Genomic DNA, 121,896 nt, shown 5'->3' on the forward strand with positions numbered 1-121,896 from the left:
TCCAACTGAAACACAAGCGGGAAGTTATTATAGTTAAACGTATCCCTGCCTGTTGAGTTCTGCCTTCTGCTCAGTTGACCAGAATCTGGACAATCAGACACTTCTCGTGGTCTACGTGCCATCTGGGAATTCGACATGGGTGAGATGCAGAAAGAAGGCCTCTGGAGCCATTGTGTGAGGATTAACTCAAGCAGCAGACTGGACAGAAGGCCTGCCGCTCTGTTGATACTGCTGATCCAGAGCCCACCGCTGTGGAACGGCTCGGACCGCAAAGGGCGTAGCGCCGGCCACCCCCACCTGACCCGGTGGGTTTGTGTGTGTGCACATTCGAGAGGGAGATCGCGGGATATTTTATGCTTGTGCGTCCACGTCTATGCGCGGCTCGGCGTTTCTCAGGAGAGGAAGCGACGCCGTCGCGCTTGCATATGTAATGTCGTCGGGATTATGTAACGCGGCAAAACAAAAAGCACCCCAGCCGCTCATATTTGGTGCGTCGGGTGTTTATCCGCGCCGCTTGCGATCACACACCTGATTCCAGTTGACTTTTGACCCTTTTTTGGAACCAAACCCGGCCTTCAAAGCAAAGCCGAGAGAGAGAGAGAGAGAGAGAGAGAGAGAGAGAGAGAGAGAGAGAGCGCGTCATGAGGGGAATGAAGTCCAACAAGGCCAGATCTATCTGATGGCATAAAGACGCCAGCCACCTTGTTGTTGCTCCGTTTGGAATTTCCTTTCTCCCGCTCTCTCTCTTTTGGGCCTTTGGTGATCATATCAACTTGACCTCTTGCAGAGTGCAGAGAATGCCCCTCCAGTCCACCGGCAGCGGCAGTAGCGCACACTCGCTTTCATTGTCTTTCCCGCGAGCGTCTTTTCCACGGGTCGGCCGTTGCATAACTGCGCGCCGTGCACTCTGTGGCGCACTGTTGGACCTTCTGTTACCGTCTGTGCTTATTTCCCCTTCTTTCCTTCAGGCGCCAACTGAATTCCTGCACAGATGAAATGTATATACGCTGGTCTGAAAATCAGGGAAAACCAACACTCTTCTGAAGTATATTCTGAGATCAGGGCATTTTTTCTTCTAAAATCAGCTGCTCCGGCGTAAGGCTCCTTTTCCACTCCCTCCACGGCGAACCCCTCGACCCCGAAGTGTGCTCTGTTGTCAGAAACAACATGTTCTATTGAACCTGACGGCCTCTCACATTGTTTGCTCCATCTGTTTGAAGACGTTTTTTTTTTAGGTTGAACAAGGCTCCAAGGAGAGCGGAGACGGTCAAACGCAGACTGGTGGAATCACAAGAAGGCCGCAGGAAATCTGCTCTTCCACAAACATAGCTTCAGGGACGGAATCAGGACAGGCGTTTGCTGCCGGTTTAGTTGACAGAAAGGCAGCTCATTTTCGTACATATGAGTCACCATGTGCTCAGAGGTGAAAGCTTGAGCCCCACTCGGATGAATCAAATCGAAACCCCATAAAAGTCTCTGTTGACCTCACTGTGAGATCTCTCAAAGTGTAAATGTATGATTGTTTTGTTCATTAATCACCACTTTTAACATCTGCTCATGAAATTAAGTCAGAGCAGTAACGGGGGAAATAAAACGCCGCCATGGAAACCCGACTGACCAAAGCTCAGTGGAGGCCAACTTTTCTGAGCCCACACGCTGGCTAAGAGAGCTGCATGTGGTTGCTTTGCTCTGGGAGAAGAGGAGAGGATTTCAGGGACTCAAAATGCAAAGTTGAAGGAAATCTTTAGCTTCTCCGTGAGGGAGACGGTCCCAAAAAGTCATGGGTTTTAAGCAGCCGGCGTGTCCCGTCGGAGTGTCCTTGCGTCGTCAATGTATCCCGGCCCGGAGACGCTGTGGATCCTCGCGTTGACAATCTGACCCATGTGGTGTGCGGTGTGTCCACAGGGGAAGCCGTGGAGCCGCTGCCTGAACAGGGCGTGAGCGAGATCCCGGCCGTGCGGAAACCCAGCAAAGAGACCGCCTGGCTGGGACACAAGGAGAGCGCGGTGCGCCAGCACAGACAGGAGATGAAGACCAAGATGAAGACCAACAACGGGGAGGAGGTGAAACTTGCGCGGACCAAACAGGTGAGTCACCAGGCGGTGTCCGTTCCACAGGAGGAAAAGCTTGGGATCCGGCTCCTGAGATCATGCAGTTAAATTCCCTTTTTATTTGTATTTTTCACATTTTAGTGGTTGACGCATATTAACAATAAACATTGATTACAAAATTGGGTTTGTCAGACAGTAAAGTGAATAAAATTTCATTTGTTTCCAGAAATTTGTAACTTGTTAAAAACACTCACACAGTAAAATAAAAGCAGCAAAGGCTTTTCTGTTGACTTGTCACTGTGAAGGCATCGCAGCGGTTTTCCAACCTCTCTCTGAAACCGGTCGACCTCATCGGATCTGCAATACATGGCACAACAATGGCAGTCCGCTTCTGCTAAACGTCTGCAGTGTAAGACTTCCCTGCGCTGCAGAGGGAAGAAAAGAGGAGGTCAGCGTCGCCTCCCTCTGGTGCAGCCGTGGATCTTTGGATATAAGTGTTTTTTTATCATTCAACGGCCTTTTACTGCTTCAACCTGAGAGTACATAGTTGAATCAAGAAGTAATCTGGGCACCTAATAATAACTTCACGTCATGGCACAAAGAAAATGCTTTTTTTATCCCTAGTTTCTTTCGCCAACCACTTAAACCAAAAGGACGTGAATCAAATATGCCGCAAAACACGCTCTGTAATGCTGTAAAATCGGTTGTTGTTGTTTTTTTGGCTGTGTGGTGTTGTGAGGTAAATCTGAGGTCACGGGCAAGAGTTGTTGTTCATTACGGGCAACGTGATTCATATGCTCATTACAAAAAGCCCCCTGGGCTTTATTGTGTGTGCGTTTGTGTGCCTTTTTATGTGAGATTTTATGTAGCATATCAAAAAATGTGCTGAGGCCTTGCAATCCCACCTTGGTGTTGGTGTTGCATTTCTTCTGTGTTAAATCTGTGAGGTTTTGTCTTTTGATGTGTAAAAAACCCAAAACCAAAAGCGATGTAAAACATCTGAAGAAAACAGTAATTAAGACAAACTCAAATCTCCATGAGCACAGAGGCCGTCCATATAGCATAACCTTGGTTTTTGTTTTTAAGACTCAGTGTCAGCAGGAGCTGGACCAGATCCTGGAGAGGATATCCAAGATGCCCTTCAGAGATAACCGAGGTCCCCTGGAAGACCTGTACGCCCTGCACATCCCCAACTGTGACAAGAGGGGGCAGTATAATCTCAAACAGGTGACTCCAGGCATTGTGGGAAATGGGTGGTGAGCAGAGAGGGTGTGATATTATGCCGGCATCTTATTTCAAATGTATTTATTTAAATACAATGACAAATAAGAGGATCTGCATGAGACACGTGCCAAACTGATATTACAAATAAATGCATATTTGTGTTGCCATCTAAAAATAGCCTGAAAACACGCAGAAATGAACCCAGTTTATTCGTTTCAGTGCAAGATGTCTTTTCACGGCCTGAGGGGCGAGTGCTGGTGCGTCAACCCCCACACAGGCCGACCTCTCCCATCAGCCCCCACTGTGAGGGGCGACCCCAACTGCAGCCAGTACCTCATGGAGCTGGAGCCTGAGCTCCCCGACACGGACCAGATATAAAGTGACAAAAAAAACAAAGAAACTGTAAAGTACTTGGGAACAAAAGAGCATCTGAGTAAGCTATGTATTCTCTTTCATTGTGTAGGTGTCTCTAGCTCATTTGATGACAGTGGAAGTGGAAATCTGAACCACCTAAAGATGGATTGAACAATAGGATCCAGTTTGCTGCGTAGAATGATTTGCTCAGATTAGCTGCGTTATCAGTGTTTTGTTCTGTTTCGGTTGAAAAGTAAAAAGTCTTCCACACGTTTGAGTTTCCGGTGTGTTTTCGTTGTCGTGGCCTGCAGTTCGTGACGCCTCATTAAAGGATGACGCTATTAAAATGATAATAAATTCAGTGATGTGTTTCAGCACGATGCAAAATTGGGTTTTGGCACTTCAGCAGACATTGGAAACACAATATTATGATTTATGATCCAGGCTCACTTGATATTTTTCACTGTTACTAAATCTCAAGATTTGTCAGTTGGGACTTGAACTACAGTCAGTAGGAAACATCATCTGGTGAACATGAATGGTGCAATGCTGATCCCTTCAATACTTGACCTGACCCGAGACGCCCCATAGTCATGTAGTATGTTACATTATTTATAATGACAGTGTACGGGGAGCAGACCTTCCGGAACACTCCTCTCACCTTCGGACACTCCCCGACCAGGAACATCTCCGCGGGCAGTTCTGCTTTTGGCGGCAGATGTCAAGGTCAAAGATGTCAGCCCAGAAAAAAAACGGGACTCAACTGAGTTCAAACTACGGGGCAGTAATGCCTTTTTTTGTGAGTACATGAATTTTATTTAAATAGTGATTTGTCATAACAAAAAGGAAAACGAGTACATCAATTACACGCCTGATAAATATTTCACCATAGTGTTCACATTAATCTCTTTTCTTAAAAGGAGAATGCTCAAAGTGTCACCGTGTCGTGTTCACATGTGTGCTGGAATGAAGGCCGAGGCGTCTCAGTGGGAGGAGCTGCCGGCTCCCGATAGGAACGTTACGATAACAACGAATTTGGGGGCATAATTGGATTCACAGAACGAAAAATGTCACCCACCATGCCGATAGACCGAGCGACCTTTGTCGGCAACAACAATCGAAAAACAACAATCACCCAAGAGGCCGATGGGCCCACATGCAAATGGACATTCAAACTGGCGTGCAGCAGAAGGCACTTTGATTTACATAGAAACTCAGCGACCTCGCTCTCCGCGGGACACGGGACACGATAAAACCTGAGAGCAAGGCGCCCGCCGGCCGACGGATTTGCCTGCGCGGCGGCAGCAAGGCCCCTTCGGGTGGAAACACAAACAGCGCAGGGCCCTTTGCATGCGATTTGTGTGCCAAAGAAAGGAGACGCGCCAAATTTGTACAGCAGCAGCTGGAGTCGGCCGGCCTTCTGGGGAATTTATAATAGAGCTTGTTGTAGTTGAGAACTGTTAGGGCACATACAATACACAGTATGTACACATACACACACACACACACACACACACTGTACATACATTTACAAACGGAGGACGCATTTGTCTGGACTTGAAAAAGGAGGCAGAGAGTCAAATATGTAACCTTTGACAGCATAATAAAGTGTGCTGGTTATGAGGCCTGATGGTGTTGTCACGTTGCGATTTGAGAACAACCATTGAATGATTCATACACATTCTGACGCTCATTCTCCAAAACTGTAAATGGAATTTTTATGATTCTCTTCTTGAGTTTTAAGCAGAAGCGTGACGGAGAGTGCCATCATCTCACTTGTTATGAATAAAAGTTCCTTTAACGTGTGTAGACTTCTGTTATCTGCAGGTCTGCAGACTTTGGTAGATTTGGCTCCACTAGTGAAAACAGACTAAATGCTTTTCTGGCTCTGTGCTGAACACACAAGTATCTAGTTATCGTGCTGATGGCGTGACTTGAAAGTGTGAAGTGTGAAATGTGCCATGACATTTGGTCGGAGGCAGGGTTGTTGAAAACTATTGTTTGTTGTGTGAAAAGATGCCACTCACATCCGTATGAAATTCACATGATTAACAATGAATTAAACTTAAGAGAAAGTGTTGATTTGTTTAGCCTCATAGAAAATATGTCTCGAGCAACCAATCAATGAACAACATATTATCATACATATATATTTATATATATATATATAATCCTCTGATCTATGGATATAGAGAGGTGAGCCCAGGGAGCCCCATCAGACCAACGTGTGAGAGCCTTTTAGTTCAGCTCCGCTTTTAAAGAAACGACAACAAAAAGAGACACAGTCCGTCACACCCGACCATGTATAGAAGAACCTGTGCTATAGTTTCCTGATTGGCAGTCATGAAGTGTGCTGGCTTGATTGGCAGGCGTCCCCTCTCACTGGTTGCTGCTGCTGCTGCTGCTGCTCTCGACCTCTTTGCACTGCAGGTCTACGCCAGCGGCGTTGATGCCGGGGATCTTCGTGCCGAACCTGTCCACGCACCAGCAGATCCCCCTCCTCCGACCGCGGGACGGCTTACACTGCAATCACAGGGTTACCAGATAGGGGTCAGGCCCCTGTGGTACTTCTGCTCCGCGGGTCACGTTTCGCCCCCGAAAGCCGAGCTGCTGTCGCTGCAGTGAGGCGGAGCTCTGCGTACCTGTTTGCGCTTGAAGAAGCCCTTCTTGTCACAGTTGGGGATGTACAGAGAGAGAGCCAAGACCCTGGAGGTGTCCCTCATGCTGTGCATGAGATTATCCAGTCTTCTCCCACACGGGCCCTGCACACACACACACACACACACACACACACACACACACACACACACACACACACACACACAGAGTTTGCATGGTCAATATGTGTTGAAAATGGCAGAGAAAGAAAAAAAAAAGGTGGCAAATACCTACACTAATGAGTACTTGAGTAATTTGTTCACACCTTGTTGGCGCATGTGAAAGAGGCGCTGCGGGGCATCGCGGCTGATTTGTCAGAACTGGTTTCTTTGTAATGATTCCCCTCAGCGCTTTTAATCTCTACTTGACTTACGAACTCAAGCTCCAGTTTATCCGGGCTGAGCGGGGAGAAGTTCAGGGTGCTGGAGGGTCCCAGCCGGGACAGCTGCATTGTGCGCTCTTTGGCCTGCTTCATGGCTTGGGCCTTCCGCAGCTGGTTCTTCCCATACAACGGCGCCTTGGTTTGGGCCGGCACGGACTCGGGGACGGGTAGCACGCCATCATGGTGGGACTCTCCGTCTAAAGGGAAAGCAAAGACATGTCTCACCCTGGCACCCAGACCCGTGAAAACACGCTTTTGCACTTGTCATGTGGCAAGCCACCATGAGGCAGCCCATCTTTCATCCGTGCACAAACACGGCTCTTTGCTACATTTCGGGGCTCGCCCACCCTCCCCCGTCCCACCCTCTGTTCACACGGCCACAAGGGTCGGAATAGATGGCTGTGGCCCAAAAACTGACTTCCACTTAATTCCTAGCAGTAGATGTGCATTGGCCTCGTTTGTGTCCTGGGCCACAGCTGGCCCATTTCCACTGCGATGTCACGCACTCGTTTCCGTTTCATTTCGGAAGATTGCAGATTCTGCTCGTAAACCTTTCCGTTTCTCTCCTAGCGTGATCGCTAAGCTACTAAGCCATCTTGGCACTGACACAAGGTCGTGTTGCAAGTGACGGTTAAAACCGTTAAAACCTGCCGAGCCCCTCGAATCCCCCCGCCCCTCCCACCCCAAAGAGGATGATGAAGATGATGTCATCCATCCACATAATGACGGGTTCTTAGAAAAAGAACCAGTTTCCTGCTGGAGGAGGATGGGGAATGCACTGCTGTTTTTTCCTGCAGAGAAAACTGAGGCAGATCAGCGAATCAAGTCTTCACTTGCTAATCCTCGACTTTGTCTAATCTGACCTGTGCCGACTGACATCTTTCGCTTCTTCAAGTTTGAACTGCGAGACATGGGGACTCATGCAGAGCCAAATCCTCGCAGGTGTAAGTGACAGGAACCTCCTTCCCTTCTTTTCTCTTGTCGAGGACTTTTTCTTCCTCACTTCGTCTGGGAAACTCACATAAAATCTGTCTGGGAAAAGGTTGCAACTTGAGTGCATGCATTTGCAAACATGCCAAAAAGGCCTGTACTGTTTTTTGCAGCTTTTATCATGGTTTGAATGAAAACTTGTGTCACTGCATTACAATTGTGCAAAATGCACACATGCATAGTGATGCGTTGACGCAACGGTTTGCTCAAATACTGTTTAACTCATTTTGAGAACCGACAGCACATTTTAGGAATGCGCAGTGTGCAATCACGTTTGTCGATCTTTTCCACTGTATTCATCAGCGTCCACATGGGTTTGGTTTTTTGGTTTTCATTACGGTGTTGAGAAAGGAGATGCAGAGTTAATGGAGAAGCTGGCCGACGGGCGGACAGATGGGGGATCAGTAACCCACCCTCAGCCTGCGTTCTGCTGAATCACTGCACAGCCTGGGCCCGGCCTGCAGCGGCCGGGATGCAGAGAGTGAGCTGGGTAGGGGGGAGAGGGGGAGGCAGACAGATGAAGGGACCGCGGTGGGACTAACAAAGCGGGGTGGGAGGGAGCAGAGGAGTGTGTGGGAAAGGGTGGAAAGGGGGCAGATTAATAAAAGATAATAATTGCTCATATGCAGAGCTGTTGTGAATTAATTTACTCTGATGGTGAATGCAGCCAAATACTTAAAAGACGGACTAAAATACATTTCTGTGTTTCTTTTTTTGTGTCTATTGTTATTGAACTTTGGGCTAAGCAACAAAAAAAACTGTGCTTCCTTGTCTGACGCAGCCAGCGAGGTTATTTAGGTTTCCAGCTTTGCTCCTCAACCAAAACTCCAATCTGAACAAACACTGCACAGGTGAAACTGGGAGTGGGGTGGGAGGGAGAAGAAGGATAATGGAGTGTAAACGATGAAGAGGGACAGTAGCCAGGCAGGGAAAGAGGAGAAGAGCCAGTTTGGTGGGAGAGAATAGAGAGACGGAGACAAAAAGGTGGGTTAGGTGTGGGAAAGAAAAACAAACAGGTGGTGAATGTAGAAAACTAGAGATGTGCAGAGGAACGGACAAAAAAAAGGCTATAAGACAAAAAAAGGAAAAAAGAAAGTAAGAAAAGAGGAAAAAAATTGTTTTTCACACATTGAGGAGAGTTAAACGTTTCCCACAAAGCGCAGACACAGCGACTGTCCCTGACCCGCCATTTAAAGAGGAGCCAAAAGGAGTCTTGTAGAGCTCCACCTGTAATCTTCTCTCTTGTTTTATGTCGTCTGGGGGCCCCGAGGCGACGGGCCTCTCACACAAAACCTACTCATTTACAGCTCATAGCCCCGATGTCTATTCAAACCCAGATGACAGGTTGATGGAAGCTCTGCACTAATTGTTGAGAGAGGTCACAGGGTCAAGGCGCACAGGGCCTTTTGAGTCGTGTGCCCCGGTAATGACAGGTGTCAGCCCTTCTCAAAGAGGGCACCGAGTTCACTTCCGTCAGCCTCTCAGGCTCCCAAAGAGCCCGAGCAGGGGGACCCGAACTAATCCCCCAACTCTTGAAGACATGGATGTTAGAGTAATATAGAAAGCTCTATTTCTTTTAGATCGGTCGCGGATGACCCACGTTCTGCAATGCAAATGCAATGGAAACACAAGCAGAGTGGATGAGGAGGAGAGGAGGTTTACAGTGACTGTGGGGATTCAAACGTGCACGGTTCCGTTAGTGACCCGCCTAATTACAGCGCCTGTGATCCGAACCCGCCGCCTCTCCGCCGGCCTACCTTTGGGCGTACGCAGCAGTTTGTACAACTTCTCGTTCCTGCACACGCCACGGCCGTGCAGGAGCGCGTGCAGCGGCTTCTCCTCGCCGTTCTTGGGCAGGCAACGAAGCCCGCGCGTGCACGGCCCGGTGTACACGCCGCACGGCTGGCCCTCTTCCAGCGCGCACGTCAGGCAGCAGCCGCAGCCGGGCTCCTTCACCAGCTGACAGCCGACCGGCACCGGCGGACACATGGACTGGGCTTTCTGGTCGCACGGCTGGCACGGCACGTAGGACGAGCCGCAGCCGGTGATGCTGAGCAGGGGGACCACCAGGAGGGAGACGCCGAGCAGCATGGCGCGCTTCTTGTTTGAACAGCAGGCTAAACTCTTATCTTGTGCTGAATCCCTTCTTTGCAAAACAAAAACAAAAAAGAAGAAAAAAAGACTGAAGTCTGAACGTTCAGGGGAGACGCGGTGGGGGTGGCGTTGCATGCACAGGTGCGTTGCGCGCTAAAGTCCCCAAATGTCAGTCCATCCGCAAACCGCTAAACCTGTTACTGCGGCTTTCCCTGTCCTGTTGCTAAAAATCATAAAAATCAAAAAAAGGAAACAAAATATCCAGACTCCACGGTTCTCCTCCTTCAGCGAGGTCCCGGTGCCGTTGTTTTACGCACGAGTTGATCGTCTCCAAATGAGACGAAACGCCCGATTCCCGGTATCACTCCCTCTGTTGGTTATCTCACCAGCACGGTTAGAGAGCAAAATGTATAGTCGGAGGCTTTGGGCTTGCCTTTAAAAAAACATTCAGAAGGCGAAGCATACAACGATGGGTATGTCAAACAACGTTTGGAGGGGGAGGCGCACTTGTCAGCTCCGTGCGCTGCGATGCGGATTTCACAGGGCGGGTGCCGGCATGCCTCCAGATCTGCCAGATACGATGCGATGCTGCTGAAGGCGACCGAATACCAAGCAGTGGCCAATTGGAGGAAGACGTAAAGTTGTTTCTTCCCAGGTCACTAAACAAGAATTCGATTTAAATCGCTGATGATGAGGTCGTTTGAATTACAGTCCCTAATCCATTTAGCCGGGTTTAAATGAGGAAAGAAAAGTTGTTTTAGTTTTTACAGTGTAAAACAATATCCTCTGCTAGAGGGGGAACAACTTTTTTGAGGGGGGATTTAGAGATTGACATTAAATAGACTTCCTACTAGACTTTAATGGCGATCATTTGCATTGAGAGAGGAAACATTAGTCAGCGTGTTACTGGTCCCTTCATGAGGTTAAGTCCTGGTGCTACACTTTTCCCCTCGTCTCATAGTTCAGATTTAGTTAGTTGGGATCGGAATACTTCTTAACTTAACCTCAATAACAGAATTCAGATATGTTCCAGTATTCACTTCTCCCATGTGCAGCTACCAGATTTTCTCTCCCGGTGTTTATTCCAGAAATAGTTAAACGGCTCCAAACAACATTTAAGACTTTCAAAGTCAAGAGTTGGTTCCAACTTGAGAAACCAGAAGGCTTTTATGATTCCCCTCAGATATCTTTGTGTTGCTCTCTCTTGCCAAAGTACTGTGGCTTTAAATATTTGTGCGATGCTGTCTTATCCATAACAAATGCAGTCTCCAATGATCTGCACAGGGACTGTAAAAAAAAAAAGGTCCAGATCGGTGCAAACTGCACTTGGGCCGACATTTTTTTATGACCCCGCGAGGTCAGTGTTCAGAGAGATAAGTGGTCAGCTCTCATGGACTGCAACAAAACGCTCATAACTCACTTGATGTTTTGGCAGATACTGTTATATATCTGAAGATTGTAGAAGATCTGCGTGTTGTGGTTTTAGTATACAAAGTCCAAGGGGAGTTGGTTTAGGCTCCAGTCATCTTCTTGGAAAAGCGCTGTGTATACTTCCCTGATTATTTGGTTTTATTTGCCTCTTTGTTTACATCCTGTTTTTCTTGATCTTGTTTTTTTTTTAGCCCTTTAATGAGGTAAATTCAACGTCCGTCATTACTGAAACTGACCTTGAAAGACCCACAGTGATCAAAGCTTCTATTTCTCTGCTGCGTTGGGTTTCACTTCCCCTCTCACCCTTCCCCCATTCACAAAACTTAGTCAACAAACTCTTGACAGATCATTCGACCCGCGTTGGCCGTCGCCCTTGACCTTCGCGCCGCATCAGGTGTCAGTTGACGTCACAGGTGTCGAAAAGGTCGCCTCCTTTCATTTCCCTCGCCTACCTGTCCAGATCTGAAGAAAGAGCGCCATTGACATTGTAAATCTGTGTGACACATCTGTCTCTCTCGGGTTCCCAAGAAACACACACCCCCCCTCCTCCCTCCTCCCTCTCCAGCATCATCCTGAGATCCCTCTAAACATTTACAGTCCGTAAACTGGGGATTTATTACCCAGTGGCATAGTTGCAATCCGAATATTTTTAAACTCGTTTTGTTTTTCGCAGATGTGAGACCGTGAGAAGTTTTGGTCCAAAGGCCGCTCGGCTTCATAAACCCAGACGCTGCGTCCTGCGAAGGTTGGGTTTCCTGTGTGGCTTGGGTCCAAATCGTTTGGTGCATATAGGCCAAATGGTGCACAGCTGGTGGATGTAGCTGCCCTCCACAGAGGGGAATGGTTCAGGATTTCCTCGGAAGTTCAGACTGGGGATAAATGGAAGGTGTTAACACTTTGGGAGTAAGAATAAGAATTCCTGTGAAGCTCTTTTTAGTGTCCGCTGCAAGTATTGTCGGCACGAGGTTGCGCCTGTTTTACCGCTCTCATCCCAGCGTTACTATGACACACAGAGTATGAGCAGGTTTCAGGTCCCATTGTTCAGGTAAGACTATGCTACTGACCTTTGACCTCCCTGTTAAAACAAGTCAATGCAACAGCCCCTTTAGTCTCTGTTTCCTGAATACAAACCATGGTATTTGACTGCAAAAAGCGCACGCCAATCTTATTTAAAAAAACGTCTCAAACGGAAAATTCAGAAAAGGTGACGCACATTTTGTTTTTGTATACTGATCGTTTCCATTTTTTCCATTGAAAAACACTGAAGCTTCTACTGCAGTTGTTCTAGACGTGATAACGGAGCTGGAGTAAACTCAATGACATGATCAAAAGCAGAGAACAGGAGCAACCTCAGCATAAAAGGGTCCATAGCGCCGTTATAACGTTTATTGGTTTTGGGCATCATTGATGATTTTACTTCCCAAACTCTTTAAAGATCCTGAACACCATTTGGCACTTCTGGCTAAAAGTCTGCGCTCATATTTTACTGTAATTACTGACTGCAGGAGGAGAAGAAAGCACAAGATGAAGCATAGTGGATTGGTGCAACATCTGTTTCAATGCGATTTCAAAGTGATTTATATTTTACCCATCTAGAAAAGTCATTTACATTCTGTCTGTGTGAAGTTTAAACTAAATCTAATGCAATAACCCACAACTGATTTCTTTACTATGCATTAGCTTGGAGCTGCTGCTAGTTATCGCTCCAACTGTATGTGGATCAGCGGCGGGCGTGACTGATGTGACACACACACACTTGCATGACACAGTCAGCGCTTACCGTAAACAACAAAGCCAAGTAAACCGCTGGAAATGTGCTGAGGCAGCACGCGTCACGTCGTCCCCCAGACGGGTTAGTTCCCAGAATACTGCGGGAACCTGATTTCCTGACACAATTAAAGGAGTCTGCACTGGATAAATTGGGACTGAAACTCCAAGCGATGCAAGTCGGTCAGTGTTCTGACCTACAGGTGGAGCTCATGGGCGTGGAGCCCAGCATGTTTCCCACAAGGCATGCTGGGACAAGAATTACTGCAAAAGTCCCGGGGAAAAAACACCCAAACGCCCGGGTCACGGCCGTACTTTCAGATTTCCACTTCACACGTGGGAAGTAAAGTGGTACCACATCAATAGCCACACAGCGTGAGTGACAACAACAACAACAACGTAGTGTGCTGTCGGCAGGCTGCGGTAAAGAAAACAAATCTTGTGCCAATCCACTTTTATTTCTACCCAAAATTCGCTCTTGCTGTAAATTGCCCGGCCCAAAACGTGTTAGGATGACTCTTATCCCCATGACGAATGAGCGGCAGTCACCGACACCAAACTGCACGTTGGGCAGCGCACGTTTGGGAAAATGTGAACCGCAACTCAGCCGAGCGAGTGTGATCTGGATGTAACACTGTAGCGCGAGGTGGGGGGAAGAAGCGTTTGAGGAGAGCAGCAGGCCCAAGGGTTCCATGAAGGAGGAGCTCACAGGAGGCAATACGTGAGATGGCAAGTTGGTTAAAGCCTGGTCAGCACATCTGTGTGGCCCTGGCAACTGTGGATGGGACAAAGGCAGATCATTGCATCCAGATGTTGGAGTAGCATTCGGCGCGTCCGTGCCATGCGATTCTATTCAAGGAGGGCCTGATTTGTGAAACCTGAATCTTCAAATCTGTCGGCGAATCTTCCATCTTTGGTGAAGTGAACTGCTTTCGAATGACTTACAGTCAAGCAAAGCTTTTGATTCGATCCATAGCGAGCGCGCTGCCATGCGGCGAGGACATCTGCGCCGACCTCTCGCTGCAGCGGTGAGCACTGGCTCTCAGCACCTGCAAAGCACTGAGATGGAAACTAGCAAAACATTTCTTGGGAAACAGGATTTTCAGTCATCAGTCATTTAAAAAAAGCATTTAAAAAAAGCTTTCTCAGAATCCACGGTTTCTTCTCGTCTGCAGTGTGGCATGCGGAACATCTCCCAAGCAAATACGGATGGACTTGGCAGGAGGCGACTCTCGGGGGAACCGTTGCGCTACAGTGCGCCGAGGCTTCAGCCCCCTGCTGTGGGCCACAGCAGTTCGGACCTTTCGGTCACGCTGTCCTCTTTCCCTCTGGCTCGATGGTTGGCTTCTTTGTCAGAGGGGCTTTCCCAGAATAACGCAACACGGTGGTTTTTGGGCTCAGTTTAGCTTCTCCAGCTCACCTCCTGGCCTCGTTACGGCCACACACACACACACACACACACACACACACACACACACACACACACACACACACACACACACACACACACACACAGACACGGACGGATCGTTTGGAAGAGACACACGCTGCTCTGTGTTCAGCCTCCGCTCCCCTGACGGATCTTAGTGCAGTTGTTTTTTTGTGTGTATGTTTAAGGGCCATCAAGAGCATTGTGAGTCTGTGCCTCGTCCCATTTGATTTCTTTTTAGTTTTGTGAGAGCAGCTGCAATCAGACGATCCTCACCAGGTGTTAACTTGCAAATGAACCACATGATATCAATTAACGCCAATTAAAAGGAGTTCTTAAGACCTGGATGTGAATTTTTGGGATTTTGAGTTTCTGCAGTTTCTTAATTGTGTTAATGCTTTGCATGTGTAGCATTTGTTTCAATGTGAAGCCCAGGATGAGAAATTATCACCAAGGCAACCGCTAATGAGGATCTCAATTGACAGCCTCCATCTTCAAACCGGTCGCGACCACAAATAACCAGAGGCTGTGTCCTCACAATGAAGACCTTTGTGGCCCTTATTCAGCGCAATAAAGCAACTGTGTAATCAGGTTAATCACGTTGGTTCCTGTCCCGATTAAACCAAGTCATTTTCTTTGAAACATTTGAATCATTCCTTGAAATTTGCTGACTATGTGATGTTTGCTGCAACCTTCAATCAAGTAGTAAATATGTCAGTTTTGAAAGCTCATAAAGCAACACCCCTAATTTAATCTGGTTTGGCTGCAGCATGGCATTACGAAGGGGCAAATCCTTCGACTTGACAGAGAAAAGAATGTGCTTCGAACTGAGAAGCGTGTTTTGGAGGCAGCTTCCGAAGCCGTCTGCTCTGACATTGCCACACGGAAGTCCTTATATACGCTCATAGTTTCATAGTGCACAAACAATCTTCTCCACATTCAGGACCTTAGAAATGAAGCTGTAAGCAGTTATTTAAAGGAAAGTTGGCCGGCGGTCTGATTTAGAGATAAACAGTGATGTGCTGGGAACTCATAGATGACAAACATGCATCAGCTCTCCTGTGGGCTTGTAAAACCCATGTGACGCTCCTCAGAGGTAAATTATCCTGCACACCCCGTGTGTGAAGAATCTACGGCAAGGTATCCAGGGCTTTGTTTTATGATCCTGCAGTTCGCATCAGATGAGACATCTTCACAATTCAAGACTCCCTTTGTCAGTGTCCTTGAGGACACTGTGCATCGTGGCAATGTGAGAGGCCAATGAGACGAGCATGATGAGGGGTCAAGAGAAAAAAGAAAAGACAGCGGGTTTCCGTGAGCGTTGCAGATTCTTATCAGGAGGTGCTGAGCTCGGCATTTCCCCACGTTGGAAGCCGAGATACCGAGAGATTGTCCTCTGATGAGAGTCATGCGAATGCATGGTGTCTGCTGCCAGAAAGAGCAAAACAAACCTGCCTCTTCTCTTTCTGGTTTTAAGCTATCTCTGTGCCCCCCCCCACCCCCTCCTATATCTGCTTCTAAAAGTCAGCTGGATTGAAGCTTGTTTGTGGATCTGTGAGCCGCCGCCAGAGAGCCGTGTCTCTTTGCGAGACATGCGATACCGTAACAGGAGGGCATTGTGGGGGGTGTTCTGTACTGTGGGAAGAAACTCTCAAACCGCGAGTGAGCGCACATACTCGTCCGCCGGACGGAGTCTCTGTTGTCTTGTGTTTCGCAGGCTCAGTTTCAGCCGGGGAGACGACTCGAAGAGTCACTTGTGCCACTTGTGGCTTTTGGCCCTTTTGGACGCTTTCCCTGTCTTTTGTTCATTAGTGTTCTTGCAGAGGGTCAAATGAGAAGACACCAATACCAGTTCCCCACAAAATGTTAAAATTTCTATTTTAAAATGAGAACCTTTGAAATCCTCGTTTGGTGGACTCAATCAAACAACCCAGTCTCACAGCAAAACATGACAATACAACGTTGTGGACCAACAACGTTTCGTTTGCAACTAGGTCACGTGACTATCAAGTTTCCCTCAGCTAAAAAAAGAAAATGGCTGTCGGTCTATTACCTGTGAAAAACACAATATTATAAGAAAGCATCAGCATTTGGATGCATTTCGATGGCATTTCTAGCGATAAGTACGTATTATATTTTCATAGTCTTCTATCCGAGAATGTAGAAGACCTTCTGTTTATTAGTTTCTAGTGACGTAGTTGCAAGGCAATGTAAATAAATAGGCCAAAATTACATTACATTACAGGTCATTTAGCAGACGCTTTTATCCAAAGCGACTTACATTACACTTTAAACCCGTGGCTTTTTCACATTTTTGCCCGGGGAGCAATTAGGGGTTAGGTGTCTTGCTCAGGGACACTTCGACATGGAACATGGGGCAGAACATGGGGCAGAACATGGGGCAGCCTGGAGTCGAACCACCAACCTTGTGCTTCCCAGCACACCTTCTCTAACCCCTGCGCCAAGACGACCCCACAAAATAAAACGTAGTCACGATTTCGGGGAGAAAGCGTGAGAGTGCCGCCTTGGTCTAACTAACTTTAGCTATTACACGTTTTGCTGTGAGACTGGGATGAATCAAAACAACACTGCAATTGTGTTGAATCTCACACACATGCAACTTTAAAGGCCTAATTTCTCAACTCTTTGCCTTCCTCGACCCAACAAGAGCACAACGGCAGCAGCTGGCACCCGTCTAAAAAGAAGAACAACGCAAAACAAACCCTTCACTGAGCTGTCACTGACACGTCCTAATACCCACCACAGTCCGGACTTAATGACATGTCGTACGTGCCGCCTGAGTCACTCTTCTTCTTGGCGGAGACGAGGCTCTAACAATCACACGAGGGAGTTGATGGAAATCTGTCTGCGGGATGCACCTTTCCTCTCAACCCGCACAGTGCCGCATTGTCTTCGGACCAGAGGCGGATGTGTGTGTGTGTGTGTGTGTGTTTGTTGCGCGCACGTTGACGTTCAGGCCGTTGCTGAAGACAGGCCACTTTGCGGCCGGTGCAGAGTCGTTGCCGACATCCTCAACTGGATCCTCCGAGTGTGCGGGAGACGATGGCATTCAGGCCTGAGGCCTGATTTCTAAAGAGAGCGAGTTTTTTTGTAGCGCATTTGCAAAGCAAAAGTCTTAAAGCCTTCCAGCATTATGGCTTTAGACTGTAGCATTTCTCTTGGATTATGCTGCACGTACTGCATAAAGCTGCAGACGTTGGACGAAGCAGGAGATGTGAGGACAAGAGGCAGTTTAACTACTCAGCTTTCAGTCAGTGTTAGTTCAAGAATGTCTTTTTGTGGCTTTGCGTGGCATGCAATGATGCCTTTATAGGTTTCAAAGTGTATTATTGAGTGATAAACAACTCGGTCTCCGACAAAGGGGGCGCTCCAGCGAGGCCGATACTCGTTTTTCCCTCCCTGCTGCCTCCGTCCAGCTGATGCAACTCAACCACGGCAGGCAGGAAAGCAAAGTTTCCGTCGGTCTGTGTGTGCAAACCTGCGTCTTTCCCCGGGCCAAAAGACAGAACAGGCTGCTATTTATTACAAAGAAATATTATCTTCTTGCGGGAGGTTCGCAGCAACGCCAGTATCCAAAGCAAACAGATACGGTGTGCTTGGAAGCTTGGTGCCTTGTGCAGCTGCCACGCCAAATCCAGGCCCACAGATCCTCTTACAGCAGATCAGAGCGAGGGAGGAGGGGAGCTTTGTTATCGTGATTGCTGCAGCATCCTAATTCGCATTTATTTCATCTTCTTGACTAAAAAACGGATGAGAAAAAAGTGCCGATGCGAAATGGATCGCTGGTAACTTTCAGAAGCTGTAGAGGGAAAAGTTTTCTGCAGTATCGGAGCCATCCGATTGCACAAGCGTGCAATAAATACTTTCCGACACACGGCTTGCTAGCAGATGGTTGTGTGGGAGGCATAACACCATATCAACCCTGCAAACTAGCGCTGGAGCAGGAGGTAGAGAGGACCACGTTCGTCACACTCAAGATGGCACATTTTGTTGCAGAAAGCCTTTCGAACGCCAAGAACCGACGACAAGTTAAAGCTGGATTCTTCTCCAGCAGGTGTTTCTAATATCATTTGACTAAAAACAGGTTGCGTTCAGGCTTTAATGAAGCTAGAAACCATTAAACAACGTCAAGCAAGTCAGCCTCGTTTAGCTAGAAAGGGATTTAGTTACACACGGCCCTCCACTTAATTTACAGTTTGAGGCTCTTAAGCGAGGGGCCCCTCGACGGCGTCCCGCAGGGCTGTGCATAAAACCGCCGTGGATAGCCATTATTCCCTTGACATTACCTTCAAACTGTGAGGAGAGGGCATCCTGTGCAGGCAAAGGGAGAGCACTCAGCGTCAGAATGATGGATGAGGCTTGGCCGTTCTGTTGTGACGGAGCGATGTGGAGGGAGATGTGCTTGAGAGAGATTATACCCAGCGGGCTGTTTGAGTGACGGCGGAGCTGCAAACACACCGCTGACCCTTTTTTTTTTTTTTTTAAATGTACGCGTCCCAGAAGGGTTGTCCGCGAGGGGAGAAACTCTCACAGGCGGACTACACGCTGCACGTGTTGGATATGATGACGTGAAGTTACTGCTTAGCGTGCACATGTTTGAACTTTAAGGTATCCAGATTATTGACGGCATGAAGGTGAAGTCCATGTGCAATAACACAGAACATTTAAATGCTTATAAGACGTTTGGAAACACTTCATTCATCAATACATTTTGGCGAAAGAGATTCCTTTTCCTTACTCAGCCTCCCGGGTAAAGTCTACTCTAAGGTGCTGGAAAGGAGGGTTCGGCCGATAGTCGAACCAAGGATTGAAGAGGAACAATGCGGTTTTCGTCCTGGTCGTGGAACAACGGATCAGCTCTTCACTCTTTCCATGATCATAGAGGGGGCTTGGGAGTATGCTCAACCAGTCTACATGTGTTTTGTGGACTTGGAGAAGGCGTATGACCGGGTCCCCCGAGAGATACTGTGGGAGGTGCTGCGGGAGTACGGGGTGAGGGGGTCCTTGCTTGGGGCCATCCAATCCTTGTACGCCCAAAGCGAGAGCTGTGTTCGGGTGCTCGGCAGTAAGTCAAAGGCGTTTCCGGTGGGGGTTGGCCTTCGCCAGGGCTGCGCCTTGTCACCAATCTTGTTTGTGGTTTTCATGGACAGGATATCGAGGCGTAGTCGGGGGGAGGAGGGTCTACAGTTCGGGGGGCTGCGGATCTCATCGCTGCTTTTTGCAGATGATGTGGTCCTGATGGCATCTTCCGTCTGTGACCTCCAACTCTCACTGGAGCGTTTCGCAGTCGAGTGTGAAGCGGTCGGGATGAGGATTAGCACCTCTAAATCTGAGGCCATGGTTCTCAGCAGGAAACCGATGGATTGCCTACCCCAGGTAGGGAATGTGTCCTTACCCCAAGTGAAGGAGTTCAAGTACCTCGGGGTCTTGTTCACGAGTGAGGGGAAGATGGAGTGTGAGTTTGGCCGGAGAATCTGAGCAGCGGGGGCGGTATTGCACTCGCTTTACCGCACCGTTGTGACGAAAAGAGAGCTGAGCCGGAAGGCAAAGCTCTCGATCTACCGGTCAATCTTCGTTCCTACCCTCACCTATGGTCATGAAGGATGGGTCATGACCGAAAGAACTAGATCACGGGTACAAGCGGCCGAAATGGGTTTCCTCAGGAGAGTGGCTGGCGTCTCCCTTAGGGATAGGGTGAGAAGCTCAGCCATTCGCGAGGAGCTCGTAGTAGAGCCGCTGCTCCTTTGCGTCGAAAGGAGCCAGTTGAGGTGGTTTGGGCATCTGGTGAGGATGCCCCCTGGGCGCCTCCCTAGGGAGGTGTTCCAGGCACGGCCAGCTGGGAAGAGGCCCCGGGGAAGACCCAGGACTAGGTGGAGAGATTATATCTCTGCACTGGCCTGGGAACGCCTTGGGATCCCCCAGTCAGAGCTGGTAGATGTGGCCCGGGAAAGGGAAGTTTGGGGTCCCCTGCTGGAGCTGTTGCCCCCGCGACCCGACCCCGGATAAGCGGTTGAAGATGGATGGATGGATGGATGGAAATTCCTTTTCATCAATATTAAGTGTCAACCTCCAGAAATGCATGAATTTTTGTTGTGGGTTTAGTCGACTTGATGTGAACATTTGAGCACGTCAGTCTACGTGAACCAGGATATCAACAAACAGAGGTCGGACCGTTTTTGGGAGACGTTGAAGCACACGTCGTTGAAATGACTTCAAAAGTCACGGTCACCCTGTGTGTGCGGACTGAAAAGCTGTCGTCCTAGTCTCCATCAACAGCCTGTCCCTCACTGAGGCTCAGGGGGAGACAGACAGCCGCAGCAGGCTCATGTTGTCCGGGGCTTGTTGTGTCGAGGCCTGTGATTTTCTGCCTCGTTTCACCTCACACGACGCTCGCTCCATATTGAGTGAATTTCAGACATTCCGCTGAGGAGTTAAAAATACACCAGCCTCCCGGTAACTATTAGGAAATCATCCCTTCACCGTAACTCGGACCACACGAAGCGCAACTTGGGAACCTCCTGTTTGTAGAAAGGCCTTTCATGTGATCCACATCTGATTCCCGTATTTACACCGGAACTCTTGTTTCTGACGTTTGAAACCAGCTGCATCCATCCGTCAGAGGACAACAGCTACGTCACCAGGCACAGTCGGCTGTCAAAGCCAAACCAACATTCGCAGAAAATGAGAACAAGTTGTCGACTGATGGACACACTGGTTGTTGTGTTGAATTGGTGACCCGTTGACCTCCAGACGCCGCTGCCGTTCCCCTTCGATGTCTCGTGAGGAGGCTTTCGCCAGCAGCAGCTCAGGATTCACATTCTGTGAGAGAGTCGGGAGCGAGTGGTGTGGGCTCCTCACGTTGCACTTCACGAGATATTCTCCAATGACTCGTGCCTTTCTTCTCCTCGCCTTTATTTATGCAGGTTGTGCTGAGCAGGCATGCCCTCGTCCCTCCGTCTGCCGGCTCATAAAGTTTCACGGCATCACAGCCAGGAGCCTATCGATAAAAAAAAAACTCCCACTCACGGAACCACAGGTGCTCCCCTGGCGCAGAGTATTTTGCTCGAGGGTACTAGTGACAGTCGGTGTCGAGAGAAGGGTAAATTATGGTTTTTCGCTTCTTCTAACGAAAGCTTTCCAGGCAGACTGGGGGTTTAAAGGGGTCAATAGATGCAGCGCGTGTGCTTTCCGAGGCCATATAGTTGAGCGTTTATACCGTTTTGACAAGTCTGATGACAAAGGCCAGCGATTCATTGATTACTTTGCCGCCTGCTGAGATTGCCGGTCTCTTCAAATCTGTGCACAGGTAATTAGACAAGTTTAAAACTAAAGAGAGTCAATTAAATGGATATGGAGATCACAAAAGGGGAAAATGAAGCAGACATGAGCCTGCCCTTCGCTGCAAACTAATATTCTCCCAAAGCACCTCACGTCTACGGCTTAGTTCCTGCTCGGCCGAGTAGCCACAAGAGACCTCCTTCAAAGGGGCGTTACTGATGTTGCAACATCACTTTGGTTCATAAATCAAGCATTAGATGAAAATAAAAAGAATTCTGAGGGGAAATATATTTCCATTTGTAAGGCAACAATTTGATTTTTTGTATGGGAACATCATTGAAAAGGACACCAAGGGGCCAAAAGCAGACCATAGAAATTTAAAGTCACAACAAGAAAGTCTTCAATAGAGAAGGAATGAAAAAACAGCATAACAGCGTCGTACTGAATATACACCGTAGATCCTACGACCCTAAAAGCATTTCTGCAATGTTGGACGGATCTACAAAGTGCACTTGTGTACTGATCAAATCATTTACAGCATATACTGTTTGCAGGGTGTGGGAATGTGCATGTCGGATTCTGGAAATAAATTGATTTGAAATGGACAGAAAAGCAGAATGTTCATCCAACTTTTTGAGAAATATGTAGTTTTAAGGGTGATGCAGCAATAAAGAGCACCGTTGCGACAGACACGTTCTACAGCTTTTTGGCAGCTTGGCCTCTGAATGAAGCGTCGAAGGGTGTATGTTGCAGCGTGGAGGAGATCGTCTCCACTTTTATTGCTATTGGCAGAATTCATAGACTAAATAATAGTTGTGTGATGGAATCGGTGCTGCCTTAAACACGGTACAATAAATGGGGGCGGTCATGGTCATTCATGCTGGCAATTATCTGCCTCTTTAAGGCTAAAAAATAAAAAATAAGTGAAACCCAAAGCAAAGGAATTATGAACTTTGGAAAGACACTGACCGCGTTGCATCGATCCAAGATTTAAAACCACTCTAGTGTGTCTGTCTTGTTACACTGAACATTGATGCAACCTCTCCCGCTACAGGAGCACATGTTCACCTCAAAAGGCACACATTTCCAGCCAGAAGAATCTTCAAGTTAAAGGTTTTCCATAAATGAGGAGACAAAACCGCGCCGTATATATTATAGATTTCACGTGAATAATATTACCTGAGAAAAACTCATCAATAAAAGCATCTGAAACAAATTATGGAGGTAACTCCATACAGCGTGGCTCCTCTCCTCTGGCCCGTCCCAGAGCCCCGAGGCTCGAGGGCCACGTCGTAAAAAAAAGAAACACTTACGCCCCGACATGACTCAAGTTTGGGAGTATTCACATTCATCCAATCTGAAGCTTCTTGAGCCAGGAGACTTTTAGCGTTGACTGTTAGCTTAGCATAAAGACTGGACACAGGGGGGGGGAACATTTGCCTGGTTCGGTTCAAAGGGACCAGAATCCTTCTGCGGGACCTCTGCATCTCTCTGGTTGATGGATTACATATTTCTTCTGCATAAATGTGTGTGTCATAAAAGTGTTTTGAGGGTGCTCGGTCTTTATTCGTAGCTAAAATTCAAATTACTCGGCCGATCACGAAAATCGGCAAGCCTTGTTAAAATTCAAACACGTCTCTGAAACCACCGAATAAGAACAACTCCTGCATAGATTTTTGTGGCACGGGCCAAAGGAAACATTCTGATCCTGGCAGGATGAAACCTGCTCGTTTGCTTCCAAAATGTCGGTCCACGCTTCACTGAGATGCCTCATAGTCTCCACTCAGCCTCACAAAAAGTTCACCCTTTCAAAGCGAATCCGCACACGACTGGCTCCGTGCGCCGACGCGGCAGATATGAGCGCTGATTGGCGCTCTGATGCACGGTCGTTGTTCCAGAGAGATTCCACATGAGCGTGAAGACAAAAGCGGGGTCAGTGAGACACGACGGGAGTGTGACGGTGGGGGGGGGGGGCGGCATCTCTCTGCGGCTTTGCGGGGCAGAAGAGCTGGCCTCTCTCTGACCAACACGTGGATGTGAGGAGAAGCCCAGTGTACCGTTTTCAGCTCACGTTATCTTAAGGAAAGCCTCAGGACCTGTGACTCGTTTGGAGGTTAGGGGCTCAATCCAAGCGCCCAAGAAGATTACCACGAGGAGGAACGTCACCGATGTGCTTTCAATAATTTCCTAAAAGAAGTCTGCATATTTGGAGGCGGCGAAAAGACGACTATGCATGTAGCGAAGAAATAAACACCTGCTGCTTTGTGAGCGGCCACAGAAAATTGAACTTCTGTCTCTCATGAAGTCCAATAATAAGTCCTCTTTGGGAGGTAGAAGACACGGAGGAGTTGCAGTGCAAACCAAAACAAGCAGGTTGATTTTTCCATTTGATAAGAGCACAGTGGGAATTTTCCCTTACTTGAATATTTACAGTCCAGCGGCGTTTGCATGTGCAGGGGTCATGTTTTTCCGAGACGGGCGTGTGCATACGAAGGTCACACCTGGGTGAGATGCCTCTCAACAGATTGGGCACATTCCCACTGCACACTTCGGTTCACGTTGTGGTCAAAATAAAAATGGTGGCATGGAGATTCATGAAGGCTCCATCACGTCGTGTTGAAGCGGCTGGCCGGGGGGAATTTGGGAGACACGCGTGGTTCCCAGATGCTGTACCCTAATAAGTTGCTCCTCTGCCTTTTCTTATACCACCACCAATGTATCCATCCGTTTCTATACAACGCCGAAAAACATGAAGGTCTCATGTGAGGCTTTTCTTTCAGTTGACCAAGAAAGTGCTAAAAACGCTTTGTTTGAACCCTGTTAGATCCCAGCCACAAACCTTTGACGCTTTGTTTGCTCGCCACATGTTCTCTGGCGTGAACAGCAGACAGGACGCCCTTCGCCTCACAGGCTTGGAAATCGACTTGGAAATTCATCCGATGAATCGGCCTCCGATCGAACCCCCGAAATCAGGCTGAGCGCTAAACGCCACGCCGGCGACCTCAGGTCCGAACTTTCACCGAGTTTTCATTTCCCCGACAGATTCTGTGTGGCGGTTGCTTTATTTTTTTCCCTCCATTTGGGTTTTATTGAAAGGCTGCACTCATTCTCAGCACAGTGGGATCACTTGTTAAAGAAACCTTTTGCCGTCGATGAGATCTCGTCGCTCTTTTAAAAGGCGTGGAATCAAATGCCGGCCGACAGCCCGTTACCTCTGCATCTGTCCAACATACGAACGTAAATGCGGAAGCGTCTATGCGCTGGGCCAAGAGCCCCACGAGGCCCGTGGTGAGAAACCCTCCCTTACAGCTCGTAACGCGCGTATGTCATTTGTCAGGGGGAAGTGTGTCATGCATATTTGGGAGTTTGAACACTGTCTGCTGCCTTGAGAACCACACAAAACTTCTGATTGTATTTCTTCACGGCCTGTCTCGGGGCTCCCGGGCCTGTGACGCTCGGCGGTCTCAGGCGTGGCGGGGCCCGGCCATCGAACACCGAGCAAACAAACAAGGCCGAGCTACTGGATTTACCAGAGTAGCTCGGCCACAGTCCCGCACACCTGCTATCACTTTGTGTGGAATAACGGGTCGGGAAGTTAAAGGTGAGGAGGGCGGCGGGTGAACAAACGGTCACGTGTGCCGTTTAATGCAAAGTGGTTTCATTTGAGAAGTTTCGGCTTTCAATCGTGCCACATGTTGATTTGTCTGAAGCACTTCCTCTCTGAGGGAGACGCACGTGGGGGAGTCGGGGGGCAGCAGCTCCTTAAATGAACTTCCCCAAGGTGTCTCGTATTGAATCTAACGAGGTTGAGAGATTCAGGCGGACGTTTGGAGAAGGAACGCTGTCGAACAAACGTTTGGCCTCCAAACCATCAAGACGCTATGAAAGCCATCCATCGAGTCACAAAACACCCACATGGCTTGATGTAACTGTATTGCTTTAATGTTTTTTTTTTCTCCTTAGGAACAGGTTAGCCATGACAATATAATGAAAATGAAAAGCGCAAACAAAATCCGAGACCCTTTTGTACATTCATAGTATCACATTCATACAAGTCCCATCGGTACATCGGGGTCACAAGTCTCTTCTTTTTCACTGAAACAAGGTAACTTTTGACCCAAAGCCAAAAGGTAAAATGAAATTTTAGATTTTTTATTTTGTTCATTTTTTCTTTCTCTTCTCAAAATGACTAAAATTGCCACAAAGCTACTCGTTCGTAGTCGGTGTAGGTGCAACGTACCTCTCTGCTTTCAAAGAAGCGCACGTTCCTCCGTTTCTTTGACACTGACCATTAAAACTGCTAAGATTTATAGAAGAAATAAGAATAAATAAGAATAAATAAATCAGTGACTTTTTCGAGAGAGGACACCTTTGACAGTCTGACGGCGCTGCAGCTGTGGAGCTTCAGTGAAACCCGTCGAACAGCTTTGTTTACACGCTACCAAGTAGTTCGCGTTCGGCCCATTTCTGGAACATTGAGACGTCAGTAAAAAAACCAAACAATTGATTTAAAGTCATCTGCAGCGGAAGGTCCCGCCGTGCAAACACAAGGGCCCCTCGTTCTCGGTTCCATGACCAACGACATGCGTTCTTAAATCTGCTCCTAAAACTGACCGAAGTGTGGAAAGCGTGGAACACAAAGGTGGAGCGGCGGTTCAACCTAAAAAAAGACAAAATGCAGCATCAACTGTTTGAATCTTTGGCAAAATGATAAATGGAACTGTCATGGGTGCATACGGGCTGTTTTTCATATTGCATTTGAGGTTGGCTTCTGAACTTTTTCGTGCTTCCCTTTTTCTAAAATCGACATAATCTATCAGCTACAACGCATTTGCTTCTAAGAGCTCGTTCCTGCGGCGGAAATACACTCAAATGCTTCTGTCCATGCAAATCAGACGCTTCTATCTCATCCATGCCCTTCCTCGTTCTGAGAGAACGCAAACATGAAGAAAAACAAAACATGACGAGCCCAAAACAAACATGTACATGTACAAAGTAATGTACACCATATATTCAAACACGTTTCAAAATCGTCAGACTTTGAAATCTTTAGCCAAAATAAGTATATCTTTTTTTTCTCTCAACCCATTAGGTAATCTTCTTTACTGTACAATATATGTATATATGAGTAATCATGAGGGACCAAAGCAACAAAAATAAATACTTTTTCGCTATGTCACCTTTCAAAGTAGTATATCTATGTACATTTGTATCAATTTTCCTTAGCTTATTGTGAATGGTTGAGGACGTATTCAACAAGCAGGCATATTGCGCACAGTGTGGAAACTCCTTTTTTTCTACTTCTTTGCCCTTAAAAGGTATCTAAATGTAAATTTTGACAGAAGGAAAAACAAGGACCGAACAGTCCTCGATTCAGTGAAAGGTAACCCCGGCTCAAATGAACCAAACATAAAGAAAGTAAAAATATAGCATCTCGCCATCATGTGACTACTTCAACAACGGGTTGTCTAATTATCCTCAGGACTCTGAGAAGAGTACAAAAATGTTGTCTATTTCATGCAGTCTTTGACAAGTCATACAACCTCAGTGGACTTGCCTGAAGGTTTTACAGTCATTTTTAGCACAGAGCATAGAATGTTTTCAGTGATGTTGGATGGAGCTATGATGGAGGGTGCAACATGCATAAAGAACAGTGCATAGGTCCAGGTGGTCGGGCCAGTCCCTGGTGATTTCCAGTGTGTTTTAATGGCAGCGTCTATCAACAGATCCACTACTGCAAGCGGTTGGCGACGGGCAAGTCGACGCGACGCTCTGGGGGAGAGGGCCCAAGCCTGAAGGAGCGGCGCCACCATGTGGCCGAACGGCCCTCCTCTCTCCGACTGCCATGCTATCAGGAGCTTAGTGATGGCAGGAATCCAACGGGCGAGTTTTGGAGGTGAGCGAGAGAGAGAGAGAGTGATGCGAGTGTGCATCGACACGCGGTGCGGTCCTTTAGCGTGGCTTTTCTATTTTTTTTTTTTTTTTTGAAAGTCTGGTTTGCTATGCGCAGTTAAAATCAGTCTTTGTTTTACTGCAGAGCCCTTTCCAACACACAACAGACCCGAGAAATGACCACTCCAAGGAGTTCACAATGATTTCTGTGGAAGGTGGAAGAACCAAGCTTACAGATCAAGCTAACATGCATAACGTCTTCAGACACTGTTTTCCTAAAAGCCATTAAGGCCAACTTTTTTCCTGAAGACAAATTCAAGAAGAAACTGTATTTCTTTTCTTTTTTTTTTCTTTTGTTGTTCGAGACTTCGTCTTTTGAAAAGAGGAAATAATAATGGCTTAATAGCTACGTCTTTCGTACAACTACCTTTGGTAAATCAATCAATTAAATCGACAAAGGAAAACCCTGAAACACACAGGTCCTTTCGTGTTCCTCGACTGAACTTTGCATTGTTCCTTCAGTCTTTAACTAGCCTTTATTCTAGTACAGGTTCCCCTGTTGGTACATTTCCTCCCTTCAACGGCCTCCACGTTTGTCACGTTCACAGTCCCACGGCACACTTCCACCGGAGCCACTCTGGATCCACACCAAATCCCTCAAGTAGAGACTCGTCCAAAAATGTCCAAAGTCGAGACAAACCAGCAAGGCAGAGAGAAAAGGGGAGAGAAGGGAAACGGAAACAAACTAAGGGGAAACTAAAAAATAAATAAAAAGAACTTCATTTCCTGGCGGAAAAAAGATTTGAAAATGGCCTCTGCCATTCGGACGGCGTGGGCTTCACCGCCTCATCATTTTGGAGGCGAAGCTGACGATGGCGGAGGCGGGCTGATCGGGGTCCAGCTCAGCGAACAGGTGGCTGACATTGTCTGTTGTGCTTCCTTGTTTCCTCGCCACGAAGCCAAACAGCCTAGCGGGATGAAAAACATAAAATAAAAATATTTCTGATAGTCTACAATCACAATGACCTGAAATAATAAAGTTATATATCTATTTACGTGAGCTACAAACATACCTCACTGAGCCACCTCCTTCTTTCCCCCATCTGTTGGAAGAAAATAAATGTTTCTTTGTTGCGTTAAACGAAACAGTGAAAAAGTCGGGCGGGTCTTGAGGAGTTTCTTACTTTCTGTCCTGGGGGTCAGTGTCGCAGTAGGTCACCGTGTTGATGGGATAGTGTCGCCGGAAGAAAAGTCTGCAGCGCGAGGAATGAACGGCAAACACATCGTAGTTATTACGCGCATTTGTGCACTCGTTTTGATCTGATTTGTTGACGTGGTTGTGAATGAATCTTGAATCTTTGAGTCGATGCGGTTGCTGCAGGTGGCGACTCACTTCCTCTGACTGTCGGTGAGCGTGATGCCCTGCGTGGACACTTTGAAGTGCACGGTGGTCGCGACGGGCAGAGGGTTGGTGGCCAGCGTCTGACTGATCGCCTTGGCAATGGCCTGAGGCCCCGTGAGAGACTCCATGTCCACGGAGTTGATGTAGAGAACGTTGCACGCTAGAGGATAACAACACAAAGGCACTGTGAGAAGAATAGCAGAGGAGGACAGCGTGCATGCAGCTCAATGTGAGGGGAAGGAGATGCAGGGCCTACTGCGGAGACATTTGTGTGGTTAACTTTTTCATGCACTGGAGTGCTTGAATCCACAATATATTGACTGGGACTCTCAATTAATCCTGCTGCATGCAAATTTCAAATGTAATGTGACGGATTATTTTAGGGCGCTGATTAAAAATGGAGGATTAAGTTTATGAAGGCACTTGTTTGTGTGAGAGCAAGCTTCACCACATTCAGTCAGCGTGCACGATGGAGCGGAGCAATGCAGACGAGCATTTACCGTGGGCGTCCTCTGGGACCTTCTGAACTGTAAGGTAAGCGTGACAATGTGTGAAATCAATATATTCATCAATAAAAGTAGGTATAGAACTTCCGTTTTTCTGTTTTTCACAGATTGTTTAATTTCATTTTTGAATTAACTTGTGACCCTGTGAACAGGTGAATAGGTGAATTGAATTACAGTGGCGCTTACCTGCTCCCTGCTTCAGAAGTTCAACAACTGCATCGGTAGGAGTGACGAGCTCCAGCGCCTCTTCGTTTGGGTCTGTGAGTGACGGATCAGAATAGAGACGAGTAGGAAGGATCGTTTGTGTCAGACGTAGACAAACAGATGAACGCGATAAAAAATTGCAGTGGCGTTGAGGTGGGTGAGAGGGGGCCGCTGACCTTTGGCGGGGATCATCAGCTTGCAGGGCAGAGCCAGCGGAGTCATCGAGTGCTGGTACACCAGAGCGGAAAGACAACCTACCAACACAGAGACATTTTGTCAATTTGACGTCGGACGCTGAGCTGTAGAGCGAGGCGACAGACTCACCAAAGTAGGGTTCGTTGGGACAACCCTTCAGGCGGACGCCTTTGGGGCTCGTCTCAATCAGGAAGTGCCTCACCAGCTCGTTAGTCATGTCACCAACTGGAAAACATTTATAGATTGGAAAAAAAACCCTCAAATCTTAAATATTGTGTTTCAAATTAAAACCGTCATACTTGCTTTTCTTACCTTTTTTGTTCTGTTGGAGGGTTGGTGGCGGGCAGGCTACCTTCATGGCCAACCCGTACGCTCCTCTGAAGGAATGGCTGTCCCTTATGACGAACGCGCCGGGCTCCCTGTCCTTCAACACGTTGATGGCTGAATGAGGGACAGACCAAAAGGGGCAGAACAAAAAGAGGAGGTCACGAAGGGGAGGAAGAGATGTTTCATGATCAATAAATTCAAAGCGCTGGTTGGTCCCCCACCCTGCTCTCTGGTGATGTCCGGCTTGTACCAGAACTTGGAGGTGTCCTGGACAAACTTGACGTTCATCTTGATGTCTGGATAACCGTCTGCGGAACAACGAGACAAGGACGTGAGAACTGGAGAGGACACAAACATTCCAGAGAGCCGGACTGCCGTGTCACGTGTCTTCATGTCACCGTATATGGACTTTGAGGCCTCGGGGAGTGTCTGCGTGCCGGACAGGTTCGGCGCGCTGACCCCGCTGGCCGGCGTCGGGTTCTTGATGTCCGTCCTCTCGGCGTCTCCGCTGGACATGTGCCTCTTCTCCGGCAGCTGCGGGGAGACGGGGAAGGCGGGCGTGGAGGGAGGTTGGGCGCTCCCTTGACGGGAAGCGGCTCCCAGCTCGTCCGGTGTGCTGTGGCCGCTCGCCGCCATCCGACGGCCCATCAGGGGGCTGGGGGGCACGCCGCCCGCCGCCGTCTTTGCGTTTCGGCCAATCAGAGGGCTGGAAGGGACGCCGGCCGGAGGAGGCATTCTGCCCAGCGAGGGGCTGGCTTGGCCCAGGCGTCTCTGCAGGGCGGGGCTCGGCGGCGTGTTGGTGGCCACTGTGCGGTGGAGGGTGTTGGGGCTCCCGGGGACGGTGTGGACGCCCATGATGTTGACCTGGGAGCCCTCGGGGGAGGCGGGTCTGTAGGGGTAGGAAGGGACGGGACTGTGCGGCGAAGAACCAATCCTCCTCCTGCACACAAGTGTTCTTTTTTCATCCGTGAACATTTACTACAGCGTCCCAATGCACAATAAACATCTGTCCATTCTGACTTTAATCTGAAATGAAGCTCATCTTCTCATGTCTAACTGTTGATTAGTCATTAAAGTTGCATTTTTTCCCACTCACCCATCAGCACTGTGGACGGGACTGCTAGAAGAGAGAGTGTTGAATGGTTGCGCTCTGAAATCCCCAAAACTGCGATTGTCTAAATATCACAAAGCATCACATGGACAAATACAGTCAATCTCAACTCAAGGGCCATTTAGTATTTGTTATTCAGAAACAAATGGGAGGCAGTTGGAACCGAACAAAAAGTTCCAGAAGAAACATTGTGAGGAGAGCGGGGATGCAGAACAATCGGGAAAGGAAACGCTTCCCAGTATAACGCCACAAAAATGTTGTTACCTTGCTCTCCATCGTTAGAATCAGAGTCTGACAGCAAGAAGAAGAGAAAGCCAGAGAAAAGGAGACGTGTGGAGGAGGAGGAGACAAGGAGGACATGTGTGAGCGCGCAGCGAAACTGGGTCTGTGTTAGCTGTTAGCATTTAGTGGAAGCATTTCCAGGAGTTATAAAGCTTCTTAATATTTTCCACTGGACCTTTCAGTCCTCTTAAGTAGCTTTAAGGATGTTACAAATCAACAAAAAGGAGGAATAAATGATATTTAATGCGTGTAAACTGACCTGATGCGCCAAGATGATGAGACTTCAGGCCCAGAGCTGACAGAGGAGTCTTTGTCCAACCTGGAGGGGAGCGAGCTGCAGGGGAAAAGAGAGATGTAATGGAAGTTAAACTATTAAACACAACCAATAAAGAGGACAATGAGATGATAATTGACCACACAAGCCATGCAAGGATGTAAAACAACCGATGTAAGGCATGAAAAAACACAATTCTTCACTTCACAATGCAACGGCGAATGGAAACGCGTTTAATGGCAGATGTTTGAGGTGCACTCGGTTGCACACAAGGCAGAATTAGAATAAAGTATCTTATTCCAAGTGGTCAACAAGCAACAAGATGTGCTTACTTCTCCAGGACACGGCGCAACTCTTTAACAAGTGGAACAATGGCATGAGAAAATTTAAGGTCATAGGCGATAGAAAACAGATGCCAAACTCTAGAAAAATCCCCATATGTACAGTCATTAATTGTGGCTCCGATTGCACAACACGTAGAATGTATGCATATGGTGGTGTGACCGCGGGAGTTGAAATTAGTAATCATGGTCCTGCAGCTGAATGAGTTGGAAGGATGAGCATTCATCCACAACACAAGTATCCAGTAATGAAAAGGCATGTGCGTCGGATCGGAGTTAGATTGTGAAGAGATGAGGATGAAGATGAGGTTGAAATATTGCTGCCACGTGAGGCAGAAGAGATACATGAAAGTCTGAAGAAAAACAAGAGTCATTTCCCAAAAAGATGCCGTCAGTGAGGAATCTAAACACTGAACTAATGGAAATAAATTGCATCTTTATAAAGACTAGATCCTTTAGATTCCGGTTCCTGGACATCCACCATTTTGGAAATGAACTCTTCACTTTCATTAATCCTCCACACACAATGGAAGCCGGGTCAATGGCATGAGTGGGATGCCTCACTTCGGGGGGCCTGGAGAGGGATGAGGGCGATATAAAGTCTCGTGCCACAGAGCAGATTCTTACTGCAACAGCTGTGTGCGTTCAGGACCGACTGCAGGAGAAGAACCCGCTGATCACTCTAGATGCTCCTCCGTCTGAGCCCCTGGACATATTTGTGATTCGGCTGGGCTCTTTTTCCACAAAACCCAACCGTGTCAGATTGTGGATTCAATGTTGTACGACACTCGCTGGACTTCAATTCAACTACAGTCCGTCTATCTGTTTGATTAACTATACACATCTGGGATGAACAGAGAAGAAAGGCGATGCAAAAGATGCAAGAGAGCAAGTTGAGGGAGAATATGTAAATCATTCTCCTTCACAGTCTCGCCTCTTTAGGTTCCCCTCGTAGTTTGCTTTTTCAAGAAAAGCGTAACAATGGAAACACTCCATGGGCTTGTTATTCAAAAATAAGATTTGCACACACCTGCTTTGCGTTCGGACCACAGACTTCTAGTTTTGCCTGAGATTTTCTTTTGAGGGTTGTCAAAACATTAATGTTCTTTAAATCTGTATGTCTCCAAAACTTAACTCAGACCCATCAAAACCTGCTGCTTTTCACCATATAATGAGTTTCGTTAACACACATTTTTGTAGTGTATCTCTGGCTAGTGATGAGAAATGAGCTGTCGCCCCATGACATGACTGAATGAGAAGGCCCGCCCTATTCAAAACACTATAAGGGACCTCCCTGCAGCATGTTTGTCTCCAGCGCCGCTCTGCACCTTCACTGTGCCGCAGGACTCACTCTCTCCATCTACACCACGAGACAGCGATGGAGCAAACCTCCCGCCGCTTCCTGCTCCTGCTGAGCTTGTCCGCAACGTTTGCCAAGTACGTCTACATTAACGAGGGGAAGAGCTGGACCAACGCTCAGGGGTACTGCCGGGAGCATTACACGGACCTGGCGCCCGTCAGCCACGAGTACGACTTTAAGCGTGTTCAGTTGGTCCCCGGCACCACGGCCAAGTACTTGTGGATAGGACTGGTAAGGAACTCCACGGACCATGAGAAGTGGACGTGGTCAGGAGGAGGGCAGGTGTCCACATTTTTCTGGAATGAGAACCAGCCCGGTAATGGACCAGAAGACGGCCACGGCCAAATCCGTGACAACAAGTGGCACAATGCAATGGGGACGGATGAATCAACCTTCTTGTGCTACAAAGCAGTCGTGGTGAGGGTGAGGAAGACTTGGGAGGAAGCGCTGGAGCACTGCAGGGAGCATCACGGCGACCTCGCCAGTGTGGCGTCGGACACGGAGACGTTGCTCATGCGGAAGGAGCTGGGTAAGAACAAGACCACGGCGCGGGTGTGGACCGGTCTGCGTTTCCTCGCCGGTGACTGGCTGTGGGTGGACAGGCAGCCGCTGAGTTACGAGGCCTGGGGACCAGGGGGGAGGCCCGAGTGTCCCCAAGTCAGCCGGAAGTGCGGAGCCCTTCGGGTTACGGGAGGGGAGCAGATCGACAACGCCGCGGTGGAGCCAATGGGGAATTACAGTGACACAGGAAATGACGGAGAGTGGGAGGCTTTTGATTGTGCGGAGAGACTCCATTTTATCTGTTACTGAGGGACCTCATTTGTTTTAGTTACAACAAGATTGCATTTTTGACTGTTTATTTGAACGAGTGTGCTCTTACAACCACATATTTACTTAGTTTAAAGCAGATGGGTTCCTTTTCTCTTTTTGGTGTGATCGTGGGTTTTTGGGGTCGTATTCCAATAATTTTGTCTTTATGTTCAAATATTGTCCTAACAATATAAATTGTATAAAAAAAGACAAAGTCATATAATAAATATTTTTTTTGTTGATCTCAATTGGTAATTCTGTTCTTTCTTTCTTTTCATACTTAATATTTTTTTGCATTTGTTTGAAATAAGCCAAAAGTGAATAACGCATTGAGAAGGTTCGGGAGAGCTCTCTGTCTGCAGGCGGGGTGAACCTACACATGTTGAAGTAAGGAGTCTGTGGCGACACAGGGAAGCTGGGGGTCTGGGGGGAATTCTCACCACCACCTCCAAAGGCGGGAATGTTGTCAAACCCGTCCGCCTCGTCGTCCTCAAACGCCTCCCGGTAGCTGTGCATGAGACCCTGGAAGAGGTGACGAGGGGACAGGTGGGTCATGGGAAAGTTTGGTCAAAAAAGGAAATATACTTTTTGTTTGTTTTGTTTTATGCTGACCTCTCTGGGTCGTCCTCCCGGGTTGAGGGCCAGATTGTGGGCAAAGTCCGATGAATCCGCCATCGCCGTGTTATCATGGCTGCTCTGGTACTGTCCCTCGCTGGTGGTCCGACGTCGACCCGTCTCCTGCGTCACTTCTGGGGTCATTCCTCTGGACCGAACCCCTGCGAAAAAACAAGGATTTCAAGAGGTATTTGGCTTGTTTTATTGCTTGAGAGACACCCTGGTATATACTTTGCTAAAATACCAAACAATGTTTCTTAAGCTTCTTTATGTAATTACACGTTTAGGTGTATTTAATAGGGAGAGACAGAGACAGAATATCAAGAAGTGAAGTGGGAAATTAATGAAAGGTGATAAGAATCTGAATAAATGGTCGTGGTGGGTAGAAAGATTCTACCAATGTCGGGAAAAATGACCCAAACCCAGAAAATAAAAGCGAGGGAAAGTGGACAAACCAGAGAAGGAAAAGGAGCGATGGCGGTCAGAGTGTTGCGATGTCATGCTTTCACTGATGCCCCGAATACGAGCGTTGTACTCTGGCTCCCGGGAGAGGGAGATCAGGGTGGGTGGATGGGGAGCAGGAGGTGGAGGAGGAAGGTGGAGGAGGAAGGTGAGAGTGGTGCAGTGGTGGAAGCAAGTGGTGGGGAGGGTAGTCCATACAGCAGAGAGATGGATTGAACAGAAAAGCAGAAGAAATATAAGAACAGAAATGAAAGTAAAGAGAAAATGAAACGAAATCTGTCAAATGAGGTGACCACAGTGCATTGACCAAATAATAGAGTTTCATAGTGTTGATGATTATTTCATGGTGAAAAGTTGTTTAAAATAAGATGATGTGCTCCACTGGATGGCGCCTTAGAGCATCCGCATGCTTCCCCATGAATGTAAATATGGATGTGGACAATGCATGGAAGCTGTATCCTCTAACGGCTCGGCTATTCTCATCCCATCGCCACTCTCAGCTGAAGAGCTCATTTTATGACTACAGGTCAATCCTCTGATGACAAATCGGTAACAGAACCTACTGAAAGCTGCACCGTGTGAGACTAAAAGTGCCTGTAGCTGACGTTGACACTGAATTCCGTACGGTGTCCAATGGAGTCAGCTGTGTTCATCATCTTTGGATGCTCACATTCTACCCAGAACACAGAGATGATTTAAAATATAGTTGCATAATTGCTTTCCAAGCGTATTGAAGGACTTAGATCATTTTTAATTTCCATTAATGTCATAGTGCTAAAATAAGAGAATATACCTGAAATGAGACATGTTTTAGATTTGTAGCTAGCCAAAATGTACGCAACGTCTGGACCTATTGCTGTTAAAGGGACATCACTGTCACTCGCATCCTGCTCTTCATCCAACTGATCCCAGACAAAAACTAGTAGCCTTACCGGCGATGCGGTGAGCTACCAGCCCCTCCAAGTTAAGCTTCTCCTCCTCTGCCTCTTGTTCTCTGGGCAAGGATGAAGAAGACGTTTCTTTTGGCTGTGGGGTGAGTGCTTGGAGAGGAGAGGAAGAGGCACTGTAGCCAGGAAAAGGAGACGAGCCCTGCGGTTCCGGAGAGGTGGAAACCCTGCCTCCCAGGTAAGAGTTCACAGGCTTCACTGCCACCTGCTGGTTGAAAGTAGGGGAGGCATCTGTGGGGTGATGGTGTGCTGCTTGGCGTGTGTGCAAGAAGGGCTCCGGGGTTTGCGTTGGGGTGATGTTTTGGTGTTGGTAGCCTTCGTTGGACCTCTGGGGAGAATAGCCCGGGGACTCCATGAGGGGGCTCTGGTTGTGCACCGGTCTCCCAGTCGACCACAGGGGCTGATGAAAGGAGTTGCTGACGGACCCGGTGTTGTTGTAGCAGTGAATGGCAGAGTCTGCTTGGTAGGAAGGTCTTGCAAGGGTCTGCGAGAAGGGCGCCTGGGACAAACTGAGGCTGTCCTCGCCAGGAGGCGCACTGTGGGACTTGGACATGTGGGAGTTGATAGGGTCTAGGTCGAGCATGAGCATGTTGAGCGCCTCAATGGACTGCTCAATGTCCCGCTGCGAGGCTGAGGTGGGGAAGTGGGGCAGGCTATGGGTTGACTGAAGGGGAGGGCCAAAGGGATCATCTGGGAGGCTATATTGGTGCCAGGTGTTGAGACCTCTTTGAACAGCCTCGCGGCTACTGGTGCTCCTCTCTGGGGCCCGGGGCATCAGTTTAGGGTTGGCCTCAGGACTGCCATCTGGCGGATTCCCAAAAGACTGTGTATGGTAAATCCCCCCTCCGTTCTGGTAGTTGTTGTATCCCCCCTGTGGCGATGCAGAGTCCACAGACCTGTCTTGCAACGCTGTGGGCGTTTGTACTCCGTGGACGGGCATCTCGCTCAACTTTTCCCCGACAACAACTCTTTCAAGGTAGGGCCCGTCGTTCTGCCTGCTGGTGGCCGTCTGCGATTGGTAGTAGAGGTCAGCAGGCGTCGCCTGGCCCTCGAGGGATGAGAGCGTGCCCAAGCTGTCCACGCTGTTGCCCTCTTGGCTATTCGGCAGCTCGTCGTCTAAAATTTCCGTCTCACGCTCCTCTGAGGAAGGGGCGGCAACAAGCCTGGTGTGGCCCCCGTTGACGTGCACCTGTGCTGGGACCAGGTGTCGAATACCTCCTCCCGGACTGGTGGACGTGGACAGGTAGGCTTGCCGTTGGTGGGTTTGTGCTTCGAGGCCACTGAGAAGCTGGTGGAGCTCTCTTTTCTCCTGCGGGCTGAGCGCTGGGTGGGCCGCTGTCGGGTTGTTGTGGTTCACCGCACCGTGCACGGACTGGCTGTGCTCATCGGTGCGATCGGTCTTGACGGACGCGGTGGAGTTGCCAGAGTCGCTGCTCACGGAGAGGGTGTGGTCGACGGCGGGGAGGGAGGCGTGGCCTGTCACGGGGAGGGTTTGGTCAGTGGTTTGGAGGGGGTGACTGGGGTGTTGTGACGGGTTTTCGGCATTGGTCAAGGGGTTTTCACGGACTGGGAGGCCGTTGATGGTGACAACTCCCTCCAGAGAGTCTTTCTTGCGGACCCGGGCATATAGGCTTCCATCAAGTGGCCCTTGGGTGTGAACAACATCTGAAAAAGATGGAAAGAGACTTATAGTAAAACCGTTGTAGTTCCATGTACACGGCCTCCGCAACAATGGTGAGTAGAACATTTTTCTAGACGATTTGAAACATCTTGTCTTCGTAGCGAAATCCAGCAACACTGCCCTTCCAGCTCTATTAATAGCCAATTGGCTGTGCTAAAGCCCCTGTGATGTTGCGTCAGTGCAGGCCCACATAGTGTGACGTGAGCTGGGTCGGCTCCTGTGCAACACACGGAAACAGCTGGTTCGTGCGAGCCAAAGAGGAGAGCTGAACGGCAGCTTTGAATGACCAAAGCTGAACTGGGGGTCTTTAAGTCTTCCGGCAGCTGAGTCATGCTGGCAAAGTCCAACTGTCATGTTGCCCAATCAAATCATCCACTGAATTGGTTCGCAGGCTAAATGAATGTGTTATTGCTCCTTCTCGGCGAAATCAATTAATGCACCTTTTGTTTACAATAACAGAACCATCAATAGGACTTTTGAAAGTTATTTTTGGTGAGTCAAAGTGCAACCGTGAAAGAAGAAGAAAGAAATACCACACTTTAAAAATTTTGAAGCAAATAAAATGCAGCACAACTAATGTCGCACATGTAACGAAAAAACAGAGGTCAGGTACGGCACTGTAATTCACGCACAACGGGTACTTCAATTACAGGCCGGGGAACCATTTCAAACTGTAAATCACTATACTTGCTTAGATGAAAACACTTGAGAAGGTAATACACCTGTACTGTTTTCCTGTATTCAGTATACATTTGCAAAGTGATACATGACATGTACATGACCACGGCCGGCTCGTTCGTGGTGTATTCCAAAAGGAGCGACCCCCGGGGACAGATGGTGAATCACTCGGACCGCAGCTATTTCAAAACAACTCACGGTAGCAACAAGAAGGAGAGGACAGGCGAGGAAGTTGTAAACAGTTTTGTCCAGTGGTTTTTTTAATGATGATACAAGGATTAACATAGTGAGAGTAAACTGTGAGGTTTAGTGTTACGTTTTGTTTTAGTTTAGGTTTAATTTGTGAGGAAGTTGACTTAAGTTAAAACCTAATGAACAATATTTTGATACATAAGTTTTATTTAACCTCGAAAAAAGTGTATTTCAGTTATATTTCTTTTTTGTCAGCACTGTCAGCTTCCATTAAATATATCCTGGACATCTGATATATTTATTTAAGATACTATGACTTTGAATTATGTCTCAATATTACAGTATCAAATTTAGTGGAAACATTTTCCTTACCTGTAATTTAGGTAAAACCTTGGAAAACTCTTCTCATTCTTCTGCCAATTATATTGCAATCACAAAGCTACATTTGAGTTCCTCTGTAGCCTCTCAGTCACGGAACTCAAGGAGCTTCCTGTCTCATACTCCCTGCCGTCTTCTCGTCCCCCCAAAATGTGCTTCTCTCCAGCGAGGAGGGGCCAACAACCACCAGAGCTGCCGAAAGGGGTGAGCTGGCGCTGCGATGATCCATGACGGTTCCCGGCAGCGGGGGAGGGGCTCTACCGCCGACAGCACCACATCTCAGCTTCATGTAAAGCCACGTAGTTCCACCCCCCGCCATCTGTTGGCCTTGCCCTTGCCTGGTGATGTCATCAGAGGGGATCCCCTCACACAGGGCCATCCCCATGCCCTCCCCTGTCTAGCAGGCTTTTGTTGCAGGAGAAGCTTTCACTGCAGGCCGTTTTAAAGAAACTTTAATGTAAATAATATTCGGTAAACTGTATTTACAATTTCCACCATGCTGAGTTTCGTCTGTCTTGCCCCCCCCCCCCCCCCCCCTCTCTTTCTCTGACCTTTAACAAAATAGACAATGGCCTTGTTCTCGTTCATAAAAGACGATATTTTAGTGCTCTGTGACAACTCAAGTCGGCCAGGCTGACACTCTTTCCAGCTGTTGGTTGACTCCGCCCCAAGGTCAAATCAGGGTGGCACACACTGTTATTTCAAGTCAATTAAATCCAATAAAATAACCTTTCCAAATTTTCACCATCTCCAAAAAAGTATCTTTGACCAATCAGTTTGAATCAGTTGCAAGAATTGTTATTTTGATCAATGAGTGGCTCGTTGGTAAAGTAGGAATGTCTCCAGAGTGATTGTGGCCAACTTAAAAACCTTCATGATTATCTTCTCTCTCGGAGACCTGCCACTTGGGTGGGATCCTCGGAGACCTGCCACTTGGGTGGGATCCTCTTGACTAAGCAAAGGAACTGACTAAACAAGAGTTGCCAGGTAACCTTTACATTTCCCCACATTCTCATTGCAGGTGAGTAGTCGGCAGAAGCTCGTAACTACGATTAGGTAAGCTGGACTGGAGTTTAAAGAGTTCCCTCTCCGGCTGAGGTGACTAACAGAGCTCAAACCTACAGGGACCCAGTGTTTCATTTCAAACAACCATGAAAACAGCTCAGTAGCTCCTTTTAGAGCTATTGGTTGTATGATGCAATCACCCATAAAGAGGATCAATGGTCTGCTTGAAAGTGCTACCAAAGTTGGAGATTGGAGCATTTCATTTTCCATAAGAACGGAGAGGAGGATTGTGTAAAATAATGCAGGTATGAACAAAGTAAGAACCAAAAACATAGAATGGCTCTGCGTCACCTGCTGTCCATCTGAATAGAACAAATAGCTTTCTTCTGGTGTCAGTAAATAGCTGCAGCAGCCCCCCAGATGAGATGAGTCCCCGAGGCTCGGCCAACGCAAATAGCTTACAACTTGTTTCCTACTGGCCAGTGTAACTGTTATGACTGGGGTCATCTGTGTAGTGTTTGTGGGTTTCTTTTGGTGTCTTTCTGGTTTCTTTATTCAAACAGGGATGTGCCACCACCAGGCGGGGATTGGTGGACGGTCTCCCACCCGTCCTGTGATTGGCTGCAGCCGGCATATAATGGAAGCCAAGATGGCGTCCGAGGCAGAGCAGACCAGAGCAGGGGAGAACAGCAGCAGAGCACAACCCTCGTCCTCCTCCTCTTCCAACCAGCCACTTGTAGCATACCGTGAAGCTGAATAAGTATTCTGTTTTTCTTTTGAGTTGGTTTTCTCCTGTTTTAAAGTAGTTAGGTAGGTAAGACTGATGTCATTATTTTTCTCCTTTGTTTTGGTAGGTCAGCGTCTTATTTTCTAGCTAGGTTCGTTTTTTGGTTTGTTTGTTATATTGGGGATGGGCAACGGCGAAGCCGTGGTTTGTCTTTGCCTCAAAATACTGGGTTTTTCTCAACCTAGAGCTTTTTTTCAATAAATATCCCCTATACAAACTTAAAGTGTGTGTGGCTATTTGGGAGACGGGGAAGATTGGGGCCTATTCATGTTGCACCTTAGGCACCCCTAGACTGGGGCGTAACAAACATGCCATTCTCTCTGCTTCAAAGGACAAAGCCACATTTACCGCTACTCATTCATCAGCACTTTTACGCAGTGCTGAAAAGAAAAACTTGAATTTGAAACTTGAGTTGGAACAAAATTACAACAACATTTAGCATTTAAACTGGCTCCTTTCAACAATTGAGCACGATGGCCCCTTCCTCTCTCTCCCTCTGGCGCAGAAATGCACACAGGAACTCCCACTCACTGACACTTCCACCTGTCCATTCTCCGTATGCTCTCATGCGACAGGTGCTCTCACAGACACACACATGTCTGTATTCTCTTAAGTGTTCTCCTGAGTGCCTGACTGCCACGTTGCAGCCTTTGAGGCCATTAAAAAGCCATTTAAACATCTGCGGCTGATGGTTTATTATAAATAGACTGTGTGCAACAACCACTGTTATTGCTGTATGAAATGCACCAGCTGGAATGTGGTATACATGGTTAGTTCTTTTGAGATGAACAGGGCAGGGTGATTGAGGCGGCGCATTTGTCAACGCACCTATAAAGCAATGAGAACATGGCTGTAACTGAATGGGCTCCATGGACATATATAGCCTCCACTCTTGGTTTATAAACCTTTGTTTGTTTAGCACGGAACGTGGGACATCAGAAGTGGAACAAGAATCATTCCCCTCATGGAAGAAAAGCATAAACCACTTATGGTTCCATTTATGTTAAAGTGGTTTATGCACATGACATCTCGCATTAGAAAGTGACTTATTAATTATTTCCCTCTCTGTCAATACAAACCCATCTGGCTGGAACGGCGATTGTAGAAAGTAAAAAGATCCTGAAATTCAAAGAGCAAATTCTGAAAGGATAACGGCCACGACCAAATATTCTCTGAGGTTTCTGTGCAAATTTTTTCCATGAATTCTGTGAATAGCAAGTGTTCAGGGCAGGTTGAAACTTAAAGATGAGCTCGATACTTCATGACCATCTAACATTCACACGCATCATTAAGTCGTCCCATGGTGAGTCTCTCACCCACTTAGGAAGGAGGTCTGCAATCATAGCTTTATTGCATATGGTGTGAGATTTCATGTGTGTTTCTAAGTGCATATATGCATGCCTACGCATAGAGACATTTACAAATAGAGCTATTTAGAGTGGAAGGTGGACCTGTGCCAGAACGTTTATTTGCAGTTCAGAGAATTTCGGCATGTGAGCTCTGCAGTTATTCACCTCTGACATAATTTTCATGAACAAGCAAAGAGTGTCTGTCTACAGTTTCAGAATGAGATTTAAGAGCTTAAGATGGACATTTTATCCGGAAAAAAACTCTACAATGTAACTTTTCACTCGGTTGCAGACTCTATGTACAATTATTACCCCTCATCAGGTTTCTCTCCGCAGGATGTGACATTCACCCTCACAGTTTTCATATCACCGTGACGACGGCTAGTCTGCATGCCAGAGGTGGGTGACTGAGTTTGATTGACAGCTGACTGACTTGTCTAAAAGATGTGTGGTGTGTGTGGGTGTGTGTGAGTGACAGATTGGAGATCCAAACATACCTTTATTTAGCCATTTGAACTGATTTGAGGTCAATGCTGCAGTTTGCATTGTAGAAATCTGCTCATTTACTAACTTTTAATTCCAGAACAAAAGAAATCAAACTATTTTACAGCTGTTAATAAAGAACTACGTTGAGGCTGCAGATAAGCTCTTGATGTCTTTGCAGCAGTGCATGAGGGGGAAGTAGCTATACACCCTATCAAGGGTCAATGTGACATTCCATCATTGAAATAGGTGTCATGGTTAGTGTAACAGTGCCTGGCACAAGGAAAATTGTTGCTTGTTTCCACTTTCCATGTCTGCCTCTTATCTGTCATTGAGTGTCCAGCTGTCACAGCTAAAGGTAACATGACGTGACTGCATTAGTGTCTGCCTCCCCGATTGCTTACAGGATGATGTCATCCATCCTCCTGTCTGTCATCTGAGTGTCTGTCATAAAAACAAATCTGACTGACAACCAGCTGAACTCCACGTATGACTCATGTTGACTCTTCTCACTCTGCGAGAGAGGAAATGTCAGGTGGAGCTGTTTGGGACATTCATTTGGGAATGTTTAGATAAACCTGAATGAGTAGTAAGTGCAATTTTAGTTTGTTGTGGTGGTTATGTGCAAAGAAATTTTGCATCAAATGTGACGAAGTAAAGGGGAAAAGGTAAAGAAGAAACTGCACAATTACACATATTAAACTAGAAGACAGCATTCAACCTCAAGGATACAAATACGTTTCTTTGTTTGTAAGAACATTCCATTGGGAACCTTTGAATTCAACCACCATGCTGCTGCCAATTTGCTGCTCTCGAAAAGGTTATCATTTTCTTGATCATATGCAAAAAAGCTAATAAAGCCCAAAGAGGATCCCGTCGGGGCCTCTGTGCGACTGGCTTTCTCCTGACTGGCGGGCCGGTTCACTGTGCATCGGTCTATCCATCTGTCTTTTACTCACGAGGATCAGTAGCTCTCATAAAAGTGCGTCTGCCCGCTGCCTACTTCTCTGCCTCTTCTGAGAGCGTTGTGCGTTTAACGCAGGGACAGAAACCTTCTAGCTTCTGGAGAAAAAGCCATATGGGAACATCTAGACAGACAGCAGGAGAATGGAGGCATTAAGAGATGAGGGCTGGCTCAGCAGGGTTTCCAGGCCTGGGATTTGAACCTGCCGCTTTAGCTCACCGTGCTGTCAGCAAGAGGTCTAACTAGAAGCTTTATGTGCTCATTAAACACACACCGAGGGCTTTTAAAATACCCGACTGCTCTCCATTTCCGCGGAATTCTGAAGGCTACTTTTAGTGTGCAAAGTTCTCCTAAAGCCCCGATGTACCAAGTTTGAGAAGATAAGATAAACAGCATAGAAAATGTGTTCCGAAGAAAAGTTAGGAGCGAGTCTTTGAGGGCTGCATATATAAAATAATGTAAAAAAATCAATTACAATGTGGTTTAAAGCAGAAAAAATGATCTCAAGCTTATGTGTAGAGCAGATGTTTCGTCAGTTGTTAGTACCTTTTCTTTGCGTTCTCCTCACCCTGGAATGGCGCTCTACAGATTCTCAGCCACTGAGCTGTCCCGCGTGGATGTTAGTTACCAACCGTGGTCCCTAATAGTTTTGGTACACCCAAATTGTAGTCTGCTCATAAAATGTTCCACGCACAAATTGCTCTCTTCATGACTCATTTTATACCACATGGGTGCCAAACACACAGGATGTAGTAGTGTTGACATGGAAACACAATAAACAGACAAATAGACTCGTGTCTGTGCACCAAAGGAACAAAAAACTTATACTCAAGTCATTTAGTTCTGTCAAAAGATTTACATTTTGCCATTTAACTATTATTTTGTCAAATTTGCTTTATGTTACATGCAGTTTGAAGTAGTAAGATGTTTCTAAATAGAGAAAGTTCCTCGAGAAAATCCCAAAACCTTTGAGCTACTCACCAATCAACGCTCTTCAGCTGATCTGTCTCTTTGAGTTTACTTCATTCCTTTATCTCTCCCTTCTTCCTCATTCAGAGTTCAGCAACATACCAAAAACCCTCCCTTTGAAATTGGGGCGGATGTGCTTAAGTCTGGCCTTCTCTGCTTCCTTTGCCTCTCTGAGCGAGCTTCTCTCTCTCTGTCTCTATCCAGCTATTCCAGACATGTTTCAGGACTCAGCCCCAGCCTAATATGGGAGGAGGGCAGTAAACAAGGGAGGCAGCCTGTGCTGTCACCGGGCGTGATGCCCTACTGTACACCACTAACACACACACACACACACACACACAGATACAGACACACACGCGCTGCTCCTCCTGCGAGAACACGCGCTCTTTGGTGGTGATTCTCATCTTTCAGAACTCATGGGACTGTTATGTTCCCAGAACACGTTTAAGTTGACTTTTGGTGAAATTAGTATGAAAGATCCTGAGGATGCTGCACGAAGCCTCTGCTGACACGCCATAATGTTTGCTTGTATCACTGCGGCGGCCTTCCGACTGGTTTGACCTCCGGGTCGACAGCTGCAAAGCACCACGTGGCTCTTAGTAGAGCAAAGGCAAGCCGATAAAACAGAAGGTAAACTGCGGCCACTCTTAACGTGCCGCATTAAAAAAACCTCGAATGAACTACAGAAAGAAATCGCAGGCATTGCACGTCGACGTGGTTCAAAAATACTGAACAAAACAGCTGGGCTAAAAACCTAAAACACGGTCAGCAACCGCTTGAGCGCTCGAACACTCGTAGCGAGTAGAAAGGACGCCTCTCCTCACGATCCCCGCGACCCATCAGTCCATCAGTGGGAAATGCACACGGCCTCTAAGCTGCACAATCCCGCGGACACTTTTAAGACAGACATCTTTGGTTGGGTCCTCTGAAGCGGATTTTTCCAAGTTCTGTTTTAAAACAGCGTCAGGTAGACCTGGCCGAGCCACACCTGCATCGGCACTTCAACGCCTGAGGACGAAACATTTGTTTTACCCTCGGACTAACGAGCAAGTCTGGATTTTCCCCGATGAGTGATAAATCTCCTGCGGCGTGTAAAAATAGGCCATTCCTGCATGTCGGTGTCATTCGGTGGCATCAGTGAGGACGGTCAGCTCAAATGCTACAGATACTTTTCCCTTTTGCAACGAGCTTTTTGAACAACTCTCCTGTAATCCTCCTCAGTCTTTTTTCCAGGTTCGTCTGAACCTTCCGATTCTCGTATCCAAAGTGCCGGAGCAAAAGGCTGCAATCAGAGAAATTAGTAAACTGGCAGAGGGGCTTTTCCTGCTGAGGGCTGACAATAAAACTCTGGGGATGTGCAAAGAAATTAAATTAAATGTATTTGTGCAGAACTACAATGGCGGCCGATTCCTGACTAAACTTATGCTGAGTGCACCCCCTGTTTTCTTCTCCAGCTATATTTCATGACATTGTCATTCTGTCGCGTTCAGGTTACTTCAGAGTGACTGATTCGTTGCTGTGTTCCATACTCGTGGTTTCCCATTCACTGACTCTTCTCAGGATGACTGACGAGGCAGGAGGAGGGAGTACATGAGACAAGCCGACGAGTTTCAGATTCATGATGGGAAGGCTGCGAGTGGATGGAGGTGGGTTTGGGCATGTGGTATCTCAGGTTACAATCCCCCCCCCCCCGAGACGTTGACAGCCACCGGCAGGGCGACTGACGCCCCCCTATTTCTGCAGCGGCTATTTAAAGGACTAATTGACAGAACAGGGTTGGGGGGAGGGGGGGTAGGGGGTGCCGGGCTTAGAGGGGGAGAGGCGGGTGCACAAAGAGGGATGGATCTTCTCTTCAATGCAGAGGGCATCAAAGCAATGAGATCTGGAGCGGTGGTGTGTTTTGATCTTTGGTGAATCAAAATGTTCTTTTGAGGCGCACTTTCGCTAACTCAGACAGTGAAAAGTATGAAATGAATACACCCTAAACAATATTTTGACGTCGTCATGGTGACGTGACATGTGGCAAAATTCTGTCCCATTCGTATTTACACCATTTCAAGCCCTCACAGACTCTCACAGTCAACCGCTGACCAGGTGACGTAGGTTTAGCCTCTGAGGGGTCAGGGGTCAGGGTTTGGAGTGAAGATTGGGATCGTGTGTGTGTGTGTGTGTGCTCACCGTCCGCGGTATCCTCGCAGCGCTGGCTGAAGCTCTCGTACGAGTCCCACCGGATCAGAGGGTCCTGGGTGTTGTAGTCCACGGAGACGCTCGGCCCGTTCTCCAGGTGGCCCAGGCCTAAGGGACACATGGCATGATGGCGACAATGACCCAAAAAGTGCAGCTATCAGTTGGGAATACATTGTTGCCAGAAGAGGAATTTTTTCAATTGAGAAAACTGTTCAGTCCCAGTATGAAAATCAAAATCAACATTTTCTTGTTTTTCAGGAAAGTGGGATTACCTTTGATTTTTTCTGGTGCATATGAGAAAACAAACTCCACCTTCCCGTACTCCGGGAACCTTTCGTCTGTATGGAAACACACAGCATGAAAATGTTTATTCACTTGTAGAACAATTAGCTTGTATCAGTGTTCTGTGATTGGAAACATTTTCTCCTCATGATCACAAAAGCACAGATGTTTAAAAAATGTAAAAAGTCACACCCACCCGTAGAGCCGTTACCTTTGAAGGTATCGTCCAGCTCGCTCTTCCCGAACACCACCCCGAGGTCGTGGATGGCGCAGGTGTGGAACTGCACCCTGAACATAACGTCCCTGGTGGAGTTCCTGTACCTCTTGTGGTAACACTTCAACTACCAGGGAGTGAGAAGGAAAACATCAGCACATGGGCCGATCTATCGGTTCTGGCGTCAGTATCAGAGGGAAGTCTTACCAGGATGTCTCCCTTCAGAAGCAGGCCCGGCTCAATAGTGATGCAGATACTCGTGCTGCTGTCTCCTTGCACATTGCTGTAATAAAAACAGTAATAACGTGTTCAAATCCGATCCCCGGCTCTGCTCTGCCCTCAAATTCAAACACACAGCCCACAAAGATTGCGTACTATATTCCTGACGTATAGACTGGCTGCATCGCCTGGTAGATCTTCAGGAAAGGACGGCAGCCTGTGAAGGAGATTTAAAACCAGGAGGATTGAAACATTTCCAAGAGGACCAGGGGGCTTTTCCCATTGGTTTCGGCAGCGGGAGAAGCTCACCTCCTTTGGACTCAAAGTTGGGTATTCCGTGCATGATGACATGATGCAGGAACAGAGGCTTGTTGTTGATTTTGATGTGTCCCGACAGAAGGCCGTTGAAGTATCTCACATACCTGAAAGCAAAGGAGAGTAAGCGTGAACACCGAGCTGCGTCTAAGTTCAACACCATACGTCGATGACTGCGACTACGCGATCCAAGCGGAATAAACCTTCGATGGAACCACCTTCATCCACGGCGGGAAATGTCAGAGCAAATAGATGCGTACCCGCCGGTCGGGGGTCCGTTGAGTTAGCGTGGTCGGGTTGTTAATGATGATAGTGATGATAGTACCCAGCGCGACCTTGACCGTGGGGTCGCCACATGCAGACGCCCCCCCCCCCCCCCAACCCACCCACCACCCGCTCCCCTTTGCTCTGCTGTCAGCTTCCAGATGGTTCAGCCTCTAATATTCAATTAGACTGAGCGGGAACGCTGCGAGAGCAGGCAGGAGTTCGCAGTGTCGTGTGAGACTTAATCGTGTTCTGTGTTTCATCAATTAATTATCCTGTATCAAAGGTTTTAGCACGAACCCTTTGAAACTACACAAGCACATAAATTAAAAAATACTTCAGGCAGGATTAATACATATTTCATTCAGACTACTGGTTATTTTTCCTGTTGTTGCTGTTTTATCTTTGCAAAGAAATGGTTATCATAGCTATTATTGTATTGTTGTACAGTTACTTGACTTAAACAGCTCAGTTCCAACACTTTTAATCCAATCTTTTACAAGCTGTTATAGCTCCAGCTGCAGCTCCTAATCTCGATGTTAATGTCACACATTCCAGACCACAATACTTGCAGACTCCAGGGGCAGAGATAATTATATCCCAAGCAGGAAATAGCAGCGGGTCAGAGGGCAAGCCTATAGACCTGTAAGAGAATGGCTGGCTGCCTGATTCACAAGCTGAAATGAAGTGGCGTTAAGTCCCTTGCTGTTTCCTGTGTCTCCTCATTTATTCCCTGCAACCTTTGTCCTGCTCATCTTTTCCAGCACAGATCGGGATTCCTCCCTCCGCAGAGAGACGGTGAGGGGTCGAGCCCTAAAGCAGTTAATTGTCTTTTAATGCAGAAGGGGCAGGTAATACGGTAGAAGCGGATTCAAAGAGTAAAAGGAGGACGTCTCAGAAGATACTCCCCCTAGAGGGCGCTGCATTCAAAATAAGACATGTGTCCAATTATTTTAAACCACACTTTGAGGAATTTGCACACTAATCATGAGAAGCCAATTATCTGAAAACACTCGATGCTAAAAGTGGAGAAACAAGTTGAGGAGAATGTGCTCCGATATGCTCAGAAGACAAGAATCAACTGCCACTGAGCCCTGCGGCCTCCCCAGAGACACCAGAGGAATCCCTCAGACCGGAAGATAGACAGCTCCTCTTTACTCACAATTATCCCAATTAGAACTAAACTGGAGATTCAATTCCAAAGAGAATTTCCTCTGTAAAATGTTTATTAAGCAACAAGTGGATCAGCCAGTTTGTCTCAGTTGCAGCACTGTGTCCACGGAGAGCCGACCTCTGGCTCGAGGCGGATTCGTCTGCTGCGAGCAGAGCGGGCGAGACACCGCGCCGATGGTCAGACCCATAAAGCCTTGTGCTGGGCAAACAGGAAGTGAGGTAATAACGGACCTTATCTGTGACGGCTGGGCCGCAGGAAGTGCTTTGTCCTCGTAGAAGCGCCGCATGGAGAACCTGTCCAACGCCTGGTCAGCGCTGCATCGCACAAATTCAGACACACATTGTTAAGTAAGCTGCACATTCTTGCTACATCTCACAGAGCCAAGTGTTTAGCAATGATGATCACATTTGATTTATTGGTGCTCCTGTCATACTGGTGAGGAGGAACCCCACTTCTTATACGTCGCAGGCCTCTGTCGATCAATCTCTCGAACTACAGCCGGTAACGACGCAGTGAGGAAGTCTGTCTACACATGTTGCGGGGGTTGGATACCTTGCAGATATGTTGCTGTAGTGCATGTAAGCGGCCACCGCCACTCCCGTCCGACCTCGGTTCCCCTGTGACACACAAACAAAGACCAAAGGACTCACTCACACGATTCCAGGTGCATCGTACATGGGATTCCCACTGGACCGGAAGAAACACACGTTTGTCGGTGTCTGAACATTGTGCGGCGTTCCTCGCTGCTTTACCTTGTTGTGCAGCACCACTACGTTCCGCGGGTCCCCATTGAGCCACGTGTCGATGGCCTTGCACATGCTGCAGATCTTGTCGAGCGCCGGTGCATGGTTGTCTGGCCAGCCAAACTCCACAACCTAAGGGCGGGTACCAAACAAAAGGGGTTCACAATCCTCCGTCCTCGGGTTCTTTTTGGTTAAATTTCTCTATGAAGAGGAAGTCCCTCCAGAGATCGACATGTATAAATAACGGAGGTGACTGAGTGGCTTCGTACTTTGGGGTTTAAAGTTGATAAGTCACTCCTCCACTCGCTCAGGTTGAGGATCTGAAATCAGAGAGAGAACACATTTAAGTTGGCGTTGTTTGTCCCTCAAAGAAATCACACAACAATGGGCAGATGAAAAGGTTCCTCACCAGGTAGTGCTCGCCATGTTTGGACCGCAGCATCGTTGCCACCTCCTTGAGGTTGGTGGTGTAGCTGCGTTCCTCGGCGCCGGCGGGGAAGCACACAGAGATGATCCTCTCTGTGATGTAGACCAGGTCCACCTCATGGCTCTCCTCCATGGCCACACTCTGATTCCTGGAGAGGCAGCCAGAGGTGTCTATCTGAGCATTTGACCTTTTTCTCATTCGGACGGTGACTGAAAAATAACCACTTTGACTCATTTGCACAGCTGCTTGGGAGGCGAGTCCACTTGATTAAACGTAGGCTCCGGCAGATCAAGCTTATGTTTCTTGGAGAGGAAAAAGGTTCACAATCCTGCAGTGATTGTTGATAAATGCAACCTGTCTCTATGGCCAGCAGCAATTAGGTTTATTGGCATGTAACACAGGTGGAGGGGGAATGAAAAAGAAAGTACATTTCAAGATCAAAATGTTTTTTCTACTGACGGAACAAAGAAGGTGCTCCACTTTCTGGTCAATCTCATCATTAATTCATTCCCCATACCATCATCATATCATCATTCCCATCGCTGAGAAAGTGTGCACATTTGCACATTTTCACTTAGCACAACAGAATATGAAAACAAAGCTGTGTCTTACCCCGGCTGCTTTGGCCGTATCTCCACACTCTTGCAGGACCTCGCAGATCCCTGCAGGGTGCACACACACGCACACACACACACACACACACACACAGACACACACACACACACACACAGGACACGTACACATAGAGGGAGGGGGGAGAGAAAGCTGATTCATAAGCAATGGGGATAACAATCCGACATAATCCATAAGGGGAAAGTCAGAAGAAGAAAGAGAAGAACTAGGTGAGTAGGGAGGAGGAGTGTGTACCCACAGAAACCCATCGTGACTCAGCACACGCTTTAATTATCCAGTCGTGCTTTTTGTGCGGAAAGACTGCGAGATGCTGTTCTGTGACAGGGCTGCAGAGGTGAGACTGCTTCTAAATATGCCGTACTGTCGAGGAATCGCTGCATGCTACGAGCCAGAATTGGCTCTTCCTCTCAGTGCCTGAGAGGCGGCTGCCATCAAGAAGATGAAGCCATCCGAGAAGAGACGACGACAGCAGCAGGATTTGTCTTTGACCCTCGTCAGAGAGGCAGGAGACTGGGCCTGTAATCGAGGTTGAACGCATTGGCCCAGAGCCCTCTCCGCATTGCCCCCTGTCAGAGGGAGCTAAGCCCCGCCCCGAAGAGCCAAATCGGGCCGCGTGATTCTGGGTGATTTGACGGGAAGCAGATGCTCAGCGGGCCGCGGACGCTGGTGTTGGCAAAAATGAAACAGCCTGTTCGCATTGGGGCTTCGGCGGCGTTACGCCGGGACGTTCCACATCACTGGAACAATCTGTTTGTCCTGTAGCAACACGGGGTGCGTGAAAGTCAATGGAGCATGTAAAGTAGTAACCCTTTAATGGACTACTCCTCGTCAAAAAAAAGAAGAAAGAAAATAGTGAAAACAGTCCGGGACAAATTCCCTTTGAGTACTTTTCGTCCATTTGTAAGATATGTTGACAATAAGATATACAGAACAATACCATCCGTAATTGTTGTAGTTGAAAAAACAATTTTTGGGGATTTTCGACTTCCTGTGTGGGAGTGGCCTACCTTGCTGAACAGGTACCCAGTGCTCCACCTCCACGATGAAGGCAGGTGGGCAAAATGCCTTCGAATGGAGCCGCCCAGAGGCATAGCTACGGATGAACTGGGACCACTTCTTTCACGACTAAGAGAAGCTCCGGATCCCCGTAATATTCCAGAAAATGCTGGATTTCATCAGTATAAATAAATAAATAGATATATTGATGCCTCTTCTCTCCGTTTATTCCTCTCGACCGTCCTCTCCCTACTTTGTGCTGCTTCCTCTCTTAGTGTTCTCTGGATCTACTCCTCCCTCGGCCTCATTATCACTCATTATCTCCAACCCCCCCCCCCCACCTTACTTCACTTCTCTCGTCTTGACCTCCCTTTTTCCCAAGCCCTGTGCATGTGTGGAAGTACAGTGTGTTCGTGCATCTCTGCTGCTCATGTCTTGAGCCTCAAGAATCCTGAGTGTTGAAAACCACATAAGCAGTAACTCGAGAGAAACTGGAGTTTTTTCTCTGTTTTTAAATTTCTTGCACACTTTGCGCACACGCTGGAGCATTTTGACTCAAAACCACCAACGTGTCCTACATAGACTTAACAAAATAAACCCTGCACCCTTCTGTATGTACACAACACACACACACACACACACACACACACACATTTGTGTCTATGCATGAAAATTCCTGGATTAAGTATGACGGCAGAAAATAGGGATTGCAGGCTTAAATTGGATTAAAATGTTGTTTTTGATCCATCCAATCCAGAATGTTTGGAATGAACTTGAACTGGAATGAAAGTGATTTGATGTGACGGGTTGGGATGAGGAAATGCTTTGATTAGAGGCAGCAGCCACAACATGGCTTCAGCTGAGGACGCAACAAATAGCACTAAGTCCCTATCAAAATGTTAGTGACACGAGAAACACAGCTTCCTGTTAATGGTACATGATCGCACCATTTAGAAACCAGCATTGTCCCAGAGAGTGAAGTCCCAGACTGTGCATTGATCTCCATGCACACGGACCGATCTGTGTTTATAATGTCACTCTGAATCACCGAGGCAAACTCTGCTGCCGATTCTAAACATTCACTCCGACGCAAACCCTTACTGCCGCGCTGCACAGAGAAGAGAAATAACTACTTTTATCGTTTGCATAAATATTGCTTTTGGATGCACGGAAAGGCAAATGAAGACGCGGGTCTCTTGTGATCTGAAAACATTTTAAACAAGCTAACAATTTTTTTGGCCTCTGTGACCGCCGGCTTGAGTGACGTGTTTTCTCGCTGCATCAGTAGCGGTTCTCCCCTCACCTCATTTTTCTGGAGTCTCGCCCTTTTGGAAACAAACACCCTTCAATGGTTTAGCGATGTCGAGCTAAACATGCAGGCCGCGGCCCCGGCCGGGCCTTGGCAGCCATTTCTGGCACAGATGAAACACAGTTTGCAGCGAACTGGCAGCAACAGATGTCATGGTGGCTTTTCCCATTTTGTAAGGTATGCACCAAATATTTCTTTATACTGGCAGCGGGCAAAGTAATTGACCTCAGGCCACCTGGTCACGGATATAATCATGGACTTTTTTGTCTCTCGGAGCAGTAACTTTGCCAGGAATTTGAATCAGCATCACTGCGTTCAAGTTGATCCAAAGAAGTTAACGAAATCCAATTCATGGTCAATTTAAATTAACGGTGGGTCGCTTTGCTGGGATTTGAAGTCATGAGAGCCATCGTAAAAAAGAGTGGCAACAAGAGAGCTGATTAGGTAACTGTTATGTGTTGCATGCTGCTGCCACCTTCTGCAATGTGCAGGAACAGGTGGGACCATTTTTAGTTGCAATTCCTTTAAAAGATATCAATTAAATATACTGGAACACAAAAAAGGCTATAACTATTCCAGTGTCAAACTCCAAACTCAAGAATGATCCCCAGTGCACACGAGGGTTGTTTTTCCAGCTTTTTGCTGTATAACAATGGCGGTTTTTATGAGTGAGGAGCTTTAATGCACGTCTTCTTTGCAGTATCACTAATAAGGAAGAGGTGTTACTCACCGGCGTATCTACATGCTTTAATGGCAGCTGAGGAGTGGGAGGCTGGAGAGAAAAGCGAGAGAGTCAGTGGGTTAGTCATTGTTTCTCTCACACCAGGAAGAAACAACATGGTGAGAGAGAGAGAGAGAGAGAGAGAGAGAGAGAGAGGCCACAGACACAACCCTCAATCATACAAATTGAAACAAATAAAATAATATGTAATGGATAAATCTCATTTAATATTTTATTACATAAGCAGCTTATATGTTCATCATTAATCCACATTTAACTATAATGACATGTGAATCATTGTTTCATGTGTTTTTTTCTGAGGCCCTGATAACAAAGTTGTTTTGAAATTCATGGCAATAAAGAACACTTAAATTTAAATATTTTTTTCATAAACTGGCCAAACTCAACTGGACCAAGACGATTTTTATGTTTCTCTAGACCTTTTTTTAAATATGGAACAATAGACGCAAACTTAATCTTTCTTAGTTTGTTTTAAAGCGCTGTTGTTTTGAATATTTTGATATTCTCACTTGGTGTTCAAAAACATGAATTGCTGGGACCTGGTTTTAAAAATGCATGGCAACAATTGATGCATCTCATAGGAGGACAAGCCAAATTAAGAATATGTATACATTAAAAAAATACAAAAGTAATCCGGTCCATAAGTGGCAGAGGGAGGCAGAGATGCAGAAGCAGAGACAGTATGTGGGAAGTGGATAGAAAATATGTACACACACACACACACACACACACACAGAGCTTGACAGTGATCCACGTGTTAAGGAAAATCTCTTAACTGAGTTAAGTGCAGCGTCTCGGGCTGATGTGAGCTCTATAAACAAAGCTGGCGACTGTTTAAAAAGCTGCTGCAGTCGCTTAAAACGCCCGGCGTCCAGAGTAAATAAGTGAAAAGTAGTCACTGCTGCTCGGAATGTTCCTAATTTCCTAATTTGGTGGTGAATCTTGGCCACCTTTTAATCGACTGCGCTGACGAGAAATCGGGAGAAGGATCGAGTTGCTTTCCCCGCCGGTTTTCTAATGCAACCCACCGTTTGCTGAGCTTGCGTTCTTCATGGAAGTAAATAAAATCTCCCATTTCGAGCTCATCAAGCCTCTGTGTTTCAGTGTGTAAATCACAGTTTGTCCAATAAAGGAGTCACATCTAGAGGAAAGGAGGGTAATCGGTTTCTGCTGCGTTTAAACAACTTACCGAAAGACGATTTCATGGTTGGTTGCTGCGTTTGACTCCACGCTATTTTATTTCTGTTTTACTCCATCAATCTGATTCACACTCCTTCCGACATTAACACGCCCACAGATCCACCGCGACCCAAAGAAACCCAACAATGTGACACTGGAGAGAGCGTGAATGCCATCGGGGCAGGATTCAATGGATGTGATGAACGCATTTTGGGTTTGCAACGACGAATGTGATTGGACATTAATCACGAGGCGGTCACATGTTGACGCATCGTCACCATCAAATCTCTCGTCGCCTCGCCAGCGGACGCCTGGACACAGCCAGGGTGTCTCTGTTTGAGTCGCACAGACGGGAGGAAGCGCTCGTTTGTTGCAGCCCGTGACCTTTGACCTCCGGCAGCAGCCTCCCAGCGCTGCCTTTGTGGGGGGGGGGGGGGTCGTTGCACGGTGGCGGGGATTTCAGAGGTCAAGAAGATCCATAAAAGACTTCGTTGGGGCACAAAACTCACGCTCAGACTGCACGAACGCACACAAATGCACTCACACGCACTTTGCACTCACCGGATTAGTGTTGCTCGTTATTTGACATGATGTGGTCACCTGTAAACAGAGAAACAGCAGTCGTGAGTCAAGAAATATGTTAAAGTCCGACTGAATAAAAGCTGTAACTGTAGATCACATTAAAAAAAGGGAATAATAATGATAACAAATGGCATCTACTCAAGTACTTTGTGTTTATTTTTGTAGCAACAGGGCGGGAGAGACGTGACTGTTTCCTCCTGAATGCCCGAGTATTCCCTGAATTGCCCTCCCCAGCACAGAAATAACCTCCGCTCCATGGAACAGTTTCTCTGTGTGGGAGGCAGTGAGAGGGAGGGCTTCCTGTAAAAGTCAGACAAACAATGTATGCCTCCGCACATGGTCCCCGTGTCACAAACCCTTCCTGCGATCAGATGATGGATGACGTCTGAGCAAAGATCTGTGTGACGGAGACCAAGCCCGAGATGAGGATGGCCCGGTGACCGGCGCCGACGTCTCCCGGCAACAGTGTCACTCGTCTCCTAATTATACTATCACCTCAAAATTAGAGCGGCATTGATTTCCTGATGCCGCCGTGCTACATGTAGCAGCTCTAAATAGCCGCCCGTTTTGGAACACGACGCTTACAGTATCCATGACGGGCAAGTGTGGCTCCTAATAGTCTGCACCGCCCCGCGCGCCGCAAATCACTGATTACGACGTGTAAACAGTGACTTCCATCAGGTTGTGTTTACGCCGGCGTGCACAGATAAACATGCACCGGGGGCCGGGTGAGTGCACGGATGTTTACGGGCGGCGAGATGGGAGCGCGCTGTCTGGAGGCAGACGCAAGCGGGAAGGAAGCCCCCCGTGATTAGTTTGCTCCGGCAAAACAAAAGACTCGCCCGACTTTGTAATGCTATCATCAGGCGTATCAGAAGGCAGCAGTGGGATAACATCTCGGCGGAGCAGATCCCAAGCCGGCGCGGGCTGGTATCAGTCCACCACTCCTCGAAAAACACGAGGCAAAGAGCCCACGCAGGGGCTTCAACAGGCTACAAAATAACCCCGCTGGGGGCATTGCTTGGCCTTCAGCTACCAAGCTACTAATACGCACGCCGCAATTTGAGCTGGACCCTGGAATGAGACATTTTTAACTGTCATAAAATCGGACTTTATGCGCCGCAGTTCACGAAGCCTTTTGTGAAGAAAAGAATTAAGATCTAACCAAAATCAGATGACGGGTTAATATGCGTAAGTCAGGAAAAAGGCCGACATCAGGTGGACCTTGTCCTTGTGTGGGAGAGTAGCCATTCCTTTTTGAGAAACACAACTTGGGGGGGATTTGAAGTGAATGAGTCACTAACTGTGGCTGCTGCAGGTGCTTCAGGGAAGTGACTAAAAGTCCAAATATGATGACGAGGACTCTTGTGTGAACGTGATCGCAAGAAAAGAGATTTGCATCTAGCTGAAATGCCACAGTCCTTACGAGGAATCTCACACCCACGAATGTTTTTTTTTTGCCGAAACTGCATTTGAGAGTTAATCCAGCTGCGGCGAATCGCCAGGAGCCCCCCCGGAGGCGACAGAACGGGAGGTCGGCGCTCCCATAAGCGAGCGGGCTCACGCCGGCTGCGCAACAGCACCTGGGGCCCCCCGGGGGCTGACGTTCATATTTCAGCAATGGCGGTCCCCCCCGCCGAGGGGGGGCCTCGTTGCAGGGACACCTGCCTCTTTTCACAGCTGACAGGAGTCGCCGCCGTGCGCGGCGTACTGTGGCGCGCGCCTGCAAATGCCCCGGCGATTACCCCCCTCCAGTATTGATCTAAAGGTCAGAAGGGCAGAGTGATTTCTTCCAGTTGCTGCTCAGCTCACGGCCTTATGAATGCTGCTGTTTTTTTGTTTTTTAGGAGCGAATCTGTGCACGCTAAAAAAGGCTTTTCAGGGAATACGACACCAACGCGGCTCGCAAATATTGTTATCATATTGCGTATTTAGTGAGGCAGTCACGAGAGAAGAGAGCCGGAGCAACAAGCAGGCTTCATAATCTCACATTCCTTCAAACACGTGTGGACTTAAAGTCTTCCCCACATCGCCGTGCAACCCGGCGGCTCGGACTCCGTCCATATATGGCGGTTGCAGCTGTAGGCCAGACGACATTGGGCTTCGCGTTGGTTTTTACCAGCTCGAGGGGATAAAAGCGAGAGGCTCTGCCACACGCTTCAGCACCTGTACTCCATCCGGCTGTAAATATTAGTGCAGCGCTTGTGCATCCGTGAAACAATCCACTTCAGTTTGCTCAACAAGGGCAGAAAAAAAACCAAAACAGACCCGTGTCTCTCTGTCTGGCAGTTTTCCACTTTTATCTTTATCTAGCTGGTGATACAAACCACAGTCAAAGTGGTTTTAGGCCTCTAAAAGATGGAGCTTTTAATCACACCGAGTCACGAGGGGCGTCTGGAAAGCCCTCCGGAAAAAGGGCCGAGGGTCCAGCGAAGCGAACCACCGTGTGATGAGTGACCGTGCAGCAGTTCAAGCGGGACGCCGTGAACGCTTTTCTCGCCACGCTCGCACACCTCAGGCTGCAGGCTGGAACACGCATCCTCAGATCACCGGGGAGGAGCGAGACCGACCGGGGCTCGGCGGCCTTGGCGTTCTTTCTCGATTGGCTTCCATCGTCAGCACTTCGATCGTACGTTCATTTTGTCCCCTACGACAAGTGTCGCACGTAATGGAAGTTCAAAAATGTAACGATATGTTGGATGAAGGGGTTCGTCTTTTTTCTTTTGTTTCCTTTTGATGTTCATGAATCAGGGAAAGCTGCCGTGTTTTGCAAAGATTTATGCCCTCTGACTTAATGATCCCGCCGGTCTACTTCAGCCACACTGATGGGAGACGGCTTGTTTCCCACTGTGCATAAATCATCTCATTGGCTCCAACAAGTAAGGCTGCCATTGGTCCAACCACAGTCGGCATTCCTCGAGCACTCCTCCTGCCCACACAAGAGCCACTGCCGCGCTGATGGCAGTTTGCCTGAGAAAGTAAATTCTTCTCTTTCCAAACGGGGGCCGAATAAGGACTGAAGCTCAAACTGCCCCTTCGGGGGGATTTATACCTCGGCCCGCGTTTCTGTTTAACTTGTAAGGCTAATAAATCCGCAGAGCGCTGTGATGGTGGAGCGGCCGTTCCTTCTCCCGCTTCGACACAATGTCGGCGTGTTGCTGGCAGCGTCTCGGGATGTCGTCAGTGGCTGGATAATGAAGCAGAATCTAAAAAGGCATGTATCTCGTTTTAAAGCATGGAAATATTTTGCTACTGAAGTGCAATCTTTCATTTTTAGACAGTCAATAATATGAATAAACACTAAACGTGTCATTTAGTCAAGGGTCTAGGCTGTTTGGCGGATCTCTAAAAATGGAAGCAAACATTTGTGAAACATGCTTCTCGGGCCGTGATGCTCCGCGAAGGTCCGTTCGATCCCAGAAGAAACGGAAAAGGGCTGTTGCACGGACATGAAGGCTAAATAATTGTTTTTGTGAAGCGGAACACTCCTCAGCGCCACAGTAACGGGAAGTAAAGCATCCACTAAATATCCTGGATGAACACAAGGAGGGGATTCATTTTTCACATGAGGATAAAATCACTCCCACATGGTTAACACAGCATAAACAGGCAGAGAAGGAGACTTTCCTTCTTCACTAAATGGTTCAGACAAAATAAACCACAACATAAAGGACGTTATTTGCAACGAGAAGCATCACAGTGGACCGCCGTCTCATTTCGGTTCCCTCAAAGGCCCACCGGCATCACTTCACCTCCAAACCGACATGCCGATGTCGGGTTTGAGACCCGAAGGAGCTCCGTCAGGTGGAGGAGGCCAGAGACCACTGGGGGAAGCAGATATTTGGTGACGGTCGAGCCGCGGGGAGCGGTGAGCGGGCTCTGGCTTGGCGGCTCCTACCCGTCTACGGTTACAATCACTGCGATGACCCGGACGACCAAATAGCCCATCAAAACCAGCAAATGATGAATATCAGATGTGCCATTGCGGCTCGCTCAGGACGCAAGTTGTTAAAACCTCCAAATAGGAATCGCCTCGGGGCTTGATGCGAGAGGCCGCATGTCAGAACTGCTAGGTCATTTTACCGGTAGAACGCGAGATGCTCGGAGGGATTTGTGGACGTTCCTTTGCTGCAATAACGCCTGATGAAAGCCACAACGTGTGAAAACAATCACCGGATGTTCAAATCTCCCGACGCTGGGGACTTGCTGTGCGTCTCTCCTCGCCAGCCTGTCACTTATTGACAGAAATAAGTTAGTGGGTAGGCTGAGCCTCTGCTAACTCAGGCCTGGCCTCTCGTGTGGTTACGTGTTAAATGCCATCCTCCCTGGTCACTACTGCTTTCATTACACAGACTTTGGAGCTGACGCGGCTGCAGGACCTTTCTGTTTGTGTGCTTCTCCCCCGTAAAAGGCGACAGTTGAATGTCTTAAAATCCAATCCAAAAAGACAAATACGACACGGCAAAACAAACATATCTGCACAAACGCGTGAGAGGCATTTTCTATCTAAGTTGTCCACATTTAACCTCTTGAGGTGATTTTCCTGCGATTCATGGTGTGTTTTTTTTCAGGCTGCCGAGGCTTCCCATCTCAATGTGTCAAAAGATGAGCGGGCCTGAGGGAAGCTGGAGCATGTCGGTGAGGGATGGGAGAGAAGAGAAAAACGGGGGAAAGCAGCCGCCCTTCATGTTACGAGACACCAGGGAGACATGACTTAGGGCTTCGAGGGTTTTCTCGGCGCAAGGTGGAGAAAGTGGCGAAAGGGCGCTTTGTCCTCGAGAGCTTGAGGGTCGAAGGTCCGCGTAAAGTCTGGCGCAGTCAAAAACAAGTGTCCTGTCTCGGCCCCCGTAATAAAACTGCATTCCTTCCTGTTGTGTTGCCTCTTTAGCGGGACACACGACACACACAGCCACCGCGAGCTCTCGACCCCTCATGTTTAACTGCCAACCCTGTGAAAGCTCGAGGTCAAAGGTGAGTGATTGCCGTCATCATTCTGCATCCTCTCATGAAGGCGTCAGAAAGGAAGCGCTTGAGGGAAAGGCAAAGGGGAGGCGAAGGAGACGGGACACCGTATGAGAGACGGGCAGCGGGGGGGGGGGGAGGGGGGGGGGGGCGTCGTCTCTCGCCACAAATCACTTCACGTCGGGTCGCGAAAACAGCAACTGGAATGAACTCTGGCGGTCCCGTTCCCACGGCAGCAGCTTAAAGCACGCGTCGAACATGCAGAGTACGGCTTTTTTAAAATGTCTCACCATTACAGCTACAAACGCACGCACAAACACACCAACAAACACTGTGAGTTCAGACGTATAAAGACCCGTTTTAAGCCACGAAAGAACCACAAATTCAAGGAACCTCTTCAGCGTGGCAACCATACAAACTACGAATGGACACAACACACTGCAAGAAAACACAAACAAGCTCCACGCTGTCTTACCTGCACACCGGTGCTCTCTCCTCTCTCCCCCTCAGCCTCGTTCCTACCTCTGCACTGCCTCGCCCCCCCCGTCAGAGAAACAGGGAGTACCAAACACAGACAGTTTCTCCTCCTCCTCCTTCGCCTCTCTTGCTCACAACAACAGCAGTAATCCCAAAACTGCACTCTGTGTGCGTGTGTGTGTGTGTGTGTGTGTGGACCCGACCGGGATGCACTCTTTGTGCTGCTGGCTTTGGCTCCTCCTGGCTACCGCCAAGAAATTTTCGAAACACGCTATATAAGGCCAAGAAAGTGGCTTGAGGCTCCTTCTGATTCCGGTACCCAAAACGAGAGAGCGAAAGCCGTCCGGGGGCCGACAGTAACTGAATCCCTCTGCTCGCCCGCTCGGTCGGTTCCCCCCCCCCCCTACCCCCCCCTCCTCTCTCTCTCTCTCCCTTCTTTCCCTCGCAGCCTTCTCTGTTGACACATGCTTGACAGAGAGAGTAGAAATGGGACAGAAAGAGAAGTCTTCTTCCCTCTCGATTCAAATGTCTCCATTTTACTTTCCTAATTTGTTTAGTACATGTTGTATTAACCACGTCGTTGATGTCTTACCTCATCTATGAAACAGCCTAGAGCTTATAAATAAGAACAATATAGGAGCAGCGCAGGTTTAACAAACCTCACCCCCCTAAATCCCTCCTTTCCATAATACTCAGGAGGAAAGTATTCCCAGCGCCCCATCGGGTTTTACGCCCCCCCCCCCGGGGGTGACCTCAGTTCTTGACCTCCAGACGAGGTCTGAGGTGAATTGGTCCATCAGTCGTCCGGCAGCAGCCGGGCCGTGAGGACGGGTTTGTCTCCGCCTCGCGACTACCGCGCTGCACCTACGTCGCCGATGGGCGTTGCTATGGAGACGCGGCGTGGCCGGCTCTTCGATGCGCCTCCGGGGGGAAACAGACCTGCCTCTGTTGAGGGTCTGCTGAGGAATGAGGAGGCTCGGCTCTCCTGAACGTGTGCGCGTGTCTCATCATTTTCTCTCTCCACTCTCTTGTTCTACCTTTTTAACTTTTATGCTTGGACAGTTACTCTCTCGTTCATGCCAACATTCTTGAAGGCTCCTCACCCCCGTCTGTGTGCTTTTGGTCGTGCTTCACGCCCCTTCTACCTTCAAGAGATAAAGCAGATTAAAAGAAAATCTGTGCTTCTGTTTGGTTTCACCACTGATATCCCAATTTTTCATTCTTTCCCCAGGTGGCCGAATGGTCCTTTGTAATATTAAACAGATTCTGGGTTCCATTTTATAGCGGCAGTCATTTGCCGAAGCTCTAAATAAAAACGGCCTCTCCCAGTTTCCACACCAGTTAGATGTTGATTAAAAAGCTGGACCTCAACACGTGACCTCCACATTCTCCACCGGGGATCCAGCTCGGCTCAAGTCGGGCTTAGTCGAGTTTGGAATGCGCACGAGTTCGCCTCGGAGGAAACGCAAGAGCTTTAAAGTCACGTTGTGAGAGGGAACGTCAGCCGATGCAGGTGCACACCCTCTGCGTTTCACCGAGCTTCCCTCCTTCTTCCAAGAGGCTTCTCTTTACTTTCCTGCGCATGCTGCTGCTACGTAAGCTGAGTGAGCTCGGCTTGACAGAGGGGGATTTTGCGCCGCCAGTGATGAGCCAGGGCTGTCTGTCTCCGCGGCGCAATAACATCCCCTGGATTCCAATTTTGCATGACAAAGGAACTATTGAATCTGCTAAAAATAGAAATGCAGCATGTGACTGGGGTTCCGAATCTTAATAGCTTCCAACAAAGGATGAACTTTCTTGGCTGGAGGTTTTGAGATGTATTTGCAATAAGGCATTTGATTAAAATTAAACCATTTTCATTTATGTCTTATATATTGTTTGTGTTTGTGATAAAAACACTAAAGAAAGGAAACATTTCCATAAACGATGCACCAGAGATGCAGATAGGAACAACCAGTCTAGTGTAAATGTACCATCGGGAACTGAGTCCTTTGGACTCTATAGAGCCTTGTTCTTTCTTGTGATTTTATTCTTGACTGCCACTGTGACTCACTTCCTCGTCCCGCTGTTTCACTCCTGGTGCTGCTCCCAGATCTGTGACCGTCTACAACCACAGGAAGTGCAAAAACCCTGATTACGAAAAGCACTTTGTTCTGCTCCAGCTGAGAGCGCGATAAGTAAATGGGCCGTGAGATTTTTTAAACGTACCAGTTGAAAGTAGCAGATAGGAATCCCTAAACCCTGAGAAGAACCTGGATTAAACATACGTTGATTAAACAGAACAGAATACGGGTCTTTGTGGCGCAGGGGTTAGAGAAAGGTTGGTGGTTCGATTCCAGTCCGCCCCATGTTCCATGTGGAAGTGTCCCTGAGCAAGACACCAAACCCCTAATTGCTCCCCGGGCAACAATGTGAAAAGCCATGGGTTTAAATTGTAATGTAAGTTGCTTTGAATAAAAGCGTCTGCTAAAATCATCTTTTCTGTTTATGTTGTTCAATGTCATTCTCTTTTTAGCATAATTTAAATGCTTTAATCTCAAAGTGTGGGATATCCTAAATCACGCCCAGGCCAGACATAACAAAAGGTCCTGTTCAAACTTCTCGCTCTCACTGGCCGCGTCCAACCCTTTCCCATCATTCCTCCCCGGCTCCCCCCCCCCCACAGCCAAACCTCGCCCCCGTGTCTTCAGACCCGCCGGCCCATCGAGCAGCATCGCCTCCCGCAATGCTTCAGGAAGAACAACAAGGGCTTGTTTCCACGGCGACTGAGAGAGGCTGCGGCGTTGCTCCAGTGTTTAGCAGGTTGACGTTTCCCATCCTCAGTTGTCATCCAGAGATGCAGAGACCTTCTAGTGTTGTTGTGATTCCTCTGGTCGCCAGCAGAGACCAGTAACTGCAGCTTACTGTTCTCAAGAGACTTTCTGCAGAAGAGATGGTCCATGAACAGGAGTATTTACTGTTCTGGTTACTGTCCAGCAAACAAAAGTAAAGTAGAGGCAGCTGGAGATGATAAAGACAGAGCTGCGTTTACCGTTACGTCTGCTGAACTGTTTGCCTCTTGGCATGTTGAGGGTCTAAAGCCTAAATCCACCAATGTGGAGACTTTATTGTCCCATACGTCCACCGCCTAAAACAATAAGCGGGCCACACTGTGTCCTGTTTCTTTTAATCCGGGGAGGGGGGTCATTTCACCGAATAAAGCCAACACAAGTAAACCAATTCAGGGATTAACACGTTTGCAAATACAGATTAGGGAAATTGTGCCCAAACCGTAATCTTTTAACCAAATTACCAAACAATCAAAACATTTCATCACATCTCAGAGGCACACACTCCCCTCTGACTCCCTGTCCAATGCCTGTCACCACCAGACTGAATACCTCATCTCTGGGCATCCTAATTATTCCCCCGTTGCCACCACAAACTGGTTTTGGAGGTATGTGAGAGATGTTTTGAGAACCCGCAGCTTTTGTTCCTTCAGTGGTGTTAAGTCAAGAGGTGGTTTTGGGGATGTTTTCGGGGGGGGATGTTAAACATCTGAGTGGAAGCAGACTGGAGAGTAGAAGAGACGTTTCAACATCTCTCCGCACCAGTCAGGATTAAAACCACTAAGAATAGCCTTGTAACGCTCGTCCCCATCTCATTCATTCCTCCCTTCCTTCCTTCTCATTCACCCTCCCCGTGCATTCTTCCCTTTTGCCCTGCGGATTGGGATCAAATGTGGTGGATCCGACTGAGAAGAGGCAGAACTCTGATTCACATGATTCGTTGAGAGGAAGCAGACAGCGTGGCTTTATTTCCTCTTCAGTTTTCAGCATTTTCTCATCAAACATCCTGCAGCTCAGGATATGAATGTTCCTCGTATCTGCTTCAGCAATTAAATGTGTGAAAGTGAATTATGAAATTGGTGACGTGCAATGCAAATTCATTGGCAACACTTTTTACACCTTTGGAGTTAACAATTGCAAAATGTTGCAGCAATGAAGAACTTTGACCTGCAAGACCACAGGGATCTTTTTGCATTGCACCTCATCTGCTGTATAGGTTTTAATACAAGATGAAAACAGATATGGAAATGAGAAGTGACCAAAACTTCCAAGTAAACTATCTAAAGCAGTGTCTCGCTCGATGGTGTCACATTAAGTTGGCCATTGTCGTGGTCTCGTTGAACTGAACAAAAGTGCAGCATGAACAACAATATCAAGTAATACCTCACTAGTTATACAGAGAAAAACATGCTCAGGGTCTTACCTTCACTTCACATTTTCTATGCAAGGACAACCGGCACGCTGAAAGAAAAGAGACAAAGTGAGGTTCATGTTTCAGAGCTGAACTGTAAAGATACACACATCGCAGCGAGTGTGTCAACATCCATTTTTCTAAGAAAAGAAGGAGAGAACTGAGAACAAAGCTCAAAGCAGCTCTTCAGCATCGCACTGATGCCCATGTCATGCTCAGGAACATGTTTGCTCAGTGGTGCTGCCCCCCAGTGGCCACATAAAGCAAACATCCATCCACTCGTTTGCAGTTTGCAGTGTGCAGCCGGTAAACACCACTGCACGCTCCCCTGAAGTACGACTTGCCAGTGTGAATTAGAGGAGCGAAAAGCTCATGTCTTCACGAGGGCACGTCCCCCCCCTCCCCCACCCACGCCCCTCCTCGGCAGGAATCGTCCTCGTCGTGACGTCTGGGCGGGTACGACCCTTGACCCCCACAAACACCTGCGGCCTTGCCGTCGTGCTGGGTGGTCCCCAGGTGGCGAGAGTGTTTCCGTCGTGTGAGGTGGAAGTGCCGGGCGGTCCCAAGCTGTGAGGAAAACAGGCTTTGGTTGATCTAAATCTAGCCTGAACCTGTCTGATCCTGATAAACCGAACACCGAAACCGATTATTTGGAGCCCTGAGTGAGCGTCAAGTGAGTGTTTGTCCATATAATTAGATAGGCAGCTGCCTATTGGATGGTTTTATTAGAGCGACTGATTTAAAAATATCCAGAAGGCCAAAAAAATCTCAGTTGGTCAGAGGGTCTTCCTCCTGAACATCTGCACACATCTGGAGGAGTGCACATCACGTCGTCTTATTGTCCCATCTTCTCAGTCTCCTTGTATGCTCGGATGGAACAAACCAAGTTTGTGTACCAAAAGCTGCTGTTTAGTCTTCAGGAGGCCGTTTTTAGTTTTTAGCTGGATGGCTTTAAGCTTTACCCCTGGCAAGGAAGGCTTACTGCCGTCTACTGTATTTCAACAGAGGAGGGGGGGTGAACAAAAGAGGGATGAAAGGGAAAGTAATTCTCCTGTGCTTGCCTTTGCACTCTTTCTCCTTTGTTTTCCATGTCGATCTCCAAATCCCCCCATACCCCAATTTCTCTCTCTTTATCCTGCCTCGCTCTGCTCGCCCGCCCCTTACCCCTCGCTCCCTGTTTCCCCTCTTATCTAGGCTAATGCAGCAGCGGCCGCATGCTAATTTTGACAGCAAATCCTCAGCCAAAGCCCCATACAAGCCCGCTCTCCTACCGCCGGGCTTCTGAGTGTCGACTGCTAAAGACTCTGCGTCTGTACTTCAAAAAAGGGAGGAGGGGCGGGTGGGTGCCAGTGTGTTGGAGAGACAGAGGGGAGGACGACGAGAAAGAAAGAGAGGAAATGTGAGGCAGCCCGGGAGTCCTCTAACGTTCATTTCCCCTGGACTTTTCTTGGTGACAATAAAACCCTCAGTTCCTCGGTTTAATGGGAGGGAGGAAGAGGAGAGGAAGAGGGGAGGGACGCCGAAGCTCCAACGGCAGACACATGCGTGCACGTATGCTGTATGCGCAGTTAAGGAAAACGAGTGAGGTGGATGCGCTGCAAAGACAAACAGACACAGATGTAGAACAACAGCTGCCAGACACATTTTACTTCATTTTGAACCGGATTTCTGTGGACTTCTAGTTTGACCTAAGAAGGAATACAAAAAAGGAGGAGAACACAAGATCCTCTGCGGGGATTCCGAGTTGAACTGGGAGCAGCGGACTCACCTTTGCATATGAGGCCCTCCTTGGTGATGGCCTGCTTGCAAATGTCACAGCTCTTGGCCTTCTTGAACGGCTTCAGCTTGAAGGTGTGTGTGTGGACGCCCTCCAGCTCGTCGGGCTGTGGGAACAAGAGGAAGCGAGCGAGATCAGGGGGGGAGTCGGTCAAATCGATGGCGGGCAGAAGCCCGTTTGGTATTTGGAGGTGATATTTTTGGTGTGTGGCTGCAGGTCGGTGGCTTGATCATTAAATAAATGGAGAATCCTCAATTTCAGCAGAACTTAAAAAAAAAAAAAATGCATTTATTCATAGACCATGAGGACACACTCTCACCTGAGACATTATTTTGTGTCACAATACACACACAGACACACACAGACAGGGTCCGCCCACCGGCAGAGGATGTTTTCCCTTTGATGTTGTCTAATTAAATTACCAATTAGTGATGAAGAGAGAGAGACGCACAACAGCCAACTACGAAAACTCGAGGAAGGATGTATGTGTATGAATATACATTTGTATGTGTGTGTGTTCATACTGTACTGCATCCATTGTGTGTGTGTGTGTGTGTGTGTGTGTGTGTGCCGCGCTGGAACATTTCTCAGAGCAGCCTGAGGACACGGCAGCTCTGCAAACTGCAGCAAAACCTGAGCAGAGCAGCGAGGAACAAAAAGCGCACGTGACTTCTGTCCACCTTTTGAGAGCCCAGATGTTGAAATGCAGATGATGAGGAAGTCTTTTATTACAACACTTTGGAAGCATCGCGACGACGAGTTTCCCCCCCCATCAGCCGCGCGTTACTCGGCGTCGATTCGACTAGTTGAACCAGGAGCGCACAACATGCGGCCAAGAATGCTGTAACTGGGTCACTGGAATGTTCTTTGAAGGTGCCTGGAATCTAAAGCAGCTCAACCTCACTCTGAATACTTCATCATACAACTGGGAAAAAAAAAATTCAGCTTCAGGTGTGAGTACTGCATCACGTCGTGCGTGTGTTTATTAAGGCTTTTGTTCTAGTTGGTTCTGATTAAACGACAACAAGGAAAAGCAGCCATTTCTAGCACGTCGTTTTTTCCTCTTGTTGCTCGGCCTCAGTCGCCCTCCAGGATCTCCGCCACCTCCCGACCTGCGCTCGCTTTTCCCGGCATTCCCCTGTCCGGACAACCCCCTGAGTGAGTCCGGGTGATGCCGTCATTTCCTTTGTGTATTTGTGCAGCTGGGCCGGTCTGGGTTGGGCTCCGCTGGGCAGCAAAAACAGTATTTTAAAAGACACCTTGTTCCAACTATCACCTTGAAAGGATGAATGAATGCGTCCCTTCAGGAGTGAGAAGCAGAAATGTGTCCAATCCCGTGAGAGGGGAATTCCACTTGTGCACCATCGACGGCGTGAAATCCGAGAATTACTGTAAATTTGGCCTCAAACAAAATGTTCCAATTAAGATTTGCTTTTAGGAGCTGAAGTGAAATTAAACAAACGGAGAAGTTCACGAGCTGATGGTCCTCCAGCTACGCAAATATTCAGGCGGCGGGAAGCTTTTATTTTGGGGGAGCCTAAGGGACCCAGAACTCCCGTCTCTCAATCACCACCACTTCTTCCTTTAAGGCCACAACTACCACCAGAACCACTACTCCTACAACTGCAGGTGTGGTGAGGCTCCCGCCGTGTGATCCTTTGCCTCGTTGTCTTTGAGCTGGTTTTCCGCTGTCTTTCTGGAGCTCTCCGCTCTTTTCTTTTTTTTTCTCTCCCCGTGCCGCAGTCAATTTGGCTCAAAGCTTCTACCGAAGTGTATTTCTCAGCGGTTTTCTCTGCCCTATCTCCCTGAATCTTAATGGCTTTCGTCACGCTGTGAAACCACTCGCTATTACATCCACAGAGGAATCATGGGCGACCTTGGTTGCGCCCAGACAGACACAGCGTGTTGCAACAGGTAGCGGCAAACGGACAGTATGCTACACTGATGGGTCCTTCAAAACGCTTAATTAACCGGGCGTCTTCCGTCCATCTCTTTAAAGACATGTCTCTCTCTCTCTCTCTCTCTCTCTCTCTCACCAGTTGGTCGATATGTTGAGCATCAGTTGGGTCTTTAAACGGGCCGCAGACATTTCAGCTTCATTAAAGTGAAGAGGTGTAATCTGAGATCCATCACGATTATTGGCCGAGGGACAAATGGGAGAAAAGTAAAAGACAATAAGGGGAGTATAAAAATTATTTCAAATTATTCACTGATGGCTGCAGGAAAAAAATCCTAAATAATAGCACAAATAGTAAACATTAAATGTGGAAACTTGGCAAATTCAAAGGATTTTTCAACCTGACCTCCAGATCTCTGCCGTGAGGCTCTGCCTGTGTTCATTAGTAGTGGGTGAAGCACCTTGTGTCACTCTACAGCCCTGATGTTAGAGAACACCTGGCAGAAAGCCGCCAGCTAAACCAATCAGACACAGCCAGCTGTGCCATAGGCAGGAGCCACGGTTACCTGGCTGCCACGGCAACTGGGGTCAACGTTTCCTGTCGCACAATGATGGACGAGGTGGGATTAAGAAGAAAGAGGGGAACCAAAAACACGCACACACACATGAATATGCATGGCGACCACGGCGTGCAGAGGGGGAGCAATGCAGCATCTGGGATTCAACTCTCTTTTCCAGAGAAAGAGGGAACGGGGCCTCAGCTTAACCGGCGAGTAATCAACAGAGAGAGAAGCATGGAAATGACCCTCACAGTCAGACAGCCGGGGCCTGCTTTCAGTAACGTGTTCGTAAAGCTCGCAATTAGGCATGTAATCAGAAAGCTAGCACGCTAATGGATGCCATCAGTTTATTAACCATCCATGAAAGATTGTACTGTATGTGCTACAACACCACTGGCCTCTTGATGCTCATATCAAGAAAGATCAACATTTGCAAGGACAAGTTTTCATTTTTACCACCACTTCCAGTTCATGAAAGCATTTTTGTTTTCTGAACGCTTTGATAACTTTTCTGAACAAATCTGCTGATGTAAGGTTGTTTTTTTAAGTAAATATGAGCAGGGAGAAGAAAGATTAGAAACAGGAAATCTGTAGGGGGCTTGAAAGACCAGAGTTGTGGCCGTTAATAAAGAAAAACATGCCAAAAAAAACACTGAAATCTTTGAAAATATATTCAGCCAGGAAGAAAAGCCAACACAGAAAAAGGGAAGAATCCAGAGCCACTGTCGACTGTTGTTTTAGGACAAACTCCCAGGAGAGGCCGTGGAGAGAAAATGGAAAAAAGCTGGGAGATGGGTAAAGGCAGAGTGAGTGCTCTAAGAGCAAAGGATGGAGGAAGAGGAGAGTAGGTGTTTCTCTGTGTGTGTGTTTGTCCTGGCTTATAGACAGCAGACCCAGTAAATCAAGGCCCTATGCTCCTCTCCCCCAGTTGCACTTAGCTAATGAAAAGCATCACTACGCTACCATCGACCGCGACCCCTCTTAGAGCCAAGAAGTGGGAGCAGGGAGGGGGGGGGGGGAAAGGAAGGGAGACACCGATTAGCCCTGTCACATGTAACCCATCACAAAACATGCATTCAGTCATGCACGTACGCCTAAAGACGTAGACCTGAGCACCAGGTACCCGATTAGACTGTCGCCCAGGAATGTAGGCCAGCCTCAGTGGCTAGCCAGCAGCTAACAAAATCAAAAATCAAAGCACCAAATGACCAAGCAGGGTTAGTGGCTACCTGCTGAAAGCCTTTAGCAGATAAAATAGCAGACATTTTCAACAAGCCTCCTCTAATTGTAAAACTGCACACGTGGTTCTATTCGTAGCTCAGTTAGAGTCTCTCTGCATGAATTGGAAGAATGGTTAAACAACACAAAAAGGGGCATGTTTAAATAATGATGACCAGTATCATTTTGCATAATGATGTCATTTCACACCAGCTCTGTAGTCCAATAATCGCTCACTCAAAGTGTCCCCCGATGTGCAATAACATCTACAAGGCACCAACATGAAATAAATACAGCCCTGTGGAGAGTCAAACCAGAGGCTGAAGACATTCTTGACTTTAATTTGTCTGTTTTTCTTTATGTTTAGCGGAAGGGTTACATGTTCTACTCTTTGGCTGTCATGGTTTGGGTTAATGTCTGGTTTTATTTTGTAGTTTCCTTCCTCTGTTCTCCCTGGGTCACGTCACTTCCTGCCTTGTCCTGTCGTCCGCTGTGATTGTCGGTCATGTCATGATTGTTCCCAGCTGTGTCCAATCACCTGCACCCCCCTTGTTTAAGCCATGTGAGTCTGTTGTCACTTTTCGCGTCGTTGTTCATTGTACGGAAGTCCCTGTCCCTGTCCCTGTCCACGTCCACGTCCACGTCCACGTCCACAATCTTCTTCTCGTTCCTGGTTCCTGTCTTCGTTTTTTTCCCCGTTGCCTTTTGCTTTTTAAAACCTTTTTGACAATTAAAGTCCCTTTTATTTTTGAAAACTCTGCGTCTGAGTCCTACCTTCCCCGCCATGCAGCTCCCTGACATTGGCAAAAAATGCACTTCTTTTATAAACGAGTAAAAGGAATTAAGCTCTTTATTTCCCACCTCATTTTTCCTGAATTCCTCCATTTCTTTTGAAATGAAATTGACAGTCCAAAAGGCTGCAGTAAGTGTTATTCCTGTCCTCTAAAGCCCGTCCGCTGAACACACAGAGCGAGCGAGGAAGTGAGGGAGGGGAATGGTTTTGTGGTTGATGGACGAGGTGAGCAGAGGCAGCGAATGAATCAGACAAAATGAAACGCCGAAACGTTGGGTGACACGGATTCTCAAAAGTCCGGCATGAGGAACAGGCCCCCGCAGAAACTAAAGGGCCTGCAGCCCCCCGAGATGAAACAGCAGCAAAGCCACACCTGCTTCCAATTTCCAGCAAATTGAAATTCTGTCGGGAACAATGGCCGCTTTTGTGAGCTGAGAGAGGAGGCGGACGGGAAAAACGGCGGAAAATGAGAAGCAGGATGATTTGTATGAATATTTGTATGCACGAGTGTGTCAGCATTTATATTTTCCAACACTGCACACAAAACAAAATGTGACATCTAACTACTTGAAGGGGGAAGAAACCTTGCAGGATACGCGGGCGGATCGGAAAAAGAATATTTAATTTCCCTCTCTGCAACTTAATAGCATCTTTTCATTCACATCCCTTCTCACATCCGCGGCGGACTTCTTTGACGTTTGAATAAAACCGCGTCAGGCACTCCCTCAGTCTGCGACCTCGGCACACAGATGGCGAATCGAACAGCTCGAATTAGCATCGCGGCTAAAAGCAGCACATCTTGACAGTAGATGGGGAAATAACTGAAATCTCTTAATCTGATCATAACACCCGAGAGGCCTTTCTCACAATTATGAGCACATCCGTGATTAAGTATCCACAATCATAGTAGAGCACGTCGAGCAGGTGGTAACTGAATAATCCATAGGCAGAGTTTTGTGAAGCTTTCTGTGAAATAGTCAAAGGTATTAATGAAAAAACAGGAACATTCCTGAAGACGCCGGAGAATAAACAAGCTCACCTCAAAAGAAGCTAAAAGTATGAGTCACATCCCTCGTAATTCTTTAACATTTCAAAGCACTGACAACACAGAGCTCTTCCTTTGTCTGGATCAATACTTCATCGGAGTATGGATCCGTGTACTGGAACATATACAAGCTCAGGAGGCTTTATTTACGGAGCCGAATACAGCCGATCCCAGCGGACGGACACGTGGGCCGGCTGCCAGATTGTAGTAGAAACGTGTGTGTGTGTGTGTGTGTCGGTGTGATGCTATAAGAATGCAGCAGACAGACCCACGAGTGTGCACGCGAGGGCGCAGCCGCTGTACTGTTTGCGCGATGTGATCGATACTGAGGTGCAGGCCGAGGGACGCGAAGATCAATGAGCTGTGATCATGAAGTCCGAGCTGCTGACGACCATTAGCCAGCTGCTAATGAACTCAGGACGCCGCGATTGCTAATGAGCTCTCCTCCCCACGAGTTCATCTCTGGGAAACGAAGGAGTGAAGCTGTGAAAGGTCAACTCAAACATTTCAAACAAGCTTTTTTTAACGGTATCCAATGCAAATCCGGGTCTACAAGCGGGGGGGATATGCCCAGGTAAAGCGTGCCGGCGGTGGACCGGGTCCTGCTGGGAGGCGCCCGGTCACACAGCACATAAATCACCTGGTCACGGATACACGGAGCATCGTTCAGCCAGAGCGCCGGCTTACGCTCTCCGAGGTAAAGTGTGCGTCTTGAGGACACAGTTGGGCGCGCCGTGCGCGTATACAGACACGTGCACACACACGGGGGGGTTAGAAACGGAGAGCATGGGGAGTTGGAAGGAGCTCCGGACGGTCGGCCTGTGAGGCAGCTGAGCAGCTCGGGAGGTCTGAGTGCAGTTTCATGTCACCTGGAGGTGGGGAACAATAGAGGGACAAAAACAGGGCAAAAGAAACGCTTTTAAGAAAAGTACATGTCACCGTTAGACACCACTTTTTAGATTTTTGCATATACATGCTTTTACTTCCATTGTTATCATTTGCATGTTTTGATTATCTGTGTGTGGTGGTTGATGCAGTATTATTTGTTTACCTATCTTATGTTTTTGACAGAGTTGGTGGCAGGTCTGCCCCTTTAAAAGAGCCTGGTGTGGTACGAGGCAGCACGGAGTGGAGGTGGACAGGAGGACTTTGACTAAAGAGTCTGGACCAGTGGTTTGAAAGAGCTCCGCCATTTGGCTTTTTAATACAAGCAAACTGTCAATAGCCACAGTGACTTTGTCCGTGCTGGACCACTCTGGTTGCTTTTAAAAAAACAAATGGCTAAAATGACTGAATCTACAGTCATTTTAGCCATTTGTTTTTTTATAGTTTTATATCGAGGTTGACGTTTTCTAACTGTAGTTGGTGATTTAGAGTGAGATAAATTATGAATTATGTAATATTTTTAATTCATTTGAGTTGTCTGCTACTGTGGCGCACACACCACCTCACCGAGGAACCACCCTTTTTTACACCCCCATTACAAACGTCTTTACACTTTTAGCCTAAGTAAAAAAAAAATAAACACAAGGTCCGACATGAACAATAATGCAAACCATTAAACCAAAAACCAAGTTTCATTTTTTCAAGCATCTTCATGCATGTTTTCTTAGTCCTTGTTTTCAGCCCAAAATCATTGGAATACACCTTTAACGTACGATAATACGGAGGGTTCTTAGCACATTTTGGCACAGACCATGATCAGAATCCAAACAAAAGGTCAGGCGTGACAGACTGGGCCTTTAACTACTGACGTTTTCAAATACCTTCCTGTTAAAGAAGGGACTTTTAAAAATGACGTCGTCCCTGCACAGCCACGTACTTGCACTGCTCGTGCTGGCCTTGCTTGTGACACTGCAGAACACCGTGCCCATCGTCCCGGGTCCTACCGGAGCGTCCTACCAAAGGGTCCTAACGGAGCGTCCTACCTGAGCGTCCTGACTGCGCGCACTCGGGGAAACACCAGCAGGACGTTTTTCAGTGAATATGTAAAAAAAAGAAGCCGTGGCCTGTGCCGGGTCAAATAACGCTTGTTTGTTATTCATGGCGGAGCTGCTTAGCAAACTGTAGAGCAGTAACGAGCTCACTGAAGTGTTTGGCCGCCGCTGGAGGAACTAGCCTGTATTCGTAGCTGTTTCTGTCAGCGCGTCAAATCTAATATTCCCTCTCTGTGTGTGAGGGGGGGATACATTATTAATAGCATGTATTTGAGGAGCTTTCTTAGAATCTGCTTCTCGCCCGTCACTCAGCCTAACCCCCCCTCCGCTCCCCCGCGCTGATGTCACGCCCCGCAACACGCATGTCTTCCCCTCTCTTATTGTTGTTGATTTGAAGGGTGATGGTGTTGGATTGAAGGCCGAGCATCTGGACAGCTCCGTGTGTCACGTAGCACAGAAACTGCGTGGGAGCTTTTCCTCCACCCTGTTTCTTTCCCCTTGCATCTGAATGGCCCCTCTCCCCCCACCGCGAGCTACGGAAAAGTAGGGCAGATGCCTCATTTAACACTTTGGTGCAATCACTAATCATTGTGTATACATTATACAACAAAAAAAGCAATGAGCGGCATTTCTTTGACTTTATTACGTGATTCTGCGGCTGTGTGGATGTCAGGCTTCAACTCTGAATTCATCTCAGCAAAAAAAAAGATTTCACATCTTTTCATAATCCACACACATCCTCACGCATGTCCACAAGTCTGCTGGCGTACCTTGACTGGCGTACCTCTCTTTGTTTTTTGTTTTTTGTTTTCAGCCAAGATGCCGCGTGGAAAGGCCCTGAGTTCCTGACACACTCAGTGAGTCGGAAGCGAGGAGCAGCAGCAGATTAAATTATACAGGAGGAACCAGAAATAGCTCCGTCGGCGAGGCCGCGTGGACCCAAACGCAGGAACACGACGTGAATCGCCACAGAGCAGTCAACTAGATTAGTGCTGCAAGGATCAGGCTACCGGGGGCTGAGCTCTCGCGTATGGCAAATGTGACCTGTGGTGACCAGAGGACAAAGGATGCCAGCTCGTCACCAGGTTGGTGGACTTATTATTATTTTCTGACTTCCCACCACCTTGAGAGGCAACAACACACCACCCGTAAACATAACCAACACATGGAAGCGGCGTTTAGAGCATTTAACAACATGAGCAAAGCCATCGGGTCATTCCTAAATGAAGCTCTGGTTACATCTCTACCTTGTCTCACGCCAACCGAGAAGTACAACCTGCCTCATTTTCTGTCGCCTCTCTGAAAATCCACACCTTTTTCCGTGACGACTTCTAGCCGCTGTACTTCCAAAAAGTCTGCGGTTTCTTACCCAAAACATACAGGAGAGGCAAACCCAGGTCCTGGCCCTCCCCGCCAGTGCAGAGGGCAGCGACAGAGAGACGGTGGGCATCCTGAAGGAGGAACCTCCAGGCTCACGGCAGAAATGCGCGGTATTCCCGGGAACTCCCGGCGGCTCGGCGCAGGCTTTGGCCACACAGATGCATGCCAGACAGCCCCGGTGCACACGGGGTGAGGAAGGGAGCGCTGCTCTCGCTTTCCCTCTCTGATGGCCTTAGTCAGTCTCCCCCATCTCAGCTCCCTCCCTATGCTGCTGGCTCTCTCCTCCACTCCGGTCCTTCCCTCTCTCTCTCTCTCTCTCTCTCTCTCTCTCTCTCTCCCTCACTTCTACTCTCCTCTCTGTCCCTCCTGAAGGGTGGTTACTTTAGTCCTTGAAGGAGAGGGGGAGGCAAGTATTTTTCTTTTTCCCTCTCAAACCTCCCCTCTCCTCAAATCAGCCTTTTTTAGTCCCTCCTTTCCCTTTTCTCCCTTTAACACACACACAAACACACTACTCATTGACCCCCTTGCCTCACCTCCCCTTCCCTCCACCTCTCCTGTGCAAACATGCTCGCTCGTGTCTGCACTAATGTCCTTTCAATTTTTTATCGGCGACCCCTTCCTATTTCAAGATCTCTTCGCTTTTCCTTCAGCAATGTTTGTCGGCCTCGACAGATGCCGTGACGCAGCCGAGCGGTCGGTCAAATAGTGATTGTGACGATAATCGTGTTCTGCCTGTAAAAGTCTGTGGGAGCGAGTAGAAAACAGAAGCTCATCACATACAGACGTTGCATTTACAGCTGCACATGAGTATCATGCTCACTAAAAAGGACATTTTTAGGAGTGCATTTGTCTCCTTGCAGTAAAAGCGGTGACGTCCTTTAAGTTTAGAGAGAAACCTCACGTAACTTCTTCTTAAAACTCTCTCTGATATTCAGTATTACACTTCCGTAAGAACCCCCAAAAAGACAGACACTCGTAAACTGGCCATAACAAAACCCAGTGGCTCGTCTGTGTGCATGCCTGCAACATTCATGTATGCACGCAACACATGTGTTGAGGGATTGCAATGTGCATGTGTACATCTATATCCAGTACAGCTCTGAATCAACATTATATCAGCGGTGCGGCTACATTACATCACTCCACAGTCAGATCCATAAAGGGCTAAGAGCCAATTCATTTTGAGAAAACACCCTCTATTGATCTCTGCTGCACTCCATCACGTCCTCTGGAACAGTTACCTCAATCCATAGGCTAACCTGACACATTATCCGTGTGTGTGTCCCTTCCGTGTGTACTCGCATCAACATAATGTCAGCAAAGAGCACAATGTGGACGCATTGGGGAAATGCGACTGGTTGAGTTGCAGCACTTCTGAACTGCTTTTTAAATGGACTTGGTTGCTGTGGTCGACACAAGACAGCCACTTTCTCCATGCAGCCAACTGGTCTAAACTGGGTTGCTAGCAGCCTCTAGTGGCCTCCAACCAACCCTCAGACTGTCTCTGCAGACAGGTAAAAGGCAGCTTTTATGAATATACAACTCACGCATGCCTCTCGTGTTTTCGCCTGTGCGGATGCAGCCTGAATAATCGTGCACTACTGTGAAAAAGCATCGCTTTTGGGTTTGCTATTGGGAGTGGTGTGTTTTCTCAGTAACATTTTTGCACAGTGAGGTCAGGTTCTTGTTCCCTTATTCCCAAAGCGACAGGCCAGAACTCCCCGAAAACACACAGCCAGGGAGGGCACAAGCACACACACGCTTACACTTTATTTCCCACAGAATTGTACTCACGGAAAAGGGAGTTAAGTCCATCGCGGGACATTAAAAGTCCCCATTAAAGCCCCGACTAATGATGCGAGCAGCCCTCTTTCTATTTCAAGGGTGGAAGAACTTGTGTGTACCTACACTGACAAAGGCACACAGAGTAATATTTGATCACCAGCTCCACCAACACAAAAACACCCAAGATGTTGAAATACTTTGGTTGTAGATGTGCTGCTCAAATTATAGAAAAGTGCTAGCAGAGAAGAGAGGAGGGAGAAAAGAAAAATAGCCCTCCACATTGACTCTGCAGCCTCATCCTCTGTCGCTGGAGAATCCATCACATTAAAGCTTTAATGCTAAAATAACAAGGCATCCATCATTCTGAACGCCTGCCCAGAATACAGCGAGCCATTCAGGGCAGAGATCTGCAATGCTCCGGGTGCGGCGCGCTCCCACCGCTAGACACAAACGGGCGGCATCACCTAAGGTAGGTTGGGAGCGTGTGATAAATACAACAAGCAATCAGGAGCTTTTTATGCCCATGCTGGAGAGGCAATCTAGAGGGAGAGAATAAGGAGCTATTCAGCAGACAGGTTTCCCATCACCCTCTTCTCTTTTGTCCGCTGCAGAAATGCCTGATGTGAATTCACTGCCCTGGGGAACGTTAGTTAAATGAATAGGGAGGCAAGTAAACACATAATACTGGAGGAGATTGATGAAACAGGTGGATAAAATACAGAAAGGCAAGGAAATTATAACATAGAAGAAAGGGAAGGACACGGAACATAAAGGCAAGGAGGAGAATTCAAATTTAAGAAAGGGGGAAAAGAGAAGACAAAGACAATGATTAGAAGAGAAGAGATGAAATGGCAAAAGAGGAAAAAGAGTGATATAAAAAGGAAAGATACATAAAGTAAAAGAAAGGGCAGGAGAAACAATCAGTAGAAAGAAAAAAACTAGATGGAGGATGGAAAACAAAGGAAAGTGAGAAGGACAGGATATTAAAGGACAAATGGTAATTACATGGAATAAAAGAAAAGGATCAGAACACAAGAGAAGAAGGAGCACAGAGGCCAGAAAAGAAAAGACACAAAAGGAATAAAAATCAGAGAGAAGAGACAGCAGGATATGAGGAGGAGAGTTACCCTTTGATCGTTAGACAGTTGTGTCACCATAGTAACACACATGGAGAGAACCTGAACACATCATCCCTCCACCTCCCTGATCACCTTCTTGCAATACCGCCACGCACTCGTAGTCAAACACGCGCACACATGCCAACAATATTCCGAGCCCGTCTGCCATTGTAACTGCTATATCGTATCGGGGGGGGGACAGTGCGAGCTGCGTTGCCATGGAAACTGAACACCTCGCGGCGGTCCTCGGAGGGAAGACACAGCGCCTTACCTCTCCACTTTCACCTCCCAGTCGGTCACATGATCAGCGCCTGCAGCTGGAGCGACACGCCAAAGCGGTTGTCTTTTAAACTGCAAAGAGTCCTACTCGTACAATGAAACGAATTTGTTATCGTGTACTTGCTAAAGTGGTTTGAGGGGAGGCCTACGATCCAGTTAGAGCATGTCGATCAGGCGACAGTCGTGTAATAACTGGCTAAACCCTTGACATTAAAACAGGAAAAGGGTTTTCAGTGAACAAACTCTCCAATAAGCCCGTTAAAGTCGTAAAAAAAAAACACTCTCTCTGACATATCTCTACACAGATGAGTCAACCCAAAACATGCAAAAACTGTGAGTGTTTCTAAGAGGAAAAAAATCAAGCTAAAGGGACCTCTTTCTAGATTGAGGGAAAAAAACAAAAGCCAATGCCGAGATGACAGGCTGAGCGAGAGCTGTGACTGAACGAACATAATGGCTTGAGGATTCATTGCATGGGGTCGAGGAGATATATAATGACAGTATGTGTGTGTTTTGTGCTCCACACACTTTTACACGCACATATGAAACAGTGCGACAGGGGGAGTGTGGTGGAGTAAAGCGCGGGTGTAGAGATAAGGAGCTGCGGCATTGGGGCGGGTGGGGGGGGGGGCGGGGGTGGGATTTGCCGCTAGGTTTGGGGAGGGTGTTGGGGCATGAAGAGACTGGCGGCTGCAGCATTGCACGCCTTGGCGTCGCCACAAGCAAAAATGCCATCGCAGCTGGACGGTGCGAGCGCTCGGCATACGCAGAGAGCGGGCGATCGAGTTTCAGACCTTTGTGACTGAGATTTAGGTTTTCAACAACACATAGCCAGCAGTGAGGATGAAAAGGTACGAGGGTACGAGGACACAAGGGAGTCCCAAAAAGTGTCTTTACTTCATGGGCTAACTCCACACAGTAACTGCTGAGGGTGCGTCATGTTGGTGTGGATTTGGTCGGTGGATCCTGCCTTTAGACGATTGTTCTCAAGATGCTCATTGTGTTAACACATAGAAAAACATTAACTCCACACATGAGCGCACCCATCCCGATTCAACACAGGATGACCTCAGGTGCCGTTCTGGTGTCTGTTCATGTGTGTAAGTGGCTTCGTGAGAGGACATCGTGCCATTTAGTTCCTACACATGATTGACTGGCAGCTAAAGAAGAGCACAAAAGAGATGCAACGCTTGCGTTCCGTGTTTTGTTGAACAATTGTTCTGGGGGAAGCACACAAAGAAGACGAGTTCAGATGATGCCATTCGAGGAACTCCAATGGGCCTTTCTCACTCATGCACATGCCATGATCGGAATATGGCGCAGGGGAAGGAAGACTTGCAGCCCTCATCCAAAGACCAACAAATATCGCATGACGTGCAATGGTAGGAGATGGATGGAGGGGTGGGGGCGAGTTCTTTCATGGGAAAATGCGACCCCCCCCCCCCCCCCCCCCCAATAATGGTGCAACACAATTCTGCAGCTCCGAACGCAAGGTGACCCTATGTATCAGGAGCAACCACCATTGGTTCCAAGTGGTTGCTGTAGGTGCCCGGCTCTAGTGGCACATCCATAATGCGATCCTCACGGTTCCATACCTTCTTCCATCCAGAGGGGCTGCCTGGGGACCACTTGGAGATATAACACTGACCTTGAATCAGCAGTTAGAGGGAGACCAACCTGTCTGCCAGGGGTTAGGTTATGGTCCTATACCAGCTGCCAAAGCTCCTTTACGCAGCTACGTCACTTGGGTAAAACCGTCTGTCCGCATGTAATGGATGAGTGGTATGACTGACAACAAGGCCAGGGCCGACGTACAGTTCATTCCAGGTGTACACGTTTTGGCATTTATCGCAGGAGGGAGCCATCTGCGTGCGTTGAAGTAGAGGCATGCGAGACGACATGTACAGAACTCGTCGTCTACGTCCACTGAATCCCGACTCAGTCTCCCAGTCCCCCGTTTGTGAAGCCTTACCTTGTTTCGCTTTGCCCCTCGCAGAGGAAAGAAGCAGGCGAAGAGGAACTTGCCCCAGCTGATGACGGCAGCTAGGCACCAGTTGAGGCGAGCCATGCCTGCGTCTGTCCCGTCTCGTCGGCCAGCCTCTTATCTCCAAACCCACCTTCCCTCCACGTAAAAAATAAAGATGTCAAACGAAACAAGAGACCCCAAAGCGTCCAGAGACCCTCTTCTCTCCGTGGAGCAGGAATGGATTTAAAACCTTTCCGCAATTTGGATGTCGAATGGGGATTTATTATTCTTTCATGGGTTTTTGGGCAATTTTTGCTACACCTGTCTGCCAATTCCAATTTGGGTGGGGAGGACAAGGGAGGCTGGTGAGAAGCTGCTGGTGGCGTCCCAGAAACGGAGTAGACTTTTGGGTGGTCCGGGGGTGGGGGGGACACAAAAGCATCGACAGCCTAAAACTGTCCTCCTGTCTTTGCACCCATCCGTCTTCCTCTCCCGTCGGTCTCCTCTTGTCTCCACCGGCCGGTCGGGATGAGTCAGTCCTCAAAGTGTGATGAGCACCGTCGGCTGCGTAATGCCAAGAGCCCGTCGCTGATCGACGACACTGTTACACATACACACGCTGGCATGCCCACACCCCCTCGTCTCTCTCTCACACACACACACACACACACACACTAACACACGCATTTACCCTCGCCTGCAAAAAAAAAAAGCATGCCCCTGCTGCGCATACATCCACATGCTGAAGAGCCCCCCTCTCTGTTCACACGGCTCCCCTCCAGGCTCAGGATCCCCGGTGCATCGCGCTCACACACACACACACACACACACACGCCTCTCTCCCTTCACTGCTCTGTGCAGCTCGCTCTCTCTCACACATACACACACGCACTGATGCTGCAGCACTTACTCAGCCAGCGCGGGAGGAGGGGAGCGAAAGAGTGAGGAGGGGAGGGGGGGATACAAACGGTTGGAAGGAGAGAGTGAGAAAGAGAGAAAAAATGGGAAACGGGAAAGCTTTCTGCTGAGAACGACAGATTGAGGGTTTTTATCCAGTGTTTTGTATTTCGGAGTTGAGGCCAGTGTGCACGACCGTGCGCATCAAGTAGTGATCACCGGAGAGGTGCAGGCGCACGGGAACGGGCTGCAGGAGTGCATGGACGAGTCAAGATGGATGGATGAGAGACACCAGGAGAATGGGAGCAGAGAGTCGCAGAGAAGGATGGGGGGGGGGGGGTTGAGAAAATTGAGCAGAGAATACTAGTGAACACACGCACAACAGCATGCGCAACATACGCACACAGCAGCAGCCGTCATGGTGCACGGCGGGCACGGGCTGAGACGATTGTGGCGCGCGTGGAGAATTGGGTCGAAAGGAGGGAAGAGAGTAAGAAAGGATGGAGGATGACAGAAGAGGAGCGGGGTGTTGAATCACGGTGTCTTGGGTGATTATTTCCCTCTCACACGCACGCACGCCGGCACACACACACACACACACGCGCGCGCGCGCACACAACTGCAGGTGGTGCACAGGCTCGTTCACTGTGCTGCAGTCTCTCTACGCTTCAGTGGGAGCACATTTTCACTGCAGAACGCTTTTCTCTGCTACCCCCCTGCCCCCCTCTCCTCACCCCCATCCTCCTCAATCCCTCTCACCCCTCCCACCCTGCACACCAACGCAATCACAACACATCAAAGCAATGAGCGAGGGAGATAAAGTGTAAAGAGGATGCTGTTCTGTCAACCAAAGCTGGCTCAATCCGGGGGCGGTAGAGGGGGGGGGGGGGTATGGAATATGAAAATAAAATGACAGTAAAAAACATTTGTTTCAAACAGAACGGCTTCCATCAGAGCTGCTCTTTGTGCTATTGAACTGAAATCTGCATTCTGTCAGTATATGAACACAGTGCGCCATCTATCCATGTACAGTCCTTTCCTGAGAGGGGATCGATGGCTCGGTGGGTGAAAAGCATTTGCAGATATTAAGAGCAAAATGCATGTAAAGCAATATATTAACCCATGCTGAACATTACCACTTACTGATCAACAACTACTGCAAGCACAAAATAATGCCACAGTTGCTTCTGTAAAGAGTAAAGAGTTAGAAACACTGCTACTTTGGTGGAACAGCAGGGACCCCGGGGACAAGACGGACATGCAGGCTCTTAAACCCTTTAGATGAGGTACAACTCAACCAGAAAAAACTTTATTAGGTAAATATGTAAGAAACCCTGCAAAGAACAACATCAGGAGGGATTCTCCTTCCAGGACGGACATCCATGCAACAGATGTGTCCCGCTGTCTCATTATAGACAGAATATATATATATATATGTATATGTATATATTTATACTGTATAATGCAAAAAGAAATCACTTCTATAAATGGCCACTTTTCCACAAAAATAACATATCCACCAAAAAGCAAACCGGCGCAGTTTTTTGTGCTGCACAGTTTTCCACAGCAGTGTGTTCTGTACATCTCAGTGTGAGACTGGGCTTGTGTCCCACCCTCTTGGCAAAGTGCTGACCTTTCTCATTAGGCCTAAGCAACTTGCATAATCACTGCTGACTTCTATTGACTGGCCTGTCACGCTGCCTATCTGTTTGACTGCAAACCCCCGTGAAAAAGTGGCGGCTGCCAAAGAAAAACGTCTCCCTCAATGACTCCCCCCCCCTTGTCATCTGCAGCAGGATCCGGATTCATCATTTTGCACAGAGTGCACAAAAACAGGTTGGCTCTTTATCCTCTAGTGCACCACAGGTCTTCACTGGTCATCAATATTTATCAAACATTGGCCATTTTTCCTACTGTTCAAGTATAAGCCCTGTTTGAAATTGCATTCTGTCCCTTAATAATATTTAATGTTGAGCTTAATGAAAACTCTTCCTCCTGGTCTACACCTGCACCTGCACAATTACCTCTTTGTTGTTTTCATTTGCTCAGAGCGAGGTTATCTGAATGTTCCATTGCATGCAAACAAAATCTGAGGAAAGCTAATTTCAGTTAATGCTTTTAAAGATTGTAATGAATGTTTCATTAAAACTCTTGTTGATACAAAAAGGAGGGATGAACAAACCAGTTGCTGGTCTGATGAGTTGTGTCAGTGTGTTTGAAAGTGCATCTTTTTGTGGTGTTTTTTTGCCTCTTTTATGAAACTGGAGAGGGGTTCTGTCAAGAATTTTCATTCTGGGAGTAATTAACGGCTGCTACTACAAAATAAATAATACTGTCCCTACTGTATTTAGTAAATACACTGAGAAGATGCTCATGTTCATCCCCATTGGCAGCTCGTCTCCTTAGCTTAGCATAAAGACCGTAAAACAGCTATCTGGGCTCCGACCCAAGGTTGCAAAATCAGCTCTTTATTCACTATTCATCTTGAGAACTGACTTATTGTTGAATGCATACAAAAACCAGAGTGTAAAACAATTTGTTCTTTTATTTGGGGTTAAGCGGCACATTTCCCTGATCAGGGCCAGTTGCCAGGCAACCAGTGGGACTCGGCAAAGCAATGCAAAACAGCAAATTCCTGCTTTAACACCTGTGTTTGTGCTATTGACAAACGAGATGCAACGTGTGGATTGGTGAGCCCTGGTGAGATGCTGCGGATTCTGTCATCTTGGCAGAGTCAAGATGAGGGTTTTCCACTCCGAGCTAAGTCAGCTAGCCGCTGCCAATGGCTTCGTACCTGCCGAACAGCATAAATCTTCTCATCCAGCTATAACACAAGAAAGGGAATCGCTGTGTTTAAACAATAAAACGGTTTCCATACTGCATTTGACTTAAAATGTGACCTTCCTGGTGTAAAAAAGTCTGTCCCAATTATCAAAGATGGTGCAGAGTTTAGTTTTCTGCACCAGCGTATCACATTCACATTCAGAGCACAGAATGTGCACTGTACGGCGCAGACAGCAGATTAGGTACCATCACACACCTCATCATTCACTAACACACAGACTCATCAGCCTCCAACTTCTCTCTTATACTCCCTTCGCCTCAACCCTTCTCCCCGACATCCCCTTTCTCACTTTACTGTCAGCCACGCTCCCACGGTTTTGAATACAACTTATTTGAGACACATAATAACCCCCCCCAAAATCTGCAAATATAGGTAAGCATTAAACATCTCATGACTAAATTAAGGGACGTATGGAGCACCAGCACACAGAATTCAGGCATCACATGCACTCGCTCTGCAGGCACGCCAGCCCCTACTGCAGGGTGTCAAACATAATAATACATAATAATGGGCACGCCGTGATGTTTCAGACACGTCTCTCTTCAATCACGTCTAATCCAAGAGCACCGCAGAGACAGAGGTGACCCCCCACGGCCTGTGATCAATGAGTCGGTCTATTAAGTGAAGGTGCTTTGATCAGTGGTTCTCAATGACACCGGATCATTGGACTTTGGTGATCTCCAAACGATTTGGTGTTTGAACCGCCGTAAGCTAAATCCTATAACTGTAATCATTACCGTTCCCTCATATAATCAGCACACGACAATTGAAGAAACGGTAAGATAATAATCCCTTTTTTTAAGACGCCAATCAGGAGTCCACATCTGCGCGGGAGAAAACCTCCAGGTGACGGGTTGGTCTTTAGCGGGAGCAAGCGATGCGCGGGGACAGGGGAGCTCTCTCGGAAGCGCTTAAGAGCGCAGCGCAATGAGCGGTGACACATCCGGGGCCTGCTGCCAAGGGAAACTCGGTTATCCAACCCCCCCCCCACACCTACCGGGGACCCCCGACCTCTCCTCCGACCCCAAGGGAGAAGAAAACATTGCTTTGACAACATTTTTCAGATTTTCCTTGCCACAGTGTGGATAAGGACGGCTGATCTGGGTTCAGCCACAGCAGGCAGAAGGTGACCATCAATGTAAATGCCCCCGATAAGCTGCAATCAGGCCCCAGGCGGACGACAGCGGCGTAACACAAGTCAGCAGCACCGTTATCAGCAATCAGCTGCAGGCCGAGGCCCAATTAGAATCGACCCCCAACTCTCCACTCGGTTCCTTTAACTCATTCGCACCGTGCAGCTTTCCCCCTCTGCACCAACGAGCAAGAGGTAAAGGTTGATTCTTGTTTTGTGGAGCCGAAATACAGACGGCACAGTGCGACGCTTTAGACCCAACGACGCTGTTGGGATCCCAAATGGGACACTTTGGATTCATACTCCTTTAGAAGAACACCTCCCGTGCCTCAAATAACGCTGCATAAGAAGGAACTTAACATCTCATCGACAAAGCTCACGGGCAGCTTTGTTAATTAGGGTGGTAATTTTCTTCACATTCAAAACAAAATCTATTTTTTTTAATTCAAAAAGCAACCAGGGAGCAATAAAACGAGCGGAGCCGCTCTGACGTTTATCAGATCTAATCCGTTGTCCTCCTCTCTGTCATCACAGGACGTGCGCCTGGAACACAGCAGCAGTATTGTGGTTACTTTCATTTGGGGACGAGCTCGGAGACAGCCTGAGGAAAGCTGCCCCCCCTTCCCCCTCCTCATGTCCAACATCCAGCGATAGCTCACGTCCTGCTGCTGACTTGGCTGCTTTCCAGCCAGGTTTGCGGCGTGCTTTTAGCCCCACTAATGTAGCTACCTATGTAGGTTAAAGACCCCCTCGTGGATGACAAAACACAGCAGAGCCGGGGGGAGACATCTCAAGGTGAGCAGCGCTCATAGGCGCTCCCTGCAGAGGTGGCGGAGACAATAAATAGGAAAGGGACAACGATGTCAGACAGACATTTCTCAGCTGTGATTGATTCAGTCCGACTGGCACAAAATAAAAACAGCACAAGTAAAAGTGAGCCGTGACAAATAGTCTTAGGAAGAAAAGGACATGGGTGTTCTCCAAAGCAATTATTTAAAGGAAAAGAGTTTAAATTGTATTACTTAGTGTGAGCATGTGCAGGAAAGAAAGTTTTCATCCTGGAAAATGTGACTTTTGCAAAGGAATTTTCAGACCCTTTAATTCCTTAAATGCACCAAGAGATCAATAGCATGACAACGGGAACTTACTTAGTGTAATTATACACGATCATCACTGATCACGGCCTTGGATTACAATGCTGACTGCTGAGACTTTGTTGTGCTGGAAGACAAAGGGACAACAATGCAGTTCATCCATGAGCAAAACTCAGCAGTGTGGCATCAGGATAAGAGCCGTTTGCAGTGCTCAGGATGAAGAGGAGGGAAAACACCCATGAAACCAAAGCCAGCAGAGGCCCAGTGTCTTCTGGGTAATCGCACAACGTTTCAGACCGACTCACACCAGGCCGGGCAGAACATTCATTCTCGCGCTATTTGAATATATATATCTCTTTTATGTCTCTTGGTAGTCTGTCCTTGTTTGATTTGTGTCTCTAAGTCACATTATGTTGGCGAAGGACTCTTGGACCCCCGCAAGGTTGTGCACTACACAACCATTTTTTGAAAGCAGAGATGCTGCCTCACGTTTTTCCTCAAATGTGTCCTTTGTCTGGACACAAAGACGCTGAATGAGTTCCGACAGCAAGTTCACTGTGGCCTTGAATGACAAAGAGCTAAACATTGTAAGACGTGAGAGGACAAACCGGATACGACCTGTTAAAATAACGAACATTAAATTCACATAGTGACACCGGAGCCGGCAAATAAGATCATTCGAGAAATGGACGTAAAAAAAAGGAGCCACGGCAAAACGCTTCCTACTTCCTCATAAAGCTCATTAGCTCTGCTGATGCTCTGCTCTGCTGCAGAGAGACGGAGGAGAGAGACAAATGGGAAAGGGCGGGAATAAACAGCAGAGACTGGATGTGGATGAAGTGAGACGATTGCAAGGAAAGAGGGACCCTGAAGGAGAAAAGATGTTTAATGTCCATTTTGTCAGATGCGGCAAAACGCCATTTCTCCTTCAAGGCAACGTTTAGGTCTGCAAACGCCTTCCTCTGGCCGGCGTGAAAAGACAAAACAACAGGCACGAACAGATGTGTGAAGAGCCGGTTGGACTGCAACGCAGGTTATACATTTAGCAAAGAACCATGGCGGCCACATGAGAAGGGAAAATAAAAGAATCAGCGGAGGAAAACAGCGAGAGACCTTTACTCTCCTTCAGAGCCAAAGCCACGAGAGGCAGTGAGCAATGTGCCTCCCCTCGGGGAATTATGGGAAATGAACCGTTCCAAAGGCCTAGTATATCCAACGGGACACAACTTCAGGCCTCGCTGTCAATGTGTCACAACACTGGCAAGACTCACACACGCTGTGCAGATGCCACCGAAACGCACAAGGAGGATTGGAGTTGAAAAGGCAACACTTTGCATTTGACAAAATATATCAAATGCGCAGAGTTCAATTTGTAGGATTGCTTTTGACCCTTGGGGACCGCCATGCTCAAAGTAGCTGAGATGAACACAGGCGTGCACGGGAAGCACATGGCCGCAAACATCCCGACAGACGACGGACGGTCGGCTCAACGAACCGATGGTTGCTTCCCGTCGAGGGCTCCGCTCCCTGCCTCCGCCTGGTTGCCATGGGAGATGTTTATGTAAGCCATGCCTAATCCTGTTAACGGTTACTGCTGCTGCTAAGCAGTTCGGCAATGCTGCACTGCAAAAAAGAAAAATGTCTATGTTGAGTCTTTCCATTCAGTGCGTTTTATATCTTTGTCTTGCCACAAGAAGCCGGTAGAAGACGGTTTTGGGCTTCGATCGAGGAGAAGAGGACAAGGAAAGGGGGCAGGAGACGGGTGATTGGTGCATTCACATTTACATTTTGAAGCTCTGCTTGCATGATCTGCTGGGCCGAAGCTATATTGAATAGATAACCAGTACATTAGTGTTATCAAATCCGGCAGTGAAAAAGTAATAAAAACTATCTCAGCCTGATAATGGAGGGTGGAACCGTTTACTTTCTGTGTTCCTCAAAACAACCCTCAGTTCTGATGAGTCAAGGTCATCTTTAAATCTGGACATCCTAAAGCGTCATGGACAATAAACCCCCCACCTCATTGTCTTCAACCTTCACCCTGTCGTAAAAATGTCAACCTTCCATATTATCATATGATCGCCCTTCCAACGATGGGAGTGTCATTCAGGTATTCCACCATCTTCTGTAGGAGAGGAACGCCAAGCGAGACGTCTAAGCCTAATTATCTCAATTAAAAAGCAGAGAGTATGAACCTGTCGCACAAAAGAGGATCATACAGACGCGAGAGAAGAGAGACTCGTAGAAGCGGGGCCACGGAGCAACGGATGAGCCCGTCTACCATCCGCCGTGGCAGATGGGAAGTCGCATACATGCAGTCTACACGCCTTACAAAGCAGATTGAACAGGCTCCTCCCCCCTTTCTCCCCACTCCCGCGCCATCAGCGCTATTAGTATCATTCTCTTGGCTGAGGGATCAGGCCATTGTAGTTACTTGATGATGAAGGTCAAGGAAAGAACCAGCAGCGGCTTTGATTCTGTGAGTAGCCTGTAAGGGTTTCCCAGAATCCACTAGGGGCCCCTACCGGGGGACCGCAGATGAGGATGATCTCTGCAGAGCTTTATGCAGTGCTATGAATGTATCTTCAGTAATCTATTCAGGCTGAGGTAGATAGCGGGGCACTGTGGGTCGCTCCACCGTTTTGTTCCAGATTGAAAAACCTTCACCAAGCTCCTCCCTCTCCACCTCCTGACCAACACGACTCTGCAGGATCCGGGAACGAGAATGAGTCAAAAATCCGGGAGCTCATACGGAAGAGCTACATTTCTCCGAAGGCCCACTTTTCTCTCGCACTTCTCGTGACTTCAGCAATCAGAGTGCTGCTCTTTCACATCCCGCGGGACCCAGAGCTCTGCGTGACTGCGTATTGAACGCCCTGCACCACAAAAAGCTAAACCGGGGACAAAAACTCATGCAAACGTCCTCAGCATGCAGGACGAATGAATGTCGTCCCGGTTCAGCGCAGCCCACATTTTTTAACCTCTTTTGCTGTGCAAACGAAAACATTGAACACGGTTGATTAGCGGTGTTTTTTGATGAGAGGGCCCGTTGACTTCCAGCAACCAGCACAGCTCAGCAGCTCCGCCACGGGAGACGTTTTCCCCAATTGCAGAGGTCTGTGTAACATCACTACTACACTTCTGATTAAGCCGGCAGCAGTGGGGAGAAGCCTCCTCCCGTCACAGGGTCAAAGGTCAAAGCATTTGACCCTCTTTCATTCGAGTTGCCTAATCTGCCAAATGTGTGGTTTAACACCGACGGGCTGGTTGTTGTGGTATTTTTCCCTGATGCCAGGAGCCAGGGATGCAAAACAAGGTTCAAATCTCACACCTCGCTCATTAGAGGAGCGATGAACCGGAGGCGGTCAACCAGTGTTTTCGTGCCAGCTCTGCGGAAGCAGCCGCGGGGCGACGAGGTTGAGATGGAAGCCGCGGCATGAAGCGCTAGGAGCTGTGATCAGAGACCCAGACGTGTACTTCCAGCACAGTGAATGGCCACATTGGACTTCTTTGAATCAGCCATCAAGATAATGAGATGATATGCGCCAGCATGTTTTGGTGTGCTACACAGAAACCAAAGCTCTGAGGCCTGACTCTTCTCTCTCAGCCGAAAATGTTTCAGGTCAAATTTTCATTTGATACAATTTTCCTTAGCAAGGAAACCAACTACGAGCATTCCGCTCTGCCTCCGCGTGCGGCTTTGATGCAAATGGCGTTAAACAGAGCTGTCATCGAGGCACAAAGCGAATGGTGGAGGAGCCTTTTTCACTGCGACTAGCTGGTCGATCTGAGCAGCACGCAAGTCCTCCCAACCTCATTTAATCGCAGGTGCCGGTTCTCCTCCCTGTTCGTCTCTCGCACAGAGAACCCTTTTTGTTGGGAGGTCAATCCGCTGGGAACATTTCTGCGGTGCAGAGTTCAACGCTTCAGAAAGGGCAGGCAAACAAGAGATTTGATAATATTCTAAGCTTATAGGTATTTCCTTTCATTGCTTTTGAGCAGGGGGACATCCCACCTTTATTAAAAAGGCAAATATTGTCGTGCTGTTATTATGCTGATTGAATCCCTGTCACTATAGTAAAAAGCGTGAATCTTATCTTTAGTCTTAAGATATTTATGGGGGTATGTTTTGTCATGCAATCAGCATATGTGCTCTCCTATGCATTATTGAGGTAAAATAAATATTTATCATACAGTTGTGGTGGCATTGATTTGCCTTTCGCTACTTGAGGAAATCATGCACATTCAGAATGACCCAAAATACTGCTGGAAAGGTGTCAGCGTCTAATATGCATCAATTGTCTTTTATCCCTGTTCATGTGTGTTCATGTATGGACGAACGCAGATGTGCACACGCAACTCAACACATACTGCAGCGTCACTTCTGGGTTTTCAGAACCCTATGAGGAGTGACATGAGTGTGGAGGGTAAACGGAGTGTCTGGGGGGGGGGGGGGGGCAGCTTGTTCTCTCCAGCCCTCTTTTAGAGTTCAGACAAGTCCCACGATGCTGGGAGATTAATGAAGCTGCACTGACACTGTGATCCCTACAGGATACACACACACACAGACACTGTCACAGGGTTACATGCACACACACTATCCATTTCACCTTATGGCAGTTTTTATGTACCTGCAAGGAAACAAGCTTTACACAATTTAGGTACACACGGAGAGATGCACACACACGCTACAGACATTGCATTATCTGTCAAACGGACTCACGCTCAAGTACGGCAAGTTAAAAAGGCAATATCTAAGAGGGCCTTTTGATGGAACATGGCTCAGGGATTCATCATGCTAGTGGATTGATCGTCTTCATTCAAAACAGATCAGGTGAAATGGGCCTGCCGGTGTGCATCTCCATCCCCGAGTGATACAAGCAAGCTGCACCACAGCTCGGGAGAGTCGAGAGGATGTCGCATTAACACATGCACTAATCTCACACCTGCACTGAGGCCATCAGTGTTACACAGTGCAGCACTGCCCCTGTGTGGTCACAAATAGGTACTGCAATGTTGCAGCTGTGCGTACATTATACATAAAGGGGTTTGTCAGTATTATTTTTAATGTATTTGTTTAACTACTAATTACTTGGGATTATGTTTATTTCTTTTTGTTGACAACAAATGACCGAATTAATTTTGAAATACAGGACATCCAAAAATATACCAGAAATGTGCTCATACTCAATCATACCACCGTATGCCGTGTTTTATTTTGTACTTTATTACTTTTTTCTTGTAATGTTGTAACGCGTTATTCTTTACTTGGGACAATGATGCACAGCATAAATGGAAACTGTGCAATATGTGAACTGTATTTTTTTGATTTGACTATTGGTTTCATACAAAAACCATTGTTTTGTTTTTTACTTGATTCTTATAACATTCCATTTCAACAATAGAACGACGCATGGTAGACGGGCTCATCCGTCGCTCCGTGGCCTCGATCAAAGCTTTGACAAGTAACGAGAATCGGCGAGAGAGAAACTGGCCAATCGCGGTTTAAAACGTCACACTTCCGGTCTGTCTTCCGTGAATGGCTCACTCGGCTAGCTGGTTTCTCTCATTCATTCAGCGTTTTATGGTATAATGCCCTTTATAAACAACGAAAAATAAAAAGTAAGTGTTATGATTCACCATTCACATTTCTGCCAACAGTACGTGACAGTTCGGGTAACTTAACGTTGGCTCTTAGTTCCTCCTAAGATACCTAACGTTAGCTGATACTCACCTGGATGACAAGCTAACAGCTACCTAGCATTAGCCTCTACGCTCCGCTGCTTTATTTGTTTACATGCTTTATTCCACAAAGAATGTAACGTTAAAGCAATTTGCCACCATTAACGATGACGTCTCAAGTGGAATTGAGTTTTTATGGATACATTTGGACTGACATGTTTATTCAGACGACGTGGCAAAGGTGGCATCCGTTAAACATTAACGTTACTCTTGGTGGCTTAGCAACGCGAACGTCAGTATTGCTGCAGCTGTGACATTGAGCAACAAGGTGCGAGGGGCCTAACAACACCCTTCAACTGTAACATTGACGATACTGTACTGCTTCGGGTACCTGGTTGCTTTTATAATACGGTTGCCAGCAACATTATGAATAGTTTGTAAATAGTGAGCTGCCTTTCAGCACAAAATAGTTGTGCTGTGTGTTGCATTTCAGTTGCCTGCAGAACATAGTACCCACGTACGTGTTCTGCAACAGATTTGTCCTGACGTTCACCTGAATAGTCCTCTTTGGCGAAAGCTTCCTTTTTCGGCGATCAACACCGAGCTGAAATGACAACTAACGGTGGCGCAAAACGCTCAGGTTAATGTAAACGGGTGTCCAGTACTTTATGGCTCAGAACTGTACACCCCGTGACACACTCTCAGCCAATCAGAATGCTTGATTTCATCTACCCTATTACAATTATACATTTTAGTCGAGATTATTGATTTATTTCTTTGTGGATTAGTTAGAACAACAAAGACATGTTGTGCAATCCACACTTCAGTCACGTTGTTCATATTTGTATAATTGACCCACAAACATCTTTTTGAATTTTGAGCCACTTCATCCTTGATGTTGTGTCTTGCCTACAGACAACCGCCATGGCTTCTCGAGCAGGCCCGAGAGCAGCCGGTACGGATGGCAGTGACTTTCAGCACCGGGAGAGGGTTGCTTCTCACTACCAGATGAGGTAGGCGAAGTAATTAATCAGTGTGTCAAACGTATATCAAGTGGTTACAAAAGAAAACTCAAATCTCTTGACATGAGTTCCCCTGCTATGATTTGATCCTGAGGTTTAGTCATCAATGCAAGGATCACTTTGGTTAGCTCGTGAATCTGTGACTTGTGTGTGAATGTACACGTATGTGTCCTTTGGCGCAGCGTTGCTCTGAAGTCTGAAATCCGAAAACTCAACATTGTCCACGCGCTGATCTGGGTGCTGATGGCCGCTCAGGTAACATCCCCCCCCCCCTTCAACGTGACCGTTGTAACCGCTGTAACGCAGTATAAGTCAATGTGTCTTCATCTTTTCTCAGGTGACCGTGAGCCAGCTGAGCCTCGTGTCGCACAAGGTCGTGGCCTCTCCATACCAGTGGGAGTATCCTTACTTCCTGAGCATAATTCCCTTGGTCTTCAGCTTCTTGGCGTTGCCCCGCAACAACATCAGCTACCTGGTCATCTCCATGATCAGCGCCGGGCTCTTCTGCGTGGCCCCGCTGGTCTACGGCAGCATGGAAATGTTCCCCGTGGCCCAGCAGCTGTATCGACACGGGAAAGCCTACCGCTTCATCTTCGGCTTCCCCGCCGTGACGGTCATGTACCTGGTCATCGTCATCGCTGTGCAGGTGCACGCCTGGCAGATCTACTACAGCAAGAAGCTGCTGGACCAGTGGTTCACCGGCACGCAGGAGAAGAAGAAGAAATGAGCTGACCTTGAGGACGCTCAGATCTTACTGCTGAGGCTTTCTTTTGGAAACCCGCCACTGAACTGGTGGATCAAGACAAACTCTCAAAAAGAGTCTTTTCTATATTTATATTTGACAGTGGTAACTGGTTAATTGTTAGCTGAAAAGCATTCCCTGGACTGCCTGTCACTGCCGCCGTCATTCTGTACATTAATTCTCCATCATTCAAAATGTAAATCTGAAAATGTCGTGTGTTTATGCCTTATTTTAGATACAGGTAAACAGACAAGTACCTGGAGGAATACTGTACTCACATGTAAGTTAATGTTCTGCAAACAAATCCAAAAAGTAATTGAAATATTAAACAGGATCATTTCACTTTACGTTGCCAAAGCCAGACTTCAGAACGTGGTTTCAGTAAGTCTTCCGTTTTCAGTTTATTTGGCTCCTTCACCGTCTCTTTGGTGGTGTTTTGCAACACAGCTTCATTGCTCTCTGAGGCTGTTGTGTGTACAAACAAACCCTGAAGGACACCACATGTCCTGTGAGCAGGCTGCTAACTGAGCTAATTGTTTGCACCGCAGATCTGTAACGCATAAAACCTCTGAAATAAACCTTTAAGAATCTTCTGAAGGAGACGTTGATCATAACGTGTCTAATTGAATGATTTCTGTCGTATTAATTGAATCGAATAATCATGCAATCAAACACTAACACCGCCCGCTGCAAGGCTACATGGCTGCGAGGCTTCATGGAATGCATCATCCGATGAGATCATGCAAGTGGAAATAATTATCTCAACTCTTGTCATTTCTGTGTATGTCTTATTTATAATAAGAAATTTGATGAATTGAAGCAGTGAAAGTTTATTACGGGCAAAACAAACAGAACTTACGAAGAGCACAACGCTAGAGAAATGTACAGGATGAGAGACAGTCAGAGCTCGGCTCGGTTTGTTGTTCACCAAAGTTTTTCGTTGTGTTGCTATGGTGATTTTACCAAACTTGCTCTGTGGAACCGACAAGGTGGAATCAGAGCAGACGTTCCTGAGCCACACTTGGGATTCCATCCTTTCTCCTCCGGGTGCCGTGTGTTAAGAGTCAGCTACTCATCCGAGTGAGCTGATCCCTGAAGGTCAAACGTGTTTATTTCTTCTGGGATTTGTTCTCCACTCTGCTGAGGAGGAACCTCGGAGAATCCTCAGACGGGTTTGCTCCACAGGGGAGTCGGGACTGATCCTCTCACGCATCAGTACTATGACCTTATTTTAACCGCAGTACTATTATAATAGTACGGAGTGGTAGTGGCTTCCAACTTTAGAATCTGAAGAAGAGTATTGAGGTTCGACTTGATGACTCCACAATCACCAGAATTATGCAGTGTGCGGTGGAATAGCTCAGGGGAGCAGCTGCGAGACTGAGGTGTGGAGGGTCCTTGGTTCAAACCCCCTCTCTCTCAGATGGAGCACATGAGTGCAGTTTTGGATTCAATCTCTCTGACTTGCTGCTGTGGGTTTAAGCCCAGTCATGGGGATGAGTCTTAGTGTTTGAAAGAGTTTTGAGGTTTAACTCGCAAGCTGAAGGTTAAATAGTAGAAATGAGATCCAGATCAATGTGAGATGAGGTGGCGCAGAAGCAAAGCATCTGTCTCCAACCTCCGTTGTAGGTTGTGGGTTCAAGCCCACTTGTGGAAATGAGTCTTAGTGTTTGAAAGAGTTTTGAGGTTAAATTCACCTTCTCACGGTTAAATAGGAGAAACAAAGTTTATCTAGTGTGAGCAGGACTGGTGGCGTAGTGGTGCAGGGGCCCAAAACCTCTGTAGGTGCTAGTGGGTTCAAATCCCACCACTGCCAGGTCTTGTGTGCGCTACCGTGGAGGTAGTAGTGGGGGCTTTGTCCCCACTGGTTGTTTCAGACAAGTTGAGCCTGGGGGTTATGCAAACAGAGAAGGGGACATGCCCAGAGTTTAGGTGGCATTGACAAGCATCTTTTGAATGAAGAAGTGAACTAATTGCTTTAAGCTGTATGTATAGTACCTTTTGGCATTTATAGCCCTTTTTTCTGCCTTACATATTTCTATTTATGTCTAAATGGTCAAATGGCGCGTTGAAGAAAATCATAGAACGGGTGGATATAAGTTCATGTCCTGCGGACGTTGTCAGTTTCCCGAGTCTACTGACGTCCCCTTTAGGAAAGCGTTCATTTACGTCATCGTGACGTAGAATTAGCTACACGGAAGTGGAACGTGCTGCTTAGCCAACACGCTTCAGCTCGCCGTTGATTCTCTTCTTTTTACAGAAAACACAAGCAGAAGCGGTGTCTACCTGCGACACGTGCCTAATGTTGACGCCGGTTTACTCCCACGCCGGACGGGGAGACTTCCGCGATGTTTACGAGCCGGCCGAGGACTCGTTCCTCCTGATTGACGCGCTGGAGAAAGACGCAGAGCTGCTGCAGCAGATGGGGTCAGACGCTTTCCCACCGCCGTCACCTCATCATTTCAACGTCCGTCGCCTGTGTTTTCCCGATGTTTAAATGTGGCCGTTTGCAGCCCGTGTGTGTGTGTGGAGGTGGGCAGCGGCTCGGGAGTGGTGTCCGCTTTCCTGGCGTCCTTAGTCGGACCTGGCGCGCTTTATCTGTGAGTTACGCACGCGAAGACATCAAACATGCATCGAGAAGAGTCATCGCACCACCTTATAAATGTGCGCGTCTCCCGTGCAGCTGCACCGACGTGAACCCCGCGGCGGCGCAGTGCACAGCGAAGACCGCTTCCTGCAACGATGCTCCGCTGCAGCCCGTCATCACGTCCTTGGTGAGAGTCACGCAGGCTCCCAATCACGTGTTTCCGGTGCGGGGATCTGACTCCTCCCTCTCCTCTAGGTGGAGGGCCTCCTGCCCCGCTTAAGTGGGACGGTGGACGTGCTTCTCTTCAACCCTCCCTATGTGGTCACGCCGTCAGAAGAGGTGGGTCAGCAGGTTGCCTTCAGTGTGTGGAGCTGTCGATCACCGTGCTTTTCTTCCAGGTGGGCAGCACGGGTATAGAGGCGGCTTGGGCCGGAGGGGAGCGAGGGCGAGAGGTGACGGACAAGTTTCTGCCGGCGGTCCCTCAGTTGCTCTCCAGTAACGGGTTATTCTACCTGGTTACCATTGCCGAGAACGAGCCGGGTGAGTTTAGGATTGTTCCTACAATGGTTTGCACAGCGGGAAGCTTTCCGACCCGTTCACTGATCTTTATTCTCCCACCAGACGAGATCATCGGTTTTCTGGGCAAATTTGGCTTGAGGGGAGAGACACACATGTCGACTAGAGCTGGAAATGAGAGGCTGTCCGTCCTGCGCTTCCATAGGAGCTAACAGTCACTTCCAAATCGCCTGAAAACATCACAGGAACTCATGTTTGTCGGACATTGTTCATGCCATTTTTTGCAAGCAAGGACAAATGCAGGTCACCAGACAAGAAGATTTTCTTATTCAAGGACGAGGACTACCTCTGCCATACCAACTTGTTTATATGAAAATAAATAAAAGCAAATGCCAGACAACATGAGCCCAGGCAGGTTTAATAATGACACAAACACTCACGATGTTCAAGGAACAGACACTTGTAATGTAAAGTGAACTGGACGTGTGGTTTTTAACTGTGAGAACTGGACTCCCACACGATGCGTCCGTCCTCGTCCTCATGCTGACCTATTTTATGCAAGATATTAACAATGTAATTTCGTTTTGTCACAACGTTGAAATGTTTTTATGTTTGCTTGGTAGACCTCACGTACCGCTAGCGGTGTTAGAACATTAAACCCTTACTATCTAGACGGTTTGTATTTCCTGAGCAGACTGTAGTTGTGGATGAGAACTGGATGTGTGGTTTTTAACTGTGGGAACTGGACTGGACCACACGATGCGTCCGTCCTCTCGGAGTGTGACCGCGCCGCTGGCCACCAGCTCTAGAGCGGCGGGGAAGGCTCGGTGCTCGGCCTCCCGGATTCTGTCCGAAAGACTCTCCTCTGTGTCGCCGGCCAGCACGGGCACGGACTCCTGCACGATGATGGCGCCTGCGTCCACCTCCTCCTAAACACACAGCCGGGAGTGTGTTCAGTTCGGGAGAAATGATAAACTCTGGTATGAAGCTTTCCGTAGTCGGTCATACTTACTGCTACAAAGTGGACCGTGCAGCCAGTCACTCGCACTCCCGCCTGCAGCGCCTGCTTCTGGGCATTCATGCCCTTAAATGAGGGGAGCAGGGACGGATGGATGTTCAGCAGCTTTCCTGTAAGAAAGACATGTATGAAAATGTGCGAGACCTTCATATGACCCACCACATCATCATAACAATGTTGTTACTCCGCACCGTTCCATTTCTTGACAAAAGACCCTGTGAGGATCCTCATGAATCCTGCCAGACACACCAGCTCCACCCCAAATTCTTCCAGCACACGATCAATTGTGCCGTCAAACTCGGTCCGGCTCCCGTACAGTTTGTGGTCCACCACCTACGTCAGGGCAGACATAAACTCCATCAACATCATTTATTGTGTTCCCCTTACTCCACCTAATCCCTCAGTTTATCCAATCCCTTTGCAAACCCATTAAGGTGGAAACAGCAACTCGTGGTTATTCATTGTTTGTTTTCACCTGTGTCTGGATGCCAGCCAGCGACGCCTTCTTCAGGCCCAGAACCCCCGGTCTGTTGGAGATCACCACCACGATCTCTGCAGAGCTCGATGGGTGCTTGGCCTGCTCTATCAGCGCCTGCAAGTTGGTGCCTGGGACAAACATACCAGAAGACTTTAAAGACAGAGAGTAAATGACTACTGCACAGATCATTTCCTCAAATATTGAACTACTCCTTCGATGGACGCACAAGGCACTCCGATTCAATGCCTCTTTTCCAGAGCAATAAAAACACACCTGTGCCAGAGATGAGGACGGCCACCCTGGTCCTCTTGCGTGGCATCTCGCCGTTGCTATGGAAACCTGCAGCCGAGCAGAAGTAGTCATAACATGTCAAAAAAAGTGAAATAAAGATCACAGCAAGTCATAAAAGAAGTTAAATTGACTATGATTTTATTAGACATGCCATATTATGACTTTACTTGACCTGCAATTCTATTATAATGGTATGGAACGGTTGTGGCTTCCAACCTGAGAGTCTATAAGAGTACTGAGGATCGACTCGACAAAGTCCAGAGTTAAAGCTTCGATATGTGTGAGATGGAACAGTGCAGGGAGAAAGCAGGAAGGTTGAAGGGTGGAAGATCCACAGTTCAAACCTGCTCTCTAAGAAGGAAGGTTCAGGTGCAGTCATGGGTTCAAACTTTGGAGCTTACAACTTTTTTGCCATGACATTTATACTATCACTTTTTTTCTACCTTGCATATTTGGACTTTTCTTCTAATATACTATGCGTCATATCAAATATATTGTAAAAATGACCCGATCACATTTGTATCTATATAGTCTACTGTTAGTTAAGTGCATCCCATGGACAACTTTTAACTGAATCCGGCACAGGCTGTAGATTTGTTTACTCTTTTAGTGCATCCACCCATAAATTCTCGGTTCAAATTCACTTTTGGTCTGGATTGTAGTAAAAAAAAGTGTCCCAAAGTGAGAGTGGCAGAGTGCCTATACCAATGCAAGAAGAAAGGATGAATAGCATGATTGATCCTCCAAGCTGCACCAATGTGTCTCGGGGGCATTAATCCATTATGATATTTTATTTATGTTATTTGGGCAATACATTGATTTTTGTATACTGACAGGGGCAGTTAGGTTGCTGTGTCTAAGAAGATCATTCCAGGGCTACACATTTAAGCAGGGTCAAAAAATGCCACAGAAAAGAATTAAAAAACATATGTCAAAATGTTTTTTTTAAGTCAAAATGTGTACGCTCGAAACCCCAAAACACCGGGAACCGTTACAGGTGACACGAGGCAGACGGGTTACGGCGGAGGGATGCGCGTCTACGTCCCCAGCTAACTTTAAGGGCGGATAGAAACGAAACTAAAACTCCTCCAAACGCCATGTGGCCATCACAAGAATGTGTTCAGCTCTCATTAGGGTTAATTGACCACTAGCGTTAGATCGTTTGTGTATTGAAACAGCTGAAGAACCGAGTGAACAGCCGTTAGCACAAATTAGCCTCAAGCTAATGTTAGCCCACTTAGCAATGGACGCCGCGACGCGTGTTAATATTTGTCAGTGGTGGTTTTGCTGTTGTTGTCCCCGGTCGACAGCATAAATCCCCAGTCAGTCTGATTTTATCATCTTACTTTGTCCTCTATCCATCTTTACGAAGCAGGTACACAAACAGCAGTAAGGTTACAGTTCATGCTTGTCCGCCATCTTTGGTTGTGTCATCTGTGACGCTCATTAACCTTAGCTAAATGGTGACGTCATGACGAGGGCCCCCGCATGATTTAATGATAGCGCTTCAATTTGGTCAATCAATAGTTTGACAGATGATTAATTAAAAAAAAAAGTAATCATACTTTTGGATGGAGGGTAGCAAAAAATATGATATGAAACATGATACTATTTTATTGGGAATCATTTACTGTGACTTGAATATTATCTGTAATCATTAATTTAATTATTCATAACTATTTTTGACATGTGTACTTAAGCATGTTTATGAATGAGATGGTTAGTAACAGACAGAAAACTAAAAAAGATTGTCAACAATATTAATTTATTTAGATATTCCAGTATGCTGGTAGCTTTATTTTGCCTTTGCACAAAGGCGGCATCATTTGACGGACACATTAGATTTAAAGGGAAAAGAGCAAAACATGCTTAAGCGCCTTTGTACTTCTTAGAAAGCCTTCAAACCAGTTTTAAAGGGAAACAAGGGAGGAAACGGATAATTGCCCAGGTTGACAGTTATAGTGTTTTAAATTAGCTAGACTAATATATGCTTTTAATTAACAATTAAGAAGCTCTTTCAATATTTGTTGTTTAAACTGCATTAAGACACCTCCAATGCGGCTGCATAATCTTCTATTTTCCCTCCACCAAAGAAAACCTTACACAATCTCCAGGCACGCGCACAGATAGACCCTAGCGGCGCGGAAGCACCTGCGCCTTTACCCTGGATGAGAAAAGTGCCCCTTTCATTTGAAGCCTAATTTTTTCTTCATTCATCAATATTTAAGAATAAAAATGACAAATTCCCCCTCAAATGTGTTTAGATATCGCGCGGGGGCAATGATTTCGCCCCGACATGCCCCGCGGCGCTCCAAGCCCCGCCCCCTCCCTCCCTCATCCACTCAGTGCTCGTGCTGTGCTGAGCGCCAAACGGATGTAGCGTCAGAGCAGCAGGTGATGACGCTGATTGTGAAATCCCCCCCCGACGTTGTTTTGTGATAAATTAACCACATTAGCGCCGCTGGCCGCTGGTCCAACGTTTGCCTAATAATAAGGCAAATAATAAGGCATAATAAGGCGTGATTTCAAAGACTTGTCCAACTGTTTACTGACGTTTGTCATGTTTGTCAGCCTGTATCTCCACCTCTCTCTTCATTACAGATAATTCTCTTTTAACACACACATAATTGTGTGTGTGTGTTGACAGCTTCATAGAGACTATGCAAGTCACTTTTTATTCTTATTATGCACAACATTGTTTCGCTCATTTACAAAATTTGACTCCAAAAGGAGAAAGACAGGGACTATCGTCCTGTTTATTTATTTTATTATTAGTATTCCAAAATGAGTCAGGTTTCTCCCGGCGGTCCCTCAGATGGGTTATTCTACCTGGTTACCATTGCCGAGAACAGGCCAGGTGAGTTTAGGATTGTTCCTACAATGGTTTGTACAACGGGAAAAATTGCGGACAGTTCACTGATCTTTATTCTCCCATCAGACGAGATCATCGGTTTTCTGGGCAAATATGGCTTGAGGGGAAATACACACACGTCTACTAGAGCTGGAAAGGAGAGGCTGTCCGTCCTGCGCTTCCATAGGAGCTAACAGTCACATCCAAATTACCTGAAAACATCACAGGAACTCATAATAGGAAATGCTGACCTATTTTATGCAAGAGGATATTAACATTGAAGTGTAATTTGGTTTTGTAACAACGTTGAAATGTTTTTATGTATGCTTTGTAGACCTTAAGTACCGCTAGCGGTGTTAAACCATTACTATCTAGACAGTTTGTATTTCCGGAGCAGACTGTAGTTGTGGATGAGAACTGGAAGAGTGGTTTTTAACTCTGGAAACTGGACTCCCACACGATGCGTTCGTCCTCTCGAGCCCTGGTTCTCTTGGAGGAGCCCTGGTCTTCTTGCGCGGCGTCTCGCTATTGCAATGGAAATCTTTGTTCTGATTGACGCTCAACTCTCCACTGGGAGCGGACCTTCCACCCTGGAGGCGGTGTTTCAGGTTGCGGACCACCACCTGCTTGGCCCCTGCATACATTCACGTTTGTTTTTTTCAGTCAAATGAATTACAGTAAAAGAGATGATTGCGTTTTACTTTCCAGCGTGTCTCACCCTGCTGCTTGTGGGCCAGCGAACCCACAATCCACGCCTCTTCATTAGGTTTGAACTGGCATAGCACCGTCTGAGCATCCTCGGGGGCAACCACCAGCACGGCCCCCAGGCCGCAGTTGAAGGTGCGGGCCATCTCCTCCTCGCTTAGACCCCCCTCCTTGTGGATCCAGGAGAACACTGGTGGGATGCTCCACCGAGAGGCATCTGAGTCGTGTCACAAAGGCCACGTGGAAATATTATTGAATGAGAGCCACAAATGTTTCAGCTTCATCCACGACGCTTCCTCATCTCACCTAAATCGACTGCCAGCTCCTGGGGCAGCACCCGAGGGATGTTCTCCAGAAGCCCCCCCCCCGTGATGTGGGCGAAGGCTTTGACGGCGCCGCTGCGGAGGATTGGCAGCAGCAGGCGGCTGTAGATCTTCGTCGGAGTCAGCAAAACGTCGCCTAGAAGCAGAGTCACATGGTTACAGTCACGTGGTGGGCTTTAAAGGGGTAAACATGTAAGCAATGGAACTTTGTAATAAATCAATGTGCCAGTTGCTCTCAACTAATTATTTGGTCGACTCACCGACGGTCCGTCCCGAATCGGCAAAAGGAGCAGGGGAGCTGTAATCGAGGTTGGCCCTCTGCAGCACTTTGCTGACCAGGCTGAAGCCGTTGCTGTGGACCCCGGAGGAGGCCAGCCCGACCAGCAGGTCCCCCTCCTGGATGTCCCCCAGCCGGGGCAGCAGAGCCCCGCGCTCCACCGCGCCAACACAGAACCCGGCCAGGTCGTACTCGCCCGCCGCGTAGACGCCGGGCATTTCTGCCGTCTCACCACCTGGACATGGGAGAGACCAGAGACGTCAAGACGCGGGTAGTAGAGCGTCTGAAGGAAGCAGAGTCCCATAAACGTCCCCACAGCTCACCCAGCAGAGCGCAGCCGGCCACCTTGCAGGCCGCGGCGACGCCGCTGACCACCGCCACTGCGACGTCCACGTCCAGCTTGCCGCAGGAGAAGTAGTCGAGGAAGAAGAGCGGCTCGGCGCCTTGAGCTAACAAGTCGTTCACACACATGGCCACCAGGTCCTGACCCAGGCCGCCGTGCCGACCGCACGCCTGGGCAATCTGTGGTTATCAAAAAAATATAGAGAAGAATTCCTGAAAGAATCACGGATCTTTCCCCTGCTTCTCTGTCCCGTCAGAGCCAAATCTGGAGAGAGTTGAGGCTTTTGGTGGTTTCTTCTAAGTTTGCCTCGTGGCAAACAAACCTTCCTTATTCTCCATCAACGCGTCAAAGGACACCTACCCTGAGTTTGGTCCCCACGCCGTCTGCCCCAGAAACCAGGATCGGGTCGACAAAACTGGCTCCCTTCAGGTCAAACAGCCCAGCGAAGCCTCCCAGTTCTGCTTTACACCCTGATGGAAGCAAAACCTGGGATTTGACTGCATTGGAGCCGTTGACTTTACCTCAAACATCAAAATGACAGCACAACTACAAATTGTTTCAATCAGATGCACACTTAAAGATACAATAGCCTCATTATTTAATTGCACCATAATAGTATTTAATGTTACCGGGGCGGGACGTCGCCTTGGCCAGAGGCTTGATCATCTCCACCAACTTGTTTCCAGCAGCGATGTCCACTCCGCAGCCTTTATAAGTCAGACCTCTGTCAGAGACACAGTGAAGGCTGTTGCTCTGAGTGTTACACCATTACACTCAATCAGGGACTCGGCCATTTAAAGACACTAGGACCCAAGTTCATACAATTTCATGTTCAGTATTTAATAAGTACTACATACTCGTCCATCCTGATCCTCTTGCTGGGAGCGGGACCTCCACCCTGGAGGCGGTGTTTCAGGTTGCGGACCACCACCTGCTTGGCCCCTGCATACATTCACGTTTGTTTTTTTCAGTCAAATGAATTACAGTAAAAGAGATGATTGCGTTTTACTTTCCAGCGTGTCTCACCCTGCTGCTTGTGGACCAGCGAACCCACAATCCACACCTCTTCATGAGCTTGGAGCTGGCATAGCACAGTCTGAGCATCCTCGGGGGCAACCACCAGCACGGCCCCCAGGCCGCAGTTGAAGGTGCGGGCCATCTCCTCCTCGCTCAGACCCCCCTCCTTGTGGATCCAGGAGAACACTGGTGGGATGCTCCACCGAGAGGCATCTGAGTCGTGTCACAAAGGCCACGTGGAAATATTATTGAATGAGAGCCACAAATGTTTCAGCTTCATCCACGACGCTTCCTCATCTCACCTAAATCGACGGCCAGCTCCTGGGGCAGCACCCGAGGGATGTTCTCCAGAAGCCCCCCCCCCGTGATGTGGGCGAAGGCTTTGACGGCGCCGCTGCGGAGGATTGGCAGCAGCAGGGGGCTGTAGATCTTCGTCGGAGTCAGCAAAACGTCGCCTAGAAGCAGAGTCACATGGTTACAGTCACGTGGTGGGCTTTAAAGGGGTACCGTATTTTCTGCACTATACGCCGCACCTTTAATGAATGACCTATTTAAGAAAATGTTTCATACATAGGGCGCATCGGATTATAAGACGCGATAAATACTGCAGTCAGCCGTTTTACCCGGGTTTGCGTTATGCTAGGGTGACCAGACGTCCGCTTTTCCCCGGACCTAAAAAATGCATCCGGCAGGGATTCCAAAAACGTCCGGGATTTTGCGTCGTCGGATATTTGTGTTTCTCCGGGTCTTTCACAAACTAGTTATTCCGCCCTAAGTGTTGGAAATGGTGTCTCCCTTTCGTTCCACCTTCTTGCGCGAGCTCTGACTGTAGAGAGAACAGTCATTGGTCGACCGATCTCAATGTTGCCAGATACACGATAATTATCCTCCAAATAGTCGTATCAAAATGGTCGTATTTGGAGGATAATTATCGTGTATCTGGCAACATTGAGATCGGTCGACCAATGACTGTTCTCTCTACAGTCAGAGCTCGCGCAAGAAGGTGGAACGAAAGGGAGACACCATTTCCAACACGTAAAGGCCGAATAACTAGTTTGTGAAAGACCCAGAGAAACACAAATATCCGACGAGGCAAAATCCCGGACGCATTTTTTAGGTCTCAAAAAGAGGACATGCCCGGGGAAAAGAGGACGTCTGGTCACCCTAACTGTAAGTAAGCACAGTATTGGTGGTTACTGACTGTTAGCAGCATTACGCTTTGTAGTTTACCAGTCGTACCGAAACATATTTATTATTATTGGTTTTTCATACTGAAACATTTTGACAGAGCGCCTTGAGCGCCATGTACAACCAGTGTGGATCAACCAATTGATCCATATATAAGGCGCTCCGGATTATAAGACGCACTGTCGTTTTTTGAGAAAATGAAAGGCTTTTAAGTGCGCTTTTAAGTGCGCTTTTAAGTGCGCTTTTAAGTGCGCTTTTAAGTGCGCTTTTAAGTGCGCTTTTAAGTGCGCTTTTAAGTGCGCTTTTAAGTGCGCTTTTAAGTGCGCTTTTAAGTGCGCTTTTAAGTGCGCCTTATAGTGCGGAAAATACGGTAAACATGTAAGCAATGGAACTTTGTAATAAATCAATGTGCCAGTTGCTCTCAACTAATTATTTGGTCGACTCACCGACGGTCCGTTCCGAATCGGCAAAAGGAGCAGGGGAGCTGTAATCGAGGTTGGCCCTCTGCAGCACTTTGCTGACCAGGCTGAAGCCGTTGCTGTGGACCCCGGAGGAGGCCAGCCCGACCAGCAGGTCCCCCTCCTGGATGTCCCCCAGCCGGGGCAGCAGAGCCCCGCGCTCCACCGCGCCAACACAGAACCCGGCCAGGTCGTACTCGCCCGCCGCGTAGACGCCGGGCATTTCTGCCGTCTCACCACCTGGACATGGGAGAGACCAGAGACGTCAAGACGCGGGTAGTAGAGCGTCTGAAGGAAGCAGAGTCCCATAAACGTCCCCACAGCTCACCCAGCAGAGCGCAGCCGGCCACCTTGCAGGCCGCGGCGACGCCGCTGACCACCGCCGCTGCGACGTCCACGTCCAGCCTGCCGCAGGAGAAGTAGTCGAGGAAGAAGAGCGGCTCGGCGCCTTGAGCCAACACGTCGTTCACACACATGGCCACCAGGTCCTGACCCAGGCCGCCATGCCGACCGCACGCCTGGGCAATCTGTGGTTATCAAAAAATATGTAGAGAAGAATTCCTGAAAGAATCACGGATCTTTCCCCTGCTTCTCTGTCCCGTCTGAGCCAAATCTGGAGAGAGTCCAGGCTTTTGGTGGTTTCTTCTAAGTTTGCCTCGTGGCAAACAAACCTTCCTTATTCTCCATCAACGCGTCAAAGGACACCTACCCTGAGTTTGGTCCCCACGCCGTCTGCCCCAGAAACCAGGATCGGGTCGACAAAACCGGCTCCCTTCAGGTCAAACAGCCCAGCGAAGCCTCCCAGTTCTGCATTACACCCTGATGGAAGCAAAACCTGGGATTTGACTGCATTGGAGCCGTTGACTTTACCTCAAACATCAAAATGACAGCACAACTACAAATTGTTTCAATCAGGGGCACACTTAAAGATACAATAGCCTCATTATTTAATTGCACCATAATAGTATTTAATGTTACCGGGGCGGGACGTCGCCTTGGCCAGTGGCTTGATCATCTCCACCAACTTGTTTCCAGCAGCGATGTCCACTCCGCAGCCTTTATAGGTCAGACCTCTGTCAGAGACACAGTGAAGGCTGTTGCTCTGAGTGTTACAGAATTTCTTGAATTTCCCCTAGGGGACCAATAAAGTACTTATCTATCTATCAGTCTACACCATTAAGGAGTCAATCAGGGACTCGGTCATTTAAAGAAATACTAGGACCCGAGTACATATAATTTCATGTTTATTAAGTTCCACATGATATACAGTACAAAGATGGACTTGACCACAAACTAGTGTGAACAAAACACTTTCTCACACACACCTGCGGTCTGGGTTCAGGTGGGCGATGGCCCGGTGGCCAATGTCGCGCCGGTACACGGCCCCCGGGAAGCCCACGGCGGCCACGCCCTGATTGGCCGCCTGCAGGGCCGACTCCAGTGACGGCCTGACCGCGGTGACAGTGAGGACCCGCCCCCCGCTGGAGACCACGCCTCCCTCCTTCAGAGCCGTGCCGGCGTGGAACACCTGCACCCCCGAGTCCTGGACCTGGGACAAGCCTGAGGATGAACATGCCGTTAGTCTGGCGTACGCCCGGCTTGAAGTTACCAAACACACGAGAGGATTTACAATCTAAAACGTGGTGTGTGAGGTTTAAATCATTAAAGATGTGCTGCGTGACAAAAACCTGACAAGAAACAAACTAAATATAGCGACGTGTAAACATTACTGTAGTTGTAGAAAAGCCACTGGGCTCCGGCCGTGATTGGCATCGTGTAATTTGAGCGGTTAGCAATGCGTGCCTGTGATCTCCACTCCTTTCTTGTAGGAGCCGGGGTACCCAGCACTGGCCATCACCACGGTGACCGCAGAGCTGTCCTGGTGCCACACGGGGGCGCTGGAGACCAGTTTGCCACTCATGGTGTTCAAGATCACTTCATACAGGTCGCTCTTCAGGAGGGGCAGCAGCACCTGAAGGAGTGACGGGACATTAGGGGTGGGAATCTCTTGGCACATCGCGATTCGATTCCGAATCAGAGGTCAACGATTCAATACCGATTAATTGATTCCAAACAGATTATCAATTCTAAAATCGATAAAACGATTATCAAATGCATTTAGATTTTTAAAACATTTGAGTTTGCTACTCAGAGGTTGCTAATCACTTCCTACTTTGTTTGATGGTTAAAGAAAATCAACAGATGATTTACCTTCTCAAAGAGAGAAATCTGTCACAACTATGACTTTCTATCAACAATGCAGGTAGCATTCTAAAAAAGCCTATGTAAAAAAATATTGAACTGATTATTATTATTTTTTTAATTATTAAAGAAAAAGGAATGTGAATCGTATACACGAGCCAGCATAATAACATACAACTGAAGCATCATTCCCATTAAACGTCCGTTAAAACATCCAACCGCTGGCCGGAATGTAACCGTGCCAGCCAGCTACATGCACCCGGCTAACGTCAGTGGCTAGCTAGCTAGCGCTTCCAAGAAATAGCCGTGACCCAATGACAATAAAATCGTTAGCGGGGTTGAGCTAACGTTAGCTCGCAAAGCTGCGTTACGGGCGAGGTACCAATCCGACCTGAGGGTTCATGCTTGTGGCAGACATCATTCATTAAGCAAGTCCTTTTATTCTCTCACAAGAGCCTGAGCTTGTGACTGGATTTTGTTTTCAAGGCCCCGTGATTTGAGAGAGAAAAGTAGAAAAAAGGCCAGTTCACACAGCTCAGTTACTGTTAGCTTATGTCAGCTAGCTGCGCCGCTCAGTGCGCGTTGGGCGGAGGGTGTGCGTGCGTATGTGCAGATCTACCAACTCTCACGGTTTCGCCGTGTGACACACGCTTTTGCATGTTTTCACACGCACTCACGCCACACAACCAATTTCTCACGGCAAAAAAAAAAATCTGATTTTGGGCCGAAGCGCGTTCGTTATTTTTCAAACTCCCCGACAATAGATGGTGCTAAGGAGCGCATCTGTAAACCCATTCGCTGCATAGACATCCTATTTACCCCAAAGAGTCCCGAAGTTAGCAACAGAAGAAGATTTTCAAACAGACACAACCGCGGGAGAAACTCAGGAGGAGCAAAGACATGTGGTTCAATTAAGTACTCACTCTGTTAAACTTTAAATCTTGAAAGAAATTATTTGTTGTGTTTGTGCGTGTGATTTTGAGTGGTGAATGTAAACTCAGCTGTCATAACAAGCAGCACTGCTGCTAATCTAATCTTAAACACAGGTCTATTAATTAGGCTATATTGTGGTACATAGACAGTCATTGAGGCACAGCAATAGTTTTCTGGTTGAATGTTCAGCTCAAGTCTAGAAGGCCCAACAAGTCATGAGCAGATGAACATAAATCAGAATAAGTTCAGGCATACCACCCAAAAATCCACGAGAATGCATGAAATAACATCTACTTAAACCAAAATGTCCTGGGGGTGGACCATCAGCTATGTCTTTGCTTCACAGAATGTAACCAATGTTGTCCATCTCCAGTAGGCCGCCCCTATCAACGACTTTGGGCCCCACAAACCACCAGAATGCAGGGTACAACATGGGTACTACGCCAAATGAATTCCAATTTCCTGATATTTGAGCCACCAACGTGTGTGGCTGCGTGCGCGGCAAAATTTTGGTCACCCCCGACAAAATCTCACTCCAAGGTTTTTTGAAAAGTTGGCAGCTCTGTATGTGAGTGGTGGTGGTGGGGGTGCTGGCTGTTGTAAGCGGGCTCAGCTGAGTGTTATTTGCACCGTAACACTTATGTTAGAGACACAAATCAGCCAGACATCTTTAGAATTCCAATTATGAACTTTTCTGAACCGAGACCAAATAGTTCTAGAGAGAACGGGACATTTCTGATGTATATTAATAAAAGACAATCCCGTGATGGATGGAGGGCAGAGAAACCCACCTGACACTCGGGGTCTCCAAAGCGACAGTTGAACTCCAGGACCTTCAGCCCCTGCTTGGTCAACATCAGCCCTGCATACAGAACACCTGGAAATAAAAAAGAGCCAGCGTGAACTTCATTAATGTCAAAGCACGAATAGAAGCCGGCGTGCAGCGGCGCGCGCTGGTCGGCAGAGCACTTGCCCACATAAGGAGTTCCCTCCTCCCTCATCCCGTCCACGGTCTTCTGCAGGACCGTGTCTCTGATCTGCTGCAGCAGCTCCTGGCTCACCTGCAGCAGAGACGCGAGCAGCATTACACATCGGGCCAAGGAGAGTACTAGAAGGGGGCCGGACTGAGAGGAGGGAGAAGCGTGTACCTGGGGGGTGGGGCAGTAGGCCCCCATGCCGCCGGTGTTCGGCCCCAGGTCGCCGTCCTGCAGCCTCTTGTGATCCTGTGCTGGAGGCATCGGTGACACCGAGGAGCCGTCAGAGAAGCAAAGGCACTAGGAAACGAAAAGGGGGGGGGGGGGTCCCGTCAATTCTCCTCTGATTTGCACAGTAAGGTGCATTTGGGGCAATTCTTTTATGGTTTTCAACTCACAGACACTTCCTCTCCTTCCAGCAGCTCCTCCACCACCACGGTTTCCCCTGCAGAGCCAAAGGCTCGGTCCTGCAGCGGCCACAGCGTCAGAGGAACAATCAGCTAAACGTGTGAATCCTGTGCATCTACTTTAACAATCATCAGTCACAGGAGTGGTTCAGTCGCTGTACTTCAGTCAGACATTTGTCTTCTCTCTCCCCTCCAGGCTAGTGTGACTACTCGGATGAAGGAGCCCAGAGAGGTTTTGTACCTTCATTATGTCCATCACAGCCCGACAGGCCTCTTCCCGGTCTCCTGCCACGATGACTCCCTTCCCTGCTGCCAGCCCGCTGGCCTTCACCACCAGCGCCGGGAAGTCGGCCCTGGAGACCCCCGATCCACCCCAGCAACGACACAAACTGAGCGTTAAAAGACGAATAGGGCAGCCGCCGTTTCCTAAACAAGGAAATGACTTTCCCACAGTATAGATTTCTTTCTGTAAAAGTGGAAACTCTTCTGGTGGACAGTTTGAAGGTGCAGTCTTTACATTTTAAATCATCAACTCGTGAAACAATCTGAGAAACAAAACCTCGGAGGAAATAACATTTTCTAACATGGTGCAAATATTGAGTTCAACTCCACAACATTGCGACAGGAGATCAAAGCTGAATTTAAAAAGAATGGTGTTATAGTTTCACCATGAATACTTCAAAACATTTCTTGGTTTCCTCTGTTCATTTCCTCTAACTTGTATGCTCTCCCTCATACAATCAACTGTTTGCTGCCCGTCTGCCGTACTGACGTGCGGATGTAGTTGCAGGCCTCCTCGGGGGCGGTGAAGGAGCCGTAGCGGGCCGTGGGGATGCCGTGGCGCTCCATGAAGGCCTTGGAAAAGCTTTTGCTGGCCTCCAGCTGAGCGGCTTTGGCCGACGGGCCGAAACAGGGCACTCCTGCTGCCGTCAGGTCATCTACCATACCTGGAGGAGAGGTCAAAGGTCAGGGAAAAGACGCTACGGACAGCACAGTTTGTAGGAGGGCGGGAGCTTACCTGCCGCCAGAGGCACCTCCGGCCCGACCACGACCAGCCCCACGTGGTGATCCTTACAGAACTGAGCCAGAATGGCGTGGTTACTCACAGACACCTCTGCGTGGAAAGAGAGAGGAAGCAGCACGGTCACGGTTGTAGCTACGGGTGTTTTTATCATTTAAAACATCCTCGGCCATTACCAGAGTTGCAGATCTTCCCACAGCCGGCCGTGCCTGCGTTACCCGGGGCAACCAGGACTTGCTGGACCTGCGGCGATTGGGCCAACTTCCAGGCCAGCGCGTGCTCCCGTCCGCCCCCGCCGACCACCAGCACCTTCTCTGCCATGTCACCTGGGGGGGCCAGAACACACCTTCAGCACCACAGCGACACCACCGGCACACGTTGAGCGCTCGGGAAGCATCTCTATGATTAATGCAAAGCTTGACCCACAACACAAAGGAGTTAGCTGCGCTGTAACGGAGCGCTGACCTTTACAGAGGGAATTATAATCTTGTAGAGCCACAGCAGCCCGGGTCCAATCACGTGGAACAACAAGTCAATTAAATGAAACAAGTAAGAAAAAGGCACGGTCACCAGGCAGCGCCGAATCAGCCGCGGCTCATCGACACAGAAAAGCAAAGCCACGGTCAGGACGAGATACAATGAAGTATTCGCCTTCAGCCCAGTGCGGCCAGTCTGCAGACTCTACCGGCGCTCTCAACTTTTCAAGAAACCTTGGAGTGATTTTTTTTTGTCGGGGGTGGACGATACGACAGTAAAGAACCAGTTCCATTGGCAGCAAAACAGCCCCACAGCATAATACTACCACCACCGTACTTGACAGTAGGCATGATGTTCTTGGGGTTAAAGACGTCGCCTTTTCCAGCATGATGGAGCACCTTGCCATAAGGCAAAAGTGATTACTAAGTGGCTCGGGGAACAAAACATTGAAATTTTGGGTCCATGGCCAGGAAACTCCCCAGACCTTAATCCCATTGAGAACTTGTGGTTGATGGGAAGAATAAAGGGAAGAAACCTTTATTCTTCCCTGGGACGGACAGACCGCGATGGACGTACAGAATGAACAATGTAAAATATGTATAATATGTTAAATTCATCAGACAGAAATGATTCAAATTAACATCTCATCATATGTGTTCATGACTCTTCCGCCTTCTGACATAGGACGCGCACGTGCGGTAATCCTGATGATCGACATCTGGTTCAAACTAACGAGACGATTCGAGCGCCGATCCGCCGTCGAGGGACAGAGATAGCCAGATGTCAATCATCTCGGTCATTTGACCTGGATTATGGGCAAGTTACTGAAAATGAGTATTTAGTTACAGTTACTACTTTTAAAGGTAATTGAATTACTTACCAGTTACTGTGCATCAAAAGTAATTAGTTACTCTGGAAAGTAACATTTAAGTTACTTTTATGTCTGCTTTTTAAATGTAATGAATATAAATAGTACTGAACAGTCAAACACAATAAACATATTTTTTAGACCTATTTATTGTAATCAACAGGGCAACAGGCCTTCAAATCAAGCAATAGTACAAAAGTCTTTTTTAATACTTAACTTAATACAAAATAACTGTTTCAGGCATTTGCCTGAAGGCAACTGACTCGACGGTTGACAGGATGCATCTCATCTTCAACATAGCGAGCAATCAATCTATTGCCGTGGTTGTTTGCGTGGAGCGGCGCCTGCAGTGTGGTATATTGGATCGAGCACTCAGTGCTCGATTGTGTTTGACTGTCACTACGACGGAGTTCTGTGATTGTTTGTTCATGCCTGCCGGTTGTGTGATTTGAGCGCCAGTAAATGGCCTAATTTGTACTGCATCCTCGTCTCCGTGCATTTGTATCGATTGAGATAGCCCACGTGTAGTATACGACTATAACAGTGATTATACATGTAGCATAAAGTCACAACATCCAGCATCCGCGGGGCAGCTATTTACTTACTATTTGCCGGCCCTCCGCTTCGCGTCACAAAAGAGAGTAACGAACTAATTTCAATTTCAGTAATTGTAACTGCGTTAATGTATTTAAAAAATACTTCGTTACATGCTCGTTACCGCTAAAAGTATTGGAATTACAGTAGACATTTGGTCGACTTAGTTGAACCACGTACGAGGAACAGGGCCCAGGTGTCCTCTGTCCGCTGGCTTCGGTCGGTTTCCAAACATTGGCCAAATGAGCAAATACAGAATCCCCTCGTGTTCATTTCTAAAGCGTCGCGGTGGCCGTAACCGAGCGGAACGACAGCGCTAAGCGAATCGATATAAAAATACAAAAACACACAACCAGCCTCCCGCCTGACAGCAGCCATCGCGCATCTACCGGCAGCGCGTGGGTGAATGCGTCACATGCGACGCGCCCAGTAGACGCTTCTAGAATAGCAGCTATGTTTTATATAAGCGTCATTGATGTCTTTCTGTAATTCTCACAATAGCAGAGTCATCCGGCGGGCCGAGCTGGACCCCCCGGCGGGCCTTGAGTTTGACACCTGTGACCTAAGGACTGTGGATGTCAACACGCGTTGCATACGCGCGCGCGGGCGCGCGCAAACACACGTGTGTGTTTTGCGCTGATGGACTGATGAGCTGCGCGCGGTAACGCAGCGTCACTCCGAAGCGCTAAATAGCGCAGAAACAGCGGATTGCGTCCCGTTTCCTTGGTGCCGTCTTACCTTTTATTTGCTGCTCTTGCTTGACAAATTTCGGCGGCATGTCGTTTTCTTCGTCGTCGTCGACTTTTTCTTCTTCTTTGGTGTATTGGCAGCGCATCACCGCCACCTGCGGTTCTGCCCGTAGTGTGGCTCTTTCTCCCAAAGTACCCCTCTCTCCCCCAAAATATGAAATAAGAAAAATACATAAATAAGTAAATGAATAAAAATAAGCTGATTCCTCATCCTCTCTCTTTGCACCTCATACTTGCAGCACCTCAACACGATGTGCTCAACCGACTCCTCCTCTCCACATCCTTCACACAACCCTCTCTGATGTTTTCTGTTAGAAAAATGAATACTGAATGAAGATGACATCTGAGATGTCATACACCCAATTTATTGTCCAAACATAGTCCTGTCTAAAACCCCTTCTTCACATGACATTATTGCAGTTTTTCCAACATGTTCCTATAATCTTCAGTGTTTTGTTTAGAGCACAATGCCCTGACCTTAACCTAGTCATCACTGTCTCTTCTCCCCTGTTCCTTCTGCCCACCCTTGTGACTTTGACAATCTTTTGTGAATGGTATAAATGTCTCCCTTTCTCCCCTCTGTCCCACCGTTTTTGCCACAATTTGTAGATTTTTTGGGCAAACAATGCACTTCACCTCTGCTTTACTGATAGTAATGTCCATCCTATGTTTGCTTTGTTCAGTGCCCTCTTTGCCAGCCTGTCTGCCCTCTCATTCCCACTAACCCCTACATGCGCCGGATGGCACCCATCGCCAAAATTATTCATGGGATTAAAAATACTAATAATGTGCATAATAATTAAGAGTGACTTACAGAATCTCTATGAAGCTGACAACACTCACACATTTTACTATTTTACTATTTTCTATGATGAAGCATAAGCAGCTAATATACCACAATAAACCTCACCAGACTGTCATGTAGCTCAACTTAAGACCTACCTTTCATCCCAATAATAGAATTAAATTAAACAAAACTGGTGAACTTGTCTAATTTGTAGAACAGTAGAACTACTTTTAAATTATCTGTCTGGAGAGAGAGAGAGAGAGAGAGAGAGGGAGCAATACAGGCAGACAAACATCAGTAAACAGTTGGACAAGTCTTTAAAATCCCTGATTTTCGTGTTTATTTTTTAGGAAACGTCAGACCACTTGCGACGTAACGTTTTCAGTGGCCTAATGTGGTTAATTTATCACTAAACAACGGCGGGGGGGGCGACAAGTCTGATAGAGTGAACAGATACTTCTTTGTCACAAAAAACATTTATGAAGTTTGGTTCTTTTATGACTTTATTATGGGTTAACAGAAAAAGTGATCAAATCTGCTGCGTCAAAAATATACATAGAGCAGTGCTAATATTTGGTCACATGTCGCTATTACCACTTTTAATGTGTGTTTGGGGTCATTGTCCTGTTGGAACACGCAACTGCGCCCAAGACCCAACCTTTAGGCTGATGATTTTAGGTTATCTTGAAGAATTCAAAGGTAATCCTCCTTCATTATACCATCTACTCTCTGTAAAGAACCAGTTCCATTGGCAGCAAAACAGGCCCACACCATAATACTACCACCACCGTACTTGACAGTAGGCATGGTGTTCTTGGGGTTAAAGGCCTCACCTTTTCTATTGATTAATGCACTTTTCTTCTAATGTTACCCTGGTAACCGCATGGATAAAGCAAAAAACGGGAAAACAGTGTTTTCATTTGATGGTTTTTACGGTAAAAGGGGCGATCAAAAGGTACACGGACCCAGTACTCGGGCTGCGACTGATGACGTTTCACAAGTCCACGAGAACACAAGAACGCATATTGAGAATGGCCTTAGTTCATGTGTCACCTGTACTGCCAAAAGCAGTCCTTGTAAAGTACTTATTTGCATGCATTAGGAATTCTACACCACTTTCATTTGGAGGTGGTTGTGTGTCTCTGTGTTAGTCCTGCGATTGGCTGGCGACCAATCCAGGATGTACCCTGTCTATCGCCCGAAGTTGGCTGGGATGGACTCCAGCCCCCCCGCGACCCTGTGTGCAGGATAAGCGGTTTGACAATGGATGGATGGATGGATTTCATTTGGAGGTACCCAAGTAGGATTTTGGATACTTTTTTACTTTAACATCACCATATTCTTGTGAAAAATACTGCGCTTAATACTCACCCCTTCATGTACTCCGTCATTGCAGGATGCAGGGTTTTTTTCATGGCACTGCTAACAAGAGGATCAGAATATGCCAGTTGATATTTAATCCCATAAATATGACATTTATTGAAATGAGCTCATCAGCAATCAGCTCAGTCAAGTCTGCTGAAGCTCTTGATCATCGTAAATTACAGCAGTGAAATGAATGCATGAATGCTCCTCTCGTTACGTGAAACTTAATGCACTCACACCAAACTGTTGAGAACAAAATGACAAATATTTGCAGCTGTTTCAGCTGAATGTGTGGCCACTCACTGCTAAAGGTGCAGGAGGGGGCATGTGCAGTTTAGGTTAGAAAACAGATGTATCAACAATAAGTGTCAACAATTGGTGTTTGTGGTGCACGGTTTTATAGTCCCTTTACAGCACGAGCACACATCTGCAACACATTCTGCTACGCGATTCATTGTCTGCAGCCTGCGACCGGCTGTGCTACAGCTGCATCATCGGTACGGATCATATATCATGGCTTTGGTTGTCCCTCGCTCTCTCTCCCTTTGAACCCCTCCTCCAGTCGTGTCCCTTCAGGAGGATGTCTGCTGATCCTAAACCACCGGGATCAATCAGGTGTTTTTCATTTTCATGTCACAATAAATAAGCCTTGAGGAGCACGAGTGGCAGTAGTGTTACAGGAGAGGGAGTTCGGGGGCATCGAGGAGTTCTTGACCTAAGAGGGACTCTCGCAGGGCGAACAGCGTGATGCCCGAGCTGTACGCCGCCGGGATGGTCACGTGCACCGACCCGGGTCGATCTGGCTCCTGCTCCTCTTCGAGGGCCACCTGCCTCACTTGACCTAATAGGCAGGGAAAAACGGGGATGAAAACTCTCAACGGAGGAAAAGTCTGCATAAATAAAAGCTTAATTAACGCGCTCTACCCTCGACATCCAGGGCTTTCCACCGAGGGTCGGACCGACTCTCAGACAAACCGGACAGACAGCAATCCGGCGTCAGTCTCTGCAGGACATCTTCTCGACGAATCAGCAACACAGATTCACTGCAGAGCCTCTGGTGGACCTCCTCCTCACTGCCTGAAAGAGGAAGAAAAAGGCTCGTCTACATTTGAGGAGAGATAATTCTTTTGGATAAATGCCCTTACTCACCGACATCTAAAGGGTTGGTCATGAAAACAGTATTGGGTGCAACGCCAAATATGAGCTGGTGGTGCCAGGCGTCCGGCACTTCCTCTCCCTCGGGCACGGCCAGCTGCATGTTCATGGTCGCCACGGGAACAGCGCCTTTTCGGATCCAGCGTGCGAGCCAGAGGATCAGCCCGACCAGCCGCCGAGGGTGGAAGTGGAAGAAGCGTCCCACTACCTTCCCCTTGCTGGCCTCCTGTGCTCCCTGGATGAGCTGAGAATGAGTTGCACCTGAAATGAATTACAATCCTTCCATCACCATCATCATCAGACCATGTAGGAAAAAGAGCGCCCTATTAGATTCGACGTGGGGTGAGTGTCTATGAGCCTCGACGTAACGACAGCTTGAGCCGAACGCCTCAGACGGCAATGCGAGAAAAAAAACAAAAAAAACGGTGTAACAGAGCTGAAAAACTCAATTACAGTTGCTCCTCTCAGGGCCATAAACCTCTTTGTCTACTTCGAGAGGGTACTTTTGAATTTGCCTGGCTTCCAGCGGCGCCAGCTGTCCTGCTGGCAGCAAACCACACTAACAGGCTTGAGACATTACAGAGCCTCATTCAGGGGGAAGTTATTGTCTCCGCTAGCATTCGTGACACCTGAAATGTCCGTGGAGCCCAGTGAAGACATACCAGCTATGCAAAGTCATGCTTTTCTTCATTAATATGTCATTACTTTAAATGTCAGAACAGTTCAGAGAGGGGCAGCTTTGAGCTCGGGTGATTCAATTGTAATATCTGAGACCATTAGTTCACTTCAGTCAAACATATCTGATAAAACCTTTAAAGTGTTTCTGTCCAAAGTCACTGTGTGTGAACATTTAAAAACAAACGCAATAAATGAAATTCATATATTTATTTTCTATATAGTTGTTTCAATTTTCTCAACCAACATCTAAAAAATAAGAGCCCACTGCTGGCTCGATTGACCTGCTTCACTCCGGGACAGCAGGTAGTCGGGTAGCGGGGACTCGTTCCTCCTCAGGCGGGTCCGGACGCAGCGGTCCGCTTCCTCGGGGGGCACCTCCACGCCGAGGGCCTTCAGCACGTCCACCACCGCTGTGGCCCCGCAGGCCGAGGCTCCTATCTGCACGGTCTGCCTCTCCACGGCCTCCCGGATGGACCACAGCATTGCTCCATGTGCTCCTGCCTCCTCATCACCTCCATGGATCTGCTCACTCGCCATGCGAGGGCCTCACCTGGAAAGACTGGGTCGGAGGTTAGCTTAATAATAATAATCATTTGTATTTGTATAGCGCTTTACAAGGTACTCAAGCCAGTGGAGCTTTGCAAGGACTGGGGCGATGGAATCTCTAGTGTTATTATGTGTGTGGAGTGACACACACCACACACACCTATCTGCAAATATATACGTTTTATATACATTTGTATTTTATAGCTTTAACCTGAATAAGCAGCAACAAGCACCTGCCCGTTTGTCTTTAAAATTGTATTAAATATTTTCCTACCGTCTACCTGAAGAAGCAAGAGGCAAACTGCCACAACATACGAACAGTCGAGTGCGCATGCGCAGACCTCTTCTTCATCGACTTTTTTCTCTACCGGTCAAATACAGAAGGAAAATAGTTAGCGCCCCTGCTGGTCGCCTAGAGCCATTACAAAAAAAGGGAAAGAATAAGAAAAGAGGGAGGGAGGTCGGAACAATTAAACGAGGAGGAATATATATATATATATATATATATATATATATATATATATATATATATATATACATATGTACAGTATATATATACATATACATATATACATATATACAGATATATACGTGTATATATATATATATACATATATATATATATATATACATACATATATATATATATATATACATATACATATATATATATATATATACATATATATATATATATATACATATATATATATATATATATATATATATATATATATATACACACATATATATATATATATATATATATATATATATATATATATATATATATATATATATATCCGGAGTGTTTAACTAAAAGTCTAAAAAAAACTGTCAAATGACAAATATCGAAATGATACAAAATTCTTTTTTAATTGTAGGTATAATAACATTGCTGATGGTAAATAGATTGCATCGGATAAATAAACGCCTATTTATTTTACAAATGGAAGGTTGAAGTGAGGTTAAAATAGAAATAATGGCAAATTAAATAATGTATTAATAGCAGTGCCTCCCCGGCTGAGCTGCTGACTTACCTCTACATGAGTTCCTATAGTAACAGAAAGAACTCTTCAGTCCTGCACGGGGAGCGCTGTATTCCGTCAAACACAATGTGAATGCTGCACTGTGTAAAGTGGCAGCTCGATGGGGCTTTGCCCCGAGTCAAACCATCATGTGGCAGAAATTAAATTTTATAGCAGGAAACACTGCAGGGTCTGAGACCATTATATACCTGCCATGCACGGATGTCCAAAAATAACTTAAATACACACGCAGATTGTTAATTCATCGGCAGCGAGGAGCTCTCACACATTGAGTTCCCTGCATTACATTCAGCAACACACGTACGTCGCTGATTGAACATATTTGTTGCGACTTTTTTCATTTGGTTTTTGTTCTAAATACCCACAAGAAAAAGTTTTTTCTTTGAGGCACAAGACTCGTCATGCATCCTGTGGCCGTTCCCGCGGAGGCCAGCAGGTGGCAGTGTTGCTCCGCCGGAATGCAGCTGACAGCAGTGCGCACGTGGTACCATCGCATGCATAATGTACATCTCGTGGTTGAGGCTTGGTGAAAACACCTGCATGCTGACGGTCACCTCCTCCTCCATAGGAGGGGGTCATAGAGGGGGTATCAAGTGGAAATATACAGAGGGCTGCAGCCCTTGATTCCTTTTGGTCTCCTGAGGCCCCAAGGCTCTCAAAGGGAAGGTATTTGAATGGAATAGCTTCTTCTTTTTTGTTGCATTTTCCACATCTTTAAATTGTGTAAAGTTAAGTTTAAAAAACAGTTTCTTCACAGAGTTAATATTTGGGCGGCCACGCTTATGTTAAATAAACCTAATTAGCTCCAAAGCCTGCAAACACAGGACAACAGTTATCTCCAGTTATCAGTTAATTTAAACATAGATTTACAAAACCACCAAGAGCACAACGGTTCACCGCAGGAGGCTGTCTGCTGGGGCAAAAGGGATTTAAGAAGCACAGACTGCAAGAGTTCGGGTTGATGGAAAAAGTCTGAATTTATGCCCTTGGCCACCTTGCTTCGATCCTTCTCTCTGTAACAGTATCAGTGCAG

At 47.6% G+C, this 121,896-nt stretch overlaps 8 protein-coding genes across 36 annotated transcripts in view; 4 read left to right on the top strand and 4 right to left on the bottom strand.

Moving 5' to 3' along the window:
* igfbp2a (insulin-like growth factor binding protein 2a) overlaps nt 1-3,899 on the top strand; it is a 7,485-nt gene extending 3,586 nt beyond the window's left edge. Inside the window, exons 2-4 of the mRNA XM_040182715.2 lie at nt 1,906-2,087; nt 3,138-3,278; nt 3,495-3,899. Of these exons, the coding sequence (XP_040038649.2) occupies nt 1,906-2,087; nt 3,138-3,278; nt 3,495-3,653 (482 nt within the window). The 3' untranslated portion in view covers nt 3,654-3,899. The remainder of the gene's footprint in view (nt 1-1,905; nt 2,088-3,137; nt 3,279-3,494) is intronic.
* Nucleotides 3,900-4,421: 522 nt separating this feature from the next.
* On the bottom strand, nt 4,422-10,297 carry igfbp5a (insulin-like growth factor binding protein 5a). Its single transcript, XM_040175687.2, has 4 exons — nt 9,417-10,297; nt 6,661-6,866; nt 6,272-6,391; nt 4,422-6,152 (listed from the first exon to the last, which is right to left on the bottom strand). The coding sequence occupies exons 1-4, from the start codon at nt 9,886-9,888 to the stop codon at nt 6,009-6,011; spliced, it is 942 nt and encodes a 313-aa protein (XP_040031621.2). The 5' UTR covers nt 9,889-10,297; the 3' UTR covers nt 4,422-6,008.
* Nucleotides 10,298-25,599: 15,302 nt separating this feature from the next.
* Nucleotides 25,600-82,442, bottom strand: tns1a (tensin 1a). Of its 24 annotated transcripts, none has more exons than XM_040173168.2 (35): nt 81,599-82,442; nt 67,606-67,720; nt 65,850-65,887; nt 56,139-56,177; nt 54,387-54,428; nt 51,331-51,380; nt 50,701-50,866; nt 50,561-50,611; nt 50,301-50,423; nt 50,101-50,165; nt 49,779-49,862; nt 48,105-48,217; nt 47,952-48,012; nt 47,784-47,859; nt 47,574-47,703; nt 47,353-47,418; nt 47,072-47,188; nt 36,393-38,072; nt 35,454-35,534; nt 34,996-35,159; nt 34,761-34,905; nt 31,858-31,932; nt 31,581-31,607; nt 31,302-31,380; nt 30,604-31,145; nt 30,427-30,513; nt 30,191-30,319; nt 30,008-30,103; nt 29,860-29,937; nt 29,666-29,737; nt 29,474-29,500; nt 28,965-29,133; nt 28,756-28,824; nt 28,645-28,674; nt 25,600-28,539 (listed from the first exon to the last, which is right to left on the bottom strand). In XM_040173168.2, the coding sequence occupies exons 1-35, from the start codon at nt 81,692-81,694 to the stop codon at nt 28,410-28,412; spliced, it is 5,112 nt and encodes a 1,703-aa protein (XP_040029102.2). In that variant the 5' UTR covers nt 81,695-82,442; the 3' UTR covers nt 25,600-28,409. The 24 variants fall into 24 exon arrangements, with proteins under 24 accessions (XP_040029102.2, XP_040029128.2, XP_040029083.2 ...); XM_040173194.2 differs by having other exon boundaries at nt 34,824-34,905; nt 47,559-47,703; XM_040173149.2 differs by having other exon boundaries at nt 47,559-47,703.
* LOC120817255 (putative C-type lectin domain family 20 member A) lies at nt 32,766-34,631 on the top strand. Its single transcript, XM_040173253.2, has one exon. The coding sequence runs from the start codon at nt 33,592-33,594 to the stop codon at nt 34,381-34,383; it is 792 nt and encodes a 263-aa protein (XP_040029187.2). The 5' UTR covers nt 32,766-33,591; the 3' UTR covers nt 34,384-34,631.
* A 10,508-nt stretch (nt 82,443-92,950) lies between the features above and the next one.
* Nucleotides 92,951-95,620, top strand: LOC120816559 (protein jagunal homolog 1-B). The gene is made up of 4 exons (XM_040172264.2): nt 92,951-93,182; nt 94,158-94,255; nt 94,447-94,519; nt 94,602-95,620. Exons 2-4 carry the CDS (start codon nt 94,167-94,169, stop codon nt 94,989-94,991), a joined length of 552 nt encoding a protein of 183 aa, XP_040028198.2. The 5' UTR covers nt 92,951-93,182; nt 94,158-94,166; the 3' UTR covers nt 94,992-95,620.
* Nucleotides 95,621-96,666: 1,046 nt separating this feature from the next.
* On the top strand, nt 96,667-98,780 carry hemk2 (HemK methyltransferase 2, ETF1 glutamine and histone H4 lysine). The gene is made up of 6 exons (XM_040172232.2): nt 96,667-97,433; nt 97,520-97,606; nt 97,690-97,780; nt 97,849-97,932; nt 97,992-98,133; nt 98,215-98,780. Exons 1-6 carry the CDS (start codon nt 97,309-97,311, stop codon nt 98,319-98,321), a joined length of 636 nt encoding a protein of 211 aa, XP_040028166.2. The 5' UTR covers nt 96,667-97,308; the 3' UTR covers nt 98,322-98,780.
* On the bottom strand, nt 98,512-115,422 carry LOC120816512 (trifunctional purine biosynthetic protein adenosine-3). Of its 3 annotated transcripts, XM_078101260.1 has the most exons (30): nt 115,273-115,421; nt 112,772-112,921; nt 112,593-112,688; nt 112,347-112,521; nt 111,816-111,927; nt 111,566-111,634; nt 111,342-111,467; nt 111,167-111,254; nt 110,985-111,070; nt 108,862-109,030; nt 108,384-108,618; nt 108,037-108,131; nt 107,768-107,877; nt 107,387-107,585; nt 107,047-107,298; nt 105,715-105,867; nt 105,422-105,625; nt 105,253-105,337; nt 105,025-105,119; nt 104,756-104,865; nt 104,376-104,574; nt 104,036-104,287; nt 103,759-103,911; nt 103,466-103,669; nt 103,294-103,381; nt 99,879-99,949; nt 99,603-99,733; nt 99,319-99,460; nt 99,122-99,237; nt 98,512-99,038 (listed from the first exon to the last, which is right to left on the bottom strand). In XM_078101260.1, the coding sequence occupies exons 1-30, from the start codon at nt 115,367-115,369 to the stop codon at nt 98,778-98,780; spliced, it is 4,323 nt and encodes a 1,440-aa protein (XP_077957386.1). In that variant the 5' UTR covers nt 115,370-115,421; the 3' UTR covers nt 98,512-98,777. The 3 variants fall into 3 exon arrangements, with proteins under 3 accessions (XP_077957386.1, XP_040028106.2, XP_077957380.1); XM_040172172.2 differs by lacking the exons at nt 98,512-99,038; nt 99,122-99,237; nt 99,319-99,460; nt 99,603-99,733; nt 99,879-99,949 and having other exon boundaries at nt 102,647-103,381; nt 108,037-108,152; nt 115,273-115,422; XM_078101254.1 differs by lacking the exons at nt 98,512-99,038; nt 99,122-99,237; nt 99,319-99,460; ... (1 more) ...; nt 99,879-99,949; nt 115,273-115,421 and adding an exon at nt 115,031-115,148 and having other exon boundaries at nt 102,647-103,381.
* Nucleotides 115,423-117,518: 2,096 nt separating this feature from the next.
* Nucleotides 117,519-120,179, bottom strand: LOC120816529 (uncharacterized). 4 transcript variants are annotated; one of them, XM_040172211.2, is made up of 5 exons: nt 120,089-120,179; nt 119,550-119,827; nt 118,585-118,851; nt 118,360-118,512; nt 117,519-118,276 (listed from the first exon to the last, which is right to left on the bottom strand). In XM_040172211.2, the coding sequence occupies exons 2-5, from the start codon at nt 119,803-119,805 to the stop codon at nt 118,110-118,112; spliced, it is 843 nt and encodes a 280-aa protein (XP_040028145.2). In that variant the 5' UTR covers nt 119,806-119,827; nt 120,089-120,179; the 3' UTR covers nt 117,519-118,109. The 4 variants fall into 4 exon arrangements, with proteins under 4 accessions (XP_040028145.2, XP_077957410.1, XP_040028154.2 ...); XM_078101284.1 differs by having other exon boundaries at nt 120,096-120,167; XM_040172220.2 differs by having other exon boundaries at nt 119,550-119,818; nt 120,089-120,152.
* Between the last annotated feature and the right edge of the window lie 1,717 nt (nt 120,180-121,896).

Source organism: Gasterosteus aculeatus, chromosome 1 (genome assembly GCF_964276395.1).
Source record: "Gasterosteus aculeatus chromosome 1, fGasAcu3.hap1.1, whole genome shotgun sequence".
Lineage (NCBI taxonomy): Eukaryota > Metazoa > Chordata > Actinopteri > Perciformes > Gasterosteidae > Gasterosteus > Gasterosteus aculeatus.

Excerpts from the sequence above, each read along its gene's own strand:
- igfbp5a (XM_040175687.2), bottom strand. The coding sequence starts at position 9,888 with ATGCAACGCCACCCCCACCGCGTCTCCCCTGAACGTTCAGACTTCAGT. Across the intron at positions 6,867-9,416 it reads ACTGCTGCGTACGCCCAAAG|ACGGAGAGTCCCACCATGAT; the intron begins GTAGGCCGGCGG and ends CTTTCCCTTTAG. Across the intron at positions 6,392-6,660 it reads ATAAACTGGAGCTTGAGTTC|GGCCCGTGTGGGAGAAGACT; the intron begins GTAAGTCAAGTA and ends GTGTGTGTGCAG.
- LOC120817255 (XM_040173253.2), top strand. The coding sequence starts at position 33,592 with ATGGAGCAAACCTCCCGCCGCTTCCTGCTCCTGCTGAGCTTGTCCGCA.
- tns1a (XM_040173149.2), bottom strand. The coding sequence starts at position 81,694 with ATGGCTCGCCTCAACTGGTGCCTAGCTGCCGTCATCAGCTGGGGCAAG. Across the intron at positions 56,178-65,849 it reads ATAGAAAATGTGAAGTGAAG|GTGACCACATCATGTCAAAT; the intron begins GTAAGACCCTGA and ends CTCTGTTTACAG. Across the intron at positions 30,514-30,603 it reads GGCCTCAAAGTCCATATACG|ACGGTTATCCAGACATCAAG; the intron begins GTGACATGAAGA and ends GTTGTTCCGCAG.
- LOC120816559 (XM_040172264.2), top strand. The coding sequence starts at position 94,167 with ATGGCTTCTCGAGCAGGCCCGAGAGCAGCCGGTACGGATGGCAGTGAC. Across the intron at positions 94,256-94,446 it reads GCTTCTCACTACCAGATGAG|CGTTGCTCTGAAGTCTGAAA; the intron begins GTAGGCGAAGTA and ends CCTTTGGCGCAG. Across the intron at positions 94,520-94,601 it reads GGGTGCTGATGGCCGCTCAG|GTGACCGTGAGCCAGCTGAG; the intron begins GTAACATCCCCC and ends ATCTTTTCTCAG.
- hemk2 (XM_040172232.2), top strand. The coding sequence starts at position 97,309 with ATGTTGACGCCGGTTTACTCCCACGCCGGACGGGGAGACTTCCGCGAT. Across the intron at positions 97,781-97,848 it reads AGCCCGTCATCACGTCCTTG|GTGGAGGGCCTCCTGCCCCG; the intron begins GTGAGAGTCACG and ends CCTCTCCTCTAG. Across the intron at positions 97,933-97,991 it reads TGGTCACGCCGTCAGAAGAG|GTGGGCAGCACGGGTATAGA; the intron begins GTGGGTCAGCAG and ends CTTTTCTTCCAG.
- LOC120816512 (XM_078101260.1), bottom strand. The coding sequence starts at position 115,369 with ATGCGCTGCCAATACACCAAAGAAGAAGAAAAAGTCGACGACGACGAA. Across the intron at positions 109,031-110,984 it reads TTGGAGACCCCGAGTGTCAG|GTGCTGCTGCCCCTCCTGAA; the intron begins GTGGGTTTCTCT and ends TCACTCCTTCAG. Across the intron at positions 99,039-99,121 it reads GCACGGTCCACTTTGTAGCA|GAGGAGGTGGACGCAGGCGC; the intron begins GTAAGTATGACC and ends CTGTGTGTTTAG.
- LOC120816529 (XM_040172211.2), bottom strand. The coding sequence starts at position 119,805 with ATGGCGAGTGAGCAGATCCATGGAGGTGATGAGGAGGCAGGAGCACAT. Across the intron at positions 118,513-118,584 it reads GACCAACCCTTTAGATGTCG|GCAGTGAGGAGGAGGTCCAC; the intron begins GTGAGTAAGGGC and ends TTCCTCTTTCAG. Across the intron at positions 118,277-118,359 it reads GAAAGCCCTGGATGTCGAGG|GTCAAGTGAGGCAGGTGGCC; the intron begins GTAGAGCGCGTT and ends CCTGCCTATTAG.